A 129,706-nucleotide genomic window follows, 5' to 3' on the forward strand; every position below is an offset into this window, starting at 1 on the left:
TCCGAAAGCAACAGAATACACGTTCTTCTCAAGTGCACATGGAATATTCTCTAAGACTGATCACATCCTGGGCTACAAATCCATCCTCCATAACTTTAAGAAAATTGAAATCATATCAAGCATCTTTTCCAACCACAATGCTATACTACTAGAAATCAACAACAAGAAAAAAATGCAAAAAATACAAACACGTGGAGACTAAACAACATGCTACTAAACAACCAATGGATCACTGAAGAAATCAAAGATGAAATAAAAAGATACCTAGAAACAAATGACAACAAAGATACGACACTCCAAAACCTATGGGATGCAGCAAAAACCGTTCTAAGAGGAAAGTTTATAGCAATACAAGCTCACCTTAGGAAACAAGAAAAAGCTCAAATAAACAACCTAACTTTACATCTAAAGCAGCTTAAGAGAGAAGAACAGACAAGACCTAAAGTTAGTAAAGGAAAGAAATCATAAAGATCAGAGCAGAAATCGATGAAATAGAAACGAAGAAAACCACAGAAAAGATCAATGAAACGAAAAGCTGGTTCTTTGAAAAGATCAACAAAATTGATAAACCCTTAGCCAGACTTATCAAGCAAAAAAGAGAGAGGACTCAAATCAATAAAATTAGAAATGAAAAAGAAGTAACAACGGATATCACAGAAATACAAAGGATCATAAGAGACTGCTATATGCAACTATACTCCAATAAAACAGAAAACCCAGAAGAAATGGACAAATTCTTAGAAAGGTATAATCTTCCAAGACTAAACCAAGACGGAATAGAAAAGATGAATGGACCAATCACAAGAACTAAAATTGAAACTGTGATTAAAAAACTTCCAACAAACAAAAGTCCAGGACCAGATGGCTTCACAGGCGAATTCTATCAAACATTTAGAGAAGAGCTAACACCTCTCCTTCTGAAACTGTTTCAAAAACTGCAGAGGAAGGGATACTCCCAAAGTCATTCCATGAGGCCACCATCACCCTGATACCAAAACCAGACAACAATACCACAAAAAAAGAAAACTACAGGCCAATTTCACTGATGGATCTAGTTGCAAAAATCCTCAACAAAATACGAGCAAATCACATTCAACAATACATTAAAAGGATTGTACATCATGATCAAGTGGGATTTATCCCAGGGATGCAAGAGTTCTTCAATATCTGCAAATCAATCAGTGTGATACACCACATTAACAAACTGAAGAATAAAAAGCACATGATCCTCTCGATAGACGCAGAAAAACCCTTTGACAAAATCTAACACTCATTTCTGATAAAAACCCTTCAGAAAGTGGGCATAACGGGAACCTACCTCAACATAATAAAGGCCATATATGATAAACCCACAGCTAACATCATTTTCAATGGTGAAAAGCTGAAAGAATTCCTGCTGAGATCAGGAACAAGACAAGGATGTCTGCTCTCACCACTACTCTTCAACATAGTTTTGGAAGTCCTAGCCACAGCCATCAGAGAAGTAAAAGAAATAAAAGGAATCCAAATCGGAAAGGAAGAAGTAAAACTATCACTATTTGCAGATGACATGATACTATACCTAGAGAATCCTAAAAACTCTACCAGAAAACTCTTAGAGCTCATCCATGAATTTGGCAAAGTCGCAGGATACAAAATTAATACACAGAAATCGATGGCATTTCTATACACTAACAATGAAAGATCAGAAAGAGAAATTAGGGAAGCAATCCCATTTACCATTGCATCCAAAAGAATCAAATACCTAGGAGTAAACCTACCTAAAGAGGCAAAAGACCTGTACTCTGAAAACTAGAAGACACTGATGAAAGAAATCAAAGAGGACACAAATAGATGGAAAGATATACCATGCTCGTGGATTGGAAGAGTTAATATTATCAAAATGACTATACTACCTAAGGCAATCTACAGATTCAATGCAATCCCTATCAAATTACCAAGAATATTTTTCACAGAACTCGAACAAAATATTTTAAAGTTTGTTTGGAAGCACAAAAGACCCAGGATAGCCAAAGACATCCTGAAAAAGAAAAATGGAGCTGGAGGAATCAGGTGCCCTGACTTCAGACTATACTACAAAGCAACAGTCATAAAAACCATATGGTACTGGCACAAAGACAGAAATATAGATCAGTGGAACAGGATAGAAAGCCCAGAATTAAACCCACGCATCTACAGCCAACTAATCTATGACAAAAGAGGCAAGAATATACAATGGAGAAAAGACAGCATGTTCAATAAGTGGTGCTGGGAAAACTGGACAGCCACATGGAAAAGAATGAAATTAGAACACTCTCCAAAACCATACACAAAAATAAACTCAAAATGGATTAAAGACCTAGATATAAGACCAGACACTATAAAACTCTTAGAGGAAGACATAGGTCAAACACTCTCTGACATAAACAACAGCAACATCTCAGATCCACCTCCTAGAGCAATGACAGTAAAAACAAAAATAAACAAATGGGACCTAATCAAACTTAAAAGTTTCTGCACAGCAAAGGAAACCCTAAACAACACAAAAAGACAACCCACAGAATGGGAGAAAATCTTTGCAAGTGATTCAGCTGACAAGAGATTAATCTCCAAAATTTATAAACACCTTCTGTAGCTCCATACCAAACAAACAAACAAACAAACAAACAAAAACAACCCATCAAAAAATGGGCAGAAGATCTAAACAGACAGTTCTCCAAAGAAGACATACAGATGGTCAAAAAACACATGAAAAGCTGTTCAACATCACTCATTATTAGAGAAATGCAAATCCAAACCACTATGAGGTACCACCTTACACCAGCCAGAATGGCGTCATCAAAAAATCTACAAACAGTAGAGGATGGAGAGGGTGTGGAGAAAAAGGAACCCTATTACACTGTTGGTGGGATTGTAAATTGGTGCAACCACTGTGGAAAACAGTATGGCTATTCCTCAGAAAACTAAAAATAGAACTACCATTTGATCCAGCAATCTTACTCCTGGGCATCTATCAAGAGAAAACCATGACTCGCAAAGACACATGTACTCCGATGTTCATTGCAGCACTATTTACAATAGCCAAGACATAGAAACAACCTAAATGTCCATCAACAGAGGAGTGGATCAAGAAGATGTGGTACATATACACAATGGAATATTATTCAGCCATTAAAATGAAAGAAATACCAGCATTTTTAGCAACATGGATGGACCTAGAAACTATCATGCTAAGTGAAGTCATTCAGACAATGAGACACCAACATCCAATGCTTTCACTGACATGTGGAATCTGAAAAAAGGACAGACTGAACTTCTTTCCCGAAGAGATGCTAACTCACAGGCGTTTAAAAACTTTTGGTCTCCAGAGGAGACAGTTTGGGGGGTGGGGGGATGTGTTTGGGTTGCAGGATGGAAATCCTGTGAAACTGGATTGTTATGATCATTATACAGCTACAGATGTGATAAATTCATTGAATTAAAAAAAAAAGAGTTTTTTTTTCCTACCCTGAGCCACCCTGGAACAGTGATTCAGCTGATTCAGCTGAGAATGTTCAGTCACCAACATTCTCAAGAGCGGGGTGGATGAGTTCTGAAAGGGAGGAAGGGGAAGGTCTGAATGTTATCTGTCACCGAGATATTTAATAAAAGCTATATCAGATTTTGTCACCACCCCACTTAAATTCCTCCCATGACTTAAAATTCATGTGCAATACTCTCTCTCTGAATGGTACCCTAATTTCGCTCTGTTTCTGACATGAACCATGCTCCTAGGTCACCCTGCTGTCATATTAGCCTTCTTTCTTCATTCACCCAACAGAAAGCTATTGATTATTTACTGTGGAATAAAAAGTGTTTTCAATCAGAGGTGCATAAACTGTGGCCCATAGGCCAAATTCTGCAGCTGCTTGTTTTGATAAATAAATTTTTTTTAATTTTAATTTTTTAAATTTTTTTGATAAATAAACTTTTATTGGAACACAGTTACATCTATTTTTTTTCTGTCTTTTTGTCTTTTTAGGGCTGTACCTGAGGCATATGGAGGTTCCCAGGTTAGGGGTCCAATCAGAGCTGTAGCCACTGGCCTACACCACAGCCACAGCAATGCCAGATCTGAGCCACACCTGCTACCTGCACCACAGCTCACAGCAATGCCGGATCCTTAACTCACTGAGTGAGGCCAGGAATCAAACCCATGTCCTCATGGATGCTAGTTGGGTTTTTTAACCACTGAGCCATGATGGGAACTCCCCTATTTTTTTAAACTATTGCCTATGACTGCCTTTGTGCTATGATGGCAGAGCTGAACAGAGACCATGTGGTGCATAAAGCCTAAAGTATTTACTCTTTGATCCTTTACAGAAAACGTTTGCTGACATCTCTTCTAAATCAGTGCTGAAATATATATTAATATTTATGTTATATACAAATATATGTATATATAGTAAGACTCAGATGTGAGCCACATATGTAATTTTAAATTTCCTAGTAGCCACAGTAAATAAGTTTACAAGATTGAAACAGGTGAAATAAATTATGATATATTTTATGTAACCCCTTATGTCCCAAATATATGTCAACTTATAACCAAAATAGTAAAGTATTAGTGAAGTACTTTATATCCTTTTTTTTTTTTACCTGGCAACTTTAAATTGAGTGTGGAGCATACACTTAATTTGGGCTAGCCACTCTTCAGGTGCTCACTCGCCATGTATGGCCAGCGGTTCCAGTTCTGGATACAGTTCCAGAAGCAGGGGACACAGCAGTGAATAAAGTGGGTGAAATTTCCACCACCATGGAGCTTACATTCCTAATGGAGAGAGGAGATGATAAACAGGTGAAATAAAGTTGATGCCTGATGGTGGTGGATGTGGATTCTTGGGGCAGAAGCTCCAGGTTTCCTTTGGGGAAGGTCACACTGATAAGACCTCACCTTGCCTCAAGCAGGTCTGACCTTTACCTCGATTCCCAGTGGGCATCTCTGGGCCCAAGCTAGGAATGCCTTTGTTGGTCTAGGCGTTTGGCACTGGATGTCTATCAGTGTGATTTATGATGGGGGCTTTGTGCCCTGCTGTCAGTGCTGACCCCAGAGGAGCTGGAAACCGAAGCTGTTCACCGAGCTCTGGGAGTAGCTGGGGCACCAGCTGCATGGTCAGCATGGGACCTAACCCAGGAAATACTCTGGACACCAGAGGCTCGGGTGACCTTCCCTGGTTGGCAGTACCCTGCATATTGTCACACTGTGTGGCTGGGAGGAGGTGACAGTCCACAGCTCCACAGAGAGGCAGCGGGGAGCAGGTCCTGGGACCCCTCCTGGACTCAGTCCTGTGCTTTCCTCCCTTGGCTGATTTCATCTGTATCCCTTTCCTGTAATAAACCATAACCATGACTATCTCAGCATCCCAAGGAGTTCTGTGAGTCCTTCTAGCAAATTATCACACCTGAGGGTGGTATGGGGGAGACCCCTGAACTCATGGTTGTTGTCAGAAGTGAGAGTGGTCTCTCGTGGGGACTGTTTTCTCTAATGGCACAGTTGGTCCTAAACCCTTTAAGGATGGTGACATCTGAGTTAAAACCTGTACGCAGTGAAGGGACAGTGGGAGGCAATGGGGGTGGGGTTTGGGGGGGCTGCAGCAGGGCGGACACTGGGGAGACTGGAAGGAGATTCCTTCTCTGCTCACTATTTTGTTTGATAAACCTCTTTACACATGAACCCACATCTCCTGGTTTAATAGCACAGCACTGGGATTAAATCTTAGGTTGAGATTTAGGTTAGGGTAGGGTATTGAGATTACGGTGAGTTTTAGTGCTTTGTTTTGTTTAGTCTAGGATGAGAGTGGGGATACCATTAGGGTTTAGGCTTCAGTGTTCTGTATTCAGCATAAGGACATTTGCAGTTATAGTTGAGATTAGTGCTCAGTTGGAGTACAGCTCATGGAATTTGATAATGCCTGTTACATTTAGTCCCTCGAGTGTGCATTTGTATGAATTCTACTGAACAGCCAGGATATACACCCTCTTTTAATTTAATAATTCAAATCAGCTGAACATTGTTTTAAAGCTCGGATGAAGAAAACATGTAACTTGGAGTTCCCATTGTGGCAAAGCAGAAACAAATCCGACTAGTAACCATGAAGTTGCGGGTTCAATCCCTAGCCTTCAATCCCTGAGTACAGTGGGTTAAGGATCTGGTGTTGCCATGAGCTGTGGAGTAGATCGCAGATGTACCTTGGAGCTGGCATGGCTGTGGCTGTGGTGTAGGCTGACAGCTATAGCTCCGACTGGGCCCCTAGCCTGGCAACTTCCATATGCCACGGGTGTGGCCCTAAAAAGCAAAAAAAAAAAAAAAAAAAAAAAAAAAAAAAAAAAAAGAAAAGAAAAGAAAAAACTAAAATGTGTAACTTTAGAAATTACACCATATAACTCAGCCCAATGAAAAATAAAGTGAAGCAAGCTTCTATAGTAAACAAGCAATAAGCAAACGTCTGCAGTTGTGTATGGAGCAATGATGCACAGTGAAACTAGTTATAAATAGTTAAATTCTTTTGATACTATGAAAAAAAGGAAGAGGTTTGGTGTAAAAAAATTAATAAGGAAGTAAGCATACCTATTTTCCCAACACTTCAAGCCATGTGGGGTAAGAAAGGGGAGAAGGTGGGTGTTTAGAAGTTTGAGGATCTGAGAGATAACGAACAAGCAGTTATTTAAACAAAAAGTGTTGTAAAGGTGATAAACGCACAAAGATCTTCAAACTAAGGAAAAGTGTGCAATGAAGAGTAATTAAAAGTAAACCCAGGGAAATGTATCAAACCACTTGTGATGGAACATGATGGAGGATAATGTGAGAAAAAGAATGTGTGTGTGTATGTGTGGGTGTGTGTGTGAGTGAGTCTGAGACTGGGTCACTTTGCTGTGCAGCAGAAATTGAGAAAACATTGTAAATCAACCATAACAAAGAAAATTTTAAAGAAAGAGTAAACCTCTGATAAATAGCAAGGTCCTACTGTATAGCACAGGGAACCATATCCAATCTCCTGGCATAGACTATGATGGAAAGTAATATTAAAAAATGTGTGGGAGTTCCCGTTGTGGCGCAGTGGTTAACGAATCCGACTAGGAACCTTGAGGTTGCGGGTTCGGTCCCTGCCCTTGCTCAGTGGGTTAACGATCCGGCGTTGCCGTGAGCTGTGGTGTAGGTTGCAGACGCGGCTCGGATCCCATGTTGCTGTGGCTCTGGCGTAGGCCGGTGGCTACAGCTCCGATTGGACCCCTAGCCTGGGAACCTCCATATGCCGTGGGAGCGGCCCAAGAAATAGCAAAAAGACCAAAAAAAAAAAAAAAAAAAAAAAATGTGTGTGTGGGAGTTCCCGTTGTGGCGCAGTAGTTAACGAATCTGACTAGGAACCAGGAGGTTGTGAGTTCGATTCCTGGCCTTGCTCAGTGGATTAAGGACCTGGCGTGGCCATGAGCTGTGGTGTAGGTTGCAGACGCAGCTCAGATCCCGAGTTGCTGTGGCTCTGGCGTAGGCTGGTGGCTACGGCTCTGATTAGACCCCCAGCCTGGGAACCTCCATATGCCACGGGAGTGGCCCTAGAAAAGGCAGAAAGACACACACACTTTTTGGTGTATGCATATATCTATATACACATATCTGAGTCGCTCTGCTGTACAGCAGAAATTGGCACAACAGTGTAAATCAACTATTATTTGATAAAAAAGTAAATCTCTGTCCTAGAATTTCCCTTCATTGCTCTTTAATATGGATTCACTATTCCTTGTCATTTTCTTTCTCCATGTCGTCCCTTATTTTGTTGGAATACATTCTAAGTACAATGAAGCGTGTGTTTATTCTACCCTTGCACTACGTTGGTAATTGGGCTGGGGCTGGGATTCTACAACTTGGTTTTTTTCTAGAAGGCTTAGTTTTTTTCTCCTTAGCCCCGGAGTTTCTGATGATACTTTTTTCCTTTGCAAGTGACAACTATGAATGTGGTTACCACTTGTTTTTTCATACCAAAGCCTCTTCAGTCCTGGTTCTGAAACTTGACCACGCAAAGTGTCTGGTTGTGGACCTATCCTCATTTAGTCTACTCAGCCCTGGAGGATGTTTTTTGTCTGAAAACGGTGTCTTCAGTTACCTGCATTAATTAACCCAGCCCTTCATTTCACATATGCATGGGCAACTGCTGGCCGCCAGATATTTCTGCAAAATCAACAGCAAAATTAAGAAGAACCGAGATGTAAAACACAAAAAGGACCAGATATAATTCGGGGAACTGAAAGTGCTGACTGGTATCCTCTAAATCCATGACTACTGAAACCCCAAGTGAGTGCCGTTCAGTAATCATCCTTCTTTTCTCTATTCTACTCACTCTCTTCCTCCCCCGGATGATGATTTTATATTTTTACCTTTTTGGACCTCTCAGGTGACTTTCCACAACCTCACCGTCAGCTGATTGTCTTGACTTCCCTGGCCATTAGAGAAGGCAGAAGAGAGTTCTCACAAGTTCCCACCACCTGATCTATCCAATTACCTGATCCCATGTACTCTGTCTTCCTTCCTGTTCTATAGTGCAGTAATTGTCCCTGCTCTTAGCTCAGCCCAGCTCCTTCGCCTATGCTTTGAATCCCATCCCTTCTCTCCTGCATCAGCATCAGTCCCATCAGCACATTACTCCCATCAGCATGCAAACACGCTGTTATTTTTCATGTCTTTTTTGCTTTTTAGGGCCACACCTGTGGCATATGGAAGTTCCCAGGCTAGGGGTCAAATTGCAGCTGTAGCTGCCAGCCTACGCCACAGCCACAGTAAATCGGGACCTACACCACAACTTATGGCAACACCATAGCCTTAACCCACTGAGTGAGTCCAGGGATCAAACCCACATCCTCATGGATACTAGTTGGTTTTGTTACTGCTGAGTCACAATGGAAACTCCTATTTTTCACATCGTAGTTTTTAACCTGACCTGGTGTCCATGAGGATGCAGATTGTATCCCTGGCTTCTTTGCTCAGTGGGTTAAGGATCCTGCGTTGCCATGAGCTGTGGCATGGGTCAAAGATGTGACTCGGATCTGGCGTTGCTGCAGCTGTGGTGTAGGCCAGCAGCTGCCGCTCTGATTTGACCCCTGCCACAAGTGTGGCCATACAAACAACAACAACAACAATAACAAATAATCCTCTGTTTCCCCCTCTGGCTACTCCCTTTCTTTCTTCCTCCTTTTGCAGGTAAACTTCTTAAGTCTTTTCTATACTTGTTCCTTTGATTCTTGATCTCCCACCCTCTATTAATCAAGATTTTGCCCGCCTGCATCATTTTACCCAAACAAATCTTATCTCCCGGACTCAGTCCCTGAGCCTCTTCTCTTTTTAGTCTATATCCTTTATGAACTCCTTTTATTTTTTTTTTTTAGAGGCTATCTGTATGGAATATCTACATCCCTAATTTCCCTCCTCTGATCTCAAGAATCTCCCTGTATTTCAATGCCTATCTAACATCTCCCTTTGGATGTCAAAAAGACACCTCATATTTAACAAGTCCAAAATTGAGCTCCTGGTTCCCATCCCCCCTCCAAATGACTCTTCCCACAGTCCCCTCCTCCTCGAGCAAATGATAATTCAGGTCCCCTAGTTCTCCAAGAAAAGGAGAATCCTCTTCCTCACATGACACATCTTGTACATTAGATATTATGTACCATTACTATCCAGCATGTGATATCTGATAATCACCTCTACCTGGCCCAGGCTACAATTATTTCATACCTGGACCTTCTGGAATCACCTAACTGGGTTATCCAGTTTGCTTGATACTTTCCCAGTTTTCAGTTTTGTTTTTGCACTGAAAGTCCTGTCTTAGGAAATCCCCCAGCCCTGGGGTAAACCAGCATAGTTTTTCACCCTGCTTCTACCTGGGCCATTTCTTCCATGGCCTCCCCGAAGTCTGTTCTCTGTGGATCTAGGGCGATCCTTTTGAAAGACAAATTTTATCCTGTCACTTCCCTGCTCAGGACTTTTCAGCGGCTCCCCATACCACTCAGAGAGAAAAGCTATTGCTTTTGGCAGCCTGCAAGACTGCAGGGCCCACAGGCTTGGATGCAAAGAAGGAGAGTTGGTTTTGAGGTACCTGTGGAGTGCTCAATTGGCAATGTCCAGAACTGAAAGAAGAATTGAGAGCATATTTGATTGGTAAAACAAGAATTCTATGAAATTATAAATATTAGTTAAACTGAAAAAAAAATGATAATAAGACCAAGAGATAAAATTGCAGAATCTCTCTTGGGATACTAATAATAATCAATAATAAGTAAAATACATAAAATTTGCTTATGTAGTATTTAAAATATGCAATATAAAAATGTATAAATATTATATTTGCTACCCCGTGTATATGTATGTGTGTGTGTGTGTATTTTTTTTTTTTTTTGTCTTTTTGCCTTTTCTTGGGCCGCTCCCTCGGCATATGGAGGTTCCCAGGCTAGGGGTCAAATCGGAGCTGTAGCCACTGGCCTACGCCAGAGCCACAGCAACACAGGATCCAAGCCACGTCTGCAACCTATACCACAGCTCACGGCAACGCCGGATCCTTAACCCACTGAGCAAGGCCAGGATCGAACCCGCAACCTCATGGTTCCTAGTCGGATTTGTTAACCACTGAGCCATGATGGGAACTCCTATATGTATATTTTTGGAGTATATATATATATATATATATCCCCAAACTCTCCTTCATTGTTTATCTTCCCAAACCAAGGATACTCTTCTACATAACCAGCCTACACCCCTCCAAATCAGGAAATCAAAAATGAGCACTGGTTTAACACTAATGCCCTATCCAAAGACTTTATTCAGATTTTACAATTTATCCCAACAATGTCTTTTTCCTGTTTGGTCCATGATCACACTTTGCACTTAATAGTCTCTCCTTCCATCTGGGACAGACAATCTTAGTCTCGCTCTATCTCTACAACCTTAATCATTTTTTCTTTTGTTTTGACCATGCCTTTGGCATGTGGAAATTCCCAGGCCAGGGCTGGGAACTGCACCGCTGTTGCAGCCTGCACCACAGTCAGGTCCTTAACCCGCTGTCCCACAAGGGAACTTCCACCTTGATAGTTTGAAGGAGTAACAGGCCTTTCATTCTGTAGGATAAAGCTCAGCCTGGTTTTATCAGTGTTACCTCAGGATGGGACTCGGACATGCATTCTAGGGAGGAACGTATAGAAGTGATGCTGTCCTCTCACTCACTGCATCTGGAGGCTCATGATGGGTCCCTGTCCTAGTGCTGGTCATGTTCATTGCCATCACTCAGTTTTGTGTTGGCTAGGTTTCTCCACACTCTCATTATTTTCCTCTTTGTAATTGATGAGTATTTTGTGGGAAGGTACTCTCAAAGTATGCCAACATCCTACATTTCATTAAACTCCATTCTTTGACTTAGCAGACATTGATGATTCTTGCCTGAATTAACCACCGTTGTGGTGGTGATCAAATGGCCATTCTCTGTCACCATCATTCCTGTTACATTTATTAGTTGACATTCTTCTGTAAGGAAGAGCTATCCCTTTTCCTTCATGTACTTATGTCACTGTAGGCTCATGGATTTCTATTTTATTCAGTAAATTTAATCCATTATCATCATTATTATTATTATTATATCAAATCGTGCCAGATTTGACTAATAGGAGAGCCTCATCAAAAGTGGATTCTGTGACCTTTTCCTGTGTCCTCATAATTTTTTGAGCAATTCTTTACTTTCTATCATAAGAAAATGTTCCAGGATCATCTTGTAATTTCCCTGCCTCAGCCTTGGTATTGCATTAGATATTTCTCCTAGGAGTTTGAGAGTGGAACTCATTTGGAAACTAAAACCTGGTATTTTGTTGTTTATTGCTTCTGGAGTGTCATCCTTTTGCAGGCCTCCTCAGCATACAGAGGTGGAACGTTTGTGTACAAATACCTGTGTATAGTGTGTATGTGTGTGTGTGTGTGTATTCGACATAAACTGTAACTCTACATTTTGCCATGTACATTTTAAAGGCCATGGATTTGTACTGGTACCTCAAAATCTATAGATACCTTAGGGTTATTTCCAGCCTTTCCTCTTTCCTTCTGTATAACTTCCTTCTGTCAGCTGTCAACAAGAAAACCTTCTTGCATTATCTCCAGTATGGTTATTTCTGTACTTAATCTCTCCGTAAGTAATGGCTCTACCATGCTGATCACCTCCTTGGCTCACAAGAAGAGAGCCTTTGCTGCTACCTTTGTGGCCACTTTCACTCTGAAGAGAAGTGGAAGGAAGGAAAGAGAAGGGAAAGGAAGAGAAAACTAATTTAGGAAGGAGGGAAGGAAGGAATATGCACTTTTTAAAGTTGTCTTTTTATTTATTTTTACTTATTTATTTGGTCTTTTTTTGTCTTTTTAGAACCACACCCACAGCATATGGAGGTTCCCAGGCCATGGGTCAAATTGGAGCTGTAGCCTCTGGCCTATGCCAGAGACACAGCAACGTGGGATCCAAGCCGAATCTGCGACCTACACCACAGCTCACAGCAACACCAGATACTCAACCCACTGAGTAAGGCCAGGGATTGAACCTGAGTCCTCATGGATGCTAGCTGGGTTTGCTAACCACTGAGCCATAATGGGAACTCCTATTTTTATTATTATTTTATTTTATTTTATTTTATTTTATTTGTCTTTTTGCTATTTCTTGGGCCGCTCCCACGGCATATGGAGGTTCCCAGACTAGGGGTCCAATCGGAGCTGTAGCCACCGGCCTACGCCAGAGCCACAGCAACGCAGGATCCGAGCCGCGTCTGCAACCTACACCACAGCTCACGGCAACGCCGGATCGTTAACCCACTGAGCAAGGGCAGGGACCGAACCCGCAACTTCATGGTTCCTAGTCGGATTCGTTAACCACTGCGCCACGATGGGAACTCCCCTATTTTTATTTTTATCTATTTATTTTTAAAAAATATTTTGTCTGCCTTATCTATCTATCTATCTATCTATCTATCTATCTATCTATCTATCTATTTATAGTCCCTTTTGGCTGCCCTGTGGCATATGGAGTTCCTGGCCAGGGATCAGATCTGAGCCACAGTCATGACCTAAGCTGAAGCTGCAGCAAGGCTGGATCCTTAACCCACTGTGCCTGGCCAGGGATCGAACCTGAGCTCCCAAGATGCTGCAGATCCCTTTGCACCACAGTGGGAACTCCAAATTTGTCTTTTTAAACATTATTTTTTAAAAAATCCTTCTGGAAATTTTTCTTTACAGTATGAGGCTGGAATCTCTTTCAGCCTCCTCCCAAGCATAGCATTCAGTTATATTTGTTAAGTAATCTGTCCTTTCTTCTGCTTTAGTTACAGTTCCTCTATCTGTGGTTTGTGTCAGGACACGACTCAAGAATGCAAGGATAGTTCATGCTCCATGTTGGCACTTGCATAGGAAAGTCAAATATGAGGGTGTTCTCCATCTCTCAAGAGCTGAGCAGTTTCTCATCTCTCATGAGCCACAGGACTTACTCATCCTGCTGCTTCTCTTTGCTTCTCCTTCCTTCCGACAGCTTCCTCTCTTTGCACAAGGGCTGCATTGCAAGCCTGTTGGTCTGACTTTACCACTGGACTGCACTTCTTATTAGCTATAGAGTCTCTACAATGCCTATGTTTTGAGAGGATGATCTGATTGTCTCAATCCAGACTATAGATTGGTTCATCTTGGGTCTGGGGTCTGCCTCTGGTCCAGTCATCTTTGGTCAGGGTGGGGAGCAAAATTATAGTAGTTCCTGCGGAGGCCGCTGCAGGGCTGGAGATAAGATGAAGCAGTTTCTCCAAGAAAATTGAGTCGTATGGAGAACACATCTTCTACATTTTGTCATACATTAAGATCTCATAGGACAGCTTTTTCATTGATTTATAGATTTTATGAAATGAGGGCTTTGGAAAAGATTGTATGGATCTGAAAATTAAGGATTGGTTTGGGTTCACATGTCATTATGGGGAAAAACATATCTAAGTCCAGCACTTCAGTTTCTCAGATGAATAAACTGAGACTCAGATGAATAAACTGAGACCCATCATTGTCCTCATCTACATGGCCTGTCAGTGGCATAGCTGGGATTAAGTGAGGGGCCTAGGATGCACAATTTGAGGAGGCCCTCACTCTCAGAGTTGTGCCAGTGCCCTGGGTACTTCCCTTGTCTCACCCAAGGCCCAGCCCAGAGTAGAACAGGGTGCTGTCCACCAGGAGGGAGAGATGGTGTCTGGCTTGGAGGGTTTGGGTGAGGGGGGCTGATGGAGATTTCCCCTTCATTGCTACCTTCAGGGAGAAGTAATTTCCTGAGGAAGTCTGGTTAAGCTAGTTTCCTTAAAGTGAAGGATCTTGTAGCTTGGGACAGCCAATTCCCTGGAGAAGCCTGAATTATCCTGTGTACCCAGGATGCTGAGGGCCCCCTAAGTATGAGCACAGAGCTTCTTGCCCTGGTTATCTTTAGCTGACTGCTGAGGGTTGCAGAATTTCTCAGACCTGGTGATGAATACTTCTCTTTTCTCATAAAAATAGGCTTTCAGTCCAACCAGTCTTGTATGGCCTGTTCTTGCAGAAATTGGACTTGCAGGATTTGGGTTTCTTCGTTTCCTGTCTGTTGCCTGCTTCCTTCATGCACAACTTTTTTTTTTTTTTTTTTTTTTAACCACACAAGAATTTTTTAAAAGTTGTTACTGTCTTTGTAGCTGGTTGAGCCCCCCCCCCCAAAATTGCTAAGACAGCCAGTAAGACAAAGAAGAAATGAAGGATAGAAGAACAAAAAAGTAACATCCTGAAGCACTTTGTGACCTTTCTTTTGCTGCCACCTGGTCCAAGGCAGAATCTTTTTTACCTGGACTCTTGTTCCACTTTGACCCTGATTTGGTATATTCTCAATAAGGCAGCCAGAGGAAGTTGTTAAAATATAAGTTAGGCAAGAAAGTGAAGTAAAAGGCATTGAGGAGTTCCTGTTGTGGCTCAGTGGTTAACAAACCTGACTAGGATCCATGAGGATGCGGGTTCAATTCCTGGCCTCGCTCAGTGGTTTAAGGATTGGTCATTGCCGTGACTGTGGTGTAGGTCAAAGACATGGTTCGGATCCTGCGTGGCTGTGGCTATGGCTGTGGCTGTGGCCAGAGGCTACAGCTCCGATTGGACCCCTAGCCTGGGAACCAGCATATGCTGCAGGAGCGACCCTAAAAAGACAGACAGAAAAAAAAAAAAGGCATTGAGATTGGAAAGGAAGAAGTAAAATTATCTCTATTTCTAGATACCATGATCTTGTATACAGAAAATCCTAAGAAATCCTAAAAAACTATTAGAGCTAATTAATGAATTCAGCAAGGTTGTAAGATACGAGTTCAGCAAGATTGCAAGATATAAATCTATACATTTGGGAGTTCCCATTGTGGCTCAATGGAAACAAATCTGACTAGTATTCATGAGGACTCAGGTTTGATCTCTGGCCTTCCTCAGTGGGTTAAGGATCCGTTGTTGCCATGAGCTCTAGTGTAGCTCGCAGATGCAACTTGGACCCTGTGTGACTGTAGTGTAGGCCAGGGGCTATAACTCTGATTTGATCCTTAGCCTGGGAACTTCCATATGCCTCAAGTGTGGCCCTAAAAAGAAAAAAAAAAATATATATATATACATTTGTAATAATCCCAAAATTAAATTAGGAAATTAGCCCAACATGATAAACACTTAGGAATAGATTTAACAAAGGAAGTGCAAAACTTATATTCTGAAACTACAAAATATTGTTGAAAGAAATTAAAGATCTACAAAAATGGAAAAACATCCCATGTGCATAGATCAGAAGACTGAATATTGTTAAGATAGCAATACTTCCCAAATTGATCTATACATTTAATGTAGTCCCTATCAGAATCCCATCTGGCTTCTTTGTAGAAATTGACAAGCTGATCCTAAAATTCATGTGGAAACTCAGGAAACACACAATAGCCAAAACAATCTTGAAAAAGAATAAAAAGTTGGAAAACTCACACTTTGATATTTCAAAACTTCAAAACTTACAGAGGAATCATATTCAAGATAATATGGTACTGGCCTAAGGACAGACATAGAGTCAATGGATTAGAATTGAGTGTTCGTAAATAAATCCATGTTTCTATAATTGATTTTTTTTCCATTTTTTTATTACTCAAATGAATTTATCACATCTGTAGTTGTATAATGATCATAACAATCTTATTTCACAGGATTTCCATCCCACAGCCCATGCACATTCCCCCACCCCCCAAACTGTCTCCTCCAGAGACCATAAGGTTTTCAATGACTGTGAGTCAGCATCTCTTCAGCAAAGAAGTTCAGTCTGTCCTTTTTTCAGATTCCACATGTCAGTGAAAGCATTTGATGTTGGTGTCTCATTGTATGGCTGACTTCACTGAGCACGATAGTTTCTAGGTCCATCCATATTGAAAAAATGCTGGTATTTCTTTCATTTTAATGGCTGGGTAATATTCCATTGTGTATATGTGCCACATTTTCTGGATCTATAATTGATTTTTGACAAGGGTGCTGAGATCATTCAATGGATAAAGAGTCTTTTCAACAAAATGATGTTGAGATACATTTAGACACATTTAGCCACATGTGAAAGGATAAAGCCATATCCCCTACTTCCCACCATGTATAAAAATTAAATAAAAAATGGATTTAAGGAGATCCTGTTGTAGCTCAGTGGGTGAAGAACCTGACATAGTGTCCATGAATATGTGATTTTGATCCCTGGCCTTGCTCAGTGAATTAAGGATCCCACGTGGCCTTAAGCTGTGGCATAGGTTGCAGATGTGGCCTGGATCTGGCAAAGGCCTCAGCTGTAGCTCTGATTTGACCCCTAATCCAGGAACTTCCATATGCCATGGGTGTAGCTGTTAAAAAAAAAAAAAAAAAGGTTAAAGATTTAAATATAAAATTCAAAATCATACACTCTTAAAAGAAAACATAGGTGTATCTTTTCATAACCTTGGATTTGGCAATAGATTCTTTGCTATTGTACCAAAAGCACAAGCAATAAAAAGAAAAAAAAGGATAGAACAATTAGACTTCTTCAAAATGTAAAAACTTTTGTGTTTCAAAAGACACTATCAAATTAGCAAAAAGACAACCTAAAGAATGGAAGAAAATATTTACAAATCAAGGACATATAGAGAATTCTTATAACTCAGTAATAAAAAAGACAAATAACTGAATTTTAAAACAAAGGATTTGGGTAGTTCCCATTGTGGCGCAGTGGAAATGAATCCGTCTAGTTTCCATGAGGATGAGGGTTTAATCCCTGGCCCCAGTGGGCCAGGCATCCTGCGTTTCTGTGGCCTCAGTGGGCCAGGGATCCAGCAACTGCAGCTCCAATTTGACCCCTAGCCTGGGAACTTGCACATGCCACGAGGTCAGCCCTAAAAAGCAAAATATAAATAAATCAATCAATAAAAACAAAGGATCTGAATAGATATTTCCCCAATAGCACATGAAAAAGTCATCAACATCATTAGTCATGAAGGAAATGCAAATCAAAACCACAGTGCCATAACCTTCACACCCACTCTGATGACTAGAATTAAGATGAGACAGTAAGTGTCAGCAAGAATATGAAGAAAGAACTTGCATAGGTTGCTGATGAGTGTGTAAAACTGGAAAACAGTCTGGCAGTTCTATGAAACGTGAACCATAAAGTAAGTATTTTACCATTTGACCCAGCAATTCCATTCCTAGGTATATACCTAAAAGAAATGAAAATATGTGTCCAAGTAAAACTTTATGTATGAATGTTCATGGCAGCATTATTCATGATGGTCAAAAAGGAGAAACAACCCCAAAGTCCATTAACTGATGAATATATAAACAAAATGTAGTGTATTCATACAATGGAAAAGCATTTGGCCATAAAAATGAAGTACTGATACATATGCTACAACATGGATCAACCTTGAAAACATCACACTCAGTGGAAGAAGACAGTCATAAAAGAACACAGATTATATGATCCCATTTATGCAAAATTTTCAGAATAGGCAAACAGAGAGACGCAAAGTGAACTAGTGGTTACTTAGGCCTGGGGTAGGGGTTGATGAGAAGATTGGGGAGTGATAACAAAAGGGGAAGGGATTTCTTTTTGAAATGATGAACATGTTCTGAGACTGCCTATGGCGACGGTAGCACAGCTTTGTGACTATGCTCTGGACCAATGAGGTGTATACTTTAAATGAGTGAATTGATTATGTAAATTACATCTACTTAAAGTTATCTATATTTATATCTATAGTATCACGTCCTCCCTCTGCCGAACACTTCCAAAGACTCCCATTTCACTCAGAAGAGAGAGGAGTTTAGGATGATCTGAATTTGGGGGCTGGGCGACTAGAGTATCAAGATGCTATAAGCCTAAATCAACTATACTAAAAAAGTTATTAAAAACGTTAAAAGTTAGGAGTTCCCATCGTGGCTCAGTGGTAACGAATCCATCTAGTAACCATGAGGACGAGAGTTCGATCCCTGGCCTCCTTCAGTGGGTTAAGTCTCCAGCGTTGCCTTGAGCTGTGATGTCAGTGGCAGAAGTGGCTGAGATCCCATGTTGCTGTGGCCATGGTGTAGGCTGGCAACTACAGCTCTGATTCCACCCCTAGCCTAGGAACTTTAATATGCTATGGGTGTAGCCCTAAAAAAATAAATAAATAAAAATTAGGATTTGAATAAAAACAAAGCTATTGTACCTGTTTTGTTTTTGTTTTTAAAGATACTGCAAGCCAAGATGGGGAATGCTGAGAAGGAGCAGGTTTTTTGTTGTTGTTGTTAACTTTTTTTTTTTTTTGGCCATTCGGAAGTTCCTAGACCAGGGATTGAACCTGTGCCACAGCAGTGACCCAAGCCACAGCAGTGACTTTGCCTTAACCTGCTGAGCCACCAGAGAACAGGTTTTGAGTGGAAGTGAGGAAGTCAGTTTTATTCACAATACTTAGAGATACTTATTAACATACAAGCAGAGGGAGATGTTATGGAAACAATTGGACATATAAGCCTGTAGTTAGGGAGAGATACAGGCTGGGAATATAAATTTCAGTGTCATCAGCAGATGGATGGTATACATATCCATGAGGCTGGTTGAACACCTAGGAGTGAATATGGACAGACCCTGGAAAGATCAGGGACAGAACCCTGGGATGCTAAAACATTAGGAAACTGTGGAGACAAAGAGCCAGAAAAGGAAACGGACAAAGAGCATCCAGTGCGATAAGAGAAAAACCAAGAGAACAAAGAATTTTGGAAGCAAGGTGAAAGAGTGTGTCCAGGAGCACAAAGCTGACCAGTTGTGTCAAATGCTATTTCTGCATTAAGATGAGAAGTGAAGCTGGGCCATAGGGATTAGCAGTTTGTAGATGATTTGGGCAGAGCTGTTTTGGTGAAACCTTGGAGACAGAAGCTTGATTGGAGTGCATTTCAGAGAAAATGGAAAGAGAGGAATTGAAGTCAGTAAGTAGAGAAGAAAGCTTTTTTTTGTCTTTTTAGGGCCGCACCCTGGGCATATGGAAGTTCCCAGGCTAGGGCTAGAATCGGAGCCACACCTGCTGGCTTATACCGCAGCCACACGGGGTCTGAGCCATGTCTGTGACCTACAACACAGCTCACAGCAACGTGGGATCCTTAACCCACTGAGCAAGGCCAGGGATCAAACTGCATCCTCATGGATACCATTAGGATTCATTTCCACTGCACCCCTATGGGAACTCCCAAAGCTTTTTTTAAAAGAATTTTTTTTCTGTGAAGGAGAACAGAGAAATGGAATTGTGATACAGAAGGAGAAGTGGTCTCAAGAGGTGTTTTTTTTTTTTTCTTTTTTTTTTTAATTAATGCTTCACAATTTTTTTCCCTCAGTTTTCTTTTTTCCTTTTTAACTGAAGTTTTTTTTTTTTTTTTTTTGGAAATAATAGTAGATTCACATACAGTTTAAAAAAAAAATAGTAGAGATCCAGTGTATCCTTTACCTGGTGTCCCCAAATGGCAACATCTGTAGTCCAGTATCACAACCTGGAAAGTGACATTGACAGATAGGATTCAAAGCAGTTTCATTGCCACAGGATCCCTGATGTTGCCTTTTAAAGGCCACATCCTCTCCTTAACCCCAGCAACCACTAATCTGTTACCCATTTCTAGAATTTTTGTCATCTCCCAAATTTTATGATGGATTCATAGATGATGCGACCTCTTGATACTAGCCTTTTTTATTCAGCATAATTCTCTGAAGATTCATCTAGGTTGCTGCATGTATCAGTAGTTCATTTCTTTCTGTTGCTAAATAGTATTCCATGGCATTGAGGTACCATGTTTGGTTTAATCATTCATCATTGAAAAACTCCTGGGTTGTTTCCAGTTTTTGGCTATCACAAATGCAGCTGCTACAAACATTTGTATACATATATTTTGTAACGTAAGTTTTCATTTCTCTGGGATAATTTCCTAGGAGTATAATTTCTGGGCCATATGGTAGTCGCATATTTAGTTTTTAAAGAAATTGCAGACTCTTTTCCAGAATGTCTCTACCACCAGAAAAGTATGGGTGATCCAGTTTCTCCACATCCTTGCCAACATTTGGGGGTGTCACTGTTTTTTATTTTAGTGATTCTGACAGATGTATAGTGGTATTTCACTGTGGCTCTAATTTGCATTTTCCTAATGGAACAATGTAGAACATCTTTTCATGTGCTTATTTGTCTTCTGTATGTCTTTTTTATGTATTCTGCCAGTTTTCTAATTGGATTGTTTGCTGTTTTATTGTTAAGTTTTTAGAGTGTGTGTGTGTGTGTATATATATATATATATATATAGATAGATATATATATATATATAAATTGACATTAGTCTTTTGTTGGATATGCTGTTTGCAAATATTTTCTCCCACTGTGTAGCTTATCTTTTTATTCTTATGGAGTCTTTTACAGAGCAAAATTCTAAATTTTGATAACGTTCAATGTGTAGGGTTGATTTTTCATTTTATGGATTGTACTTTTGGTGTCAGATCTGAGAACTCTTTGTTTAGCCCTAGATACTGAAGATAATATCTTAGGCTTTTGTTTCTAAAGTTTTACAGTTTCATGTTTTACATTTAAGCTTGTGATCCATTTTGAGTTAGTTTCTATATAAGATATGAGACTTAGGTTATATTTCAAGTGAATTTCTTGTAGATAGCATATAGTTTAGTCATGTTTTAAAATCCCCTGTGCCAGTCTTTATATTTTAATTCCTGTTTTTGGACCATTTTATTTTAATGTAATTATTGATATGTCAGGACTTGGGTCTGCTATTGTATATTTAAAAATTTTTTTAATTTTTTATTTTTTGGCCACACCCATAGCATGTGGAAGTTCCCAGGCCAGGGATCAAACCCGAGTCACAGCAACAACCAAAGCTGCTGCAGCGACAACACAGGATCCTTAACCTGCTGCACCTCGGGGGAACTCTTGCTATTGTATCTTTTCTTTTGTCCTTTTTGTTTGTTTGTTTCTGTTTATTATTTTCCTGTGGAAATTTGTTACTTAAATGCTTTTTAGAAATCAATTTTGATTTATTTATAGTGTCTTTGAGTTTATCTTCTGGTAAATGTGTTTTAGTGGTTGTTTAGTTTTTACCTTATATATCTAACTTATCACAGTCTACTGATGTTGACGTTTCCCAGTTTAAAGTAGAAACTTTGCCTCCCTTTACATCTCTTTATCTTCCCCCATTTATAATGTAAATTGTCTAAAATATTTTTATATACATTTAGAACCATATGAGATAATTTATAATTTTTGTTTCATCGTTTAGAAAACTCAAGAGAATAAGGAAAATGCATTTACCCATATTTTTGCTTACTATGTTTTTTCTTCTATCTCGATGTTCTAAAGTTTTTCCTTTTATTGTTTCTTTACTGTTTACAGAACTTCCTTTAGCCATTTTTTAGGGTATGTCTGCAGGCCACATGGTCTCTTAGGTTATCTTCATTTGACAATGTCTTGATTTCCTCTTCATTTCTGAAGAATATTTTTAGTGCATGTAGGATTCTGCATTGAGTTCTTTTCTTTCAGCTCTTTCCTCTGGTCTTTGGTTTCTAATGAGAAGTCCACTGTCATTCTCACCTCTTAGTTGTCATTTCTCTTTTTGTTGCTGTCAAGATGTTTTTCTTTGCTTTTAGTTTTCAGAAGTTTGACTTATGTGTTGATGTGAATTTTGTTGGTGTCTCCCATTTGGGGTTTACACAGTTTCTTGAATCTGTAGGTTTATACCTTTTGCCAGATTTGGGAAGTTTTCAGCCACTATTTCTTCAAGTACTTTTTCAAACTTGCCCTCTTCTTTGCTTCTGGGGAAGAAGACATCAATGTTAGATCTCTTGTAACTTGGAGTTCTCACCATGGCTCAGCAGATTAGGAACCTGACTAGCATCCATGAGGACTCAGGTTTGCTCCTTGGCCTCGCTCAGTGGGTTAAGGATCTGGTGTTGTTGTGAGCTGTGGTGCAGGTCACAGACATGTTTCAGACCTAGTGCTGCTGTGGCTATGGTATAGCCCAGCAGCTACAGCTCTAATTCAGCCCTTAGCCTGGGAACCTCCATATGACACAGGGATGGCCCTAAAAAAAAAAAAAAAAAAAAAAAAAAAGATCTCGTAACTTGAATGTCCCTGGAACTCTCTTTTTTTTTTCAGCTTATTTTCTGTTATTTAATCTTCGAGGCTATTGAGTTTTTCCTTTGTCCCTTCCATTCTTCTGATTAGCTCATCCACTGAGTTTTGGTTTTGATTTTGGTTATTGTATTTTTCTTTTTTTTTGTCTTTTTAGGGCTGCACCTGTGGCATATGGAGGTTCCCAGGCTAGGGGTCTAATCGGAGCCGTAGCTGCTGGCCTATGCCACAGCCACAGCAATGTGGGATCCGAGCCTCATCTGTGACCTACACCACAGCTCATGGCAATGCCAGATCCTTAACCCACTGAGCAAAGCCAGGGATTGAACCTGAGTTCTCATGGATGTTAGTCAGAGTCATTTCCACTGAGCCACGATGGGAACTCTTAGTTACTCTTTATAATTTTTATTTTTTGGCCAAGACTTTATATTTTCTTACTGAGGCCTTTTTTTTTTTTTTTTCCCATTTGTTTCCAGCACATTTGTAATTGCTTGCCTTAAACCACCATCAGATAATTCTGTCATCTATCACGTCTTGGTGTTGGCATCCAGTGATAGTCTTTTTATTCAATTTGAGATTTTTCCTGCTTCTTGATATAATGAATGATTTTTTAAATTGAATCTCAGACATTTTGAGTGCTATTATAGAAGACTCTGAATCTTCTTTAAACCTATTTTGGCTGACTTCCTTTGACATCACTCAAACAAGAGGAGGCATGGTGTTGCCTCATGACCACTAGTGAAGGTGTGAGCCCAGGTTCCCCACTGGCTGATACCTGAGGAGGGAAACTCCTTGTCACTGATGAGTACACATGAGGTTTTGGGCTCCCAGCTAACCTCCACCAGTACCTCTTTGTTCAGAAGGAAAGAAGGGAGTAGGAGTGCCTCATTACTACTCCCCAGGTGACCTCACTGATACAGCAGGTTGTGAGTGGCCTTATTATCACTAGGCAATGGAAGAAGTCCTGCCCCATGGACCCCACCCCAGTCAGGGGTAGGGGTGCCTTGTAGCTGTCTAGCTTTCTGGTGGGAGCAAAAGCACAGGCTCCACGTGGTGTCCACTAACCCCATGGGGTATGAGGGTTGAATGGTAGGATTTGTTTCAACCTTGGAAACGTCAAAGTCTACGATCCCCAAAGTACCCAGATCCCTTCTTCTTTTCCTAGAAATTGCAAGCCTTCAGACTGCTTTTCCATCTTTGGAAATTGCACGTACTTTGAATAGTCTCATCACAGCTTTCTCCCCCCCCCCCCCCTCCCTATGCCTTTGGGAAGTGGAGGAAGGGAGAGGCTTTACATATTGAGTGAGGAGAGGAGGAAGACTTTCCTTTTCTGCATTTTACCTTTTTTCTTGAAAATTTGGACATCTCTCACTACTTGGGATGATCTTATGTTACTACCCCTCGAAAAGATTCTTCTCAGCTTGATAATCACCTTGGCTAGCATAGTATTTTGACCTTATGCTGAAAGACCTCATGCTGTGTCTCTTGAACCTAGTTTGATTTATTTTACAAATCCCCTCACTTAATTTCCCTTAATGTTGCATAGCAGGAACTCCTCCTCAACTCCAGGTTTTCCTACCAGTGGGAAAGGCTAAGGACCATCCAGATAAAAGGTCTTTTTTTTTTTTTTTTTTTTTGGTAGCTGCATGCAGCAGCTTAATTGTGGGATCTCAGTTCCCAGACCAGGGATTGAACCTGGGCCACAGCAGTGATAGCACCAAGGGCTAACCACTGGACCACCGAGGAACTCCCCATAAGGTTATTTTTCATATCAGTTTCCCCCAGTAGATGGTGAGCTCACTGAAGCCAGGGTCTTTCCCTAGCTCTGCCTCCAGGCTTCAGTCAAGTGGCGTGGGATCCACATGAATGATTACGTAAAAGACATACCTGTTCCTCCCTGTCCAGGGGGATCTCAGGTTGAGGCCTGGAACTCTGGTCTAGGTTTCAGAGAAGGGGCAGAGCACACTCTGAGAAGAGGGGGCGGGAGGGGTGGCAGGTGGATATCTGTGTTCTCAGAGTCTCCTTCTCTCTCCAGGCAGGAATTGTAACTCATGGCAGGCAAGTCAGTCAGGGGTGTCTGAGGTTCACAGAACTTGTGCTAGAAAAAATCGGGGGGATAAAAAAAGAATTGTGAAAACTTGACCTTAGGAGGCATTGAGAGTGAACTCAGTGATACCACAGGGCAGTGACCTCAGCCCTGAAGAGTCTGGGTTTACATTTCTCTGAAGAGGGACTGAGGGAGGGAGTGGTTTGACTTCCTGCCCAGGGCTATGTATCTCCTGAGACCCCAGCAGCAAGTGGTGTCTTTAGCTGAGAAGTGAGAAGGACACACCCCGAGGTGGGGGAGACTCCAGGGCTGGTGCTTGCCCCTCCTCTCTGGGTGAAGCATCCTTGCTTCTAGCTGCAAAGGCTCTGAGCTGAAAGAACTTGAGCTGCTGCTCGAGGGATAGTTACAGATGTACCTTCCTGGGTGAGGTTGCACAACCTAGGAGAAAAGGCATCCATAGTGACTGAGAAGTTAGAGAAACTTGACATCTAAGGTAGCTCTTGATAGACAGCTGCAGGGGAGTAGATAACACTTAGGCAGTGATGGAGATGCTGGTGGAAATATTGGGGAGCCAGATCCCCATTCCCTCTGCTTCTGAATCTCCCAGGCATGATTCTCCTCTTATCTTGCTCTCAACAAATAGGCCATTGTAGTGATTCTTGCCTCCCTCATTTATGAGTGGACAGATAGTATATGTGCCAAGCTGGCTACGGGTAGGCATGCTTTGTTTTCTTTTTTGACCATAGGGCAGGGTTGATCATTTGAAGATGTGTTTTCTGTGGCCCTCACAGTGTTTTTAAAAAAACATTTTGAATTGGCTGCCAATTCCAATCAGGATATTTAATTTTAAAAAAATCCCAATTTACAGATATTAAAATGTTAGGAAACAGACCTGAGCTCCCCAAAGTCACTGTGTCCTGGAGATGAGTCGCAGCTTCCACTTATGATGAGACATGCCTACTTCCCTTTGCTGAAGACACCCCCACCCCCACTCCAGCTTCTTAACTCCCATAAGTTACATACCTGGCCCTTATCAGCATTTGGGTCTGTGACTCCTGCTTTACTGGGTGGCAGGTCAGATAAGGGACCTCTGGGCAGGAAGGAGTCCAAAATTCTGGGCTTTGGGGACCACTTGAGCCATGTCAAGGCCACCAGAGTAAAGGACAAAGGCTATGCCCTATACAGAAGGAAAACTAAAATTAGTCAATCTTTTTTTTTTTTTTTTTTTTTAATTTTTACTTTGTAGGGCTGCACCAGAGTCGTATGAAGTTCCAGGCTAGGGGACAAATCAGAGCTACAGCTGCTGGCCTATACCACAGCTATAGCAACTCGGGATCTAACCTGTGTCTGAGACCTACACCATAGCTCATGGCAATGCCAGATCCTTAACCCACTGAGTGAGGCCAGGGATTGAAGCTGCGTCCTCATGGTTCCTAATTGGGTTTGTTAACCACTGAGCCACAACAGGAACTCCCTTAATCTTCTGATGAGGTAATTATTAAAATAGTCCAGGAGTTCCTGGCACAGTGGGTTAAGAATGCCACTGCAGGAGTTCCTGTTGTGGCTCATCAGGTTAAGAACCCAGCGTAGTATCCATGAGGATGCGGTTTCGACCCCTGGCCTCACTCAGTGTGTCAAGGATCAGGCATTGCCACAAGCTGTGGCATAGGTTGCAGATGTGGCTTGGATTCAATCCCTGGCCCAGGAACTTCCATATGTCGCAAGTGTAGCCATAAAAATTAAAAAAATGAGTCCAAGAGACAGGTAATAAAGGGAGTTGGATGGATACCAAACACCCAAGCTTCTTTACTGGAAGCAAAGCAAACAAAGCAAGAACAAGGGAGGAGGGTTTGTCCTCCCCTGTGCCCACTTCTGTCACAGCACTTGCCACAGGAGACCACAGTGAGTTGTTTATGGGTTTGCCTCTCACTGAACCTCATAATTTTCGCCTATAAAATGAGGCCAATAATCCTTCCTGCCACACCCCATACAACCAGTCTCCTGCGAAGGAGCCCCTTATAAGAAATGGCTCTACCAATTGCAGAGTGCTATATTGTTAATTATCAAATGATGATTAAACTAAACTTCATTTTTTTCCCCTTTTTTTCCCTTTTTGTCTTTTTAGGGCCGCACCCGTGGCATATAGAGGTTCCCAGGCTAGGGTTCCAATGGGAGCTGCAACTGCCAGTCTACACCACAGCCATAGCAACTCGGGATCCGAGCCTTGTCTGCAGACTATACCACAGCTCACGATAATGCCAGATCCTTAACCCACTGAGCGAGGCCAGGGATCGAACCTGAAACCTCATCGTTCCTTGTTAGATTCATTTCCACTGCACCACAAAGAGGACTCCTAAGCTAAACTTCAAAGCAAACCCTAAGAAACTGCTGAGTTTGTTGGGATAAACTAAATTCACTTAAAACCAACAAACCTGTATTGGAATGTCTACATTGCGTTAGGTGCCATGTGGTTAATTTTTTTCGTTTGTTTTTGTTTTTGTTTTTTTTGAGGGCTGCACCCATGGCATATGGATATTCCCAGGCTAGGGGTCTAATCGGAGCTACAGCTACTGGCCTATACCACAGCCACAGCAACGCCAGATCCAAGCCACATCTGTGACCTACACCACAGCTCACGGCAACGCTGGATCCTTAACCCACTGAGTGAGGCCAGGGGGATCGAACCCACAACCTCATGGTGCCTAGTTGGATTTGTTTCTGCTGAGCAATGATGGGAACTCCCATATGGTTAATTTTATATGTCAACTTGGCTAGGCTGTGGTATTCAGTTCGTTGGTCAAATACCAGTCTTGATGTTGCTGTGAAGGTGTTTTTTTTTTGTTGTTGTTGTTGTTTTAAGATATTACTAACATTTAACATTGCCGTGAGCTGGGGTGTAGGCTGCAGACGCAGCTTGGATCTGGTGTTGCTGTGGCTCTGGCATAGGCTGGCGGCTACAGCTCCAATTAGACCCCTAGCCTGGGAACTTCCACATGCCATGAAGAGCAGCCCTAGAAAATGCAAAAAGACAAAAAAAAATTTTAAATTAAAAAAAGATATTACTAACATTTAAATCAGTAGGTTTTTTGGTTTTTGGTTTTGGTTTTTGTATTTTTCGGTCCATACTCATGGCATATGGAAGTTTCCAGGCTAGGTGTCCAATTGGAGCTGTAGTCACTGGCTTATGCCACAGCCACAGCAACCTAAGATCTGAGCCGCATCTGCGACCTACACCACAGCTCACGGCAATGCTGGATCCTTAACCCACTGAGTGAGGCCAGGGATTGAAACTGCGTCTTCATGGATACTAGTTCGGTTCATTAACCGTTGAGCCACAGTGGGAACTCAAGATCAGTAGGTTTTGAGTAAAGGATGTTATCCTTCATAATGTGGGTGGGCCTTATCCAGTCAGTTGCAGGCCCTAAGCAAGAACACTGAGGTTCCCTGAGGAAGAGGGAATTTTGTCTCCAGACAACACTGTGTATTTCAGACTTGTTAGATCCTATAGTTACATGAACTAATTCCTTAAAATAACTCACTTTCTCATATATACATAAATCAGTAGGATATATATATATTTATCTCCTATTTGATTCTGTCTTTGGAGAACTTGGACAAAAGACAAGCATGCTTTCACATAACATAATTTATCTCATTTAATGTTTACAACATTTTCTCAGAAGTAGATATTGTTGATCTCATGGTGTATTTGATTTTGAGAATGCTGAAAGGACAGAGAGGGATTAAGAAATTTGCCCCAGGAGTTCCTGCTGTGGCACGTGATGGGTGGCATCTTGAGAGTGCTGGGATGCAGGTCTGATCCCTGGCCTGGCACAGTAGGTTAGGGATCTGGCATTGCTGCAGTTGTGGTGTAGGTCACAACTGTGGCTTGGATATGATCCCTGGCCCAGGAACTCCGTATGCTGTGGGGCAGCCAAAAAAAATTTTGTTTTATAGGAAAAACTCCTGTTTGAAGGCAGACATTTCTTGATGCAGAGTCACCATATTGATTCAGAGGCTGAGACAGGTGTGGGTAGGACAAATGGGCCTCTTTACACTTCTGTCCTGTCATCTTCTGTCATGCTGTCCTTCTTGGTCCCCCTCCAAGTAACAGTTATCCAGAGACCACCAGGGAGCCAAGCTGGGCTGGACAATGGCAGTGTCCCACATGGGCAAAGACCCTCTAAGGAGCGTGTGAGTACAGCTTGGACAAAGGCCTTTAGGCAGAGGTGGTAGGAAAGTCCTGATTTCTCAAAGGGCTATTTCGGGGTGAGATTACATTCCATGTCCTTCATTGCCCAATTCTTAAGGTCACAAGTGATGAAAATCCAATCAAATTGAAGTAAAGAAGAAAGGGAATTTACTGGCTTATGTAATGAAAAGGCCAAAAGTTTGAGTGTAGTGGGATCCAAGCCCTAAGTTATGTTATCAGGAGTGTCACTCTTTCATCATCTTTTGGTTCTGCTTTTCTCTGTGTTGGCTTTGTTGTCCAGTAGATTTCTTCCCTAATGGGTAGTAATGACAGTGATGAGCATGTCCAGATTTCCATCCCACCAGCCAGGCTTCCAACAGAGGGGGGGAAGGGAGAAAGAGAGGGAGCCCTTGATTCCCAACAGTTCCCAGGATGTCCTGAAATTGATTCTCACTGGGTCATCTTGGAACAGGTGCTTACTCAGGACCACTCTCTGGGGCCAGAGGTGTGGAACGTGATGGCTTTCCTAGTGGGTCCATCCAGGCTCTGCACACCTTAGAGTATATCAAAGTCCTGACTTTCTAACATAAAAGAATTCACGGGGGCGGGGGGCAGTTCCTGCTCTGGAGCAGTGGGTTAATGATCCTGCTGGTCTCTGTGGAGGTGTTGGTTCGATCCCTAGCCTGGTGCAGTGGGTTGAGGATCCAGCATTGCTGCAGCTGTGGTGTGAGTCACAGCTCTGGCTTGCATTCTTTCCCTGGCCTGGGAACTTCCATATGCCGCAGGTGTGGCCAAAAAAGAAAAAAAGAAAAAGAATTCACAGAGGAAGTAATTAATAGATTTGCTGAACTGAAAATTGAGAGTTTAGGTGTCAACATTCATGATAAACAAAACAATAGTGAAAACAGAAAATGGAACAAAAATTTTTGCAAAATTCGTGGTTAATAGGCTTTGAATGATCTTAAAAGATAAGAGTACCCACGTTGCTGGGAAAAACAAGGGTGGTTAAAATTGGTGAATCTAGGTAAAGGTTTTATGGTGTTTATTGTAGTACCCATCTAACTTGTCAGCTTTGAAACTTATCAAAATAAAAAGTTGGGAGGTGGGGAGGAAACTTTTTCTTTTCTTTCTTTCTTTCTTTCTTTTTTTTTTTTTTTTTTTTTTTTTTTTTTTGTCTTTCTAGGGCTGCACCTGCGGCATATGGAAGTTCCCAGGCTAGGGGTAGAATTGGAGCTACAGCTGCCAGCCTACACCACAGCCACAGCAATGCAGGATCCAAGCCACGTCTGCTACCTACACCACAGCTCACGGCAACACCTGATCCTTAACCCACTGAATGAGGCCAGGGATCAAACCCGAGTCCTCATGGATACTAGTAGGGTTCATTATTGCTGAGCCATGGTGGGAACTCCCGAAAGAAACTTTCTTAATTCTTAATCTAGCTAAATATGCCAGTAGTCGGCTTTTAGGCTGCTAAAAATGGTTCATTTAATTTTTCCAAAGTCTGAAGATATAAAAATTTGAAGTGAATCCCCCTAGAGTTCCTTTGACATTGTCTTCCTATTTCTGTAGATAGAACAGTAATTCTTGTCTGAGAGGAGGCAGCTAGGTGCTTTCAGCTTGGGTATAGCCCAGGCAATACCAGTCAGTGGGTTGAAAGGGAAGGCTACCTTAACTTAAAAATATCCAGTTCCATGCTCATAACATGAGAGAGGGGATACCCTCTCTTTCCTGAGCCTAACCGAAATTCAGTTTTGAGCTTTAAAGAATGGAAATTCACAAATTAAAAACAGCTTCCTGAGAAGAGAGTGGCTGAGTAGTAACATGGTATCATGTCCACTTCCCAGCCTGGCCACTTTCTATCAGGACATAACCCAGTAATGACCACCACCGGTAATACCCATGGAGCCCTGGCTATGTGCCAAGTCCAGATCCAAGAACTTCATAGATAGTAATTCTTGTAATGCAATTAATCCATTAATTCCATTACTTGTGAGGTGAGCTACTATTGTCACTCTCACTTTAGAGAGGAAGAAACTGAATCTAAAAGTGTGGTGAGCTTGCCCCAAATCTCACCGCTGGTGGGTGAAAGAGCTGGAATTTGCATCTGGCTATGTCCCTCTGCAGCTCCCCTTGTCACTACTATATTGTGTAGTCTTTCAGGCGTGGTCTTAAGGAGAAGAGTTATGACAAAAGGCAACAGGCTGGTGGTTTGGTTTTGAGGAGGGGCTGCTCTGCGTGCATGCTGACCTTTAACTCCCTCAGCAGAGCATGCAGTAGGTTAACCACTGCTCACCCCAGTGAATGGACTTTTCCAGGGGAGGCGTCTGCAAGGACAGCTTTTTTTTTTTTGCTTTTTAGGGCTGAACTGGCGGCATATGGCTGGGATTGAAGTAGAGCTACAGCCGCTGGCCTACACTGCAGCTCATGGCAATACCAGATCCTTAACCCACTGAGGGAGGCTAGGGATCGAACCTACATCCTCATGGATCCTAGTTGGGTTCATTAACTCCTGAGCCATGAACGGAACTCACAAGGACAGCTTTTTTTTTTTTTTTTTTTTTTTCCTGTCTTTTGTCTTTTTAGGGCCACACCCTCGGCATATGGAGGTTCCCAGGCTAGGGGTTTAGTTGGAGCTACAGCTGCCGGCCTACACCACAGCTCATGGCAATGCTGGATCCTTAACCCACTGAGCAAGGCCAGGGATCGAACCCAAGTCCTCATGGTTCCTAGTCGGATTTGTTTCCACTGCAATACCATGGGAACTCCTTTTTTTTTTTTTTCTTTCTTTTTAATTTTAAAAATTTTGGAGTTCCTGTTGTGGTTCAGCGGTAATGAACCCGACTAGTATTCATGAGGACTCGGGTTCGAGCCCTGACCCCAGTCAGTGGATTAAGGATCTGGTGTTGATGTGGCTGTGGTGTAGGTCGCAGACATGGCTTGGATCCCATATTGCTGTAGCTGTGGAGTAGGCTAGCAGCTGAAGCTCCGATTCAGCCACTAGCCTGGAAACTTCCATATGCTGTGAGTTCAGCCCTAAAAAAGCAAAAACAAAAAAGATTTTCTTTAGGGCCACACCTGGGTCATATGGAAATTCCCAGCCTAGGGTTAAATTGGACCTGCATCACAGCCACAGCAATATGGAACCCGAGCTGCATCTGCAACCCATACCACAGCTCGTGGCAATGCTGGATCCTTAACCCACTGAGCAAGGCCAGGGATTGAACCTGCGTCCTCTTGGGTACTAGTTGGGTTCTTAACCCTCTGAGCTACAATGGGAATTCCAAGGACAGCTTTGTTTTTTTTTTTTTTTTTTTTTTTTTTTTTTTTGCTTTTTAGGGCAGGACCCCAGGTATATGGAGGTTCCCAAGCTAGAGGTTGAATCAGAGCTACAGCTGCCAGCCACAGCCACAGCCACAGAAACATGGGATCCAAGTTGTGACTGTGATCCACAGAACAGCTCGTGGCAACACCGGATCCTTAACCCACTGAGTGAGGCCAGGGGTCAAACTCAATGTCCTCATGGATACTATCAGGTTTGTAACTACTGAGCCACAATGGGAACTTCAGTAGCTCCTTTCTTGAGTCAGTTTGTACTAAAATTTCCCTAGATGAGAGGATGCCACTCTTTGGAATATGCATGATACCAGACTACTCCACCCCCGCTGGGTTCCTTGAATCGGAAGCCAGCTTGTCCTGCAGATCGAGGGCCTCCGGGCACCTCTCCTGTTCCAGCAAACTCAATCCCTGCTGGATTAGCCCCTCTCAGTCTTCTCCTCCAAGGGTCTTGGACTCCTTCCAGGTTAAATCATGGCTTCTTTTGTCCAGTTTTCAAAAGATGCTATTTGGATTTTGCCCATAGCTGTGAACATAAAAACAGGATTCATAATATTGGGGATTGAGGAAGGATTTTGCAACTCACAAGAGACCCAAAAGAGAAGTGTTGGCTTCCTCAGCTTCCCCCTGATAGTGGCGTGAATATCACTCTGCCGCACTGGTAACTAACAGGCAGTGAGAACTAAAATAGACCCCCTCCTGCCCAGCTTCCTGCCCTTCTTGGCTGAAGAGCTGGCAGGTGAGGGCTGGAGGCTGACCGGCAAAGTCTCCCTGCCAGAAGTCAGCCAGGCACAAGTCCTGTGTGGGGAGGTGTGGCCCCGATTCCTGGGGTGCCCTCCTGTGTGGACCATACTGAGCACCCACATGGGGAAGAAGGGGAGTGGGGCAGCCTAGCCTGATCTTCACATCAGGACCCTCCAAGCCCTTCCTCACCATTCCTCTCCCCCAACCTTCTTCAACCTTTCTGTCTGGGGATGGTGGCTGGAGGGCAGAACTGGGAAGAGACTTTAAAGAGAAAGGAAAAAGGGAAGTTCTCTTGTGGCACAGGTGATGAAGGATCCAATGTTGTCACCTCAGTGGCTCAGGTCACTGCTGTGGTGTGGGTTCGATCTCTGGCCTGGAAACATCCACATGCCTTGAGTGTGGCCAGTACAAAAGCAAAAACAAAAATCCGAAAAGGGAAAGGGGAAAAGAAGGAGGAAAAAAGAATAAAAACAGGGGAGCCTCTGAAGTAGGTGGAGCATGAGAGAATGGGGAGGAGGAACGTGGAGGCTCAATCCAGCTCTATTCTAAGCACTTCACCAGAATTAAGGAGATGCTTAAATCCCTGTAACAGCTGTGGTGGCATGAGAAGGCGCCCTTAAACCCTCGACTGGGGGTAATTGAGCTGTGTGCTTCGCAGGACAGGTCCTTCCCCGGCAGAGGTGGGACTCTGTCAGTGACTTTGGCTCCATGACCCAGGGGCCTTGCCAATATTTTCCTTCCCTCTCTCCAGCACAGGGATCACACCTGCTTGGTGGTTTGGAGGCTCTCCCAGCACCCACCCCACCTCCCTCACAAGGGTTTTCCCTAACACATGACTCCCATGTCTAATCCCGTCCCGCTTTGGCATCTGCTTCTGTGACCCCGGAAGGAGCAGAAACCCTAATGCTAAGTCCTAGTGTTTTGTTTACACCTGAGAAAACCAAGAAATGGAATTGGTAGATCATGTGATCTACCAATTTTTTTTTTTTTTTTTTTTTTTTTGTTTGGCCACCCTGCAAGATACGGAGTTTCTGGGCTATGGATCAGATCCGAGCCACAGCCACAGTTGTGACCTAAGCCTCAGGTTCAGCAACACCAGATCCTTAATCCACTCTGCCGGGCTGGGGACCACGCCTGCATCCCAGCATTCCCAAGACGCTGCCGATCTCCTTGTACCACAGCAGGGAAACTCCTATGTGGTAGTCCTATTTTTAATATTTGAGGAATTTCTGTTACTTTACCACCAACAGTGCACAAGCGTCCCCTTTTCTCCATATCCTTGCTAGCACTTAATTCTTCTCTCTCTCTGTCTTTTTCTTTTTTTTTTGCTTTTCAGGGCCGCATCTGTGGCATATGGAAGTTCCCAGGCTAGGGGTTGAATGGGTAAGTCTTATCTCTTGATAATAACCATTCTAACATGTGTGCAGTGATATCTCATTGTGGTTTTGAGTTGCATTTCCCTGATGATGAGTGATGTTGAGAACCTTTTCATGTACCCATTGGCCATTTGTATGACTTCTTTGGAACAATGCCTATTTAGGTTCTTTGCCCATTTAATCACTATTTTTCTTGCTACATTCATTTTACCACAGTAAACCTTTACTATTTTATTAGCATTTTGCACATTGTGCATGGCACCTGCTGACATTACCCAGCATGTGTCACTAAACACAGAAGTCATATATTTCCAAGAACTCTCATATTAACTGTAGAACAGAATACTGCCTCTTGCATCCTCATGCTCTCTACCCTTCATATTCTTGTAAACAAACCTGGGTTCATGAAAATGCATATAAAACTTCAGGTCCTACATAGTCCCCATGGTGGGTCCATATCTGCATACGCAGCTCAGACATTTGGGAATCTCTCTAGGTTACTTAGGATACCTGCGCACATGAGGTCTCAAGGAATGTGTCTTCATCCCATTCCGTTCGTGAAGAGGGAAGAGAACCGAAGGACCCAAGGGAAGGTTTCTGGACATTGGAATTAACACCAGTAGGGCCTGGGAGGAGGGGCCTTAAACTTTGAGGCAGCTGGGCCTTAAACACATGGCAGGGGTCCAACCCAGGCTCACATCCCTCATCCTCTGTCTGCTGCCCCAGAGGACGAGGGATGTGAGCCTGGGTTGAGCCCCTGCCTTGTGTTAGACACTGTGGTAGCTGGTTTTACTGCGATCTCTCATTTTCTCCTCTGAATATAGGTATCACCACCCATTTTTCTGATGAATAAGCTAAGGCCCAAAGCAGTTAAGTCATGTCCAAAGACCAACACTCTCAGGGCAGAGATGCCTAGCTTCTGAGTCCAGGCTTGTCGAGGAAGAGGGTAGATTGTCATGGACAAAAGAGTAGCAAGATGGCCTTGGCATCCTTCTGGCCTCACTGAAGGCTCTGTAAGCCCTGTGGCTGGCACAACTATAGTATTTGGAAGCAGGGGGAGTCTGGGGGCAGGTGTTCTCTTAGCCCGGGAGTGGCCAAACGTGACCAGGGTGAGTGGAATAGAAATTCCCAAAAGACCAAGCTTGATGCCCTGGGCTCCTAAGTTTGCTCTGATGTCATATTTAGAGTCTGCACAGAGTGTTTTCTTTTTCTTTTCTTTTCTTTCTTTTTTTTTTTTAAACACATATACATTCTTTTCACAGAGTGTTTTCAATTCTCCTCTTTTGCCAGAGATACAGGAGATTTCCAGCGTGGTCTCAGTTCTTCATTGCTGCCACTGCATCTTCCATAGACCAAGCATTTTCAAAAACCCATCCTTCTCTAAGGATCTGGTACCAGCTTACTGGTTCATGCCTCTTTGGTTAAGGTACCTGGATGCTTTTAGAAAGTAGCCAAATCGGGAGTTCCTGGTGTGGCACAGTGGTTAACGAATCCAACTAGGAACCATGAGGTTGCGGGTTCGATTCCCTGGCCTTGCTCAGTGGGTTCAGGATCCGGTGTTGTCGTGAGCTGTAGTGTAGTTTGCAGACATGGCTAGGATCCTGTGTTGCTGTGGCTCTGGCGTAGGCTGGTGGCTACAGTTCCAATTTGACCCCTAGCACGGGAACCTCCATATGCTGTGGGAGCGGCCCAAAAAATGGCAAAAAAGACCCCAAAAAAAATTTTTAAAAAAAGTAGCCAAATCAAATGTGATAAATGCTCCAAGAAATTGTCATCAGCATCAGCTGCCTATGACTTTCCCCAGCCTGTGAGTATCTATCTGTGCTTTTAGTAATGGTGAATTAATTCAGTGTCATTTCTGCTCCCTCTGAGCAATTTACATTAATGACTTTAATAAATATGTTGTAGCCAAGAATCATAGAGAGGAGATCTGGGTACCTCGCTTGGGGCCTCAATGTCTTGAGCTTAGGGAGGCAGAAAGAAGGGGTGAAGGAGACTGTGAAAGAGCGGGCAATGAGATAGGTGATGAGAGAACCAGAAGAGAGCTGAAGTGATATACTTTGTCAAATTTTCCATGGGTCAAGAAGGTGGGCCCAACTATGGCCCATGAGATTGAGCCTCATGGAGAGCACTGGTGAAGCTGAGGATATTAAGAAAGTTCAGGAGAGAATGGGGTGGAGTTCCTGTTGTGGTTCAGTGGGTTAAGAACCCAACTAGTGTCCATGAGGATTCGGGTTCGATCCCTGGCCTTGATCAGTGGGTTAAGGATCTGGTGTTGCTGTGAGCTGTGATGTAAGTTGCTGATGCAGGTCAGATCTGGTGCGACCATGGCTTTTGGGTAGGTTGGCAGCTACAGCTCTGATTTGACCCCTAGCCTGGGTACTTCTGTATGCCACAAGTGTGGCCCTCAAAAGAAAAAAAAAGATAATAAGAATTTTTTTTTTTGTCTTTTTGCCATTTCTTGGGCCGCTCCTGCAACCTACACCACAGCTCACGGCAACGCCGGATCATTAACCCACTGAGCAAGGGCAGGGATGGAACCAGCAACCTCATGGTTCCTAGTCAGATTCATTAACCACTGCGCCACGACGGGAACTCCAAAAATTTTTTTAACTGAAAAAAGAGAATGGGGCCAAGTAATAGGAGACAGCTCTTTTGAGATCTCTAAATGGAGATGCCCCATCTGGGAGCCATCCAGAAGCCCACTCAACATGTCCTCATTAGAATGAAAGATGCTCCTAGTGTTCCTATCACTTAGAAAATTATACAGGTTTTAGGAGCTCTGCGCCAAGAACCAGAGCCAGATATATATATATATATATTTTTTCTATTATCTCACAGGATGCAACTCCCAGTTTTTTATAACACTGTGCAACACTCTGCTGAACATAAATCTTTGTGCATTTCCAACCTGAGGAGGGGGTCATGGAACCTCCAATTTGTAGTCAGCTCAGCCAGAAGTTATGGGTAACCTGGAGACCTACTACTTGTGATACGAGTCTGAAGTGGGTGGGGCAGTCTTGCGGGACCAGGCCCTTAACCTGTGGGGTCTGACATGACCTCTAGGAAGACAGCATCAGAACTGAATTAAATTGTAGGACACGCAGCTGGTGTCACAAAGAATTAAATTGACTGATGTGGGCAAATCGCCCACATGTGGTAATCAGAAGCATCAGAAGTGAAGTGTTCTGTGTGAGCAGCAGAGGAGACAATGGGGCGAGAAACACAGGAGGGAAAAACTGGATTTTTGCCTAAACAGAAGGAGGAAGAATCTGCATTTTTCCTTTATACATCCCTATCCTTCAGTAAGGGCTGGGCTAGGTAAGGTCTGTATGGACTTCTGTGCAATCATTAAAAATCACCTTTAAGAGCAATACACGGGAAAATGTTTATGTTATAAAAAAGTATCTAAAACTGCATGTACATGATGATCTCAAATATTTTTTTATTTAAAAAAATTATATCTACAGAGAAAGGCATGGTGGAAAAATCACCTCAGTGTTAAAAAATGTTTATCTGTAGGAGGTAGAATATTTTGTAATTTTACACTTTTGTACATTTCTTTATTTTTTATTTTATTTTCTGTAATTGTGCATCTCTTTTATAAGAAAGATATAAAGAGTATAGAACAAGCACACTGAAAACTAAACAATCTTACTTAGTAGTCAAAGAAATGCAAATTAAAATTTTATTTTTGTTTCTACCTAAATAAATGAGGAAATACGGAGTTAAAGAGTAATTTTCCTGGAGTTCCCGTCGTGGCGCAGTGGTTAACGAATCCGACTAGGAACCATGAGGTCGCGGGTTCGGTCCCTGCCCTTGCTCAGTGGGTTAACGATCCGGCGTTGCCGTGAGCTGTGGTGTAGGTTGCAGACGCGGCTCGGATCCAGCGTTGCTGTGGCTCTGGCGTAGGCCGGTGGCTACAGCTCCGATTCAACCCCTAGCCTGGGAACCTCCATATGCCGCGGAAGCGGCCCAAGAGATAGCAACAACAACAACAACAACAACAACAAAAAAAAAAAAAAAAAAAGACAAAAGAGTAATTTTCCTGCTGAGCGTGTCTTGTGGTTTCTAGAGCTGTCTAGGGTGTGTCTGCGAAGGAAGCTTTTTTTAATTTGCTTTTTAGGGCTTCACCCTCGGCATGTGGAAGTTCCCAGGCTAGGGGTCTAATCGTCTATAGCTGCTGGCCAACGCCACAACCACAGCAAAGTGGGATATGAGTCGTGTCTGCAACCTACACCACAGCTCACGACAATGACGAATCCTTAACCCACTGAGCGAGGCCATGGGTCGAACCTGCATCCTCATGGTTCCTAGTCAGGTTCATTAACCACTGAGCCACGAAGGGAACGCCCAGTGGAGAAACTTTGGCTATTGCCTAACAAAACATGTCTCACAGTGCAGAAACATGGTACCAAGTATCCTCAATAAAGTGTCTTGGCCCTCCTATGGCTGGAGGGCATCTTGAAGAGAGACTGGGTATTTCCACATTTGCAAACACCTGTGTTTCTCACTTGCTCTTGGGTAGCGCAGAGTGTAATTGCTAACTCAGCAAGTTAAACAAACAGTATTATAGGTCATGTTGAAACTGAAGTGGCCCCAGTGGGCCAGGAGAGCAGGGTGCTAGTCATAAAGAAAATTTGCTTCTGAGTTGGAACAGATTACCCCAATTTTGTGGGCACTAATGGGACATCGCCTAGGGGCCAAGTGGTACCCAAGGTGCACCTCTCAGGGTTGGGTTGCCAAGTTTCCTGTTTGGGTTGTCAGCCTTTTGAGACCAGAGGAGAATTCTTCCCCTCTGTGCTCAGGCACAGCCTCTGAGAGAGAGCGATGATGGAAAACCACCAGTCTCTATCAGCATGCCAAAGGCAGTGGATTCTAAGGATTGTAACTCTTCCCGTAATCAGAGTGTGTATTCTCCATCTTTCTTGGAGGCAAGGTCCCTGGTAAGCTGACTTCCTCTGTAGACAGTCACTGAATGAGCATAGAATAAGCCTAAATTGGGTAGGGTTTTTTGGAAGGGACTTGGCATTTCCCTAAGCACTGGGGGAGCCCTGGGTTGTGGCTCTCCCTCTGCAGGGGCCCCTTTCCCAAAGGTTTGGTCCACCCACCCACATCCTGTCAGGAGTGGCTGGTAGCATTTGCCGTTGAGAGTCCTGGTATCCTTTGTTGGTGAATCTCTGTCTGTTGACCATCTTTCTTTAGAGATACTGTCACAGAACAGCTGGCGCCCAAAGTCTATACCACCCAGGCTTCACCTGTCACCGAGAGCAGATTGATTCTGTTAAACTCTGCACTCTAGAGGTCAGACCATTCCTCTCTGTCTAAATAATCTGCCTGCAGATCCTCTTTCTGGGGTTTTTCCATTCCCCACCCTTGTCTTCTGCTCTTAGAGGCAGGATTGGTCTACATAATATATTTCCCCAGCTTTATTGAGACATAGTTAACATGACATTTTGTAAGTTTAAGGTGTACAATGTAATGATTTCATTTTTACAGTTTTTACTCAATTTATTTACACTAAAAAAAGGTTTAATAATTTCTCCCACTCTCATCCCTCCCTTTTGCAACCACCAGTCTCTTCTCCATATGCATGAGCTTGTTTTTTTAATTTGTTTATTTAGATTTCACATATAAGAGAGATCAAATAGTATTTGTATTTTACTGTATGACATATTTCACTTAGCGTAATGCCCTCAGTGTCCGTCTATGTTGTAACAAATGCTAGGTTTTCATTAGTATCATATCCCATTGTATATTTTTACCTCAATTCCTTTATCCAGTCATTCATCCATGAACACATAGGTTGTTTCCATATCTAGACTATTGTAAATGCTGCAGTGAACATGGGGATGGATGGATGGATATTCAGATTTAGATAGGTATCTGTATCTGTATAATAGATCCTTTCAAATTATTGCTTTCATTTTCTTCAGATAAATACCCAGAAGTGTAATTGCTGTATTTTATTGTAGTTCCATTTTTAATTTCTTTTTTGCTTTTTAGGGCTGCACCTGTGGCATGTGGTGGTTCCCAGGCTAGGGGTCGAATCAGAGCTGTAGCTGCCCGCCTACACCACAGCCACAGCCACAGTAACACAGAATCCGAGCCTCAGCTCAGCTACACCATGGCAACACTGGGTCCCTGACCCACTGAGCGAGGCCAGGGATTGAACCTCCATCCTCAGGGATACTAGTCGGATTCGTTTCCTCTGGGCCACAAGAGGAACTCCTTATTTTTAAATTTTTGAGGAAACTCCATACTGTATTTCATAGTGGTTACATCCGTTTACATCCCAGCACCAGTGTACAGGTTTCCCTCTTCTCCGGATCCTTGTCAACACCTATTATTTTTGGTCTTTTTGATAATAACCATTCTAAAAGTGAGGTGATATCCCTTTGTGGTTTTGGTTTGCATTCTCCCAGTGATGAATGATGTTGAGCATCTTTTCATGTACCTATATAGGCCATCTTTATGTCTCTTTGGAAAAATGGCTATTCAGATTTTCTGCCTATTTTACAATCAGATTGTTTAAGAGTTTTTTTGTTTGTTTTTTTGGTTTTTGTTTTGTTTTGTTTTGTTTGTTTTGCTTTTTAGGGTTATTCCCATGACATATGGAGGTTCCCAAGCTAAGGGTCTAATTGGAGCTACAGCTGCTGGCCTACACCACAGCCACAGCAATGCAGAATCCAAGCTGTGTCTGCAACCTACACTACAGTTCACAGCATCACTGGATCCTTAACCCACTGAGCAAGGCCAAGGATCAAACCCACAACCTCATGATTCCTAGTTTGATTCATTTCTGCTGCGCCATGACGGGAACTCCAAGAGTTTTTTTGTTTGTTTGGCTTGTTGGCTTTTTGCTATTGCGTTTTTTTTTCTGTGTAGTTTGGATATTAGTCCATTATCAGATATATAATTTGCAATTATTTTCTCCCTTTCAATGGGTTGCGTTTTCATTTTGTTGATGGTTTCCTTTGCTGTGCAGAAGCTTTTTAGTTTTATGTAACACTTGTTTATTTCTTTTGTTGCGTTTGGTGTCAGATTAAAAAAATCACTGCCAACGCCTATGTCAAAGTCTTGACCTAGTCATACTGCCTATGTTTTCTTCTAGGAGTTTTATGGTCTCAGTTCTTACATTCAAAACTTTAATTCATTTTGAGTTAACTTTTGTGTATAGTGTAAGATAGCGGACCAGTTTCACTATTTTACATGCAGCTTTCCAGTTTCCCCAACACCATTTATTGAAAAGACTCTTTTCTCCCCATTATGTATTCTTGGCTCCTTTGTCATAAATTAGCTGACCATGTATGTGTGGATTTATTTCTGGGCTCTCTACTCTGGTCTGTTGATCTATGTATTTGCTTTATGCCAATACCATAATGTTTGTAGCTTTTTGTAATATAGCTTTAGATCAGGGACCATTATTCCTCCATTTCTATTCTTATTCCTCAGGATTGCTTTGGCTATTTGGGATCTTTTGCGGTTCCATACAAATTTTAAGATTGTTTATATTTGGTGAAAAGGAATTTTGATAGGAATTGTTTTGAAGATGTATATTGCTCTTGGTTATGTGGACATTTTAACAATATTAATTCTTCTAATCTATAAGCATGGAATATCTTTCCATTTATTTTTGTCTTTTTCAATTTCTTTCATTAATGTCTTATTGTTTTCGATATATATGTCTTTTACCTCCTTGGTAAATTTATTCCTAGGTTTTGCATTCTTTTCGATGCAATTACTAAAGGAATTGTTTTCTTAATTTCTCCTCCAGATAGTTTATTATTAGTGTAAAGCATTGCAATAGACTTTTGTGTATTGATTTTGTATCCTGCAACTTTACTGAATTTGTTTATTAGTTCTAAGTTTTTTGATGGAGTCTTTAGGGTTTTCTATATACAATTTTATGTATATACATGTATTGTATAATGGTTTTCACAATAAGGTTAGTTAACACATGCATCACTTCACATAGTTGATTTTTTTGCTGCACCCTCAGCAACTTTCAAACATGCAATATTGTATTGTTAACTATAGTCACCATAGGACTGGTCTGTATTTTTATCAAGAGGAGGAAGGAGTTAGTAAACTGAGAGTCAAGGAGTCTGTCTCTTTCCTTAACTCACTGTGTGATCTTGGGCCATCCTCTGGCCCTCTCTGGGCCTCCTTTCCCTGACCTGCAAAGTGTGGGTTTGGACCCACCTATATCTGATCACCCACAATTCTTTGATTATGGGACTGAAAAAACAAGAAGACAAGGGCAACATAGTATGAGTTTCCTCACTAGAAAATGTTCAAAATAATAATAATAATAACAATAATAATAATAATAATAATAATAATAATAAAGAATCAAAATAGTTGCCAGCATTTATTTGAGCTTGCTTTGCCAGGCCTGTGCTATTTGCTTTGTGGAGGTAATCTTTGTAAATCCTCATAATAATCCTAGGAGGTGGGCACTATTTTTACTCTTATTTTCCAGGTGAGGAAACTGGGTCTCAGAGATGTCAAATACCTTGTCCAAGGTCACAGTGCCAATATTTTGAGCCTAATCATAGATCTCTCTCTGCCTTCGGAGTCTCCTGCTTTGGGGAAGCTCAGAGCCCAGAAGCCAAGGTGGTCTGATCCAGCTGTGCTTTTAGGGCCAACTATCCTTTCCCAATGTGCCTGCTTTATAGAAATGTCAATATCATTTCTCTTGGGGCTTTTCAATGAACTTCCTTATTTTCTTCCTATTCTGTCTTATTCAGCAAAATGAATGAATGTAAGTTTCTTATGATATGAATCTAATTTTCTTTTAGAAATGAATGTGCTTGTCTCTCGTCCTTATTTCTCAAGCCAAAAGAATTTTTTTTTCTTTTTTTTTTTTTTATTATTTTCTCACTGTACAGCAAGGGGGTCAGGTCATCCTTAGATGTATACATTGCAGTTACAGTTTTTTCCCCCACCCTTTCTTCTGTTGCAACATGAGTATCTAGACATAGTTCTCAATGCTATTCAGCAGGATCTCCTTATAAATCTATTCTAGGTTGTGTCTGATAAGCCCAAGCTCCCGATCCCTCCCACTCCCTCCCCCTCCCATCAGGCAACCACAAGTCTCTTCTCCAAGCAAAAGAATTTTTTCTTCTTTTTTCTTGGGAGTCCAGAAATAAGTTTAAAATGTAATGAAAAGTTTTATGATTTAACAGTTAGAACAAAGATCAGGTAATAATGGAGAAAACTGTGAACACACCGTGAACACCCTCTTCCATAGGTTGTCTGAGCCAAAGCTCCAGAAAGTTCCCACCACATACTCTGCTCCTAATGCCTTTCAGTATTCTCAAACTTTTCTCTTAAGATCTTAAGACTTAGGTCAAATGTCTTAAGATTAGGGTCTTAAGACACTTAAAAACTCAGGTCAGATGTCACTACCCTTATGTTACTAATTAATGCAAAGTATGCTTATTTGTAAACTTCTAAGTTCTTCATTTAAATGTTAAGCACCTCTGGAGTTCCCGTTGTGGCGCAGTGGTTAACGAATCCGACTAGGAACCATGAGGTTGCAGGTTCGGTCCCTGCCCTTGCTCAGTGGGTTAATGATCCGGCATTGCCGTGAGCTGTGGTGTAGGTTGCAGACGCGGCTCGGATCCTGCGTTGCTGTGGCTCTGGCGTAGGCCGGTGGCTACAGCTCCGATTGGATCCCTAGCCTGGGAACCTCCATATGCCGTGGGAGCGGCCCAAAGAAGTAGCAAAAAGACAAAAAAAAAAAATAAAAAAAAAATTAAATGTTAAGCACCTCTTAAGCCTTGGGGACAGAGGTGTGACTGTACCCAGCTTTGGAACAGCTCTGAATCTGAGCTCATGTGTTACATGTAATATATGCTCAATAAAGGCTTCATAACATATTAGTTTCGCATATGTGTGTCAAAAGCTAAAAAGTTCTAGTGCCCTTTGGCCCAGCTATCCCCATGGCAGGGAATTTAGCCAAAGGAAGTAACTGAAGAGGTGAAAGGAAGTCGCACAGATAAAAATGCTGCAAAATATGTATTTGCTAAATATTAGAAACAGTGAATGTTTATTAACAGAGAAATGGTGAGTGAGTTACAGTACATGATCTTGATGGAACATTATTCATTCTCTCATTGGTTAAACAAACATACTGACTGCCAAGGAGTGAGAAACACAGCAGTGAGTCAGATGCTTTCAATGAGCGCACAACCTAGCAGAGTCTTCTAAAATGTTCATTACAAAAAACTATATCGAAACAGAGAATTGTTCGTGGCCTAATGTTAAGAAAAAAAAAACAGATTATAAAACTGTCACAACTCGAAATGCATGAGGGTTTGAACGAGGTCTGATGGGCACATGAAAATATTGAATGGTTAGATTATAGATGACATTTTCTTCAGCATCACTTCTATTGTTTTTCAAGCGTTAGAGATTCAGACCATCCCAAAGGAAGTCTGAGTTTTGGAAGTCTGAGAAAAGGAAGCTGGTTTTGGGCTCTGGCTCTCCAGGTTGGCAGTGGCATGAACGATGCGGGCTCTCTAGGTAGGGTTGCCAGCAGGTGACTGGGAAGAAGTGTTCCAGGCAGGCTGGGAGGGCTGGGTCAGGGAAGGCTATGAATCTGTATATCTATGAGTGTCCACTGAGGGCCACCCTAGGAACCAGCCTCCTCTGTGTCTGAGCCTCATCCAAGCTCTCTCAACAGCACCAATTAAGCATGGTGCCAGCTGTGGGGAAGTTGAAGCCTGGGAAGCATATAAGAGGGCTGAGACCTGTGAGAGTTGGTGGCTGGTTCCTCATGCTGGAAAAGATGCTGACAGGTACTGCTATCGCCATTCTACAGCTGAGGAAGCTGAAGCTCTGTTGGCCTCAAATTACCTAGCAGGCAAGTGATGGAGTTGGGATTGGAAATAATGTCTTTTCAGTGTGGGCTAGTGTTTTTTCTTTTTATGCTTCTGGGCCCAATGTGAATGATACTGCCTCCTTTCAGGTTAAATTAGTCTGAGTTGAAATTTTGTCATTTGTAAACAAAAACGTCCTGCTATTTGCAGTAAGAGGCATGCCTACCCTTTATCATTCAAATTTTGAGCACAATTCTCAAAAAACTTTAGGGTTGCTTTGGAGTATTGGTTCCATTGTTTCTTGCATGTAGTAAATTTAAAAATCTGTCCTTATTATTCAGGATCAAAGTCCAGAACTGCAGGCTAGCTGCAGGGACAAGGCTTTGGGGATCCCTTCAGAGAAGGATGGATGCATCTCCATCATTGGTGTAATGAGTAAAATTGCTGCTCAGAATACTTTCCCGCCTGCTCCTTTGTGATTCAGATAGGGAGGAGGAAAGAGTGACAGGGTGGCCGCACAGGATAGCCAGGCATTTCCTATACAGGTGGTAAAGGTATCTTCTGAACTTCTCTCCAGCAAATGCGTAGATAAGGGGATTGAGGCAGCAGTGAGTAAATGCAATTGTCTCTGTCACACTGAGGGCCAACCTCAGATTCTTCTGCATGTCACAGGTGGGAAAGAGGTCAAAGCGATTGAGTGTCTCTAAGAAAATCATAATGTTGTAGGGTGTCCAGAAGAGGAAAAACACAATGACCACCAGAAAGATCAGCTTAATGGCTTTAGCTTTCTTGTGGTTCTTGCAGGAAAGCAGTGTCCACATGATTCTGAGGTAACAGTAACTCATAATGAACAGGGGGAGCAGGAAGCCAAGCAAATTTATTTCCACATTGCGGAGTACAGGCCAGATTTTCTGCAGGACCTCAGGGTAGTCACCATGACATTCGTTTTCCTTCTGCTTGGTGAACATGAACTGGGGTGCGGACATCAAGATGGCGGCTGCCCAGACACTGAGGCTGATGATGACACCTTGCGTCACGGTCCGGTTGTTCATGGAGTTAGTGGCCAGGACGATGGCCATGTATCTATCAATGCTGATGATGGTGATGAAGAATATGCCTCCAAAAAACCCAATGAAGAAGAAGGCTGTGGTGAGTTTGCACAAGGCATTGTGAAGGCCTTGCTCATTTATCAGATAATGAGTCCAGAAGGGCAAGGTGACTACAAAAAGCAGATCAGACAAGGCCAGGTTCAGCAGGTAAATGTCAGTGATGTTCTTGGGCTTCTGGCTATTGGTGAGAGCAAACACCACCAGCAGATTGCCCACGAGGCCAAAGGCAAAAATAAGGCAGTAGAGAATGGATAGGAAGACAGTTCCCAGGGCCACGATGTCTCCCATGTCACAGGCTTCTAGAAGCCCATCGTAGTCAAAGTCTTCTAAACTTGATTCAGGGGAGATGGTGGACATGGTGAGTGCCTGGATCAGAAAAGAAGACAAGTAACAGCATTAGTTCTCAGAAAAACAAAGTTGGAATTCTGCCGCTTCCTTAGGCAGCCTGGAAGAAACAAACTTCTGGTTGGGTGTCTGACCAAAACATTTCCCAATGTTTAATCCTCAGAACAGTCTCTGTGACAGAGGCTGTAACAGACAACTCTGAAAGAGAGGAAACCTGTCTCTGAGAGGTTTAAGGGACCTGCCAGAAACTATGCAGTAAATGGCTCACTTAGTGTTTGAATCTAAGCCTTTTGAAACTTGAGATGGATCTTTTTTCTTTGATTTTCAAAAGTCAACCTAAAAGCTTGCTACCCTGACCAGGGTGTGGATGGGGGAAGAGGACCACAGGCAGGGAGTAGAAGGGTGGGGTGTGTGTGTGTGTTTGTGTGTGTGTGTGTTGTGGGGGGAGGGGTGCTGTAATTCACACTTAGAGTCCAAAGTGTGTGTGTGTGTGTGTGTGTTGTGGGGGGAGGGGTGCTGTAATTCACACTTAGAGTCCAAACTTGCCCAAAGCAACTGTTCATGAGCCCCTTCCTTTGCTCTCCCCTCTCCATCCTCTGGATGCTAATTCCTCCTGAATGAAGCCAAATCTGAAGAGAGAGGTCTGAGACACTGCCGAGCCCTGGGAACACCTGCACCCAGAGCTGCTTCTTTGTTTTTAAGAGCCATTTCTTTTCCTCTTTTTCTTAGAACCAACTAAGTCCTTCTCTTCCTTAAGGGATAAGACACAGAGTCAGAGAGGGTGACTACCTTGCCTTGGTTTGCCCAGGACTTGCCTGGTTTTAGCACTGAAAGCCTCACATGTCAGACTTTCAGTTCTAGGCCAACCAGGATGGGTGGTCATCTGACAACTGCAAGTGCAGAGGGGGTATCACCATCACTGAGGGCTTTGCAGTCATGAAAGGGCTGATGGAGGACTGTGCACAGTTAGCCTGCTGCCCTTGTCCTGGGGCTAATTAACCTGATAGTTACCAGCCCTGCACTTCTCTGTGGCCTGGCCTCTCCCACTATTCTTTTCCTGTTTCCTTCTGGACAAAAATGGAAACACAAGACGTTTCTGCTCAGGTTGGGAAGTGACACTTGTCTGTCCCTCTCCTCACAGCCAGGCCTTAGTCCAGAGGCTGCAGGGAAGCCCTTTGGCCCTGGTCCTCTGCAGCCCCTCCTCTTCCTTGTGATACCACAAGACAGGCCCTGAGAAACCTCAGCACACATCTCCTGGTTGTCATTGCCTCCCACCCCAGCGCAACTAAAACCAAAGTTCACGCGTCTTTAACCAAGGGAGTTTCCACACCCCATGACATCCTTTTCATGCTGGTTGTACCAAGATGGTGTCTTTGCCAAGGCAAGGGCCCACCCATCCAGAGCTTTGCTTCTCCATTCCCAGATTCTGCTTGGTGTCCTGATCCACCCCTGCCTCTTACCCAAATCTTCCCCAGGGAAGTGGTCCATGGCTTTCTGACCTGGGCCATCTCAGGCCAGTTTTCAGCCCCAGAGACGTATATGCTTTCTTTGCTTTCAGATGCAATGCCCTTTTCTCAGAGAGAAAACTCTGGCTATGACCTTGACCAGTCATAGTTAAGCTGAACCATATACAATGGCTGATACACAACCATCTTGAGGGACAGAAATGTCAGTTTCACATGGCTCAGCTGAGATGCAGGGAGGCAGGAAATGACTGCTTGGTGCAGGTGGCCATTACCAAAATCTGTCTTCCTAGATGGGCAACTGCGTAGAAGTGCAAACAGTCAAGCCCTTGTGGTCTTAAGTGGCATCCTGGGGCTAGCCCCCTCTCCCAACCTGCACCCCCTGCAGTGAAAGGAGCTGGCAAATGGACCTCAAGAGGAGGCCAAGGACAATAAAAATCCTTCTGCATCTCTCTTGGGCCTGTGTTCAGACCTGCAGTCCAGGAATTTTGCACTTTGGATTGGCTTGGTTTTTCCAAGTCTTATAAGATGGGTTTGATGTCCACTCTTGGCACCATGCCTTACACACAGGGACCCCTACAAAATTTTGGGCAGATGTCGCTGGCTCATAATTGAGGGGGAAGAGCAAAGAGGTGGGGCAGGAAGTGGATGGGCTGCAGACTCAGGCTGTCCTGAAATTGGATCCCACATTTGCCAGTGGATCCCACTTTCTGGCCAGTGACCTTGGGTGAACTTGGAAACTTCGAGCCTGACATTTCTCATCCGTAAGATTGGGATTCATTCTCATGCCTGGCCACATCGCTGATCTGAGGGGAGCACTTGGCACAGTGTGCTGCATACAGCGGTGCTTAATGAATGCATTAGAGGAGGAAGCAGAAGTCCTTTGGACCTTTGGAATCATGCAGGCTGCTTGTGGACTCTTTCTTTCACTCCCACCCTAGGCATTGTGGAAATTTGGTCTGTGAAGGCCTTATTTTTTCCCTGGGAATAAAAATGTTTTGTTAGCAGTTTTTTTGGGAGGTGGGGACAAAAAGTGCAAGCAAGCCAATTTTGAGCTTTTATTAAGCTGTCAGGCTCATTGCCAAACACTCCATGTTATTATCTATTTAATCCTCTCCATGATTCTGAAAGGAAAGTCCTATATTTAGTTCACTGCCCTGCTGAAGGCTCCAGGGATATTCATGGTGAGAGGACAGGGAAAGCTGGGACAAGAGCTTGGAGAAGGCTGGGACATTAGAAATAAACAACTACTGTGGCAGGTGGCAAGGAGGGCCCTGGTCCCATGCCTCGTCTTACTGGGCACCTGGCTCAGGGCTGCCATGTGCACACCTGGAAATGATTTCTGTAATTTATACCAAGATGCCATGGTTGGTGCTGGTGTGAGGGGTTCAACATCGATTCAGTGTACAGGTCTGAAGTCCCCACTGGCACTTGGTTCAGCATGGCCAGACATAGTCTTGGCCACGAAAGGGCTTGTCATCACAAGGGGTAAAAGTTCACATCAACAAAGTCTTCAGTGAGGACAGAATGCAAGGGGTGTGATTTCAGGGAACGCCCCAGGAAGGATAATTTTTGCTGACTTTTGGTCTTATTCCTTACTGAGAGGAAGTGACTGGTCCCAGGGTACCAGTCTAGCTTGGGGCCACCACCTGCCATCCAGAGGGACAAGTGAGGGCTCATCAACGCTCGGCATTTCATGCTGACTCCCTGGTGGCTTGACATTCCCAGCAGAGACCCCAGAAGTGTCCCCGTGTCTCCAGGGCCCCTTTCCTGAGCATTTGCACAGGGTTCTGTACTGGCATATTGTGGTCCCTGCTATGAGCAAGTCCGTGCTGTGCTAGACAGGAGGGGATGGGATGGATGAAGCTTTCAATGAGCTCATTCCCATTAGCACATAGTGTGCACGTGGGGAGCCCAGCAAAGTTTAGCACCTGGGTAGTCACACAGCTGGAGGTTAGGGGAACAGGGCCAATGTCAAGTCCGTGATCATCCCTCCCCCTCCTCCTTCCCCAAAGTGAACAAGACACAAGGCCAGATCTGGCAGGGAGAATAAAAAAGGACACATTAAATATCAAAGCAGAGTCCAGAATGGGGATAACAAGCAATAAAAGCAAGCACTTTCCCTCTTTGAAAAACAACCTCACTGGTACAGTGAGAGTATAAGAATGAAATAAAATTTAGGAGTTCCCGTTGTGGCTCAGTGGTTAATGAACCTGACTAGGATCCATGAGGGTGTTAGTTCAATCCCTGGCCTTGCTCAGTGGGTTAAGGATCTGGCGTTGCTGTGAGCTGTGGTGTAGGTTGCAGACGTGGCTCGGATCCCACGTTGCTGTGGCTATGGTGTAGGCCAGTGGCTGTTGCTCCTATTCAACCCCTAGCCTGGGAACTTCCATGTGCCACAGGTATGGCCCTAAAATGAAAAAAAAAAAAATTCAATTGCTTATTAGGAATTCATCCTAGAGACACAGGGGTGGGTACCAGGGCAAGCGCTAACACAGGTCCCATGACACTGAGGCTGCCCTGCACACCCATCCCCAGCCGTCCTCAGGCCCCCTCACCCTCTGTTAAGTCACTGTTTTACTAAGTGATGCTGAGCTGGAAGAGTCTGGGCTGAAGTTAGAGGCTGAGTTTTCAGCGCACATATGTTCCATACCCAAGTTGAAATGAATTTTGTAGAACCTGCTCTAAAAACAAAAAACCACCCAGTCAGTTCCACTGTTGATCCTGTTCTGCTTCCTCTGGCCACTTCCTTTTCTCAGCCCCATGCACTTCTTTAACTTTTTTTTTTTTTGGTCATCATTACCCACTGTTTCCAATCAGCTTCCCTTTTCTACACTTCCCCTCTCATCAGGTGGCCCCCATCCACTTTCTTCTCCCCAACCTCTTTTCGTGCTGCTCCCCGTCTCTTTTGGCTTCACGACCTGCTTGTTGTTTTCTAGATCCAGTGGATCTTCTCTTATTTGCTTGTTTCCTTACCTTCCTTACTCTCTTTTTATGGCTTTTTCTGTCCCAAGTACAGACAGGTTGGAGGTTCAGTCTAATGCCAAGAAAAGTGTGTGGCTTATTTTTTTTTTTCCTTTGGACTAAATGAAACTTGGGAATTGCTTGAGTCCTGGTTTTCCCCATGGGGGTGCCATTGTGCTCCTGCTGTTCTAGAACCTGAGGTTATCCTCCGAAAGCCCCAGTTTAGGAGAAGAGCTGCCATTCCTGGTACCAGCTAAGTGTCATGCTCCAGACATAAGACCCCATTCAATTCTTACCACATCCTCATATGGAAAGTGACTATGCCCCCTTGAATATAACCAACAGCGGGTCAGAGAGATTTGGGTAACTTATCCAAGGCAGCTACAGAGCCAGGATTTCAATCCAGATGCATCTTCCTCAAAGCCAGGCTCCCTGCCCTGCACCTTGCTTTTCCTCTTGGAGAGGAATTCTGCAGCCTATGGCAGCCCACATCTCTAGAACGAGAACCAAAAAGTAACAGAGGTGACTCCCTCTGCAAAGGATAAGATTCATGATGTGACTCTGAACACTTCTTGAGTTTCTCCTTCTAGGACTCAGTAGGCTGACACTCAGTGAAAGTGTGGGTAGGAAATGGACGGGGAGTGGATTTTTTTTTTTTTTTTTTTTTTTTTTTTGGCCTTTCCAGCCACCACTAGTCTGGTCCTCACTGCTCCACCCCCAGAATCTAGCTCTCATCCATGATGGTGAAGAAAGTGGGCTCTTTTTCTCTGGAGAAAAAAAGGCTGAATGAAGGCTTATTTGCCATCTTCAAATACACAGTGATGCTATTCAGAGCCCTGTAGGGGTGCATACAACCCGAGGATGGCTGGCAGAGCCTGGGCAGCTCACTCTCAGCTCTGCCTCAGTTTCTTTTTCTTTCTTCTTTTTCTTTTTTGTCTTTTGAGGGCTGCACCTTTGGCACATGGAAGTTCCCAGGCCTAGGGGTCAAATCAGAGTTGCAGCTGCTGGCCTACACGCAGCAACACCAGATCTGAGCTATGTCTGCGACCTACACCACAGCTCATGGCAACACCAGATCCTTAACCCACTGAGGAGGCCAGGGATCAAACCTGCATCCTCATGGATATGAATTGGGTTCATAACCTGCTGAGCCACAACGGGAACTCCCTGCCTCAGTTTCTTTTCTTTTCTTTCAATTTATAGGATCAGTTTCTTGATGTTTGCAATGAAAGCCCTGGACTGGACCATCTCTAAAGGCCTGGCTAGCCCTGGTTGCTCAATTTACCAACAAAGACTGAACAGGAGGAATATAAGTCCTGGGACAGGGTACATGTGGCCTGATGTCCACAGACTGGCTGCCTAGAAGCCTGTGAAGCTTCTGGGCCCACAGGTGGCCAGCACTCAGATGAGGTTCTCTTTGGAGACAGAGCCCTGGATCAGTCCTGACAAGTCTGGAATTCACTTTGGCTAGGTAGGAGGGTTCTCAGTCTGGCTCCAAGCCCACACCCTGGCTACTTGGGCCATGAATTTTAAAGGACCTGATGGTTTTCCCATTTGCAATGACAGCTGTTTTTCCACAAGACCCCTCTTAGGATGCAGAGAGAGAGAAGGTTGAGAAAGGAGCAGAGGAACAGATGGAGGAGGCTTGCATTCCACTCTGAGGAGCTCCTGGGGCACATTTTGCAGTTTGCATCCCTCCCCCACACAAATAAATGAAGCACAGGGAGAGAGAGTTCCCCTAAAACAACACAGCATGATCTACCTACTGGTATTTTATACAGGCCAAATGCACACCCCAAGCCAAGACCAGCAACAGGAGAAAAACCATACGTGGGGTGAGGTCCTTCTGCTTATGCACGAGCTGCCCCATCACAGAACCTGCACTTGTTCCTGGTTTGACGTGCCTCCCTCTGCTTCCCTCCTCATGGCACTTTATCGCATTTCTTTATTTCTTTTTTTCTTTTTTTTTTTTTTGTCTTTTTGCCTTTTCTAGGGCCACTCCCACAGCATATGGAGGTTCCCAGGCCAAGGATCCAATCGGAGCTGTAGCCGCCAGCCTATGCCAGAGCCACAGCAACTCAGGATCCGAGCTGCTCTGCGACCTACACCACAGCTCACAGCAACGCCAGATCCCCAACCCACTGAGCAAGGCCAGGGATCGAACCCGCAGCCTCATGGTTCCTAGTCGGATTCGTTAACCACTGAGCCACGACGGGAACTCCGCATTTATTTATTTCTGTCAAAGTACTGTGAATTTAGAAAGGAACTGCTCTGTAACTTTTCTTTTTTAATAATTGAATTGAGGAGATGGTTTATTAATTATTGATTAAACTAATAACTATTTATTATCTTTATCATACACTGGTGTAAGGACAAGTAAAAGTGAAAAATAAGAGATTTAATTCTCCCTTTCGAAAATAAAGGACAGGAGTCCCCTGGCCTCCTCCTCCCCTCTTTGAAATGCGGATATATATCCATTTGAAAATGTGATCCATTCCTCTGTCAGCTTTCTGGCCTAGCAGCCATCTCTCCAAAATGCAAACATCGAGGTGCCCAGGCTCCTGGTCCCAGTGGGAGAGCAGGAGGCTGACTTGGGTGGGAACCTGGCTCCAAGTTGCACCATTCCCTCTGATCATAAAGAGATGAGAAGTTTCTCTTCTGGATGAAGCCAACCGGCTGATACAGATGGTGACCCCAGTGACCAGGTAAACTTAACGTTTGAAGTTCTCTCACTTGAGGGCTAGTTATTGTTTATCTTGAGAACGTGTGTTAAGGGGTGTTTCTGGCCATTCTGAAATTTTTTTGGCTCTTTACTCCCTCTTGGAAGATTGCCTGTGGTGCCTATTTAAAGCATATTCAGCAAGAAAAGTGTTTTCTTTCTCTGCTATCTTTGTAGGGAGGTCTTCCAGGGTCAGAACCCCCCTGAACTGTACTGCCAGGAATCAGAGCCTGTGCTCGGAAAAACTGGAAAAGACCTGGCCTGTCCACCCTTGGCCCAGGGCCTCACAGCTATGACCCATCCTGGAATAGCAAAGCAGCCCTCCCTGTCCAGCCTGACCTGCAGGTGCTGGCTCTGATCCTCTTCAAGGGGGAAGGTCTGAGCCTCATTAAATACGGGTAGCTGAGGACTCAGTTCCAGGTCAGTGGTTGGGCTTGGGGGGGGTGGGTAAGTCGTGTCCCTGATCCCTGGAAAGAGGTTCTTTGAGGCCAAGGTCTCTGGTTTGGGACCACACCTGATATTGCTGGGTTTTTTGCAGCCCAGGCAGGCTGGGGATAGGGTGCCTCCTGGGAGTGGGGGTGGGGGAGGTATGGCAGGGAATGGAAGTTTGTCCTGAGACTGACTTAGCTCTGGCATGTCCCGTCCTCTTCTGCCTCTCACAGCCTCACGCAAAAGTAGTCAGTGATCTGAAGGTACACAAACTTTCTGAACCTCAGTTTCCTATAATGACAACATACATTGTTTCTCGAGCACCAAATATGGGCCAGGCAGTGAGCCTGGAACTTTATATGCCGCACCCTTCATCCTCACAGAAACCCAGCCTGTATCCATCACTCGGCTTCGACTGTTATCAACTCATGGCTGGTTTCATTTTAAAAGCAGAACCTAAGGCTTAGCAAGGTCAAGTGCAGAGCTTGGCCTTCATTCCAGAGCCAAGCTCTTTCCCCCGCCTACCTGTGAGGTGGTGAGAGTGACAGGTGTGGAGCAGGGCTAGACGGTGGCTAGTACACACTCACACACAGTGGTGCTTCCTTTGAAGCCAAGGGCCTGGGTGAGAGCCAGGTCAGTCTGAGGGCTAAGAGGGGTCGAATTGATTTTAGGCTGGGACTGTTTCCTATCCCGCATCCCTTTGTGAAAACAAAGCCCAAGCAAAGAGGAAGGTGAAGGATGTGAATCCATCACCTCCACCTCCCCGCCAAGCCTAAGTGTCCCTGGAGTTTCCCAAGAAAATGGGGAAGTTTTCATGCCTGCTTTTCACACAGTCCAGTCTTCTTTTCTTTGGGTTCAAGTTTTTTCTTCCTCAAGTTTTCTATTTCAACTATTTGAAAAAGAAAAAGCCTTTTTTGCAGAGGGAGGGCAGGAGGAGAGAAATCCTCAAACTCCCTGGCCTTCCTCTGGACTGGGCTGTGAACTCACAGAGCAGAGACTGCGGTGCCCCGGGGCAGTGACCTGATGTGGGTCACGCAGTGAGAAGTGACAGGCCCCAGCCAGCTGTGGCGCCAGATGTCTTTCCTCCCGTTTTGCATCCACATGTGTGTCTGCTCATACTTTCTTTCTGATGATTGTGTTTTCCAATGACACAGACCTTCTGAGCCCGAGTGTCCCAACAGCATACATCAATATGGAACATCAGAGTTGTGTCAGCAGTTTGTTTTGAAAATAGTTTTCATTATAAATGCAATAGATGCTCACAAAAATATAGATGGGGCAGTTCACACTGTGGTACTACAGTGGGTTAAGAATCTGGCGTTGTCTCTGCAATGGTTTGAGTTGCTGCTAAGGTGTGGGTTCTATCCCCTCAGTGGGTCAAGGATCTGGCATTGCTGCAGCTACAGCGTAAGTTGTAGCTGCAGCTCGTATTTGATCCATCCCTGGCTCAGGAACTCCATGTGCTGGGTGCAGACAAAAAAATGAAATATAAAATGCAGATGGCACAAAAAAGCATGACGTGGAAAGGAAAGATAAAACACAAAACTATCTACAATCCGGCTTCCCAGAGCTAACCACAGCTAGCTTTTAGCTTTCTCATCCTATCTTTATGCATATTTTTAATATTAATATAGAGTATATTTATATCTAAAATGAAAATACTATTTTAAAAGCATTTTATTATACAATTCCTGAACATAAAAAAGCAGAGAGGACCCCGACGCACTCACCACCCAGCTTCCATAATTCGCAACTCATGATCAGTATTTTATCTATTCCTCACTTTATGCCCTACTGGATTATTTAAAATAAATCCAGATGTCATGACATTTTACCCATAAACTTAACTAAGTGTGAATCTCTAAAACAATAAGAAAGACAAAAATAAAATTATTTAAAAATAACTTCAATGTTATTTCTCACCTTAAAAAGTTAATAATTCCTCAGTATCATCCAGATGTGATTTTACCTTTCTAAAAAAATTTATTTTATTTTATACCAGATTTACAATGTGTTGATTTCTGCTGAATAGCAAAGTGATTTAGCTTTTTTTTTTTTTTTTTTTTTTTTTTTTTTTTTTTGTCTTTTTGCTATTTCTTGGGCGCTCCCGCGGCATATGGAGGTTCCCAGGCTAGGGGTCGAATCGGAGCTGTAGCCATCAGCCTACGCCAGAGCCACAGCAACGCGGGATCCAAGCCGCGTCTGCAACCTACACCACAGCTCACGGCAATGCCGGATCCTTAACCCACTGAGCAAGGGCAAGGACTGAACCCGCAACCTCATGGTTCCTAGTCGGGTTCGTTAACCACTGTGACATGACGGGAACTCCATGATTTAGTTTTTTAATGTATATTCTTTTTCATATTACTTTCCCTGATGGTTTATTATACAATATTGAATATAGTTCCCTGTGCTATACAGTAGGACCTTGTTTATTCATCCTACATGTAATCATGGGCAGATGCAATTTTATTTTTTTATTATTATTGTTATTATTATTATTTTGTCTATACCTGTGGCATGTGGAAGTTCCCAGGCCAGGGACTGAACCCATGCCATAGTGCAACCTGAGCCACTACAGTGACAACGCTGGATCCTTAAACCTCTGAGCCACCAGGGAAATCTGATACAATTTTATTTTATTTTGTCTTTTTTAGGGCTGCATCCATGGCGTATGGAAGTTCCCAGGTTAGGGCTGAATCAGAATGTATCCACCTGCCTGTGCCACAGCCACAGCAATGCCAGATCCAAGTGGAGTCTGTAACCTACACCACAGTTCATGGCAATACCATATTCTTAACCCACTGAGCGAGGCCAGGGCTTGAACCTGCGTCCTCTTGGATACTAGGCAGATTCATTTCTGCTGAGCCAGGATGGGAACTCCCTGATACAATTTTAAGTGATGCTTTTTTAAAATGAGCATTTCTCCATGTCCCTGAAATGTAATTACTAATGCTTTTAATCATATTGCATCACATTGAGCAGATCATAAATGATCTAATTACCCACTGTCCTCTCCCCACTTCTCCCAAGCCCCTTGGACATTTAGGTTGCAGTATCCTCAGGAAAATGGTATCGCTTGTTAGGATGTGAAGCAAACCAGCCTCTTTAACCCACTTTGACCTCTGACCAAAGTGCCTCCCCCACCTGGCACCCACAGGGCACCCTCAGGTGCTAACCACATCCTCTTCTCTTACCTGGGCTGGACCTGGGGAGGGAACTTCTGGATGTGCCAATCCGCCACCCTGTCCTGCGAAGACTCTACCAGAGAGTATTTCCCTTTCCCTCCCTCCTTATTTGCAAAGTTAGCCAATAGTGTCTGGTTTCCTGTGAGGTAGACTATGTTTAGATGCTGCCCACGCAAGTTCAGAAGCTCCAGGCTAGAGGCCAGCTGAGACAGGAGGGTCTGAATTCACAAACCTGGGAGCCTAGGGGCACACACAAGCCTGGGGACAGACCAGGAGGGGTTTGGAGGGAGTGATAGCTTGGGGGCTGTGTTATCTACCCCTACCCCAATGTGAGTGGAGGGCAGGGAACAGTGCAGCTCTCCTTAATGATATGCTTCAAGAAAGCCCAGGAACTGAGCCTCAGTTTTCCTGCCAGTAAAAGGGAGCCCATAATACTCACTGGGGTGCAGGTTTGCTGAGCTACAGATTTTCTCTTCAGAGTGTGGTCCCAGCTGGGAACTTATCAGAAATGTAGCACGTCAGACCCTGCCCTAGGCCTCTTGAAGTAAGACTCTGCTTTTTTTTTTTTCCTTTTCGATGCCTTATAGATTTTATTCATGATAAAGAAAATTCACCTCTATGTATCTTTATTTTTTTTTCCCATGTGACTCGCTTTATTATGACATCTGCTTTATTGCGGTGGTCTGGGACCAAACCCACGATATTTCTAAGGTATGCCTATATTGTTTTATAAAAACAAAAAATTTTATTTATTGAAGTATAGTTGATTTATAGTGTTTCAGGTATACAGCAAAGTGATTCAGTTATGCATATATGTATTCTTTTTCAGATTATTTTCCTCTATAGGTTATTACAAGATAGGGAATATAGAGACTGCATTTTAATGACGTTCTTAGGAGATGGTCAACATATTGAGTTTGAGAGGCATTGGCACAGAAAGCACCTACAGAGTGCCTGGCACCTGGTGGGCACTCAATAGCATGTTTCCCCTCAACTCCCTCCTTTAAGGCTCTTTGTGGTTCCCTGTACCCTGCAGTTAAGCCCATGTTGTGTATCTGATGGGCAGTGGTCCAGGCTGCTCCAGTGGGATGTGCCACCCAGTTGGGTCCTGATTTCCAGGCTGTGATCCTTCCCCCAACCCTGGCCAAATGGTTCTCTGACTGGAACTAGAATCTCAACCACCATGGCCACACTGCTTTCCTACCACTTCCTTACCTGCCCGAGTCACATTCAAGGCCAAGACTCCTCCTGGTCACCCCTTCCCAGGGCCTAGCCAGTGTCTGGAATAGGTAGGCCCTCAGTACATGTGTTTATTGAGTGGTTGATGACACCCCCCCCAGGCCTTCCCTGGCTCCTCACTGCCCTTCTCACCACCTGTGCCCAGCACAACCCTGGCTCTAGTCACTGTGGTCCTAAGGGGAGGACTGAACTGCAAGCTCCCCGTCCCCCCGCCCCCACATACCGCTCCTCATCCCCAACACAGACTCTCCAGCCAGGACCAGCTGTGAGTGGGACAGCAGTGCCCCAAGCTGGGTGACCTGCTGGCATTTGAGGAAGTCCACTGCCCAGTTTCCTTTCTCAGTCTTCCCCTGGCCTCAGTGTCAGGCTATCTTCTTGGCCAGGCTAGAATTTGTGCTAAAAATAATCCAAGACTACTGCTGGATTCCCCCACCCCCAGGGAAATTCAATATAGAGGAGCCTGCCCCACTGGGACTGGCAGATAGACTTTACTCAAATGCCTTGAGCTGCAGGAAACTTCAGATGCTTGTTAGTGTTTGTGGACGTTTCTTCTGGATGGGTGGATGTGTATTCCACCTGGACAGAAAAATCCTCTAAAGTAGTTAAAGCCCTCCTTAAGAAATTATTCCCTGAGTTGGATTGCCTACCCCCTTCAAAGCCCTTCAAAGTGATGGTGAGCCTGCTCCTGTCCCCAGGATAACCCAGCAGGGATCTAAAGCATTGCATGTGGGTTGGAAACTACATTCATCCTGGAGTCACACTCAACAAGAAAAATTGAGAAAATGAATCACATATTGAAAAAGAGCATTGCTACCGTATGCCAGGAGACTAATTTATCTAGGAATAAGGCCTCTGCTGTTGCACTGCTATAGAATTGAGTGGCTCCCAGAAGCAAGCTTAAATTAAGCCCTTCTGAAATGTTGGGTGGTGGATTGTTCCAAGTGTCTGCGATCAGGCTAGTAATCCATGTGGCAAGGTTGCTGTGAGGGTTAGCAATGACACATGTAAAGCATGTCAGATGGCGCTTCGTGGCAGGGGTGGTTAGCCATTTCGTTGTTGCAGAGTTGCCCTCTCTGAGCATCTCTGATGTCAGATGGGAACTTCATGGTCAGGCAGCCAACAGGGGAGTCTGTCCTTGTTTCCTATGTTAGGGAATCCCATATGGTTGAGCCCACTGATTGGGAACAATGAGGAGGATGGCTATGACGGCATGTGCAGCTCAGGCCATGGTTTACAAAGCTTTCCCGCAGGCACCAGCCCCTTTTCAGGGCAGGGAACTAGGCCCAAGGCGGTTAAAGGAATAACACAAGGCCACTCAGCAGGTACAGTTTAGAAATTTACATACATGTGGTGTCTGGCTGTTTCTCCGCATATTACCAACCAGAGCAATGCCTCTGAGAAGCCTCAGGGTGGACAACCATCACTCTCCTAAGGGCTTTCTTTTAGCCCTGGGAGAGCAGCTTGTGAGGGAACCAACCAATGGCCAGGGTTGTTAGGCAGGTGGAGGAGGCCAGGGTGGGGGAGTTGGGGAGGGGGAAACCATTTCCTAAATGGAAGCCTTGGGCTCCCCCTTGTGGTTTCTACATGAACTGCTGTCCTAGGCCTGGCTGATGCTGGTGTGGGCAGCAAGGTCCCTTCCATAGCCCTGAGTCAGGCAGACTCTGTGCCAGGCATGCTATAGTCAGAGTCTCATTTGACCCTCAATTCTTGGCTTGCGAACTGGGTGTTCTCAGCTGGTCGCAGAGATGATAAAATAGAGCTGAAGTCAGAGTTTACCCAGGAAAAGAATGCTGAAGCTGGTTCTCGCCTCGTTCAGTGATGGAGTTAGAGACACCCCCTTCCCAATTCTGAATTTGTAAAGGCTGTTTAAAATCAGACTCCCATAGGAGTCCCCAGTGGCACGGCGGGTTAAAGTTCCATCCTTGTCACTGCAATGGCTTGTGGTACTCCTGTAGCACAGGTTTGATCCTTGGCCTGGGAAATTACACATGCTGCCAGTGTGACCGGAAAAAGAAAAAAAAAAATTCAGACACCCCCCCCAGCTAGGCTGTGGAACTGAGGAGTCATTTTTGGACTTAATAAGGGGCTTCCCAGGTTTACAACCTGCTTTCACATTCATCATGTCTTGTAGACCTCATAGAACCCTATAAAGCAAGTTCATTAGGCATGATTATCTCCACTTTACAACCAAGAAAACAGAGATGCAGAGATAATAACAGGTGAAACTTAATCATCATCATCCTAGTTATTAATGTTCACTGTGTGCCAAGCTCTATGCTAAGCGCTTTACAGTTGTTACCTTGTTTAATACTCAAACAGCACTGGTATGGTTTCCATTTTATAGCAAGGATGCAAAGGCACAGAAAGGCGCACAGTTCAGCAACTGGCGCTGCAGTTGACTTTGGAATCTGAGTCTTCCTCACCACACTGTACTGACACAGGTAGCTCACTTCGAGCCACCATCTGTAAAAGATGGACAGGAACTGGATTCTGTCTTCCCTGGTGTCCTGGGCAGTTTCAGCATCTACAGGTAATAAAACAGGTGGAAACTTAGAAAAAAAAATTTGAGTTACCCTCAATTCTTCAGGAAGAAAAAAAGTGTTGGCAAGATGAGTGAGGGCAGTCTCAGGGCCCTGTCAAGGGGCATTTGATGGAGGCACTGCCAGAAGGAACTGAGGTCTAGACTAAGCTCCAGGCCAAGCTCACGACTTAACCTGGCTGCATCTCCCTGGGGTAGGGGGTGCCTTGTAATTCCACACAAGTTGCTGTAAGTGCTGGTTGCCCCTCTGAGTATTTTTCTAAAGCTTTTCTGGCAGGCCTATGCTGGTGTCTCCTGGGAGCTGCGGTTTCAATACAGCAGTGTCTACAGCTACACGGTTCAATACAGTGGTCACAGACCATGTGTGGCTCTAGAGTGCTGCACATGTGGCTAGTCTCATTGCATTGCAATGTAAGTATAAAATATTACCAGATTTTGGAAGGCTCAGCATGAAAAAAAAAATGTACCTTATTTCACTCATAACTTTTATATTAATGCCAGGTGTTGAAACGATATTTTAACAATATTGGGTTTCACAAAATATTTCATGAACATTAATTTTACCTGTATCTCTTTACTTTTAAAATCGCTACTTGAGGCATTCCACTTGTGGCTCAGTGGAACCAAATCTGACGAACATCCATGAGGACGCAGGTTTGATCCCTGGGCTCACTCTGTGGGTTGAGGATCCCGCATTGCCGTAAGCTGGGGTGTAGGTCGCAGATGTGGCTCGGATCCTGCATTGCTGTGGCTGTGGTATTGGCTGGTGGCTATAGCTCTGATTTGACCCCTAGCCTGGAAACCTCTATATGCCATGGGTGCAGCCCTAAAAAGACAAAAAAAAAAAAAAAAAAAAAAAAAAAAGAAAGAAAAAGAAAAAAAATCACTACTCAAAAATTACACATGTGGCTATCGCTTTTGGAGACTATTGGAAGGCACTGATCTAAAGCTTTTGGTCCTGGTGAATTTGCTTATGACGTGTACTGGAAGCCTGACACCCTCAGAACTGTCCCACAATGCAAGCCTGCTTGTCCTACCTCTGTGGGTTGTTGGAAGCCGGCAGTGGTGGTGTGGTGGTGGGGAAGAGGTGGCCTTAAGGTTTTGTCTCTCTGCCAAATGGGTACCTGGAAAATTCCTGCAGCCTGCTGACAGGGGAACAGAGGAGGAGTTCCCCTTGTGGCTCAGTGGGTTAAGAGCCTGACTAGTGTCCATGAGGATGTGGGTTTGATCCCTGGCCTCGCACAGTGGGTTAAGGATCCAGTGTTGCTGTGAGCTGTGGTGTAGGTCACAGATGCAGCTTAGATCCTGCGTTGCTGTGGCTGTGGTATAGGCCAGCAGCTTCTGCTCTGATTTGACCTCTAACGGGAACTTATGCTGTGGGTGTGGCCATAAAAAGAAAAAAAGGAGCATCATGTTTTATATATGAACCTCCCTTCTTACTTCGGCAATATTCTTTGGGTTAAACTCCTGTTACAGGACACCCCTGCCACTAGGAACTCGACTCACTTCAGTTCCTAAGACTCTAAGCTTTTTCTAATCTTGGCACCCCCCCTCCATGCCCCTCCCTCCCCACCCCTCCCTACCTGGCTGTCCCTTTAGATGGCAAGTGTGTTCTCACAGAGGCCTCCCCAACCCTTTTGGCTGCCTTAGGTCCCCACCCGTCCATCTTCTCAGTCCATTCTTTCCTCTTCATAGGACCCATCAAGCTGGACCCCACCCTCCTGGGTGTGGAGTGTGTGTGATACCTGTCGGCCCATTAAACAAGAGCATCAGGAGGGCAGGAATGGTGTCTGTGCTGTGTCCTGATGCCAGTGTGGTCCCTCTTCAAGGATTTGTTGCCAACTGCCTGCACAGTTAGAGGAGGAGTGGCCACTTGGCTGGTGCCCACTCTGTGCTGGGCTGTTCCCTTGATTCCTGTGCCCCCCCCCCCAAGGGAGCCACCATCACCTCACCCTGTGGAGCACAACCTCAGCTTGCGAGGGGCACTGCCCTGGGTCCTCTGCACTGCCCCGCCCCCGTGGTGAGTGCCCAAGGGGCTGGAGGCTGGGGCTGGTGGGTTCCCATACCTGGGCCTTCTTCCTCATTCAGAACTGGCCCCCACTTCCAGGGCCCATCTCAGAGGGGCTTTGGTCATCCAGCCAAGCCCAGCTCGGCCCTGTTCTTTGGGAGAGCCATGCTTCTTGAGAAGTAGTATCCAAGCTCTAAAAATCTCAAATTGTGCTCATTTTGGGACCCCACCCTGACCACAGGGCCAAGGGGAGAGGACCAAGGGGGCCAGATGGCTAGTGGGTGCAGACATGAGTTCAGGGGTGGGAGGCACTGGGCCTCGCTTTGGGGCACCTACCTTCCAGCCAGATGGAAGAGCAGGAGCAGAAACCTATTCTGTGCAGAAAAGGCCCAGAGCCAGACAAGGCCGGTGGCCTTGGAAAGCCGTGGCCCAGCAGGTGTCACTCTTGCTCCTCTCCAGGCTGGGAACCAGGGCCACACCCAGTTCTAAGGGGCCATTCACCTCACCTTCTCTCAGAGGTTAGGAACTCCTGAAGAGAGTAGTCACGTACAGACAGACAGGCTGGCAGAGAATCAGTTTGACAGGCAGGCGCACATGGGAGGGAAAGCCCGGCTTCAGGAGAGAAAATGCCTGCCTTGAGAGGACTTCTGTAAGAGAAGGCTGCGTGGGGAACATCCAGGAGGACAAGGAATGGATTCACCTAGTGCCCTTCCTGCCCCGTCACAGTCGGGGCCTCTGCAGGCAGACCTGAGTGCGTGTGCCTCTTTTAACCCACTGGAAATGAAAACGAGCAGGGCTCTCTGGGGCTCCTGGGTACAAGCCTTTCTCTTTCCCCCATTTCTTGTTTTCAGGGAATGAGCGTGTCAGCCTACAGGACCTTCCCTGAGTTCTAAAGGTCAAGTTCAAACAGTTGCTAATCAGGGAAGGGAGGAGATACAGAGACAAGGGAGAAATAGTCAAGAAATAAATAGTAGTGCATGGAGATCCCCCTTTGGCTCAGTGGAAACCAGTCCGACTAGTGTCCATGAGGATGCAGGTTTGATCCCTGGCCTTGCTCAGTGGGTTAAGGATCTGGCGTTGCCGTGAGCTGTGGTGTAGGTTGCAGACACAGCTTAGATCCCACATTGCTGCGGCTGTGGCATAGGCCAGCAGCTGCAGCTCCAATCCGATCCCTAGCCCAGGAACTTCCATATGCTGCAGGTGTGACCCTTTAAAAAAAGCAAAAAAAAAAAAAAAAAAAAAAAAGGCAAAGAAAAGAAACAATACTGCAGCCATGGGGCGGGGTCCTGGTTCCTCTTCAAGGAATATGCATAACAATAATTTCGAGTTCTTCTATAGAAATAAAACCCCCAACAAATGAAAGCCAGAGAGGAGGACCACCAGCACCAGTCCTGGGGCCACTAAACACCAACTTCAAAGAAGAATGAAAGTTTGCATCTACCCTGATCCTTATCGGTGGCCCTATTTTCTACTCCCAACTATTCTAAATACTTCCTGTTCTCTCCCAAAGCAGAGCATATATTTTAAGGCATTAGCCTGCTGTGGCCTCCTTTGCCTGGCAAAGCAATAAAGCTATTTTTTTTCCTCCTTCACCCAAACTCTGTCTCTCTGTTTCTATTTGGCACCCATGGACAGAAGCTGAGTTTCAGCAATAGGTGCACACCTAGAGCCCTGCTTTGCTAGGCTTCTGCCTCACCCTGAAATGCACAGCAACATTGACTCTACTAGTTTCTCTAAGACAAGGAAAATGGTAAAGCACAAGAATAGACAAGGGGTCTGCTGAGGGCGGAGGATCCAGTGGGCAGAAATGTGAGGTCATGAGGTCCACCAGCCCAAGGAACATCCCGCTCCCAATCAGAGTGAGAAATAAGTATTGCCTGCCATATAAAAGGTCTTCACAATCATCAGCCCTTGCAGCCCCCTCCAAGGATGAGCCAGTGAGCCCTGAGGAAACCCAGAAAGGAAACAAAGAATACCTGCCATCCTGCAGCCACCAGACTGCAGCCACTCGCAAGGTAAGCCCTGAGGAAACTCAGGATGTGAAAACAGGATACTAGCATATCAAAGGAGGGATTTCACAGAGCCCAAAGCTTGCCTCTTCCCACACATAGAAAAACACCAAATTCCTTAACTTGAGGTATCTAGTTTTCTGTTATTAGCAATAATCTTTCATTCCTACTACCTGCAACAAAAAGGAGTTTTGTTGCAAAACTCCTTTCCATCCTAGCTCCTCCCTCGTTTCCTGGGAGCAGATTTCTCAGGATTACTTAAGATGCTGCCTCCCTGACCTAAGTCCTCAGTTTTTTTCACTGAATAAAACATAACTTTCAACTTTTAGGTTGTGCATATTTTTTTAGTCGGCAGTTACGGTGACCAGTGACAAAGGAACCAGAGCAATCTTCTCTTCTTCGCCCGAACTCTGCAAGAATCCAGAGTCTTGGTACCAGCAGAGGCACTTTGGGTCATTCCACCTCCTTGGGGAGTCCAGACGAATTTGGGTGAGTCTCTCTTGATGCTGGGATCTCCATCTATTGGTTGATGAACCTACGTTTTATTCAGTAGTGTTAACACCTCTCTGGAGGAGTAGGTTATCCTTGAAACTTACTTTCAAGAAGAGGTGCCTGGGTTATCCTCACTGTAAGAGACACTGACACTGGGAGGGGGTTTGCTCATTTTGGACACTGAGCGGGTTATCCTCAAAGGACTGAGAAGATCTTACCTGGGTTAAGGAAGATTGGATTGGGCAGTTAGAGGGGAGACCTCATGTTGTTTTTCCTTGAACTGGCTATCTTAATAGAGTTCGTTGAAATAAAACCAAAATCATAGGAGAGCTTTTGCACTCTGAAGAAGGGCCTCTCTCTTCCAGGTCAGCAGCAGCTTTCTCAGGCAACTGAGAAACTTGCAGGAGTGGTTGGAGGCAAGGCCTCATGCCCTGCAGCTGTCCCTATGGGGAAACCCACTGACTTCATTAACAACCTGCTCAACCAGCCATTCTTTGATCTGAGCATTCATGGTGTCTGCTGTGCCAATGGGAGAACCTGAGACACATAAGAGGGAGCTAAGGCAATGCTGGCAAAAACCTAGAGGAGTAAGCTCTCAAGCAGCACCCTGGCACCACACGATCCTCACTAGCAACTTGATTTGGACAAACCAACTTCAGAATGGGAAATAAAACTTTTAAAACAAAAGAAAAAGGAATGACAGATTGCCAGCCTCCAACCCTACTCCAGCCAAGTTATGTATGCACAGAACTTACACTTAATTGGGAATTGAAGGAAGTCTTGCCCTAAAAATGAGGGGGCTATATGCAGTTAAGTTTAAAAAGCTGGCTTGATAAAAATGTTTTCGGGAGAGTTCCCACTGTGGTGCAGTGGGTTTATAATCTGGCTTGTCTCTGTGGCATTGCCAGTTTGATCCCTGGCCTGGCACAGTGGGTTAAGGATCCAGCATTGCCACAGCTTTGGCATAGGTAGCAGATGTGGTTCAGATTTGATCCCTGGCCCAGGAACTTCCATATGCCACAGGTCCAGCCAAAAGAAAAAAAAAAAATCAGAATTCTGACTTTAAACAGAGGCCTTCTATGGGGAACTTGCATTCCTGTGTCTTTGGGATGTAAATGTTCTACCTAATCTTCATAATACTGCACTGTGTGTGCGTGTGTGTATGTGTATGTGACTGTGTATCCTTGCGTTTTGAAAACTTGACCTCTGCCATCCTATTTGAGAGTAAATTCTCTGGATCTTACTTAGGTGACCTCCTCCCCACACACTTACAGGGAAGCCTGTTGTGTCTTATTGATTTGAATCATTATTAATATATTTCAGTAATGGCCAAGTTGATGTATCCTTTATATTGGAGAAACTTCTAAATTCATAAATTTCTAGAGTACTCTCATTATAAACAACTGTTTTCTGGGTACCTATAAAAACAAAAGTCAAATTAAAGGTGGAAAAAAGAAATATACCCAAGAACTTCCTTAGTTTAAATCAAACAAAGAAATTCTCAACAAAATTTTAGCCAACCAAATCCAACACTGAAGAAAGATGATACACCATGACCATGTGAACTGGGATTCATCCCAAGTTCACAAGGGTGGTTCAACATATGCAAATTAATCAATGTCATATACCACATTAACAAAAGAAAAACTGGACAGCCATATGTAAATCAGTGAAACTAGAACACACCCTCACACCATACACAAAAATAAACTCAAAATGGCTTAAAGACTTAAATGTAAGACAAGGCACCATAAACCTCCTAGAAGAGAACATAGGCAAAACATTCTCTGATATCAACCATACAAATGTTTTCTTAGGTCATTCTCCCAAAGCAATAGAAATAAAAACAAAAGTAAACCAATGGGGAGTTCCCACCATGGCTCAGCAAAAACTTATCTGACTAGTAACCATGAGGACGTATGTTCCATCCCTGGCCTTGCTTAGTGGGTTAAGGATCCAGTGTTGCTGTGAGCTGCGGTATAGGTTGCAGATACAGCTCAGATCCTGAGTTGCTGTGGTGTAGGCCAGCGGCTACAGCTCCAATTCGACCCCTAGCCTGCGAACCTCCATATGCTGCTGGTATGGCCCTAAAATAAGTAAATAAATAAATAAACAAACAAATAAACCAATGGGACCTAATCAAACCTAAAAGCTTTTGCACAGCAAAGGAAGCCATAAAAAAACCCAAAAGACACCCTCAGAATGGGAGAAAATAGTTGCAAATGATGCAACCAACAAGGGTTTAATCTCTAAAATATACAAACAACTCATACAACTCAACAGCAAAAGAAAAAAAAAAATTGAAAAATGGGCAGAAGACCTAAATAGACATTTCTCCAAAGAAAACATACGGATATACAGCAGGCACATGAAAAAAGGCTCAACATCACTAATTATTAGAGAAATGCATTCAAAACTACATTGAGGTACCACCTCATACCTGTCAGAATGGCTATCATTAATAAGTCTGCGAAAATCAAATGCTGGAGAGGGTGTGGAGAAAAGGGAACCCTCCTACACTGTTGGTGAAAATGTAAATTGGTACAACCACTATGGCAAACAATATAGAGATACCTCAAAAAACTAAATGTAGAATTACCATATGACCCAGAAATCCCACTCCTGGGCATATATCCGGGCAAAACTACAATTCAAAAGGATAAATGCACCCATATTTTCATAGGAGCACTATTCACAATAGCCAGGACATGGAAACAACCTAAGTGTCCACTGACAGATGAATGGATTAAGAAGAAGTTGTACATATACACAATGGAATACTACTCAGCCATAAAAATGAATGAAATTATGCCATTTGCAGCAACATGGATGCAACTAGAGATTCTCATACTAAGTAGAGTAAGCCAGAAAGAGAAAGGCAAATACCACATGTTATCACTTATATGTGGAATCTAAAGTATGGCATAAACAAACCTATCTACAGAACAGAAACAGGTTCACAGACATGGAGAGCAGATTCGCAGTTCCCAACGGGGAGGGGGAGGGAGTGGGATGGACTGAGAGTTGGGGGTTAGTAGATGCCAACTATTACATTTAGAATGGATAAGCAATGAGGTCCTGCTGTACAGCACAGGGACTATATCCAATCTCTTGGCATAGAATTCGATAGAAGATAGTATGAGAAAAAGAATGTATATATATGTATGACTGAGTCACTTTGCTATACAGAGGAAATTGTCACAACATTGTAAATAACTGTAATTTTTAAAAATTAAAAATCAATTAATCAAACAGAAAAACCAGTTTGGGAAGCTTATTTGTGGTCTTTGCTTCCCCTCAGTGGATCTTATAAATGCTAATGAAAACATTAGAATAATTAGTGTTAACATAAAAAAAAAAAAACCTTTAAGGAAAGTCTAGGTACTTGTTTGCAACAAGGTAGAATTTTTTGAAATAGTGTAAATGAATAAAGAAATCTTTAGATGGTTATTTAAAATGAGATAAATAAAAATGACATGTATGGAATTGAAACATAAGATTTTACTATTATACTACCTAAGGTTAGCTGGGTCAAAAGGGGCCCCTTACTTGTCCCCAACATTAACAGCCAAACAATTTTGCTCTGTTTACCCCAGTTTTAGAATATATATTTAAGGGGATGGGGAAAAATTCTATACTGAGATACCTGACCAGTGATTACTTGGTGACAGGGGCAATAGTTAGGCCAAGGATCTGAGCTCCTTGGCTCACATCCCCTCTAGGGAACCCCAGAGCTTTATATAAAAATAGATTAAATGGACAGGAATAAACGGAAAAAAAGTCTTCTAAAAACTCCTCATGTAAGATCAAAATCTTGTCGATTAGATCCTAATGAAAGCTAAAGTTTAAGGTATAAGTTGACAGAACTGCAATGAAAGTATATGAAATCAGTATATTTAAATATGCTTTATATAAGATGGCTACATCACTTTAGTTATATTATGGGATAGATATTCATTTCACTGGGGAATACTTGCTCTTTAGGAAATACTTGCTCTTTAGGAAATACTTGCCCTTTAGGAAATACTTGCCCTTTAGGAAATACTAATTTAACATACTAAAGGAAGAGTTCCCTTTGTGGCTCAGCAGGTTAAGAACCCAACTAGTATCCATGAGGATATGGGCTTGATCCCCAGCCTCACTCAGTAGGTTAAGGATCTGGAACTGCCACAAGCTATGGCAACAGGTCACAGATGTGTCTTGGATCCAGTGTTGCTGTGGCATTGACCTGCAATTGCAGCTATTCAACCCCTAGCCCAGAAACTTCCATATGCTGCAAATGTGGCCATAAAAACAAAATACAAACCAAAAACATACAGACAAAAAAAAAAAAAAAAGAAACCAATTGGGTTACCTGAGTCATAAGTAAAAACCAAGAACTAATATTCAGGGCTTAAAAAATAATAATAATTAAAAAAATAAAAATAATGGGAGTTCCCACTGTGGCATGGTGGGATCTGTAGCATCTTTGGAGCACTGGGTTGCAGGTTTGATCCCTGGCCACCTGCACAGCCGATTAGGGATCAGGTGTTGCTGCAGCTGTAACATAGGTCAAAACTGCTGCTCAGATCTGATCCCTCACTCGGGAACTCCATATGCTGCAAGGTGGCCAAAAAAGAAAAAAATAATTGTGATTTTGCTCTAGGTTTATCTTGTAAATTCAGAAGCCCTTTGCTGAATGCTCTATACAAGCTTTTGAAGACACGATAAATTAAACCTAAAATAAAACACAGAACTCTTAATTTCAGTTTCATTAGATATCTCCATGATAGAAAAAATATAGTTTGGCAAATCAATCTTTTAGTATAGTTTAGGTAACAGATTCCTGTTTTTGTTTTTTTTTAAACTAAAGCGACAGTCTTTCTCTTACAAATCTCTACAAACCAGAATATAAATATATACCACAATGGCCTGAGACTGAGCCTAATTAGTTCAATCAGGCAGCATCTGAAACCAAGGGAAAAAAAATTGAAAAAGTGGCAGTTTTAAAATTCAAAGTGCTGGAAATGCTCCCTCAGCCAAACCTTACTGATAGTAAAGCCTTAGTCTTCAGAGCAAGCAAATTTAATATATTACAACTGTTTTTTGTAAACTAGTGAGTTTATATTGTGATTCCTAATTCATAAGTAAGTTTTCCTTTTTTCAGGTACAGCCATAGGAGTTCCTGTCGTGGCTCAGTGGTTAATGAATCTGACTAGCAATCATGAGGTTGTGGGTTTGATCCCTGGCCTCGCTCAGTGGGTTAAGGATCTGGCGTTGCCCTGAGCTGTGGTGTGGGTCACAGACGTGGCTTGAATCTGGCGTTGTTGTGGCTGTGGCGTAGGCCAGCGGCTACAGCTCTGATTAGACCCCTAGTCTGGGAACCTCCATTTGCCTCAGGTGCGACAGAAAGACACAAAAAAAGTACAGCCATAAGATCTGTAGGTTGTTTTTTTTTTTTTTTTTGTCTTTTTTCATTTCTTTGGCCACTCCCAAGGCACATGGAGGTTCCCAGGCTAGGGGTCAAATCGAAGCTATAGCCACCAGCCTACGCCAGAGCCACAGCAACGTGGGATCCGAGCCACGTCTGCAACCTACACCACAGCTCACGGCGACGCTGGATCCTTAACCCACTGAGCAAGGCCAGGGACCGAACCCACAACCTCATGGTTCCTAGTTGGATTCATTAACCACTGAGCCACCACGGGAACTCCCAAGATCTGTAGTTTTTCTTGTTAATATGTTTGTGTGCACAATATACATGAGATATTTCTATCTCTGGGAGGTGTTTTCAAAATTGAATTTATAAAGAGCTCTATTTAATTGATTGAAAAGTAAACACATCCTGCTGAACAGCATTGAGAACTATGTCTAGATACTCATGTTGCAACAGAAGAAAGGGTGGGGGAAAAACTGTAATTGTAATGTATACATGTAAGGATAACCTGACCCCCTTGCTGTACAGTGGGAAAATAGAAAAAAAAAAAAAAAAAAGTAAACACAGGTTATAATCAATAAGTTAATAGCTGTTATTAAAGTTAGTATAAGTTTGTTGGTCTAATCAACACATGTCTGTAGAGTCATTAACACTAAGCATAATATTTTTATTGTACCCAGGTTTAATAGAAGTCAAATAAGACCTTTATCGGCTGCAAATTTTTCAGTAAGGAAAATCACTTGATATGATGAAACTTTAAAGTAAAGGTAAACAAGATAAGAGCTTTGGGGTAATCTCTTTAAAATAATTATATTTTTAAAATGTCTGCTTAAGTTGATCTCTCCAGATATTTGGTAACTTAAAGTTCGAAAGTTGTGCCAGTTTAAGAGATGAAAATTTATTGAATAGCTAGGTCATTCCCAAATAAAATAAGATACTGAGACATTAATTACTAAACAGAGACTAAAGGTATTTAGGACTATTACTTACTATATTTGGAGCCACCCTGAGATGTTCTCTATAAGAAAACAAATGTTTTAGAAATTATCATTGGCATTTGATACAGAGATAATATTCACCAATCTGCAGAATACTAATGTAAAAGACAGTCCATAATTACTTCTTAGTTTTCACTAAAAGTTAAGGTTTCTTAAAAAGGGTTGAGGATTCTGGGGTTCCCATTGTGGCTCAGTGGTAACAAACCCAACTAGTATCCATGAGGATGAGGGTTCAATCCCTGGTCCCACTCAGTGGGTTAAGGATCCCAAGTTGCCGTGAGCTGTGGTGTAGGTTGTAGATGTGGCTCGGATCCTGCCTTGCTGTGGCTGTGGTGTAGGCCAGCAGTTGCAGCTCTGATCTGACCCTAGCCTGGGAACCTCCACATGCCACAGGTGCAGCTATAAAAAGCAAATAAATAAATAAATAGCTAATAGAAATAATAAAGAAACATTTCAGTACACAGTAGGATAGTAGGAAGTGGTGACTTAAAAAATGTATACGACCTAAAAGGCTTGTTTTAATTATTATTATTTGTCTTTTTATGGCCACACCTGCAACATATGGAAGTTCCTAGGCTAGGAGTCGAATGGGAGCTGTAGCCGCCAGCCCACAACACAGCCACAGCATCGCTGGATCCAAGACGCATCTTCAACCTATACCACGGCTCATGGCAACGCTGGATCCTTAACCCACTGAGGGAAGCCAGAATCAAACCCATGTCCTCATGGATACTAGTGGGGCTCATTACTGCTGAGCCACTATAGGAACTTCTGAACCTGTTGTGTTTTAAAAATCTTTGACTCGCCCCTGAACTGTCTGCATTTTTTGCTGGAGGCCCCCATGGAAAAGCTTCTTGAATTGCTTTGAGAGTTCCTTGAATGCAGTTGTGCTCCCATCCCAAGGGTGATCTTTGGAGACCCTGCACCTGGTCCCAGGATACCCACTTAAGTGACTGTGTACAAGCCCCTGAGTCCTCGTGTTGTGAAGCAAAAGGCTTTTCCTTTAGTCTCCCAGGCCTTCCCTCAGTCTTAAAAGGCTGACTCAAGAGTTAATGATTAAGGGAGTTCCTGCTGTGGCACAGCAGAAACAAATCTGACTAGTATCCATGAGGATGTGGGTTCAGTCCCTGGCCTCGCTCAGTGGGGTCGAGGATCTGGCGTTGCTGTGAGCTGTGGTGTAGGTCGCAGACACGGCTTGGATCCCATGTGGCTGTGGCTGTGGCTGTGGCCGGCAGCTACAGCTCAGATTTGACCCCTAGCCTGGGAACTTCCATATGCTGTGGGTGCAAAAAAAAAAAAAAGTTGATGACTACGAAATACTGTAACAGCTAAAAACTAGTTAAAACAGTCTGTGTTATGTTATGCCCTGCCTTGGCCCACTAACTTCCTCTAACTGGCTTTTTACAAATGATTTCTTCCTTGCTTAAATACTTTCTTTTACTAATGATTACTTTCTAGTTGGAGTTTTATTGTGGGCCTAGTGTTTTCCTTTGAAACACCCCCTAAAGTCCCCTTCCTTTTGTGAGCAAATTTCACTGCAGGGAGAAAGTCAAGGTGTGATAACCCTAAGAACCACCAGAAACAGTCACTAGACCACCAGACTCCAGCCTTGATGACTTTGAAATAATCTATGGAGGGAGAAGAAAGCAAGCACCCTAATCCTTTTCACCAGCCCTGTTTTGTTTTTGTTTTTTGTTTTCTGTTTTCTTGGGTTTTTTTTTAGCTAAACCTATAAAACCCCTTGCTAAAGGGAGGACACAGTTTTGAAGGTGTAAGCCTGCTGTTGTTTCTGCTTTACCCAAAATTCTGTCTCTGAGACTCAATTGGTACTGGTGTACAGGAGGCTGGGTTTTGACTACAACCTGGGCTGGAAGAACAGTCGGGAGGACCTGCAGAAAGGCAGGCAGCTGGCACACAGAGGATTCCTGAAAACTGCTCATTCTTCTCTGTCTTTATTGGCAGCTGCTTTTTTCCTGACCCTCTATGTGCCAGATAATTGATTCTGAACAGTATGTTCGAGGCACATAGGCTGATGCCACATCTCACAGATGATGTCATTTGGAACCTCACTGTGATGGAAGGGCACACGCTTCCTTGTACAGTGAGTCAGAGCCATGCAACAGTTGACCAACCGTAGTTGTGGGCAGATATTTTCAAAACCGCTTTTGAGTCATTCTTTCTACCCTCCCTCTAACTGTGTGAGTAGCAGAGCTGGCTGGCTGGAGGCTGAGCCCACGCGTGCGTGCCTGCCCATTTCCTGCTCTGCATGACTTGAAGGAGGGACCAGGTCCTCTCTAGGACCTCTCCAGGCTGCACACCTAGTGCGCCTGCTCTCTGACTGACTACCCAGTTCTAGCAGATTTATGACATTCTCTTGTAGATATACTCCACAGAGCCCTGAGCTGGGACTGGGGACAAGGCATGCAGAACTTTGAATTCCACTGGAGGCTTCCCAGAGACACACCTATGCCAAACCCTGGGAGGGATGAAAGGAAAAGACAGAGGGAGAGAAATAAATAGAGAAAGAAGGAGAATTTCCAGGTAATTTAGGCAATGAGAAGGTCTAGAAGCGCCCTCCTGGTACAGAACACCTAAGACACTGGATAATTATTTTAAAACACCTTTTAAAATCAATGACCAATGTGGCAGAAAGGTAAGGGGAGTCCCCAGAGCCTAGGATGCCGATCCAGAGAGGTGAGGGGAGGTGGCACCTGAATGGCCTGGGGCACCCTGTGGTCCCTCAGGTCTGGAGCCTGGTCTTTATGGCTTAACCCCTGCCCAAGGAGGATGGAGACTAGGTCTGGGCTGGGAAGGATATGACCTCTGTCTGAGGCCCACACTGAGCCTGATTCCCCAAAGCACAGCCCTTTCAATGCCTGTTTTAACTCCTTCCCTAGAAAACAAAGGCCTAGGCAAAGCCTGTGTAGAAATGCCATATTGGGGCGTGTGATTCAAGGGAAGTGATGTTAGGAGAGAAAAAGCAATACAAAGTGGTTTATTCCTGAGCTGGCTACAGCCTCATGAGAAAGTAAGGCTGGTCCCCTGGTCATGTGGGACTTTTGCTAGGGCCCCAGGGAACTGCTGCCTCCTAGAGCATTGCCTGCAAGGACAAAAGACAAGCAGTTTAATCATCAGTTTTTCTGTCTCTTTGGTCCACATTCCCCTGGCATTCACATCCCTGCATCTGTGGGTTGTGTAACCTGAGCTCTCTGCGCAGCTGATGGGAAAGCCAGAGGCTCCATGGGTGTAGGCAGGTCAGACCTAGAAGCAGAGCTGTCATGTCCCTGGTGCTGTGGGCATGACTGGGGCTGCCCAACAGCCTTCACCTCATCCCCGGGGAAACTGAGATGCTGGCAGTACCAGGAATTGAGGCTCAGGAGGTGGAGACCTACACTTAGAATGCTGGGGACCGTATGGGCCCCCACTGGGGTGCTCTGGCTGGGAGGCAGCCAGTGTTCAGAAGGCCAGCGAGGCTGAGCAGTCCTGGGGAGGCACCTGAGCTGGGTCCAGGTTAAAATCTATAGAGACAGATGGTTGATTAATAAATTGCTATTTACAAAGGTATGGGCACGTAGATGCACCACAGGGACAAGTGCAGTAACCTGGACCCCACATTATAAGGGCAAGGTGAGCTACTACCTTTAGGCTTAAAAGGACAAAGGGAAGGAGAGATTTCCAGAACTAGAAGCAGGAGTGAGTGCAGTAGATAACTTTGAGAGGCACAGGGATCTTGTGGTGAGGAGCCCAGTCAAGCTGAGGCAACTTCACAGGAAGGGATCCAGAAGGTTAAATACCTAATGTGGTCAAGTAGATCCAAATGGGCAGAGCAGAATGGAAAAGGGTTTACTCTAGAGGAGTAAACTGAAGCTATCTGGCATAACCATAGGTAACACTCCAAGTCATATGAGTTCACAATCAAAATCAAAGCACAGGAGTTCCCGTGTGGCACAGCAGAAACGAATGCAACTAGTATCCTTGAGGATGCAAGTTTGACCCCTGGCCTAACTCAGGGGGTCAAGGATCTGGTGTTGCCATGAGCTTCGGTGTAGGTCACAGACACGGCTTGGATCTGGCATTGCTGTGGCTGTGGCTGTGGCCGGCAACTATAAACGCCAGTTTGACCCCTAGCCTGGAACTTCCATACTGCCATGGGTGTGGTCCTAAAAAGCAAAAAAAAAAAAAAAAAAAAAAATCGAAGCGCACACAGAACCAAGCCAGCATGAATCAGAATTAATCAAAAAAATCAAGCCTCAAAACCAAACCCATGAGGACTTTGGATACAGAAATTGTAAATAAAGACTCTAAAATGAATATGTCAATGTATTTAAAGAAATAAAGAAAGGTAGTGGAATATGATGAAGAGATATAAAGCCATCTATCAAAAACAATTTGTGTCATATGAAAAGCAATAGACATTCTGAAAATGAAAATTACAAACTGAAGATATAAAATGCAACAGAGGAGTTGAGATTAAATACAGGAGAATAATTTATGAACTTTAAGAAAGATGTGGAAGTTCCCTTCGTGGCTCCATGGTTAACAAACCTAACTAGGATCCATGAGGATGCGGGTTCAATCCCTGGCCTCGCTCAGTGGGTTAAGGATCCACTGTTGCCATGAGCTGTGGTATAGGCTTGAATCCCATGTTGCTGTGGCTGTGGCATATGCTGGCAGCTGTAGCTCCGATTAGACCCCTAGCCTGGGAACTTCATATACCTTAGGTCGGCTCTAAAAAGCAAAAAAAAAAAAAAAAAAAAAAAAAAAAAGGAGAAAGAGAAAGATATGAAGGAGAGGTTAGGGCACATGGAACACAATTGAGGCAGTGTGAGCCTCTCTCTAACCAAGATTTTGGAAGACTCTGGTGGGCAGACTCTTAAGATGGTCCAGTGCTCCCCCTTCCTGCTATTCACTCTCTTGTGTGATCCCCTTCTCTTGAGCTGGACAGGACCTGCAATTTGCTTTTAACTAATGGACTATGGATGTTGCAAAGGTGATGCGATATCATTTCTGTGAATTATGTCACACTGTATTACAATGATTGTCCTGCTAGCACCCTCTCTCAGTAGACTCTTTCCCCACAGGGTTTGATGGAGCAAGTAGCTGATGCATCTTGGAAAGAAGTGTTTGAGGACAGAAGGTGAGAATCACCTCAATTTCAAGATATGATGAGCAGCTGGGGAGAGGACAACGCAAGACATGGGTAAGATTCCAGTGGTATCTCTAATGTTTAGGAGCCATTAAACTAGCAAAAGACTGAAGAAGATGCCATGATCATACTTTGAAAGAGAGTCTGAAGAGGAGCGGGGTGAAGTAGGTACTAAGCCTGAGATTTTAAGGCTGGGCATACACACAAACTTTTAGTCTCCAACATAAAAAACCATGAGTTGGCACCTTATTAGCAGGTGGATTCCACTCCATCCAGAGGCAGTCATTAATGTCATCATGGCAGAGTGCCATTGTTGAGGTGTTACCAAACCAAACTTGGATCTGCTTGACCATGTGCAGTAAAGTCAATCTACTAACACAGGGTTGTGATGAAGGGAAGTGCAGCATTTTTCATAAGGCACCAGGTAAGGAGTCCAGGGTCAAAAAACCCCAACTCCCCGATAGATTTCAGGGAGGCATTTTTAAAGGCAAGGTGAGGAGGGATACCCCAGGGTATGTGATCATCTTGTGCACCCTAGTAAACGAGTCACACTAAGATTTGACGTGGTGAAATTTCAAAAGTCTATGGATAAAGGAAAGATCCTAGAAGAGGGGACAGCATGGTGGGGAAAAAGGAGGGGGGAGGTGGGGAGAGGTCACTTCAGAAAGAGGAAGAATACAAAACCATTAGACTTCTCAACAGCAGATGGAATTGCTTGAAAATAGCAGAGCAGTGCCTTTAAAATTCTAGAAGAAAATGATATTCAGCCTAGAATTTTTTCCCAGCAAATTATCACTCAAGTGTAAGAGCAGAAAAAAAGACTTCAGTCATGCAAGAACTAAATGAAAGCACTGCTTAGGTTCCTTTCATAGGAAGTTACTGCAGGGTGTGCTTCAGCCAAACAGAGAGGAAACCAAGACATAGAGGTCAAGAAAATGGCATTCTAGCCAGGAGGGTAGAAAAGGGAGATGCAAGGATAATAACTTGGGACAGGAGGGATAGGAGAAAAGGAGAGAAGTAACCAGTGGAATATTGGGCATTTGGAAAAATTATTGCAAGTCATTGGGATAATTGGTAGGAACATGTAAAAAAAAATAATTTTAGGCACATAGAAAATTAAGCAAATAAATAAAAGACCAACAAAGGAAAAACAAAAAATAGTTTAATAAAATAAATGGAATAATATTTTTTATGTTGTAACTATAATCATGTTATGTGAGGTTAAAGGAGGCATGATGAGTAAGAGAAATAAATCTTCAACCTTCTCAACAGCAAACCAATAGAAAATAAAAGTTATGAATTGAGAAATAGCAGGATAAGCCTACTATTTATAAATTTCAATGGTAAATATCAGAGGAGAAAAACAACTCAAAATACTTTTGGTGATCTTCCGTCAAGTATGGGGCTAGTGTGGTGGTTGGGGACAAGGGGCAGCTATATTGTTATAAACCTTGCTATTTAATTTTTTTGCATATATTACTGGGCTAAAAATAAGAATTAATTACAACTTAAAAATCCCCTGCGTACCACTTTCCCTCCCGACCCCAGAAAAATCACATGAACTGACCTTTCCGTATTTCGTAGGTCATATAGCTATTTTTATTTCTCTTCTGATGTTTATCTGGAAATAAAACCATTCTGATGTTTTCAATGAACCCTGTGACTCATACCTGGAGAGGTATTAGTGTTTATGACCTCAGAGATTTCTACACCTCTCCTGTTCTTGTGAAGGACTTTGTGGCCCTCCTTTCTCTTTTTGAATCTCCCACCTCCTGGCAGGTTTCAGGGGCTGGGAGAATGGTTATTCCACACCAAACAGTGGGCAGTGTTTTTGTAAGAGCATTGAGGTATGACTTCTTATAAAGGGGTTGGTTAGGGTAGGGTTGTGATCTGTAGCAGGTTCCCTAGTGCTCCTGGAAATCTAGCATTTTCATAGAGCTTTGGTACCTGGGCTTGACATTTTGCCATTTATTAGCTCTGCGACCTTGGACAAATTACTTAGCTGATTTAAGCCTCTACTTCTTTAACGAAATGCGAATAGGAGTTCCCTGGCGGCTCAGTGGGTTAAGGATCTGGCCTGTCACTGCTGTGGCTTGGATCACTGAGTTCCATTACTGGCCCAGGAACTTGTGTGCTATGGGCACAGCCAAAACAGAAACACAATGGGAATAGTAATATGAACTCCTCCTTCTTAGAGTTTTGGTGAGGATTAAATGGAATATTGTATGTGACCATATTTGTAGTGTACTGATTTGGAATTGTCAGTATGTTGGCTATGATCAGTATTATCTATAAGAACAATGTTGGGACTCTATGCAGATCATGCATTTAGCATGAATGTACCAAAAATAATTCAGTATGTGTGTTCATGCACACGTGTGTGTGTGTGTGTGTGTGTGTGTGTGTGTGTGTGTGTGTGTGTTTGATTTCCCTTGAGACTTTCTCTTTGACCCATGGGTTATTTAGGAGTATATTGTTAAAAAAAAAAAAAAAAAGGAGTTCCCATTGTGGCTCAGTGGTAACGAATCGTACTAGTATCCATGAGGACACAGGTTCGATCCCAGGCCTCGCTTAGTGGGTTAAGGATCTGGTGTTGCTGTGAGCTGTGGTGTAGGTCGCAGATGCAGCTTGGATCCAGCATCGCTATAGCTATGGCGTAGGCAGCTCTGATTCAACCCCTGGCCAGGGAACTTCCATGTGCCACAGGTTCAGCCCTAAGAGAAAGAAAAAAAAAAAAAGTATATTATTTACTTTCTAAGTGTTTGTAAATTTTTCTGTTGATTTCTAGTTAGGTTCCATTATGGTCAGAGAATACATTCTGTATGATTTAAATTCATTTAAACTTGTTGAGATTTATTTTATGACCCAGAATTTGGTCTTTAATAGTATTTGATCTTTGGATACATTTTGAAAAGAATGCGTATTCTGCTGTTGTTGAGTGTTGTATAAATGTTAATTAGATCCTGTTAGTCAAGGGTGAAGTTGAGTTCTTCTATATCCTGATTTTCTGTCTAGCTGCTTTATCTGTTGTTGAGGGAGGGTTGTTAAAATCCACAATTATAATTGTTGATGTGTCTTTTTCTCCTTTAGTTCTATCAGGTTTTGCTTCATATATTTTATAGCTCTGTTGACTGGTGCATACACGTTTGCAGATACTATCTATGTCTTCTTGGTGGATTGACCCTGAAACAGAGCAGGACCCTATGGTCCTTCCCCCAACGCCCAATGTCCTCCACCTGCCCTTTGCAGTAAATTTTATTTTATTTATTTTATTTTTAAATTTTTTGTCTTTTTGCCTTTTCTAGGGCCGCTTCCACGGCATATGGAGGTTCCCAGGCTAGGGGTCGAATCAGAGCTGTAGCCGCCGGCCTATGCCAGAGCGACAGCAACGCAGGATCCAAGCCGTGTCTGCAACCTACACCACAGCTCATGGCATCGCCGGATCCTTAACCCATGAGCAAGGCCAGGGATCAAACCCGCAACCTCATCGTTCCTAGTCGGATTCATTAACCACTGAGCCACAACGGGAACTCCTGTAGAAAATTTTAGCCAAAGAATAAATTCAATCAGAGAAGTGAGAACATACAGAAGCAAAGGAAAACAGTCAAACAAGACCAAGTAATGATAGTTTAGTCATCAAATGAACTCAAGGACATTTAGTTCCTCCCCAAAGTCTATAAATCAAATTCTGAGCCATAACCTTTGAGCTGTTTTTTTTTTTTTAGATACTGAAACCCCCACCTGATGGAAGAAGTTAAATACATCATGACCAGACTGTAACCATGACATAAGCTACCACAATTCTGAGAACTGGCCTCAAAGAAATGGGAATGAACCGACCCTGGAACATTACTTAAAGCAATAGAGATTGGAGTTGCCACTGTGGTGCAGTGGGTTAAGAATTCAGCTGCACCAGCTTGGGTTGTGGCAGAGGCACAGTTTGATCCCTGGCCTGGGATCAAAGATCCAGCATTGCTGCAGCTGCTATGTAGTTCACAGCTTTAGCTCAGCTTCAGTCCCTGGCCTGAGGAACTGCCTTATATTGTGGGTGTGACCATAAAACAAGAAAGCAAACAGTAACCCTGAAGTTTTGATGTAGGAGTCTCTATATATACACAAGATTGTTTAAAGTTATTGGTCTCTTAATTGCAAGTGCATCTCCAGTGTCCTGCATTTGTACCCTCCTCTTCTCACGATTTCTGGTTTTGGTGGCATATTTGTGCCCAGATGATTTCCTACCTTTATTGTATGTATGCCTTTACTGGTGAACCTGGTCATTTGTAATATTTTTGTTTCTAGTTGTGGCCTTTTCTTTTCCACCTAGACAAGTTCCTTTAGTATTTGTTGTAAAGCTGGTTTAGTGGTGCTGAATTCTCTTAGCTTTTGCTTGTCTCTAAAGCTTTTGATTTCTGCTTCAAATGTGAATGAGAGCCTTGCTGGGTAGAATAATCTTGGATGGAGGTTTTTTTCCTGTCATCAGTTTAAGTATATTGTGGCACTCCCTTCTGGCCGGCAGAGTTTCTGCTGAAAAATCTGCTGATAACCTTATTGGGGTTCCCTTGTATATTATTTCTTTCTTTTCCCTATCTGCTTTCAGTATTTTCTCTTTGTCTTTAATTTTGGTCAGTTTGATTTATATGTGTCTTCCTTGGGTTTATCTTATATGGTACTCATTGTGCTTCCTGGATTTGAGTGAGTGATTCCTTTCCCATGTTAGGGAAGTTTTTGGCTATTATCTCTTCAAATATTTTTTCTGGACTTTTTCTCTCTCTTCTCCTCTGGCACCCCTATAAAACGTATGTTGTCCCAGAATTCTCTTAGACTGTCTCCATTTCTTTTCAATCTTTTTTCTCTTTTCTGTTCCATATCAGTGATGTGCACTAGTCTGTCCTCCACCTCACTTATTCTTTCTTCTGCCTCCTGTACTCTGCTGTTGGTTACTTGTAATGAATTTTTTATTTCAGTTATTGTATTTTGCATCTCTGCTTGCTTAATACTTAAATCCTGTATTTCTTTGCTCAGTGTTGCTTGTAATTTATCAATCTTTGCCTTCAGTTTATTTCCAGTGTCTTGAATCATCTTCACTATAATCAGTCTAAAGTCTTTTTCATGGAGATTGATAATCTCCAGATCACTTAACTGTTTTTCTGGGTTTTTTTCTTGCTCCCTTATCTGAGTCATAATTCTCTGCCTTTTCATTTTGTACAGATTTTTGGTATGGTCTCCTTTTTGCAGACAATAGAGTTGTAGCCTTTCCTGCTTCTGATGTCCACCCCCTTGTGGCTGAAGTCGGTTCAAGGGCTTACTGTAGGCTTCCTGATGGGAGGAACTTGTGCCTGCCCACTTGTAGGTGGAGCTGATTCTTATCCCTCTGGTGGGTGGGGCTTTGTCTCTGGATAATATTAGAGGCACTATGTGCCTGGGGAAGTCTTTAGGCAGCCTGTTTACTGATGGGTGAGGCCAGATTTTTCCAAAATGGCCACCTCTAGAGGAACACACACTGATGACTATTCCAGAGACCTTTGCCTCCAATGTCCTTCCCCCATAACCTGCCACAGTCACCTCCTGTTTTCCCAGAAGATCCTTTAAGAACTGCAGTTAGGTCTAACCCAGATTCCTGCGGAGTCTCTGCTTTTCCCTGGGACCCTGTGCACATGAAATCCTGTGCACGCCTTTCAAGAATGGGGTCTCCATTTCCCCCAGTCCTGTGGAACTCCTGCACACAAGCCCCACTGGCATTCAATGCCAAATGCTCTGAGGGCTCCTTCTCCCACGGCCAGATCCCAGGCGTGAGGGCCTGACATGGGGCTCAGAACTCTCACTCTTATAGGTGAGTCTCTGTGATACAGGTACTTTCCAGTCTGTGGGCTGCCCACCTGGTGGGTATGGGGTTGCTTATATTGCATAATCACCCCTCCTACCATCTTGATGTGGCCTCCTCTTTGTCTTCTGGAGTGGGATATCTTTTTTTGATAGTTTGCAGTCTGTTTGGTTGAAGGTTGTTGAGCAGTTAGTTGTAATTTTGTTGCTTTTATGAGAGAAGGTGAGCTCCAGTCCTTCTACTCTGCCATCTTCCAAACAAGTTAACAAATAAAAACAATAATGATGACTCTGGTCAGACCTCCACATGACTGACTACACAATGCCTGTCTGTGACAGCTGACTGGTATTCCTGCATGTAGCCCCCTCCCTCCACCTATACACCCCTGAAACTCCCCTTTAAAAGATCCTGTCCCTGGTTGTCAGTTGGGGGAGTCGGCCTTTGGACATGAGTCTTGCATGCCCCACCTCCAGTTGCCAGCCTCCCAAACAAAGCAAACTTTCCTTTCCACCAACTTTGCGTCTTTATTGGCTTTAGAGTGTTAAGCAGCTGGACCCCACTTTCAGTAACAATAGCATCTGTAAACGTGGATGCACTGGTCAACAGAGCTATAAAATATATGAAGCAAAACCTGATAGAACTAAAGGAGAAAAAGACACATCAACAATTATAATTGTGGACTTTAACAGCTCTCCCTCCACGATAGCTAAGACACCTAGACAGAAAATCAGGATATAGAAGAACTCAACTCCTTTATAATAGGAAGATGATCGTAAAGATGAAGAAGGACGGTTAATAAGCAGTAGGTGCCTTTTCTGTACCTGATAGCCTTGAACTCACTTTGTAGGTGAGGAGCTTGTGTACTGGGTTCCACAGTGACCGAGCTGGGATTCAAGCCCTGGTTGAATGCACCCAAAGCTGAAACACTTCATTCCCTTCTCGCTTCTTATCCATTCCTCTCCTTTCAGTTGCTCATTTCAGGTGACACCTGTGTCCTTTCTCATCTGTCCCCTAGCAGCTATTTCACAGCAAGATGACGAAGGTGGAGGTCAGAGGCACACAGGCAGGAGCCACACTGCCTGATTCAAAGTCCTGTCCAGATGAGTCAGGGGAACTCAGCAAGTTACTCAACCTCCTCTCCCTCACCTTCTTTCCTGATAAAATGGGACTAATATCAGACTTGCTTCATAGAGCTCTTAGAACACTAAGTAAGTTGATATTTGTAAAACTCCTAGAACAATGGCTGGCACAGAAACTATCAGTGAAGCCCTTGCTGTCCTTTCCACGCCGTGACACAAATGGTCCCTTTTACCTGGAAACATGTTTCCCTATCGTCAACCCTGTTGAAGACACACACACACACACACACACACATATATATATACATATAGTTTTTTAGGAGTTCCCTGATGGCTCAGTGGATTAAAGATCTGTTGTCACTGCAGTAGCTCTGGTCACTGCTGTGGCCAGGTTTGACCATGACCACATGCCAGGGTGTGGTAAAAGAGGTAGGCTTTTGGGGGGCTTTATTACATTTATCTAGTGGCTTGAAGTGCACCTGGCCCACTGCCACTTGTCACCGGGTGTGTGTTTATCCAGTCTGAGAAACTGGAATATCCACTGGGCTGAGCAGGATGCCTAGACTCTCACAGGTGCTTAGTAATGATTGCAGTTTTGAGCCAATCAGGAAAAGCAGCCGTTTTAATTCCCCGTAAGAGCCTCATGAGGCAAATGCATATTTGTTATTCCCATTTTTATTGTAAGTGAGGGGTGTGAGGGAGGAGGACATTGAGCAATTTTGCCCAAGGGTACATGGCTAATAATACACAAGGTTTTGAATCAGGTTGTCTGGCTTCAGTGCCTCCCTCACCCCTGCCTCACACCACCTCCGGGTGACACAGCCTGTGTAGGACAGACCTGAGAGCAGACAGTGTCGCCAGGGTGGGGTTGTCATGGAGCGAGTGACTGGGGAGTGTGAGGAAGCTCACTATAGTTTGAGAGACAGACACAGTGGATTCAGGTATATTTGGAAGGTAGAAGCAACAAGATGTGCTAGTGGATTGGATGTGTGGTGTGAGGCAAGGAGGGGAGTTAATGGATTATGGTTTTGGCCTGAGCAACTGGGGATGTAGATGTCATTTACCAGGTTTGTGGAATGAGAAGCAAGAGTTTTATTTGGGACATTCCCATCATGGCTCAGCAGAAACAAATCTGACTAGCATCCATGAGGATACAGGTTCAATCCCTGGCCTTGCTCAATGGGCTAAGGATCTGGCATTGCCGTGAGCTGTGGTGTAGGTCACAGACATGGCTCGGATCTGGCGTTGCTGTGGCTATGGCATAGGTTGGCAGCTCCAGCTCCAGTTAGACCTCTAGCCTGAGAACCTCCATATGCTGCAGGTGTAGCCCTAAAACTGGAAAAAAAAAGAAAAGAAAAGAGTTTTATTTGGGATACATTACACATGGATGCCTCAAATGAAACTGAGTAGGCTTCTGCCTGTACAAATCAGGTTCAAGAAAGAAAAAGCATGGGAATGGACAACCGTGCCTAGTGGGGTTGACAGGAGAGGAGGAGAGGTCCATGGGTTGAATCCAGGCCCCCTGAGACAGACTGAAAGGAGTAAGGGGATATAGTGTGTGAGTTAGCTCCTTTGATTGGTTCTAGTTTTTCTATGAAATCAGAAGCAAGGCCACTGGCTGAAATGAAGACAGAGCATCAGGGTGAAATGGTTGTTTTGGAGGCTGGGAGACTGAGTTAATCAGCAATAGTGAGCAGTATCGCCTGACAGTGATTTTTTTTTTTTTTGGTCTTTTTGCCTTTTCTAGGGCTGCTCCTGCGGCATATGGAGGTTCCCAGGCTAGGCATTGAATTGGAGCTGTAGCCACCAGCCTACACCAGAGCCACAGCAACGTGGGATCCAAGCTGCGTCTGCAACCTACACCACAGCTCATGGCAACGCCGGCTCCTTAACCCACTGAGCAAGGCCACGGATCGAACCCACAACCTCATGGTTCCTAGTCGGATTCGTTAACCACTGTGCCATGATGGGAACTCTGCCTGACAGTGATGAAAGCCTGCTCAAGGCTTGTTGTCAGGAACCAAGTGCGACCAGGCAGGAGGTAACATGTGTGTCACCCAGGAGCTGCCGTGTGGAGCAGACAGAAAGTAGTTTTAGGAGAGTTGAGGTCCAGATGGGCGAGGGTGAGAGAGAAAGATGATGAGAAGGTCTCCGAATGGGCTTCCCTTTCACTCCCCCAGACCTGAGTCCAGTTTTCAGTGCTGGTGTAGCCTTCCCTGTCTCTTTGCTCCTTGTCCATCTCCCTGCCTGCTCGTCCCATCCATCCCCCTAGGCCTCCCCCTCTTCCTCTCCTGCCCCCTCCCTCTCCTGAGATGGTGAGCCCAAGCCAGCTCAGCCAGAAGAACTGAAACCAGCCCTTCAAAGGTCAGAGTAATAGTGACTTTCTCTACTTGACAAAGACTCCTGCAGGCCAGCGCCAGAGCTGGTTTTATTAGAATGCAGGCTCCCTGAAGTTAGAGGAAATTCTGTTCAGCAATACATCTGGCCAGCAGCAAGTGCAGCCTGAAGCTTACTTGCTGTCAAGTCTGTTGTACAATGTGAAGGTGGTCTCAGAGCCGGCCCCCTCGGCTATCTTCTGTACGGAGCTTGTCACCCAATGGATGTTGGGATGTGCCCACTTCCTCCCTTCGGACTGAAGAATCCTTCCCCCAGCTCTTGAGAGTGCTGTAGGCAGATGGTCCCTGCTGTCCGCCCTCTCAGGAACGATTTTAGCTGAAGATAGCCTCCTAGCCAAAGGTCTGGCTCCTTCCTGGGGCAGCCTGCATCCAATGACTGGTCACCTCCAGATTATTAAGGTAATTTCTCAACCCAGATTGAGACATCTCAGAAGGGGCTGTTGCAGTTTCAGAGCTCGCTGGGCAGTGAGCTGAAGACTTCATAGCTCTACCTTTCGGTTCCCCAGTTCCTGCCCCCCTCCCCTCCCTTCTACAGATGTTAACCCCAAGGGCACCCCTTAATCAACTCCCTGCACCCTCATCTGCCTCTCAGAATCTTCTTCCAGGGAACCCAACTTGCAACATTTGGTGCCACGAGAGAACCTAGAAAGCAGATGCCAAGGAGTTCCCATCGTGGCACAGTGGAAACGAATCTGACTAGGAATGATGAGGTTGTGGGTTCGATCCCTGGCCTCGCTCAGTGGATTTAGGATCTGGCGTTGCCGTGAGCTGTGGTGGAGGCCACAGACATGGCTCGGATCATGCATTGCTGCGGCTGTGGTGTAGGTCGGCAGCTAAAGCTCTGTTTCAACCCCTAGCCTGGGAACCTCCATATGCTGTGGGTGTGGCCCTAAAAAGCAAAAAAAAAAAAAAAAAAAAAAAAAGAAGAAGAAGAAGAAGAAGAAAAACAAAGAAAGCGCATGCTAAGATGAGATTGTATTACCTTTAGAAACTGGTTTTCTTGACTGAGCACCAACACCACACCAGTCCCCTGAAATCATCCCTTCCCTGGATTCTTCATCTTCTACAAAATCATGATGGCATGTGTCACCTTCTGGGCCTCAAGCCCACATTCTTCCTCAAGTGTAAGCTGTACCCACGCTTTATCCTCTGTTCTCCAATCTCTGGACCAAGGCCTTGTTTCTTGGGTAGGCATGAGGACATGGGGGTTTGTGCCTACTTCTGTCACACTGGTACCTTGTATTCTGGGCTGAGAGACAGGTCAGAACTCATGGCTGCCACAGCAACTGGAGATTGTGGGGACAAGAAAGCCATGAAGGAGGGCGCTAAAGTCCCCTCCCATTCTCAGCCCACCTCTCTGCTGTGGGTTCCTTCCTTCCTCCCTTCCTTCTTCCCTCTCTTGCTCCCTTCCGTCTTTGTATCAGGGATTGAACCTTCATTCTTGAGGACAATATGTCGGGTTCTTAACTTGCTGAGCCACAACAGGAACTCCTCCATTTGTTGTTAAGGTTAATTTTTAAGTGCATGTGTGGGGGTTTATTTCTTAAAACTGAAGGAAGACCACATTTGCTGTGATTCCATTCCCAGCTGGAAGCAGGGCTCCAGTGTTGCCAGGACTCTCCCACCTGTTGGGTTTTCAGGCAGAATGACAGGCTCAGGGATCTGCCACCAAGGAAGAGCCAGCTTATGGTCAGGGAGCCTGAGACCTAAATGCAAAATTGGTTAAAACACCCAGCCCTGTGAACTCTCACTCCCACCACCTCAATGGTAGATGAGATGATGCTGACAGTCGATAAATAGACAGGAAAGGGTCCTGAGTTCCCAAGAAGCAGACCTGAGACAGGGATGCGGGTGTAGGCGCTTTACTGGGAGGTGGTCCCAGGCAGCAGGGATGAGGAACTGAGGACGTGAGACAAGGAAGGGAAGGAAACTGACCCAGATGTTACTGCATGGCTTCTGCATCTGGGGCTTAATCCAGCTGGGGACCCTCTGAGATGGGGCCAGGACTTGGGTGAGGCACTCAGGGTGCCATATTAAGGAGGAACTGGCTCTCCCACAACCCTGGTTATAGGTACCTCCTTAATTCTATCCCCTGATCTCTCTAGCCTTGTCCTAGTCCCTGCCCTGTTCTGTGAGGCTATGCAGAACTCACTTTACATTTGTCCCGTCAACAACGGGGAGCTGGGGCATCTTGTCACTGCCCCATCCTGCACTGTTCTAGTGTGGTTCCTCCCGGGTCGTTAAATCCTGCCACTTCCAGCCCTGAGGCAGGGAGGCAACTACTGGTCCTCCAGGAACTGCCCACCATGGATGAGACGAACCCAGGGGTCAGCCGAGGGCACACAGGCCTGGACATCAGCACCACCTGCTATAGACGGGAGGATGGTTTAGAACCTGAGTTCAGAGAGGCTGGAGTATTTCCCCCTCCTCTCCCCAGAGCCCCAGCCCCTTCTGTTTTGTTTGTTTGTTCGTTCGTTTTTTGTTTTTTTGATGTTTGAAGCCAAAGAAGGAAAATTTCCAAAGAATCCCTTGGATAGCTAGACTATGTCTCTTGGATATTTTATTTATTGTTTCATTTCATTTTATTTTATTTTTGCTTTTTAGGGCCATACCTGCAGCATATGGACATGCCCAGGCTAGAGGTTGAATCAGAGCTGCAGCTGCCAGCCTACACCACGGCCATGGCAGCGCCAGATCAGAGCCACATCTGTGACCTACACCACAGCTCCCCAGATCCTTAACCCAACTGAGCAAGGCCAGGGATTGACCCTGCATCCTCATGCATACTAGTCGGGTCAGTTACCGCTCAGCCACAATGGAAACTCCAAGGCTGTGTCTCCTGGAAGCTGGAGATGCCAGGGTTGGGGGCTTCTTCATGCTTGTGCTGTCCTCAGGAGGAGGTGCCTTTGCAGCAGAGTAAGAGATGGGCTACCTGGGAAAGGCTCACACTTGCCTGAAGGATGCAGGAGCTTCTCAGGCCAGAGATGAACCCCAACCAGGGCAGCCAGAGTTCAGATATCCTGAACATCTCATTCAAGAGGCCCACCAGCAGGGGCGTCCGTGGGAGATGCACTGTCAGAAGCCTGGGACGGGGAGAGGTAGCAGCCAGGTTTAAAGGGTATCACCCGCAGTGATGGGAGGTCCTAAAAGACCCACAAATATGCTCAATGGCAAAGAGACAGTCCCGGGCACTGCTATACAGAGAGCATCAGTGCCAGGCTGTTACCAGAGCAGCCCTGATAGACCTTCTTTGCTCCCCAGCCTGCCTCTCTGTCCCAGCCCAGCCCAGCCCTGGAGGAGGGAGGTCACAGAGTGGAGAGAAGAAACAGGACAAGGATGAGAAGCCACCCTCTGCCCTCCATCCAGGGCAGTTTCCTCAGCCCAGAGAGGCCCAGGCTGGAGGACCAGAAAGTGTTAAGTGGATAAGAGATCTACACTTTGATATTTATTTGGAGTGGACTTTTAAAAATACCCTAAAAAAAAAAAAAAAAACCCACCCAAGTGTGACTCACGACTGTGTGGGGTCTGAGCAGTCATCCGTGTAGGGAAGAATGAGTCAATAGATCAGCAGGGCAATGATGGGAGAGAAAAAAGTCTGCTATTGTCCCCCTGGGTTCCTTCATTTGATAAACCTATGCCCTCCATTCTAGCTTTGCCCAAATGTGCCAAAATGGCACTATTTTAAAATTCTATCTGTATTTCTAGAATTTGTTCAGAACCTGGAAGTGAGACGTGGTTAATTGGCCCCCCTTCCCCCCCTTACTCCGTCAGCCAGCAGGGACCTGGCTCCTTTGTCTTGATGCTATTTCCAAAACAAGGGGACTGTTGGGAGCTGAGAAGCCACCTCAGTACTGTCTGCTGCAGCCTCACCCCCTAGAGAGGCCCCAGGGGTTGAGATAAAATCACAGTAGCCAAGACAGGAAGCTCAAAGAACTAAAATATTAATAGTAAGACCAGAATTGACATCGTGCTCAACATTACTGCTGTCCAGCTGTCTATAGCCAGCATCATTATTAAATAGCTTGAACATTGTCTCGGAGAAAAGCTGGACCCCAATGCTTGTCGATGCCTCAGTGTTGGGTACCAATGAGATTCTCCTTCTGACTTAAGGGGATAGAAGGATAGGACAGTCTAGCTCACGGCTTGCAAATTTACTGTGCAAACAGATCACCTGGGCTCTTGTCAAAATGAGAGTTAGATCTGGAATGGGGCCAGGATTATGCATTTCTAACTTGTTCCTCAGGTGATTGATGTCAGTGCTTTGGTGCATGGACCACATTTCCAGCAGCAAAGATCCAGAACAGTGTTGGCTATTAGAATCACATGGGGGGATTTGCAAAAAACTCTTAAGATTCATATTTCACTGATCTGGAGTGGGATCCTGACGCTGATTTTTTTTTTTTTTTGTCTTTTTTCTTTTGTCTTTTTTAGGGCTGCATCCACGGCATATGGAGGTTCCCAGGCTAGGGGTCTAATTGGAGCTGTAACTGCCGGCCTATGCCAGAGCCACAGCAACGCCAGATCCTAGCAATGTCTGCAACCTACACCACAGCTCACGGCAACACCAGATCCTCAACCCACTAAGTGAGACCAGGGATCAAACCCACAACTTCATGGTTCCTAGTCGGATTCGTTTCCACTGAGCCACAATGGGAACTCCTGATATTTTTTTTAATTACCCTATAATTCTATAAACTGCGAAGACCGATAAATACTGATTTAGAATAAGAATTGTGGAGTTCCCGTCGTGGCGCAGTGGTTAACGAATCTGACTAGGAACCATGAGGTTGCGGGTTCGGTCCCTGCCCTTGCTCAGTGGGTTAACGATCCAGCGTTGCTGTGAGCTGTGGTGTAGGTTGCAGACGCGGCTCAGATCCCGCGTTGCTGTGGCTCTGGCGTAGGCCGGTGGCTACAGCTCCGATTCAACCCCTAGCCTGGGAATCTCCATATGCCGCGGGAGCGGCCCAAGAAATAGCAAAAAGACAAAAAAAAAAAAAAAAAAAAAAAAAAGAATAAGAATTGTAACTATTATCAGTTTATTTTGTAACTGTTTTTTATTAAGGGAAGCTAAACGTGGTTGAGGAATTAATGCCTGCATGGACAAAGGATGGTCATTCTTTTAATTCTCTCCAGGTGAGGTTGAAAACACCTAGGAAGTGTCACCCCCACTTGCCCCCTGGTACCTCATGCCAATGCAGGAAACGGCTGCTGATAAAATCTCCCTTCTACACCCACCTCTTGCAGAAAGTCGAGGACACCCCCATCCAGTGGATTGTGGTTGCTCTAAATTGTCTGTGCAAGAAGGAGGGGAGATGGTACGTGTGAGTGCCAGTGTTCTAGAGACATCTGTGCCTCTGCGCTGCAAAGTCTGTGTGGACACATCGACTAGAATGTCCCTTGATATATGAAGCCTTCCTTTCAAGTCCTACAGTTAAAAAGTAGTTTTTCTCATTTGACCCAAGGTGATGATGGCAGTATCATGACTTTGAGGATAGTTGCTCTGTAAAATTCTTACGTAGTTTTTGTATTAGTTTCCCAGGATTGCTATGACAAATTACCAAAAGTTGAGTGGCTTATAACCACAGAAATGGGAAGTTCCCTTGTGGCGCAGTGAGTGAAGGATCGGGCATTGCTGCAGCTGTGGTACTTCCACATGCTGTGAGCCAGGCCAAAAAAAAAAACAAAAACAAAAAATGGGAGTTCCTGTTGTGATTCAGTGGGTTAAGGACCCAACATTGTCTCCGTGAGGATGTGGGTTCGATTCCTGGCCTTGCTCAGTGGGTAAAGAATCCAGCGTTGCTGTGAGCTGTGGTGTAGATCGAAGATGCAGCTCGGATTCAACCCCTAGCCTGGGAACTTGCATATGCCACAGGTGTGGCCGTGTTTTAAAACAAACGGATGAACAAAAATGTATTCTCTCACATTTCTAGGGGCTCAAGTCCAAAGTCAAGGTGTAGGTGGGCCATGCTCTCTCCAAAGCTTCTGGGGGAGGATCTGTTCCAGGTATTTCTCTTGGTTTCTGGTGGTTGCTGGCAGCCCTTGGCTTGTAGACCTATCACTCCAGTCTCTGCCTCTGTCATCCCATGGAAATCTCCCTGTGTCTGTTCTCTTCTTCATCTAAGGACACCATTCTTATTGGATAAAGGCTCACCCTACTCAAGTATGACCTCATCTTAACTGATAATATCTGAAATTTCCTTTTTCTTTTATTCCTTCTTTTCTTTTTCTTTTTCTTTCTCTCTCTCTCTTTCTTTCTTTTTAGGGCCACAACCTCGGCATATGGAGGTTCTCAGGCTAGGGGTAGAATCAGAGCCATAGCTGCTGGCCTACACCACAGCCACAGCAATGCCAGATAAGAGCCACATCTACAACCTACACCACAACTCATGGCAATGCTGGATCCTTAACCCACTGAATGAGGCCAGGGATCAAACCCGTGTCCTCATGGATACTAGTCAGATTCTTAGCCTGCTGAGCCACAATGGGAACTTTTCCTTCTTTATTTTTTTCTTTCTTTTAAGTCTTGTTACAAAATGGTATTTATTTGGGGGGAAATAGTAAAGAGATCAGGGGACTGAGGTCACAGTCTTGAAAACTGACATCTAAGGAACAACTGAAAAACCTCTAGAAGAAGAGGAGACCAGGCAGGCATGGAAAAGTAAGTCATTAGGAAAAGCTGGGAAGTTCGGCAACTCTGAGAGAACAGTCACGCTGCAAAAATAGATACTTATCCAGTAGCAGACCTTCCCTCATTCCCACCACAGTGCTCAGAACCTCCTCGCTCTTGCTTCCAGGCAATGGACTGGAAGGAAGCCTAGGCTGGAAAACTGTTCGCTTCGCCACCTCCACTGCCGGAAATGGGTCTGCAGTGATCCTATTTCTAAATAAGGTCACATTTGGGAATTCTGGGAAGAACTTGAGTTTGGGTGAGGATACTGTCTAACCTAGTACACTCGTCTGACCTAAAGGGGGAAAGATCCCTGAGGCCATCACAGGCACATATTAGAAATACCTTGCCCACATACCTTGTGAAATGACCCATCATCGGGAATCTTGTTTTTTACACCCAGAGCACACCCTTTTCCCTTTCTAGCAACTTCTTGGGCAGCACAGCATAATGGAAAGGATGCAGAACATGGAACCTGGTCAATCTCCACTAAACCGTGTGACTGTGGTTAAGTTGCTTATACTCTCTTGGATTGCGTGATCTGTAAAATGTGGCAAGAGGGGAGCTAACTAGACATCTCTGGGCATTTTCTTCTTTATTATACACCAGATAAGAACTTTAGAGATGTTATTTGGTTAAAAGAAATATCCTCATGAAGCTGTGAAGATAATTTAGTTAGCATGTAGCCTAATTCATTGTAGGTATATGGAAGTTTCCACCCGAGGCACATGGAAGTTTCTAGGCTAGGGGTTGAATCAGAGCTGTAACTGCTGGCCTGTGCCACAGCCACAGCAACATCAGATCTGAGCTGTGTCTTCAACCTACACCATAGCTCATGGCAATGCCAGATCCTTGACCCACTGAGGGAGGCCAGAGATGGAATCCACATCCTCATGGATCCTAGTTGGGTTCGCTTCCACTGAGCCACCGTGGGAACTCCCACCCATGCATTTTTGATGGGCAACCTGGAGTGGGAGACTTGGGAGTCAGCTCTGTCAGGAAATCCACTGTGGGTTGGGCAAGCCACTTAAACTCTCCATCCAGCAATTGACACTGCTGCCTTCTCAAGCAGCATCCAAGAGCCAGTGTGGGCAGTGGAGGCCCAGGGCATGGCAGGTGAGAAAGTTCGTGGGCTGAGGAGTGTCCTGTCCTGAGGCCAACACCAAAGTTGTCCTGAGCTAACCTGTGCCCCGTCCTCTGAGGGCACCTGCCCTCATCTTTACTGGACTGTGTTCAAAGCTCTCTGCGATTTGCCAAGAGTTAACTGGCTTCTGGCCTTTAAAGAAGATGTGAAACAGAATGGTCCTTCTCTGGGTTTGGATAATGTATGTGTTTGTGTTTGTGTTCATGTGTTCCTTGCTCTCTTGCAGGACTTCCTGTTTCTGCAGACTCTTTCCGCTCCCCATTAGCTTTGGAAGTCTCTGGTCACTTGTGCAAATATGTCAGCTACCACACCACATTCTTGATTTGCTGTCTTCTCCAGGGACTCTCTGATGAGGGATGGTGTGTCCTCCTGGCATAGCTGATGCTTCTAATGGGCTCATCTGCCAGATCAGCTGAGTATGACTGTCTTTTCAGAGGTCAAGTGGTGGAGATATAGGGGATAACCCCCTCTCAGTTATGGAACAAGCCTTGGAACATCCCATCTCCACAATAGAAACAAGCCATCACATTTTTAAGGGGCACCCAAATTTCCCAAGCCCATTCACACATATTATCTCATTAAGTTGCAATAGCCTCATGGAGGCTTTTGGCCCATTTTACAGATGAGGATACTAACCCCTTGTCAAAATGTGTTCTGTGGACCAGCAGCATTGGCACTGCCTGGGTGTTGGTAGACAGCCAAAATCTCAGGCTCAGATCTGCTGAATCATGACCTGCAGTTTGAGGTGATTCCCAGGTGATTTGTGTGCACATTAAAGCATGGAAGCACTGGACTATAAAACTTGGAAAGATTCTATGACCTTCCAGAGTCCCAGGGCAATGTGGTGGCACAGATGAGAACCCAGGCTCTGAGCTTCTCAGAGAAATGCTCTCTGCTCAAAGGCACACCCATCCTTTTTTTTTTTTTTTTCTTTTTTTTCTTTTTATGGCCACACTGCAGTATATGGAAGATCCTGGGCTAGGGCTCGAATCAGAGCTGTAGCTGCAGGCCTACACCATAGCCACAGCAATGTGGAATCCGAACTTACCTGACCTATGCTGCAGCACACCAGCTCCTTTGTCCACTGATCAAGGCCAGGGGTTGAACCCACATCCTCATGCACTCTGACTGCATCAGGTTCTTAACCTATTGAGCCACAACAAGAACTCCAGCATACCCCTTCTTTAAATCAGTCCCCAGGCCCCGTCCACTGAGAAGACCCAAGCAAGTCAGATGCCACTGCTTTTGCTCCTCAAATCCTTGAAGGGCTCCTCTATCACGGTGGTAAATGCACTGAGCCTTGTAACAAGGAGGAGAAAACCAACTCATCAAACATCTTCTTGGAGCAGGCACTGGATTTGTCCAGATGAGCTACCTACATCACCTGGGTGGCATGCTTGAGTGGTGGGGGTAGGGGGTGGGAGAGGTATTGGGCAAAAGGAACACACTGCAATGCCAAAGGGGGAATTTGTGTTGATCCTGAGAATAGGAAGACCAAGGTGTGGAGAGAAATTAGGAGGACAGAGGAAAGGAGAGTACCAGAGCCTTGTAGGAGGTGGTACAGTAAATGTTTGTAAATTCTTAGTGGGAAGTGATTGCTTTTTGTTTGTGTGTGTTTTTTTTTTGTTTTTTGGTTTTTTTTGGTGGAGAATGGTGAATGGACTGTGTTTTGCACAAAGTGGAAGCTTAGAGTGGCACAATGAAGCTTGGAACTGAATGGTGCAAGAGCCACGTGAGGCCTCAGTGAGCCCTGGGACTGCATAGTAACAGGTATGGGCTAGCCTTTCTCTTGCTCTTCTTGAAGTCCCCAGACCAGCATTCCCAGAGTTTCTAGAGACTCTGAATGAATGAGAGCTGAAGAAATCCATAAATATTATCCAGTCCAGTTCTCTCTTTTTAAAATTTCTGCATATTGTTGATTTTTAATTTTTAATGATATATTAAACATTCCAACATGAAAATACAAATACATAGTTTCAAAAATAATAACGATATGGACACCAGTATGCTCACCATCCAAACTAAGAAACAGAACATCAAAGGTTTTATAGTTTTCCCTCTTGGGTTTACATTTTTAATCCACCTGGAAATATTTTCTTTTGTAAAGTATGAGGTAGGAGGCTAATTTTTTTTATATATAGATAATAAGTTGATTCAGGATTTGTTGAAAAAAATTTTCCTCTTCTTACTGAGCTGCAATGCCGACTTGGTCATAAAAGAAATTCTAACGGAGCTCCCCTTGTGGCGCAGTGGAAACGAATCCAACTAGGAACCATGAGCTTGTGGGTTCGACCTCAGTGAGTTAAGGATCCGGCGTTGCTGTGAGCTGTGGTGTAGGTCACAGACGTGGCTCGGATCCTGTGTTGCTGTGACTGTGGTGTAGGCCAGCAGCTGCAGCTCCGATTGGACCCCCAGCCTGGGAACCTCCATATGCTGTAGGTGCAGCCCTAAAAAGCAAAAAAAAAAAAAGGAAAGAAAGAAAAAAAGGAATTCTAACTATGAGTGTGTTTGTTTCTGGGTTCTACCTTCGGTTCCTTTGATCAACCTGCTATTTTCAGTATAAAACTATGTGATCTTAATTACCAAAACTTTGAATTAATTACTAATATCTGATATCGTGAGGCCCTATATTGTTCTTCTTTAGCAGTATCTTGACTCTTTATAGGGATTTGCATTTCTAAGTAAATTTTAGGACTAGTTTGTCAATCACAAAAAAATATCATGAGGATGTTTTATAATTATATGGAATCCTTGAATCGGTGTGGGGGAGAACGCACATCTTTTTTTTTAAGATTTTTTTTCCATTATAGTTGATTTACAGTGTTCTCTCAATTTCTGCTGTACAGCAAAGTGACCCAGGCGTATACACATATATATTCTTCTTCTCACATTATCCTCCATCATATTTCTTCACGAGTGACTAGATATAGTTCCCAGTGCTGCACAGCAGGATCTCATTGCTTATCCACTCCAAATGCAATAGTCTGCATTTACAAACCCCAACTCCCAGACCCTCCCACTCCCTCTCCCCATCTTTTGATATTTGTTTGTTTTGTTTTTTGTCTTTTTGCCTTTTTCTAGGGCCGCACCCCCAGCATATGGAGGTTCCCAGGCTAGGGATCTAATCGGAGTTGTAACCGCCAGCCTATGCCAGAGCCACAGCAACACGGGATCCTTAACCCACTGAGCAAGGGCAGGGATCAAACCCCAAACCTCATGGTTCCTAGTCGGATTCTTTAACCACTGAGCCACAATGGGAGCTCCCCCATCTTTTGATATTGAGTGCTCTACAATGTGAACAGGAAATTTCTCTACAACAATTTAGAAATTATTTTGTCTTTTTTTTTGTCTTTTTGCCATTTCTTGGGCCGCTCCTGCGCCATTTTATGTCATCTAAAGTTTTATAATTTTCTTTGTAAAAGTTCTTGTTCATTTCAGTGAGATTTATAAGTCAAAACTTCATATTTATTGATGCTATAATAAAAGAAATTTTTAAAAACTACATTTATGTGTTGGTTGCTGAGACCTACAAACACAGTGGAATTGTGTGTTATTAACTTTTCATTCAGCAATCTTATTAAATTCTTTTGCTAACTTTGATATCTTGCCTGTAGATTCTTTTGGTTTTCCCACATTTGTAGATTCATTTGGGTTTTCCCCCTCACATCCTCTGTAAGTGACAATATCTTTTTTTTCTTCTTGCCTAGTCTTTATGCGGTTTATTTCTTCTCCTTGACTTATTATTTTTTTGATCATGCCCGCAGCACACGGAAGTTCCAGGGATTGAACCTGCGCAACAGCAGTGACAACACTGGATCCTTAACCCATGGAGCCACCAGGGACCTCCTCTTTTCATATTATACAGATTTGTATCTTCTCCAGGTAAAAGTGGTGATAGGAAAGGCATATATTTCTTATTCCTAATTTCAAAGGGATTTGCGGGGGGGTGGTTTTGCCTTTTTTTTTTTTTTTTTTTTTAACAGCTGCACCTGAGGCATATGGAGGTTCCCAGGCTAGGGTCGAATCGGAGTTGTAGCCGCCAGCCTACGCCACAGCCACAGCCACGCCAGATCCACGCTGCATCTGCGACCTACACCACAGCTCATGGCAACCCCAGATCCTTAACCCACTGAGCGAGGCCAGGGATTGACCCTGCAACCTCATGGTTCCTAGTCGGATTCATTTCTGCTGCGCCACAAAGGGAACTCCTCAAAAGGATTTGTTTCAATATTTCCTTTTTGATGGTGGTATTTGTGATATGGTTTTATAGCTATATTTTCAGGTTAAAGAAGTCCTATCATTAAGAATTTTTTCATGCAGAGTGTTTTTTTTTTTTTTCCTCTTAAAAATGAACTGAAATATACATGTGGAAAATTCCTCTGTTGGAGTTCCCACTGTGGCACAATAGGATCAGTGGCATCTCTACGGTGCCAGGATGCGGGTTCAATCCCCAGCCCAGAGCAATAGGTTTAAGATCCAGCATTGCTGCAGCCGTGGCATAGGTCACAACTACAGCTTGGATCTGATCCCTGGCCTGGGAACGCCATATACTGCAGAGTGACCAAAAAAAGGAAAAAAAAAATGCCTATATCGTAAATGAATACATTTCCATGAACTGAACCCATCTGTGTGACCAGCACCCAGATCAAGAGGCAGCATGTCACCAGCTCCTGAGATGCCTCTTTTCATCTTATCACTCAACCCACAGAGGTAACCTATCTTCTCATACCATAGACAAGTTTTACCTGTTTTTCAGTCCTTTCTCTAAGTGGAACCATATTATGCTGCCTTTGTGTCTGGCTTCTTTTGTGCAACATTATGTTAGTAAGACTCCTTCGTACTATCGTTTACAATTGTAGATCATCTATTCTCATTGCTGTGGTGTATTCTATTGTGTGAATATACTGGAATCTATTTATCCTTTGACTTCTGGGCATTTAGGTAGTTTCCAATGGTCTGTTAATGAATAGTGCTGCCATCAATATTCTAATACATGTCTTTTGTGAAATATATACATTGTGTTCGATATATACCTCAGAGTAGAAAGGATAAAACATGTTTCACTGTAGCAGAAAAATACTGCACCATTTTCCAAAATGGTTGCAATAGTTTTGTACTCCCACCAGCAGAGCTGGAGAGTTTCACTTGCTTTGTGAAACATGCTAAATGTTATCACCAGATTCTCCCATACTGTTCAGAAAACTGCACATTTAATTTCCTCCCTGTTTACCTGGCAAGGGCTTAGCCCAGGCAGAGGAATGAAGCACGGCTCCTACAGTAATCCTCCTGGGAATCCTCGGCGATATGTATGTGTCTGCTAAAGCCCCTGGATTAAATGAGCTCTTACACACTCACAGGAATGAATGGAGGGCCTGATTGAAGGGGGCAAGGAAGAGAGCCGCTGTATTCATGAACCCGAGACCCACTCTGCCATGATGGCCCCGGATGTTTCTAGCATGCCTCCACTTTGCTGCTGGGGGCTCCTCTCCTGGCGCCCAGTCCCCACCCTCTTGCTGGTGCTGGGGCAGGATGGAGAGCTCCTGGACCACAAGGCTCAAGCTCACTCACCCCTCCCCGAGTCACTAACCACAGTGCTCCCACACAGGAAACTGGTGAAAATGAGAATTCATGCCTCTTGAACCAAGGCAGTACAGACATTTCTCAGTGTTTCATCTTTGAGAGAACTTTTTCCACAAAAGCTTCCAGAATAGCACCCCTGAAGGTTTGATGGGAAATAGGATATTTACATAGTCTCAAAGAACCTCTCACAAGTGGCTTATTAACAGCAAAGGAAATCAATGACAGCTTTACTACTGGTGGACCTTTGAATGACATGAACAAGGTTAATATTGCCAACACTGGGACCAACTTACATCATGGGTCCGCTGAGAAGGACTCATCATTTCTCTGGTGTTTCTGCCAAAAATGTTTACCCTGGACCTAATCACAAGGAAACATCAGGGAGTACCTGTTGTGGCACAGTGGGAACAAAACCGACTAGGAACCATGAGGTTGTGGGTTTGACCCCTGGCCTCGATCAGTGGGTTAAGGATCCGGCATTGCCATGAGCTGTGGTGTAGGTCGCAGATGCTGCTCAGATTTTATGTTGTTGTGGCTGTGGCCAGCAGCTATAGCTTAGATTCAACCCCTAGCCTGGGAACCTCTATATGCCTTGGGTGCAGCCCTAAAAAGACAAAAGACAAAAAATAAAAATAAATAAAATAAAAAGAGAAACGAGAAAAAGAAAAAAGAGGCAGAGGCATGGTTCCTAATCAAAGGTGAGTAAAGGGACTTGATGGTACATGATCCTAGATTGGATCCTGAGCCAGGGGATAAAAAGGGATACAGAACATCACTGAGGCAATTGGTAAGATTGTAAAATAGACTTCTGAGAGAGTCACATTGTGTTAATGTTCAATTTACACATAATTTACAAATTATGATGACATAAGAGAATGGCCTTGTTTTGAAGAAATTCACACTGAAGGGTTTAGTGATGAAGGAACACGACGCCAAAATTTTCCTCACCTGATTCAGGGGGAAAGAATATACGTGTGTGTGTATATCACATATATAGAGAAAAAGAAATAAGTGTGTCAAAATGTTAATAGTGAATCTGAGAGATGACTATAACAGAGACCTTTGTATATTCTTGCAACTTTTCTGGATATTATTTCAAAAATAATAAGTTTAAAAAAATGCTTCCATGTCTAGTAAATGGAAAACCACAAAGATAAAATGATAAGGATCACCTTGATGGTTAGAATATAAAGTGTAGTTGTTAACACATATGTGGTGCCAGATATCTTGAGAGGAAATTGCTTATCTTCTTAACCCATTAAGAAAGGGATCATCACCCTACATGTACAGATGAGAATGATGAGGTCTCTAGAGATGAACTAAAACATTCAAGGTCACCCAGCAAATAAGCAGCCGTGTTGGGATTTCACCCTCGTCCGGGTGACTCCAAAGTCTTCAGATGCCACAAATCCCCTGGGATGTAACCCTGACAAAAACTGACCAGAAGAGAAGGGGGCATTTATGTCCTCTTCATTGTGAACTGTTGGGTCTTAATCATCCTGCCTTTTCTGAGACCTACCTCATGCCAGGCAGTACCTTGGACACAGTGCCCCCAAAAGAAGGGACAAGATGTGAGGAGAGTCTGGTGGGGAAGCCAGTCCAAGGAAGAGGAGGGTGGATGTGGACAAGATCTACAGTGAGAAAGAAGGGTTTCTGCAGCCCAGATGAGAAGGAAGTTGGTTCTGACCACTCTGATGGCTTTGGGTAGATTTAAGTAGCTCACTCCATTTCTGTGGAGGGTTATGGAATTCCAGCAAGGGGCATCGGTGTCCAAGTGGATGGTATAACCTGGACTGGTACCAGTTCTGCCTCTTAGGAGTGGTGCCGATCTTGGAAAAGCTGCTATTAAAATACCTCCAGGGGGAGTTCCCAGCATGGCTCAGTGGCAATGAATTTGACCAGTATCCATGAGGACATGGGTTTGATCCCTGGCCTTTCTCAGTGGGTTAAGAATCTGGTGTTGCCGTGAGCTGTGGTATAGGTTGCAGACATGGTTTGGATCTGGCATGGCTGTGGTTGTGGCATAGGCTGGTGGCTACAGCTCTGATTGAACTCGTGGCCTGGGAACCTCTATGTGATGCTAGTGAGGCCCTAAAAAACAAACAAAACCTGCAGGGTTGCTCTGAGGATTGGATTTATTTGGGGTGAATGAAATGCCGGTGTGACTGGTTCAGGTTCTCTTTTAGGAGCTATGACCTTTGGGGACCTGGGAGTAGCTACAAAGAAGACAGGGGCTGGTGGAGATCATGTTGATGTTACTGTGTCTTCTGCTCATCAAGGAAACCAGGATAGACATGTGCCCAGCCTGGTTCCAAAGTGGAGATTCTGAACCAAACTTAAATAATACAGGGAAAAAAAGAGAAGTAATATATTATTTCACAAATTCTTGTACACAGGGAGTGAGGATGAATAGTATCAAGGAGAGAAAAAGAGAAGCATCATTACACTATACCTTCAATCTTAATATGGGGGTGTTTTTCCTAACTCCCCTTAAGAGTTCTTCAGATGCCCCTGAGTTGTCTTTGCTACACATTCTGGATTCCTCTCTCAGAAGTTGCCCTCAATACAATAGACAGTACCCATAGGTACAAAGATGTAAAGGTGCCCACCCTGAGACAACACAGCTTGAGCAAAGTTTCACTAGAGGTGGAAATGCCCACTGCCTGAAGGCTCATACTCAACCCTGGGGCAGACTCAACCTCAGGCCACCGAAGCTTAAGAAAAATGCCCAGGGGAGTTCCCGTTGTGGCGCAACAGAAACGAATCCAACTATAACCATGAGGTTTCAGGTTCAATCCCTGGGCCTTGCTCATTGGGTTAAGGATTGGTGGTGCTGTGGCTGTGGTGTAGGCCAGCAGGTGTAGCTCCAATTCGACCCCTAGCCTGGGAACCTCCATATGCCACGGGTGCGGCCCTAAAAAGCAAAAAATAAAAAATTTTTAAAAAGAAGAAGAGCTCGGGGCACTCCCACAACCCCACCGAGGGCCAAGTACACAAGCAATGGCTGGTCCAGAAGAGGTGCTAACGACAATGGAGATAATCATTATTATGTGAAGTCAGAATATGCCACTCTGGCACAAGGATTATTTTGAGTTAAAGGCACCTGACAGTCAATTAACAAAGGAAGTGTTCTCTGCCCTTCCCTCGTGAGCCCTCCCTTTGAGAAAAAGATGCCCACACTGGGCCAGAAAAAGAAAAGTGCCTCTTATTACCAAAGATGAGAAATTGGCACCAAGTTTAGTCTGCATAAACAGACTGTACTAAAATTGCCCTTATCTTTCATTAGTTCCCTCATGTATTTCCTTGTTACTTCCCCATAATTTATCACCCCTTGAAGCCCAGACTTCCTTTCTTTTGTTAAAAAAGTATACAAGGGAGTTCCCGTCGTGGCGCAGTGGTTAACGAATCCGACTAGGAACCATGAGGTCGCGGGTTCAATCCCTGCCCTTGCTCAGTGGGTTAACGTTCCGGCATTGCTGTGAGCTGTGGTGTAGGTTGCAGACGCGGCTCGGATCCTGCGTTGCTGTGGCTCTGGTGTAGGCCGGTGGCTACAGCTCCGATTGGACCCCTAGCCTGGGAACCTCCATATGCCACGGGAGCAGCCCAAGAAATAGCAAAAAGACAAAAATAAATAAATAAATAAATAAATGATTCCGCTTAAAAAAAAAAAAAAAGTATACAAGCCCCTAAGGCTAACTGCTTCTTTGTGTTTCACTCTTTTCTGGGAACTCCTATGCATCTAAACATTCTAAAAAAAATGTCTTTTCTCCTGTTAATCTGCCTTTTGTTAGTTTTATTCACAGACTGCCCCAATTATGAAACACGAGATGGTAGAGGAAACATGCTTAATAATGATAAACTCAAACTTTCCTGGTGCACTGCTTTTTGTCATGTAGATGCTTTCTGTCCTTGGGAGAGAATTCCTAGTGTGGATTAGTAAATGTACAACTTACAAAATGTAAATTGTAATCAGTAAATCATTTAACAAAATGAAAACTTTTCTGCTTTGAATTTGTCACTGACAGCCATTTTCTACTCAAAAACATCACAGAAAAGACAACATATCATTCTTTTTTTTTTTTTTTTTTTTTTCTTGGCTTTTCAGGGCAGCATCCGCAGCACATGGAGGTTCCCAGGCTGGGGGTCCAATCGGAGCTACAGCTGCCAGCCTACACCACAGCCACAGCCACAGCTACGCCAGATCCAAGCTGCGTCTGCAACCTACACCACAGCTCATGGCAACGCTGGATCCTTAACCCACTGAGCAAGGCCAGGGATCAAACCCGCAATCTCATGGTTCCTAGTGGGATTTGTTTCATATGCACCACGACAGGAACTCCAACAACGTATCATTCTTAAACGAAACTTTCAAAATAAAGAGAAGTAGTCTAATACCTATTTTAATTTCTGCCTACTTCCTTCTGGAATGTAATCACGTACATCCGTGTCTTGGCACAGACAACTGTAGCATATACACCTTCTTAATCTGTTTTTTTTTTTTTTTTTTAATCTTAGTGATTCTTCTGGGTTTCTGCATAGTTTTCATAATGACTTCTTCCTTTCATTATTCATCATTCTTCAGAGAGACCTTATCTCTTAGGACTCCTGTGATGAAAATGCCATTGCTTGCTAAGCTCCTTAAGGGGGGAATCATAAAATTTCACCTTTTTATCTCTTCTAATGACTAGATCAGTGCTGGGAACATGCTAGGTAGGTCCTCAGTAAGTGTTTGTAGCCTTAGAAAAAAAATGTTACTAGAAGACAAGTTCTGGGAATAAAAGACCACGTAAAATGCTAAGAGATCTAATCAATTCTTCTTGTGTATAATATAGCATACATTTCCTGAAAAATGCAACTAAAAATATGAATATTATGCTATTGACCACACATTTTTCTTCATATTTAACCCTTGAAAGCAATATTGTGGTTGTACCTTTGATTATATGCAGGCAATGTTCTTGACTACTCTTATATAGGAAATAAATATTTAGCAGTAAGAAAAAAATCTGTTTATGGCAGCTTTAGGGGAGGGTAATTTATATGGGAAATTAATTCTATAGGTGGCAAAAATGTTTCTGATAAACTGGCTTTATTATCAACATATGCTTTTATTAAATTCAGGCTTCTGTCTACCAGTTTTTGTTCAGCAAATGCTTTTGTACCCTGAAAATCATTAGTAGACTTACAGTTGGAAAATGTAAAAAACCTAAACAGATTCCCACTAGTCTTATCTACAAGTCTGTAATATTATCATATGAGAATTTTTTAAATAAGGTGTAATATGAAAAGACCCGTAGGCTGTGCTTCACAAGACCCAAGTTTTGGCTCCAGCTCTAGCACTACCTTACTGTGCATTTGGTAAGGAGTTACCTCACCTCTTGGGGTTTAAATATTCCCATTTGTAAAGAAAGAATTCAGATAGATGACCTGAGATCATTTCCTCCCTGATGTTCTATGGCAAGTATCTGTGATAGTAGTAATTTGTACGTTTACACAGAGAGTTGATTTAAACATTGTTGTTTCTTTCTTTTCATTTTGGAGGAAAGGAGACAGAAGATGCTGTAATCTATTATTTGCCAAGTGGAGAACTGATATTCTCTTGCACTATTACCCTCCAAAAAGGTAACTATAAGACTTTAGGAGTTCCCTGGTGGCCTAGTGGTTAAGAATCTGGCGTTATCACTGCTGCTGTGCAGGCTACATCCCTAGCCCAGGAACTTCCGAAGGCTGTGGGCGTGGCCAAAAAAATTTTTTTGAAAGCAAGAGAGGGCTAGCCTATTTAGTCAGAGGAGATGGAGCTGCTTCTGACAGCAAAGGAGGCTCAAGGGGAACCAGCTATTCAAGGTTCCTACATGCTTAGGAAGATAATGCACATTTAGGAATATGTGTCCTCCTATCTTTCCTGTCTTTTTTTGGCGGGGAGGCACATCTGCAGCCTATGAAGTTCCCAGGCTAAGGGTCGAATCAGGCTACAGCTGCCAGCCTACACCACAGCCACAGCATCATGGGATCTAAGCCACATCTGCAACCTGTGCCACAGCTCATGGCAACACCCAATCCTTCACCCACTGAGTGAGGCCAGGAATTGAACCTGAATCCTCAGAGGCACTATGTCAGGTTCTTAACCCACTGAGCCACAATGGGAACACCCTTTCCTGTCTTTAAAGGAATGCTGACTCTGGGCTGACACACCTCTGGGAACCAACCACATGATTGCATCTTTCACATAAAGCTCAAGCCAGATCTCTTTGCCTGATAGAATTCCTTGGATGCACAAATCAAGTAAGATGTCCATAACTGTCCAACAGTTTGTTTCTGTAAACCCCATGATTAAACCACTTACGCAGACATCAGCCCAACATGTTATCTCCCAATTTGCAATCAAGATGCCCACCCCACAGTCTGTCCTAACAATGACAGACACCCCAGACTCTTCCTGCTCCCTGTGACTTTGGTGTAGGGAGCCCATTTCAATGTCAGTCAGTCCCCAGCATGGCACCTTATAAAGATTTTGGGGCTTCCTTCATCCATCTTTTTCATTTAAAGGTGAAGGAAATCCTTCTGGATTCTAGGAGGTACATGATGGAGTTGGATTTACATGGGATGTTCCTGGTAGATCCAGTCCAGCATCTGTGTCCTGGAGAATTTAAATTCTTGGAGTTCTCTTGTGCAGTGGGTTAAGGATCTGGAGTCACTGCAGCAGCTTAGGTTGCTGCTGTGGCGTGTATTTGATCCCTGGCCTTGGAACTTCTGCATGCCATGGGTGTGACAAGAAAAAAAAAAATTCTTACCTTTGTCAAAAGGTGGTTTTTAAACATGTCTGTCCCTCGCGATATTCCTTCCAAAACCCAGTGAATGTTTCTGTGCAGCAGAAAGTGGACTTGGAGAGACCATTGATTCTGGGGGTCTTGCATGATTTTGGCTGTGTAGTTCAGTTCTGGCTACCTTCTTTAGGATGCTGGGATCCTTACTGTGGGCCCAAAGGTGAGGAACAAAGGCTTCTGTTTAACTCCATCATTGACTGTATCTTTAGAACCAGGATATAGTGTTTAGATAAGGCCACCCAATGCTATCAAGTTCTAATCCCTGGAATATGTAAATGTAACCTTACTTGGAAAAAGAGTTTTTGCAGACATGATTAGGTCAAGGATCTTATGAGAGGGAGATTATCCTGAATTATCCAAGTGGATCCTAACTGCAATCTCAAGAGTCTTTATGAGCTAGATGCAGAGGGAGGGTTCACATAGCATGCAGAGGCAGAGATTGGTGTGATGTAACCACAAGCCTAGGATTGCTTGGGCAGCCACCAGGAGCCACATCAGGAGAAGAAGTATTCTCCCTGGGAACCCAGAGAGAGGTCAGTCGGCTGAACTCCAAAACTTTGAGAGAATAAATTTTTGTTGTTTTATTTATTTATTTTGTCTTTTTGCCATTTCTTGGGCCACTCTCGTGGCATATGGAGGTTCCCAGGCTAGGGGTCTACTCAGAGCTGTAGCTGCTGGCCTACGTCACAGCCACAGCAATTCGGGATCCGAGCCGCGTCTGCGATCTACACCACAGCTTACAGCAACGCCGGATCCTGAACCCACTGAGCAAGGCCAGGGACTGAACCCACAACCTCATGGTTCCCAGTCAGATTCGTTAACCACTGCACCATGACAGGAACTCCAAATTTTGTTGTTTTAAACCATAAGTATGTGATGATTTTGTATGTGATAAGCACATACAAAACTGGGACACAGGGCAAGGGCGGACAGAGGTCTACATGGGCCCCCGCCAGCCCTGTGCGATGGCTGGGGAACCACAGCAAGGGGAGGTCCTTCAGTCCCAGCTGTCTGATCCTCTCCCCAACTCTGCACCTGACTCCCACATCTTCTTCTGGGCCTACTATGTCATTCAATTTCTTGAGAAGTTTCAGTTCGCCAGGCAGCGTGCCGAGTGTGGAGGAGCAGTAGATAAAAGGATCTTGGAGTTCCCATTTTGGCTTGGCAGGTAAAGAACCCGACATAGTCTTGGTGAGGATACATGTTCAATCCCTGGCCTCCATCAGTGGGTTAAGGATCCAGCATTGCCATGAGCTGTGATGTAGGTTGCAGATGGAGCTGGGATCTGGCATTGCTGTGGCTGTGGCATAGGTCAGCAACTGCTGGTCTGATTCGACCCCTGGCCCAGGAAATGAAAGGAAAGGAAAGGGAGAGAAAGAGAAAGAGAGAAAGAAAGGGAAAGAAAGGGAAAGAAAGAACAATAATAAGAGGATCTCAAGGGATTCTGGTGTATAAATCAGCCCCAGAAGCACTTCTGCTTACAGGGCTTGCTTCTGCCCAGGTCAGGTTGTGCAAACTCGGCCTCTAGCAAGTGGACCAATTTTGTGGAATTCAGGAGACATGCAGGGTGGAGGTCAGCCCACTCCCCCTCAACCTCCCTTGGCCCGGGCTCAGTTACCTTGCACAAAGCAAGGACGTCTGTGCCAAGTCCTGTGCTGTCATTCTAGCCCAACCCGGGAGCTGAGCTCTGGGGAATTCCACGTCAGACCCTTAGGCCCACTTTGCCCAGCCAGAGAGGGGTACGGCTCCTCCAGAACTTAAGGTGAAACAGGTATCATAATTTCCACCCTCATGATGTGAATCAGCAGTATCTGTGGGCCCTGAGTTCCACTCTCTGTGAACCATTGCTCTTTGCTTATCACATACAAAACTCTTATAAAACACCTGAGGTTTTCCTCAAACTGCGTCAGCGCATGAATGATGTGGGTGAGGGGAGTTACCTAGGTATTAACTCAGGCACCAGCAGATATTTCTAAGAGATGAAACTTTAGATTTAGAGGTCGTGAAGGAAGATGTGGAAGAATGCATAACCATTCAAAATTGCATCTGAAGAAAGAAGTTGAAATGTTAACAGTGCTGGCAGGAACTCTTTCTTCACTCTTTCTGTGAGGCTCTTCCACATTTTTCCAGGAGGGGGCGCAGTAGTGGAAGGACCAGCTCTGGTTCCACCTCTCCTCACTGGAGGAGGATGAGCTTCCATGGTTGTCAATTTATCCATTACACCACATAAACCAGAGGGATGGGCCCCATCTTCTCAATGCTATTCATCAGGATCTCCTTGTAAATCTATTCTAAGTTGTGTCTGATAAGCCCAAGCTCCCTCCCCCTCCCATCAGGCAGCCACAAGTCTCTTCTGCAAGTCCATGATTTTACTTTTAAGCATTTTTAATTGAACTGTAGATGTACAATATTATATGTCACAGGGGTACAATATAGTGATTCACAATTTTTAAAGGATATACTCTATTTATAGTTATTATAAAAGATTGGGAGTTCCCGTCGTGGCGCAGTGGTTAACGAATCCAACTAGGAACCATGAGGTTGCGGGTTCGGTCCCTGCCCTTGCTCAGTGGGTTAATGATCCAGCGTTGCCGTGAGCTGTGGTGTAGGTTGCAGACGCGGCTCGGATCCCGCGTTGCTGTGACTCTGGCGTAGGCTGGTGGCTACAGCTCCGATTCAACCCTTAGCCTGGGAACCTCCATATGCCGCGGGAGCGGCCCAAGAAATAGCAACAATAACAACAACAACAACAACAACAAGACAAAAGACAAAAATAAATAAATAAAAGATTGGCTCTATTCCCCATGTTTTACCATAGTATGTCTTTGTAGCTTTCTTAATAGTTCATACCTCTTAATTCCCTGCCTCTGTATTACCCCTCCCCACTTCCCTCTCCCCACTGGTAACCACTGGTTTGTCCTCTGTGAGATCATTTTTTTTTAAACTTTTTAAATCACTGTGGGGTGCAATAGTAGACCTACCCCTACTCTGTCACTCACCACAGAGAGATAAGATACCTGCCGATGAGCTGTTCTCCACTGAGCTGCACACACATGACAGTGCGGACTCTGAGATCAAAGAATTAGCAACACTGAACCCCTCCAGAAGGAAGGCTCTAACTAAGGTATGTATTAATAAGCATCCTTGGGGAAGAAGGATGGGATGAAGCAGGAACAATTTTATGTCCTCAGTGGGGAGATAAAGGGAAGAAACCTGTCAGAAGTAGTGACTTTTTTTTCTCTTTGGGTACCCAGGGTCCACCAACCCTACCTATGTCTTAGTGGCTGCCCAGGGCCAAGAAAAGCAAGCCATGCCATTTTTCTCTGCAGGATGCTGGGAGGATTCCCTGTAGGATCCTCCAAGAAGGGGAAGGTAGATAAAATCTCTTCTCTCACCGGGTATCTGGGGGAAGTCTGTGCTGCATATGATGCATCTGTGGGATAAAGGGAGTGCATGTGGGTATTGTTCTCAAGGAACAAAGCTGGCAAGCAAACGAACTGAAAGGCATCCCTAACTAGATGCTCACTTTAGGGGTCTCAGGCACATCGTTATTCACCCCCTTTCACAGAAGGGGAAACTGAAACCCAGTTTGAAAAATAAGCCCAAGTTCACTCTGCTACAAAGTAATCTAGAATTTGAAAGTCAAGTGGTCTGGATTCCAAAAGATTGGAGCTTTTTACTGTGTTCGTTTGTTTTTTAAGCCACAAAACAGAGAAATGTGGAAAAGAACAAGGTTGGAGATAGATGTGGTTTCAAGTCCTGGCTCTATTGCTTCAGTCTCTGTGTCACTTTCGGCTCTGGATAGAGGCTGAGGTTGAGGTATAATAGTAACTCCAGAAGTAGAAAGGAGAGCTATTAGAGCCTGCTTCAGAGGGAATGAAGAAGAATAAATGAGGTGATGCCTCTGCAAGTATAATAAATGGTAGAGACTGTTAATACTTTTTATAGATTTTAATGATAAAAGAGGATGGGGGAAGTGTGAAGTGGGTGTCAGTAGGAAGGATCTGGGGAAAGAATGCGTTGAAGATCTCCTCTATTCCAGGATATTAGGAGAGCAGAACAGAAGGAAAGTGAATTGAAAATTATTTTAAAAAAAAAGAAACAAAAAACCTGTAAGAGACAAGTAGGAAGGAAGATGTAGGAGGGGAAACTGTTGTTTTTAAAGATGCTGCCCACACACACACAAAAAGGAGGCCCACCTCCATACTTCAGAAACTGTTTTTAAAATCTATTTTGCATACATACTTAAATGAAATTAATATAATCAAAAATGGCTCACTTGCTTGGCGTTTCAAATTATAGAAAAGTAGCATGGTGGGAAGGAATATCTGAATGTCCAGTGATCAAATGCCTCGGAAAAATAATAAGTCTAGATTGAAATTGCTTTTGAATGTAAATATCAGTTTGAACAGAATGATCATGTTTTAAATGTTGTCTTCCTTTCCATAAATATAGTACATATTTTCCTTTTAATCATGTCTTCTTTACATCCTCCGACAAAGTTTTATGATATTTTATATAATTGAATTGCTGTTTTTATCAGGCTTGTTCCGCGGAATCCTAGTCATTTTTGTTGCTAGTATGACTGGAATTATTTTTTCTATTGCATTTTTAAATTAGCTATTTATGGTATTTATGAAAGCAGTTAAGGAACTGAACTCTTTAGTATGGTGTGGCTGTATTTCTGTAACTGTTTAACATGTGGGAAGAACAAAAGCAAGATACAAAATGAGAGTTGTAATAGTACATCATTTATGTTAAAAGCAAACACAAAACAATATTTTATATTGTTTATGGATACATATAAACATGCACAAGGGAAGGAAGGAATATGCACTTTTTAAAGTTGTCTTTTTATTTATTTTTACTTATTTATTTGGTCTTTTTTTGTCTTTTTAGAACCACACCCACAGCATATGGAGGTTCCCAGGCCATGGGTCAAATTGGAGCTGTAGCCTCTGGCCTATGCCAGAGACACAGCAACGTGGGATCCAAGCCGAATCTGCGACCTACACCACAGCTCACAGCAACACCAGATACTCAACCCACTGAGTAAGGCCAGGGATTGAACCTGAGTCCTCATGGATGCTAGCTGGGTTTGCTAACCACTGAGCCATAATGGGAACTCCTATTTTTATTATTATTTTATTTCATTTTTTTTTTTTTTGTCTTTTTGCTATTTCTTGGGCCGCTCCCACGGCATATGGAGGTTCCCAGGCTAGGGGTCGAATTGGAGCTGTAGCCACCGGCCTACGCCAGAGCCACAGCAACTCGGAATCCGAGCCGTGTCTGCAACCTACACCACAGCTCACGGCAACACCGGATCGTTAACCCACTGAGCAAGGGCAGGGACCAAACCCGCAACCTCATGGTTCCTAGTCGGATTCGTTAACCACTGCGCCACGATGGGAACTCCTCTTGTGATTCTTATAATGGCACTCATCCCATCCATAAGGGCTCCACTCTCATGACCTCTAATTCATTTTCTTTTCAAAGACTCCAGCTCCTAATCACAATGGGAGTAGGGTTTCAACACACAAATTTTGGAAGGACACATTGATTCCAGAACACGGCTTTAGGGCTTCAACCTATGAACTTGAGTGCGGGGGCACAATTCAGCCCTTGTTATTTTATTTTTTTATGTTTTTGGCTTTTTAGGGCCACACCTACAGCATATGGAAGTTCCCAGACTAGGGGTCGAATCAGAGCTGTGGCAGCAATGCAGGATCCGAGCTGTGTCTGTGACCTACACCACAGCTCACGGCAAAGCCAGATCCTTAACCCACTGAAAGAGGCCAGGGATCGAACCTGTGTCCTCCTGGATGCTAGTCAGATTCGTTTCACTGAGCACAACGGGAAGTCTCAGCTCTTATTGTTAAGCAAAAATATTTTTAAGAAATGTGTCTCTCTTAGGTGCCTCTGCGGCAAGGTCCTCCTGCATTGATGGATTTTACACTCCAGTCCAATGTGGCAGCAATAACTGACGACTACTACTATCCTGACATCACCTCAAGCCCCTGCGATGGGGAACTTATCCAGAAAGAAAACAGTTTGCTTCTTCCTGTCTTTTACTGCCTCCTGTTTGTATGTGGTCTTCTGGGAAACGGCCTGGTCATCCTGGTCCTTGTCGCCTGCAAGAAGCTGAGGAGCATCACAGACATATACCTCTTGAACCTGGCTCTGTCTGACCTGCTCTTTGTCTTCTCCTTCCCCTTTCAGACCCACTATCAGCTGGACCAATGGGTGTTTGGGTCTGTGATGTGCAAGGTGGTCTCTGGCTTTTACTACATTGGCTTTTTCAGCAACATGTACTTTATCACCCTCATGAGTGTGGACAGGTACCTGGCCATTGTCCGTGCTGTGTATGCCATGAAGGTGAGGACCATCAGAGTGGGCACTGTCCTGAGTCTGGCTGTGTGGCTCATTGCCCTTGTGGCCACCAGCCCGCTGCTCGTGTTTTACCAAGTGGCCTCTGAAGATGGCGTTCTCCAATGTTATTCATCTTACAATCAACAGACTCTGAAGTGGAAGATCTTCATCCACTTTGAAATGAATATCTTAGGCCTGCTGATCCCATTCGCCATCCTTATGTTCTGCTACGTTAGCATCCTGCACCAGCTGAAAAGTTGCCAGAACCACAACAAGACCAAGGCCATCAGGCTTGTGCTCATCGTGGTGGTGGCCTCTTTACTCTTCTGGGTCCCGTTCAATGTGGTCCTCTTCCTTACTTCCCTCCACAGCATGCACATCTTGGATGGATGTGTCATGAGCCAGCGGTTGATCTATGCCACCCATGTCACAGAAACCATTTCCTTCACCCACTGCTGTGTGAACCCTATAATCTATGCCTTCATGGGCGAGAAGTTCAAGAAACACCTCTCAGAAATATTCCAGAAAAGTCGCAGCCACGTCTTCCTCTACCTAGGGAGGAGCATCTCTAGGGAGGCCTTCGAAAGGTCATCCTCCTGTCAGCACTCCTCCCGTTCCTCCAGCGTAGACTACATTTTGTGAGGAGGTTGCCCTCAAGCGGGCCTCTGGCTTCATCACCTGTGTTCTTGCAGGAGCTAAAAATGATTCATCTTGCAGTCTGAGGCTACACGAAGGGAGACTCCAGGAAACTCGGCTGCAGACACAAGATTTATTTCATGACATTAAATGAATCCCCACTGTTGCAAATGGACCTTCTCAACTCTCAAAGGCTTTGTTACTATTTTGTGAAAACAGTCTATGTCTTTAACCCCAAATTGTAATGTTGGGTGTAGAGACTTTTCCCCCTTACTTGTTGGAATGTCTTTATCATATACCAACTTAAATGTGATCCATTACTTTTCCCTTATCTATGGAGGTGATCATGTAGTAGTTTTCCTCCCTTATTCTGTTAATTTTTTGGGGAACCGCATTGATAGATTTTCTTGTTTTAAATCAACCTGTATTTTCCCTGGAAAAAAATGACCTCATGGCTATGGTCATTTAAAAAAAAAAAATTGGATTCTCTTGGAATCTTTATATCTGTGTTCATGAGAGATATTGCCCTGTAATTTTTCTTTCTTATAATGTCCTGGCCTGGTTTGGCCTCCAAAAATATGCTGGGAAGTACTCCCTTTTCTATTCATCTCTGAAATCTGTCTTTGTACAACCTTCATTATGATCTCTTCTGTCTTTTCAGTACTTGTTAACGCCTCTGTTTTCTTGGATTAATTTCTTATATTTATACCAGTACATATATTTAGAAATGAATCTTACGATGCTCAGTGTCCAAGCTGATTTCTCAGGCATTTTGAAGATTCCCATCCTTCCAAATTTGACTGGTGTATTACTTGAAACACTTTTTGGATCCTGGAGCCATGTGCCCCTGCACAAGGAGCCTGCACAACTCCTAGCCATTGCAGATCTCCTGAGCTTGGTGAGTGGGCAGAAGAGCGACGGACTTAGCACCCCAGCACATAGAACCCCACATTCACAATAGCCCCATCTATGAGCATTCCAACTAGAAACTCGAGGGTGGCACAGTCTGTATTTCTTATCATTGTCTTTTAAAATGGAGTGTTTAGTTCATTTACATTTAATAAAAATATATGAAGCAATAGCACAAAATGGGAGTGTAAATGGAATCATACATTTATACGGTTTTTGTGTAGTTCAACAAGTGTGAAGCCAAATAATAATAATAATAATAATAATAATAATAATGTGTTTAAGTCCTACCTTAAGGCAAGCTGAAATGAAACAGAGAGGACTATTAAAGTTTCTAAGATAATCAATAAAAAATACAGGAATATATAACTTATAGGCCAATGAAGGGAAATGAATTAAAATGGTACTTGATTAATCCAAAGGAAGGCAGGACAGGAACAAGAAACAGCTGTAATAAATACAAAAGAGGACTTCCTGTCATGGCTCAGCAGTTAATGAATCCGACTAGGAGCCATGAGGTTATGGGTTCAATCCTGGGCCTTGCTCAGTGGGTTAAGGATCTAGTGTTGCTGTGAGCTGTGGTGTAGGTCGCAGACGTGGCTCGGATCCCGCGTTGCTGTGGCCCTGGCATAGGCTGGTGGCTACAGCTCCAGTTGGACCCCTAGCCTAGGAACCTCCATATGCCGCAGATGCGGCCCTAGAAAAAACAAAAAACAAACAAACTAAATACAAAAGAAATAGCAAAATGGTAGACTGGAATCCAATCCTGTCAATAATAGATACCAACCCAAAGATCTCATATCATTGAGTTGCTAAGCCACCCTGACCTCCTACCTCCTTTTTTTTTTTTTTTTTTTTTCGTCTTTCGTCCTTTTAGGGCCACACCCGTGGCATATGGAGGTTCCCAGGCTAGGGGTCCAATCAGAGCTGTAGCCGCTGGCCTACACCACAGCCATAGCAACACCAGATCTGAGCCGTGTCTGCGACCTACACCACAGCTCACGGCAATGCCTGATCCTTAACCCACTGAGCAAGGCCAGGGATTGAACCCACGACCTCATGATTCCTAGTTGGATTCATTTCCGCTGTGCCACAACGGGAACTCCTTTTTTTTTTTATTGTTAAGGTAAAATTCACACAATATGAAATTCACCATTTTAATAATTCTGAAATGTACAATTAGTATCTTTTAGTATATTCACAATGTTGTGCAACCATCATTACTACCTGGTTCTAGAACTTTTTGGCGGGGTGGGGGGCGGTGGCACACCTCCTAGTGTTTCAGTCAGAGCTTCCACAGCCACAGCCACAGCAATGCCAGATCCAAGCTCCATCCCTGACCTATGCCACAGCTTGTGGCAATGCTGGACCCTTAATCCACTGAGCAAGGCCAGGGATCGAATCCACATCCTCATGGAACTAGGGTTCTTGACCTGCTGAACCACAAAGGGAACTCCCCAGTTCCAGAACTTTTCAACAGCCCAAATGGAAACCCCAAACCCATTAAGTGATCACTCTTCATCCTCGCCCCCTTCCCCAAGCCCTCATCTTCTCTGTCTCCATGGAACTGCCTATTCTGGGTATAAACTTTCTCCTCACAGGTGCCCCGTGCTCCTCAGCTGGGCTGCCCCACTGCCTGATCTGGAGCATACTGAGTTCTGCAGGCCACGACTCTTGAGTTCAGCCAGTCCCCTGGGAGGGGCCACCACACAGGGCACTGCCAGATTGGATCAGCTCTGTGGTTGGTATGTGGTTGGTGTGTGAATTGGGGTCTCCTCTAGGTGCTGCTGGGCTGCTGCCTGCCAGGACTTTTCTCTCTCCAAGGCAGCAGAAACCATTAGGCCCAGACAACACTTGTGAAGTAGAATATACCCTCTGTTTTTTTTTGTTTGTTTGTTTGTTTTTTGTCTTTTTGTCTTTTGTTGTTGTTGTTGTTGTTGTTGTTGTTGCTATTTCTTGGGCCGCTCCCACGGCATATGGAGGTTCCCAGGCTAGGGGTCCAATCGGAGCTGTAGCCACCGGCCTACGCCAGAGCCACAGCAACGCGGGATCCGAGCCGCGTCTGCAACCCACACCACAGCTCACGGCAACGCCGGATCGTTAACCCACTGAGCAAGGGCGGGGACCGAACCCGCAACCTCATGGTTCCTAGTCGGATTCGTTAACCACTGCGCCAGGACGGGAACTCCTTTTTTGTTGTTGTATTTCTTTGGGCCGCTCCCGCAGCATATGGAGGCTCCCAGGCTAGGAGTGAATATACCTCTGTTTTTTGAACCATATCATCCTTTCCTGATGGAGCATTGCAAAGTACACCTCGGAATTCCTTTCCTGGACCCTTTTTCTCACTTACACACCTGCCTAAAGTGTCAAAGGCAGCCATGTGTAAGAGGATATTGAAGATAATGATTGTGGTGCCTCCCGTTTTGCCTGCTCTATAGAACTGCCTGATGTCCCATCTGTAACCTGTAAACATCTTTGTGCACATAAAAGGTTAATTATTATTACTATAATAAAAATACACAGCGTATAGCCTCTTACTGGCTGTGTAACTTGGGGCAACTTACTTCACCTGTTCTGTGCCTCAGTCTCCTTACCTGTATAATACAGGTAGTGATAATGCATATCTCTGATTCCTGTGAGATGGCTGGTTATACAAGGTTATGAAGCTGTGTTCAGATGCCACCAACTCTTCACTCACTGGCAGTAACAAGAATTGCCTAAGTTAGGACAGAAAGAATGGGACCTCATTCCTGTGTGTATCTGGGTGTATGTGTGGTGTGTTAAGAATGTGATTGTCGGAGTTCCCACTGTGGTGCAACAGGATCATTGGCGTCTCCACAGCACCAGGATACAGGTTCCATACCCAGCTCGACACTGTGGATTAAAGGATCCAGCATTGCTGAGGCATAGTTTGCAGTCGTGGCTCAGATCTGATTCCTGATTCCATATGCTGCAGGGTGGCCAAAAAAGAAAAAAAAAAAAAAAAAGGAAAAAGAATGTGTCTGTTGGAGTCCCCTCGTGGCCTAGAGGTTAAGGATCCTGCATTGTCACTCCTGTGGCTCAAGTCACTGCTGTGGTGTTGGCTTGATCCCTGGCCCGGGAAATTCTGCTGGCTGTGGGTGCAGTCAAAAAAAAAAAAAAAAGAAAAGAAAAAAAGGAAAAAGAAAAAAAAAGGGTGTGTCTGTCAAGGAAAGGCTGAATAATTGTTCCAGATTAATGAAGTCTCAAAAGACATGACAATTAACTGAAATATATGGTCCTAAATTGGATTCTGGATTTGGGGGTGGAAATGCTATGAGGAACTGTTTGTGGACAGTTGGTGAAGTCTGAATTTGGACTGTATATGAGATAGCCTAAGTAGTTAAATAAGTATTAAAAGTGGAGTTCCCGTCGTGGCGCAGTGGTTAACGAATCCGACTAGGAACCATGAGGTTGCGGGTTCAGTCCCTGCCCTTGCTCAGTGGGTTAACGATCCGGCGTTGCCGTGAGCTGTGGTGTAGGTTGCAGACGCGGCTCGGATCCCGCGTTGCTGTGGCTCTGGCGTAGGCTGGTGGCTACAGCTCTGATTGGACCCCTAGCCTGGGAACCTCCATATGCCACGGGAGCGGCCCAAAGAAATAGAAAAAAGACAAATAAATAAATAAATAAATAAATAAGTATTAAAAGTGATAAAACAGAGAAACACTTGGGGCAGTGCCTGGGTATAGAAAGTAGAACATTAATGTCATCACCTATGAGGATGTAAGCCCCAGGAGGTCAGCAGCTTCATTGGTTTCATTCACTGCTGTATCCCCAGAGCCTGGAACAGTCCCAGCACATAATAGATGCTAAATTAACATTTGTTGGGTGAATGAATGAACTGGCCCCTGAAAGAAGACAGAGTTAAGAACCTGGGTGATGTATCAGGGCCCCTGTCCTCATGCAGAGACCGAGGTTATTCACTCCAGTTCCTGTCATTGTTGGTTGTATTGGTGACCCTGGCCTGCAGAATATTCTGAGATTGATGCAGTTGTTCCAGGCACCTGGTTTAGGCAACTAAGAATGCATCTGGCAGCTCCCCACATCAAATGCTTATGTAACTTAATAACTCATGATTGCCTAATATCCCCTGTAGTTCTGCTCCCTGCTGCTTTGCCTGGCATGGCAGAGGGAGGGGATTTTGCTGCCCTCCTCTCTCTGCCTCTCAGGATACCAACACAGCCTGTGGCTGAGTCTGAGCCTCAGGCCAATGCTCACCTAGGTAGAAGTCTTACCAAGGTAAGGAGGTTCAGTTGGCCATCTCAGCTGGATGTCATGCTGCAGAGAGGTCTCAGGTGGCTAGAGAGGCACCGACAGGGAGCACCCCTTCTCCCAGCCCTCAGGTCAGTCTGTATGCTAGCCCTACCCATCACAGTAAGTGCCCACATCACTTACAGATGCCAGGCAGCTGTGAGTATGGTCTGTGTTCCAGATTGAGGGAGATGAAAGGGAGCTTAGACGTCATCCTTTCTGCTGCTCTCCTTTGACAGGTGGGAAATCTGAGGCCTGGAGATACAAGATGGTCTGCCCAAGGCCACACCAGAGCGTTAGAGCCAGGACTCCAGATTCTTAGAAAACGCTCATTCCTCTTGGCCACTGTGTCCTATATTAAGGGAGGGGCCATCAAACGGGGGCTTAGAGACAACATCTGGGGGCCCCTCCAGGCTTCCAGACTCTGCAGAACATTTCCCATCTGGAAAGCTGGGTTGCTGACTCCCAGTAAGAGCAGAATCAAGAAAAGAGAATCTGATTAGTAGCAACTCAAGGGGAAACTGATTACATTTTAATGAGACATTTTCTGAACAGAAAAAAAAGAAGCATAATTAAAAGTGAATTGTGGGAGTTCCTGTTGTATCTCAGAGGGTTAAGAATCCAACTATTATCCATGAGGATGTGGGTTCAATCCCTGGCCTTGCTCAGTGGGTTAAAGGATTCAGCATTGCCATAAACAGTGGTGTAGGTCACAGATGCACTCGGGCCTGGCATTGCTGTGGCTGTGGTGTAGGTAAATGGCTGTGGCTCCAATTTGACCCCGAGCCTGGGAACCTCCATATGCTTTAAGTGCTGCCCTGAAAAGAGCCCCCCCAAAAAAGTGAATTATGTACAAATTAAGTGCTAAAAAGTAGCTTCACTTGGATGTCACCCCTTTCATTGTTATAAGATGAGTAAACTCATTCCAAAAATATTTGAGCCCAGGCTTGGTTTTACATGGTCAGCACTAGAGAAGAACTCTTTGAGATCAAACTAGAGAAGAGGAGACTTATCCTGTTGGATTCAATTGGAACAAACATTTTGGAATGCTTGCTCTGGGCCATGTACTCTCCTATGTCATGACCTCATGCAGTTCTCACAGCAAACTATAGGGCAGGTGGCATTATTCTCATTTCACAGATTTAAAAACTGATGCTCAAGAGTTCCTACTATGGTGGAGCAGTTTGAGAATCTGGTGTTATCTCTGTGGCAGTGCGGGTTTGATCCCTGGCCCAGTGCAGTGCGTTAAGGATCTGGCATTGCCATAGCTGTGGTGCAGGTCACAACTTCGGCTAGGATTCAGTGTCTGGCCTGGGAACTTCCATATGCCATGAGTGCAGCAAAAAAAAAAAAAAAAGAAAAGAAAAAAACAAAAAACAAAAAACAAAAACTGATGTTCAGAGCAGTTAAGGGGCAAATAGCATTAGGGGCAGTGTATTAGTGGAAAGAGATTATGAATATGGAATTCAAATGCCACTCTACTCTCTACTAGTTGGCAAAAGAGCTCCCTGCAGGAGGACAATAAGGATGGGGAACTGTTCCTAGTTGTAAGATACCCCCTTCCACTTAAGAGTCTTTCTGTTGGTAAACAATATAAGAATCTATATTTCCTCCATCCGTGTGGTTAAGGAAAGGCATACACAGGGAACTGTGAGTAAGCCAATAATTGAGGCAGAAAAAAGTAGAAACTCCAAGAGCAGGAAGGACCGTTTGGCACAGGTAAATATGAACGACAACCAAATGGAAGGTACGAGAAGATGTTGCCATGTGATAGATTACCCAAAATCCTGGGAGGAGGGCTGAGCACCTAGAACTAGTCTCCTTGTCATCTGCCAGAAATGGGGATCTCTGGTTGAGCCCCGTTATAATAGACAGCAAAGCGGCATAATAAACCAGAGAGTCAGCCGAGGTGTAACCATCTTGAGAGAAGAGCCTGGAGGACATGGGGGAGCAGGAGAGGGAAACGGCCAGGAAAAGACTGTGTCTTCAAATTGTTTATCAGCCAGACTTCCAATGTCATTGAGGCCTGACCAGAGTACAAGTTCCGGTGTGCAAGCAGGGAACCGCCTAATGTGCAAATCTGACTGTTTCATTCTCCTACTTATAACTTTTCCGGATAAAACTCAAATCCTTTAACATGGCAGCTCAGGTCCCCAGTCTTTCCCTCTGTCCTCCTCTCTCGCCCTCCTTCCCTACAACCAGACATTTCCACTTGTTCGGTTCTGGGAACCTGACATGCTCTCTCTCATCTCTGGCCATTTATACTTGCTCTGCCTGGTAAAAATGGGCCCTTCTATTAAATACATACTTGAATAAATACATCAAATTGGAATCAGACCAGGCATAGTCTGATACCTCTTTTGGACTTTTCAGGTCTCAAGTAGCCACCTCCATTCTGATACAAAATGTGTCCCCTCCCCGGTACCAGCTGGAGCTCCATCATGATGGGGCTATATAATGAATTCATGGAGAAGACCATGGAAGGGACATGGACATGACTTCTGGGTTGTTAGCTCTCTGTGCAGTTCCTCGAAGAGGCAGTCTTTGCTAGGATCACTAACGCTTTCCCAGGTAAGTTCACACCCCTATACCAGGAGTGCTTAACCTGGGCTGGAAGGATCATGTGGAACTGTTGGCAAAACTTTGCTCACATGTGTGCATTTTCTACGAGGAGCTCTGTGCCCCAGCCCAGTTCCCACACCTCCTGCGTAGGTTGCATTGGTCTGAGAGTCTAGACATGGTGATCCCAGACTCACATGCATTAGGCCAGAGAAGGAACGTGGAGGCCACCTAGCTCAACTTGCTGTTTTTACAAATGAGAAAACTGAGGCCTAGAGAGGTGATGAAGTGAGTTTTCGGCAGAGCCTGGACTAGAATCAGGAATTCCTGACTCCTGGGTCAGGGCTCTCTCCACCCCTGCTTGCAGTCACTCATGGTGTCTCCTTATGCCTGCTGGCCCCACCATCTCCTGTGGACCAGAAAGGTGCAGTATGAGGGAGGAATTGGGAAGTGGCACTGCCTGGGATGGAGGGAAGTGGCACTGCCTGGTACCTCGAGGCTGTAGCTAGTGGGCTGCTGTCCAGTGACTCCTGAGGCCAGGAGCCAGAACCTGTTGAGAACAAGACTCGCACTCCCTCTAGTGGTGAGTTTGAGCAGAGCGCCTGAACAAGTGAAGGATAATGGCTGGAAAACAATGGTAGGTGATGGGATCCTGTCTTAAAGAGACAGTCGGAACTAGCTGCAATTCTTCTAATTTTATATACCTAAGCTGTCATTCAAAATTCTGCTTTGAGAATCTTGGGAAAAATACAAGTGTTTGATGAGTATTGGATTCAGTGTATTAGAGGCTTTACCCTTGACCTTCAGTTAGGGCCTCTAAACTCCCCATTTCCCTTGGAGGTCACACTGTACAAACAAATCCCACTGAAATCTCAGACCTATGGCAGGAGGAGCAGACATTATATGCTTGTTTTACAGAAAATATTCTTGCCTGCTTATTCCTTGATCTACCACCGTCAGCCCACTTTGTAATCTAAGGAAAGTGGGGAACAGGAAAAGACCGCCTTCTTCCTCGTTTTTCAAGTAGATGTCAGGCTTACATCGCTAGCTCCTCCTTCATATTGGGTAAGAGAGTATTTGACCTTATGAGGTCAGACTAGGACTGTCATAGAGCTTATTCAAATCAGCAGAAGGGTGATAACATACATTAAAATATGTTGAATCATCTCAGATTTCTGTATAATGAAGGTCTCCTACTTTGGAATGTCATCCTTCCCTTAAATTTCTGTCCTTGGTCCTAAGGATCCTTATCTTGCTAAACTTCAATGCAGACCTCATTTTAACTTTCACTGAATGACCTGAGGCATATCTTGTATTTTCACTTGTGGTTTTATAGTTAAGCAAGCTCGCTTCATTCCAAGATGTTCTGATGGCTTTCTTGAGCAATTGTGAACTTACAGTTCCTTTGGTCTCCCTCTCTATCTATAGTCACCTACAGGGACTTCTCCAACCACCTATGTAACTATTCTCTTCTGTCCCTATACGTAGTACCCGGAATCCCTGGGCTGATTATTCCTCCTTACTGTCCCTCACACTGCAAGTATTACTCCTTCTTCCGAAGCTGCTCCTTGCCTCCAGAGGCTTATGGGGCCAACCCAGGGGGTGCAGATAGAAGGCTAAGGGCAGTGGGTTTTCCCAAGGACCTCCTCAGGTCCGATGCTTTTTGCCCTAGAGAACGCCAGCTCCAGCCCAAGAAGAGGGCTTCCCCATTGACTCAACCCTTCTCTTCAGTTCAAATGGTAGAAGTTGCCTGCTCACCTCTTTCTCTGGATCACGAAATGGAGACACTCAGCTTTGTGTCGTCTTGCACAGTGACTCGGAGAAGTGTGTCTGCTTGCTCCAGCCCAGACTCCTTCTGGCAGGCCTGCCTGGGTGAGGCACAGAGGACCATCCCAGCTAGCAGCTCAGAGGGACTTTTTTTTTTTTTGGTCAAAGAGCAGGGGGAGGAGTTGAGACGCCCATTGGCGAGTCCATGGCTGCCTTCAGCGGGGTCTCTGTTACTGCAGCCCAGAGGAGCCTAACCCGCATTCCTACTGGCTCCCTGGACTGAGGCGCTCCACCAGGCCCTCAGGCACCCACTAGAGGTGTGGCCTCTCCCTGTTAGGGACTTCTTCCTCACTGATATGAACCTCCTAAATGGCAATAGAGTAAACAGTGGACACTAGAAAGGAGAAGGGGGGGAAAGCATTCTTGTTCGGTAGCTAGCATATACCAGTCCTTGTATATAGGGCTTTGGCTATCTTAATTTAATGCTCACAAAATTTCTTAGGAGATATTCCTTGTTTCTATCTTATAGATGAAAAAACAGATGGCCCAAGGGGTTGTATGACTGAAGTCATGTGGCTAGAAATGTGGGATTTAGGGTTGGGTCTCTCTGCCGGCAAAGCCCATGCTTCTTCACTGTGTCATTCTAGTTTCCCTTGGAGACCAACCCAGAGGGAACACAAGATTGGACAGAATTTGTGGTTGGGGCTGGCAGTGGGGTGGGGGCCTTCTGCTTTTAGTTCATTCTCATCTAAGCAGGTGCAACTTGCTTCAGACACGTTGCTTTCTTCCCCTGCGTTTGTTTTGCTCTCACTTCTCTGCTTGAGCCTGAGCTATTCACGAATCTGTTCTTGGAATTCCAGTTGTGGCATAGCAGAAACGAATCCAACCAGGAACCATGAGGTTGCATGTTCGATCCCTGGCCTCGCTCAGTGGGTTAAGGATCTGGCTTTGCCATAAGCTGTGGTGTAGTTTGCAGAGGAAGCTTGGATCTGGCATGGCTGTGGCTGTGGCATAGGCCGGCAGCTGTAGCATCAAAATGACCCCTAGCCTGGGAACCTCCATATGCCGCGGGTGTGGTCCTAAAAAGCAAAAAAAAGCAAAAAAAAAAAAAAAAAAATTTGTTCCTGGATGATGGGAAACCACTCAGCATATCAACTCACTGGAACCTGGCATGCAGCGTGGAGTCCTGGGTGACTCTTTCTTTCCTTTTCTCCCCTTGTCTGTCCCTGCAGGAGTATCCATGGTAGTGCACTTGGGACCATGACAGTGAGAAATGATACTGCCTGTCATATGAGTAAACAAAGGTCCTCACCAGTCATGAGCCATTACAGCCCCCTCCAAGGACGAGCCAGTGAGCCCTGAGGGAACCCAGAAAGGAAACAAAGAACACCTGCCATCCAGCAGCCACCAGACTGCAGCCACTCGCAAGGTAAGCCGTAAGGAAACTCAGGATGTGAAAACATAGGATAGCTGAGGTGCATATCAAAGGAATGACTTCACTGAGCCCAGGCCTTGCATCTTCCCACAGATAGAAAAGTGAGATACCTGGTTTTCTATTATTAGCAGTAATCTTTTGTTCCTACTACCTGCCCTTTGCTGCAAAACTCTGTCTTAGCTCCCCCTTGCCTCCTGGGAGCAGTTTTCTCAGGGTTACTGAGAAGAGCTTGATATTTTCAGTGGATGAAGAGGAAGTTTTTCCCATGTTGGTGGTGTGGTTTATAGCTTCTATATGATAATGAACATAAATGCCACATCACCCAGATTGCTTTATGGCCCCTTTCTTCTACTGCCCCTGATATCTCAGCCCTTGAAGTAGAATCCCAGGACCCCCACTCTGGCAGCCCCTCCCCTCAAAGGGCCCTCCACACCTTTCTTGGAGACTAGCCTACCAGCCTCCCCCCCAGCCTGCTCATTCTCAGGCCAAGGTCACTGGCAAGGAAGGAAGAAAGGTATTTCTCTCTTGCAAAGCCCAAAGCAGTGACAGGACTGTCCTCTTTGCTGAAGCTTCTGGTAAAGCCATTAGAACTCTTTTTTTCCCTTTCTGTGTGCCCACTGCTGACCAAGGGCACAGAGGGTGACTTCCACTGTTGAGAGCAGTGCCTGCCCTGGGAGACTTTTTTTTTCTTTTTCTGTTTTTTTAGGGCTACACCCAAGGCATATGGAGGTTCCCAGGCTAGGGTTTGAATTGGAGCTACAGCTTCGAGCCTGTGCCACAGCCACAGCAACACTAGATCAAGCCACATCTGCAACCTACGACACAGCTCACAGCAATGCCGGATCCTTAACCCACTGAGTGAGGCCAGGGATTGAACATGCATCTTCATGGATACTTGTCAGATTCATTTCTACTGCACCACGATGGGAACTACCAGCACTGGGAGATTCTTAAGGCTTAGTGTTTGGGGCTGGAAGGAGTGCTTATATGGAGAGGTGCCTCTACTGGCTATAGGATAGAGGCCATTATAACACAGCCATGTACCTCTCTGGGAGGCCCAGATCACAAAGGGGCTTATGAAGATGGAGGGGAGGGGCTGTGGCAGCAGATGGTGCTTGCTCTCCCCCTCCTGACTCCCTCCTGGCTTCCAAAGGGCAAAAGCAGGCTCATTGCTTTGACAAGAATAGAGGAGACTTAAATATTTCCAGAGGCAGCTCTGGCTCCAAGCAGACAGGAAAGGTCTCTCTGAACTAGTTTTCCTGGAAGCACCGGTGGGGGCAGGAGGGAGCATCTCCCTTGTGTGCTCCTCGCCATCCCAGTCATCTTCTTCCAAAAGAAGTGACACAGGTGCCAGGCACCGTAAAGCTTATCTCAGAGGACGGGAAACCAAAGCTTCCTTTGTAGCAGACTCTGTCTCTCCCATTCATCTCCAGCTTCCAATGTTTACTCCGGCCCTTTCCTTCTTGGGTGGTAGAAATGCCTCCAGATGTCAATGCTTGTTGTGCACAGTTCTAAGAGGGCGTCCTGTGGGAGCTCTCCTGAGGTGCAGCAGGTTAAGAATCCTGCGTTGTTTCTGAGTCCGGTGGGGTGGGTTAAGGATCCGTTGTCCTCACAACTGTGGCATAGGTCTCAGCTGCAATTCGTATTCCATCCCTCCCCGGGGGAGCTCCATATACAGCAGATGTGGCCAAAAAAGAAGAAAAAAAATGGGAGTCATATATGCCAACTGACATGTGTGTATTTCTCCCTGGATAGAGTGTCTGTGGTCACTGAGATGGGAAAGCATCATGCAGCATTTACACCCAACTCAGAAAAAAGAAAAAGGACCAGACTGGATTGAGAGACTCAGTGTGTAACTGCAGTGGGAGGAAGTAAGGTCACAGAAGCAAAATCACCTTCCACCAGCTGCAAACATGTCAGGGAAGTCTTGCCTGATGTTAACGACCCAGTTTTGAACTGAAGTCACACAGCATGTTTCTACCAGATATTTTTCCTCTTATTTTTAATTCACTCCTCTAAGTTCAATCATTAAGGCAGCATTGCTCCAAAACCTGCACTCATGTGCTGATGAGCAATGGCAACTGGAAAAAAAAAAAAAAAAAAAAAGCACAACCTGAAAGTTGAGAATTATGTTTATTCAGCAGAAAAACTGAGGACTTTAGCCTGGAAGACAGCCTTTCAGACAACTCCAAGGGACTGCGGGGAAGAGTTTAGGGAGGAGCTAGGATACATAGGAGTTTTGCAATAAAAACCAGGTCATTGGAAAGTCCAAAGATTACTATTAAAGAAAAGCAGACATCTCAAGTTAATGAATGGAATGTGTTTCTATGTATGGGAAAAATGTAAGAGTTGAGGTTCATTGAAATTATTCCTTTGATATGCACCTTTACTATTTAGGGCCAGTATCCTGCTTTTCTTCATCTGGAACCTCCTGAAGGTACACAATTGAGGGCCGCTGCACTGGCTGCAGGCTTGAGGACCGAAATATCCTTTGTTAACTTGACATGGCTGGCAGCACTTTTTACCCACAGTAATGCTCCTTTCACAAAATCTTGTATATTTCTGCATCCTCAGGGACTTGGGGGGAGGATTGAGGGGATGGGGGAAACTCTGGGCTCTGGGGTTGTGAGTGTGGCAGGAACAAATACAGAAGAGGAAAACCTGGCAGGCACTGACTGTCCTTGAAAGCCAGCCCATTTCTGCTGAACCCAGAGCCAAGCCAACAGACCTGCCGAGAGCGGGGCAGTGGGCAGTAAGCTTTCAATCTGTGCCCCACCTCTGCCACCACCTCCAAAGTGGCAAAGAACAGCCTCTAAAATACACTGATCCGGGAGTTCCCATTGAGGCTCAGCAGAAACAAACCCAACTAGAATCCATGAAGATGCGGGTTTGACCCTTGGCCTCGCTCAGTGGGTTAAGGATACGGCCTTGCCATGAGCTGTGGTGTCGGTCACATACTCGGCTCGAATCTGGGGTTGCTGTGGCTGTGGTGTAGGGCAGCAGCTGTAGCTCTGATTTGACCCATACCCTAAGAACTCCCATATGCCACAGGTGTGGCCCTAAAAAAACAAACCCAAAGCCCAAAGAAACAAACCCAAAGCCCAAAGAAACAAACCCAAAGCCCAAACAAACCCAAAGCCCAAAACCCCCACAAATCCAGGAGTTTGCTGGTGGCCTACTGGGTTAAGGATCTGGTCTTGTCACTGCTGTGGCTCTGGTTACTGCTGTAGCAAGAGTTTGATCCCTGGCCCGGGAAAATCTGCATGCTGTGGGTGTGGCCAAAAAGTAAAATAAAATACACCATAAGTAGGAAAGTAGGTCTTTCTTCCCCTATGGGGTCTTTCTTATAAATAGTTCTTTCTTATAAAAAGATGTTTAAGCCTCAATACTGCACAAAGAAAATGAGGCTTGCTGCTTAGAACTAGGGGTAGCAAAGTATACAATGATCACTAAGCAGTTTTTTTTTTTTTTCTTTTTCTGCCACACCCAAGGCATATGGAAATTCCTGGGCCAGGTATGGATTTTGGGCTTCATCTGAGATAACTGTGGCAATGCCAGATCATTAACCCACTGCACTGCAGCAGGAACTCCTGTATATGTATATTTAATGTTTAGGACTTGGTTAATCCCCTCTGGAGAGAAAGATCCACTTTCTTGCCTATCACTTGTGCCTCAGTAGCATGGGAATTTAAACCTTAAAAAAATAGCGTCTTGGGAGGTCCCATTGTGGCTCAGCAGATTCAGAACCTGACTAGTATCCCTGAGGATGAAGGTTTGATTCTTGGCCTTGCTCAGTGGGCTAAGGATCAGGTGTTGCCACAAGTTACAGTGTAGGTCGAGGATCTGGCTTGGATCTGGCGTGGTTCTGGCTGTGGTATAGGCTCCAGCTATAGCTCAGATTCAACCCTTAGTCTGGGAACTTCCATATGCCACGGGGTGTGGCCCTAAAAGGAAAGAAAACAAAAACAAAACAAAACAAAAAACCCCAGCATCTTAGAGTTCCTCTGTGACTCACTCAGCTGGTTAAGGACCCAGCATTGTCACTGCCGCGGTTTGAGTGGCAGATGTGGTGTAGGTTTAATTCCTGGCCCATTCCTGGTCCTTTCCTTGCCCAGGAATTTCCACATGCTGTGGGAATGGCCAAAAACAAACAAACAAACAAACAAAGCCAGAAAACAGCATCTTGCTTCATCAATTTCTTTCCTAATGCCCTAGATTTCCAGGTAAAGAATGGATGGTGGAAAGCGGTGAAGGCTGTCACTATGACTGGACTTTATCCTGCAGACAACCAGGGCCACAGGAGGTGTGTGCCTGTCTTTTCCAACAAGAGGATCAGAATCCCCAGCAGTAAGAGTTTTCCATGGATCAGCCAGTCGGGAATAATGGGAAGTTGGGGGTCCAGGTAAGAGATAAAACCATAATCTTAATAATCTAGACCAGTTGCTATCCAATAGAAAAGTAGTTCAAGCCACTAGTATAATCTTTTTTTTAGGGCTGCATGCAAAACCTCATGGTCACTAGTCGGGTTTATTAACCACTGACGGGAACTCTGCCACTAGTATAATCCTAAGTGTTCTAGTAGCCACACTAAAAAAGCAAGAGGTAAAACTAATTTTGAAAATTATTTCACCTCATTCAATACACCCAAAATGTCGTTTTGAGGTGGAATAATAACTCAGGTAGTCAGTATAGGAGTATGGGCTTCGATGCATTCTTTGATATGGCTATCGATTAACATTTACGGTTTAAGGGCTCCAGGGAGTAACATCCCCACAGACCTTGTTTACTACAGGGAGTGTACCTATGCCCAGATGGACATTAATCTCTAACCCCAAGTGACTCAGTCTATGGGAAGAGAAGGGCAAAGAAACCTTGAGCGTTATGGGACATTTCCACCCCTAAAACCCCTATTGGACAAGGACTGATATAAGTAATTGGGCAAGGCCAATGAGAGAAAACTGCATCTTTCTGGAACCCATGTTG

At 44.3% G+C, this 129,706-nt stretch overlaps 2 protein-coding genes and 2 long non-coding RNA genes across 7 annotated transcripts; 3 read left to right on the forward strand and 1 right to left on the reverse strand.

Moving 5' to 3' along the window:
• On the reverse strand, nt 44,401-57,582 carry CX3CR1 (C-X3-C motif chemokine receptor 1). The gene is made up of 2 exons (XM_003358374.4): nt 57,431-57,582; nt 44,401-46,679 (listed from the first exon to the last, which is right to left on the reverse strand). The coding sequence occupies exon 2, from the start codon at nt 46,668-46,670 to the stop codon at nt 45,600-45,602; it is 1,071 nt and encodes a 356-aa protein (XP_003358422.1). The 5' UTR covers nt 46,671-46,679; nt 57,431-57,582; the 3' UTR covers nt 44,401-45,599.
• LOC110256576 lies at nt 52,374-55,512 on the forward strand. The gene is made up of 3 exons (XR_002338216.1): nt 52,374-52,556; nt 53,592-53,790; nt 53,982-55,512. It is a non-coding gene; the product is annotated as an uncharacterized LOC110256576 (long non-coding RNA).
• Nucleotides 64,412-81,364, forward strand: LOC110256577. 2 transcript variants are annotated; one of them, XR_002338218.1, is made up of 4 exons: nt 64,412-65,222; nt 65,546-65,705; nt 77,204-77,322; nt 80,994-81,364. It is a non-coding gene; the product is annotated as an uncharacterized LOC110256577 (long non-coding RNA). The 2 variants fall into 2 exon arrangements; XR_002338217.1 differs by having other exon boundaries at nt 64,412-65,705.
• CCR8 (C-C motif chemokine receptor 8) lies at nt 94,112-114,864 on the forward strand. 3 transcript variants are annotated; one of them, XM_021071682.1, is made up of 7 exons: nt 94,112-94,791; nt 96,025-96,145; nt 98,140-98,257; nt 105,502-105,577; nt 109,784-109,903; nt 110,034-110,151; nt 112,693-114,864. In XM_021071682.1, the coding sequence occupies exons 6-7, from the start codon at nt 110,110-110,112 to the stop codon at nt 113,788-113,790; spliced, it is 1,140 nt and encodes a 379-aa protein (XP_020927341.1). In that variant the 5' UTR covers nt 94,112-94,791; nt 96,025-96,145; nt 98,140-98,257; nt 105,502-105,577; nt 109,784-109,903; nt 110,034-110,109; the 3' UTR covers nt 113,791-114,864. The 3 variants fall into 3 exon arrangements, with proteins under 3 accessions (XP_020927341.1, XP_020927340.1, XP_020927342.1); XM_021071681.1 differs by lacking the exon at nt 94,112-94,791 and having other exon boundaries at nt 95,453-96,145; XM_021071683.1 differs by lacking the exons at nt 94,112-94,791; nt 110,034-110,151 and having other exon boundaries at nt 95,453-96,145.

The sequence above is a fragment of the Sus scrofa genome, chromosome 13, assembly GCF_000003025.6.
Source record: "Sus scrofa isolate TJ Tabasco breed Duroc chromosome 13, Sscrofa11.1, whole genome shotgun sequence".
NCBI classification, from domain to species: domain Eukaryota; kingdom Metazoa; phylum Chordata; class Mammalia; order Artiodactyla; family Suidae; genus Sus; species Sus scrofa.

What these genes read in the sequence shown, in the direction of transcription:
- CX3CR1 (XM_003358374.4), bottom strand. Translation starts at nt 46,670, where the DNA reads ATGTCCACCATCTCCCCTGAATCAAGTTTAGAAGACTTTGACTACGAT.
- CCR8 (XM_021071682.1), top strand. Translation starts at nt 110,110, where the DNA reads ATGCTGGGAGGATTCCCTGTAGGATCCTCCAAGAAGGGGAAG. An exon ending in GATCCTCCAAGAAGGGGAAG is followed by an intron (nt 110,152 to 112,692) that starts GTAGATAAAATC and finishes TGTCTCTCTTAG; the next exon opens with GTGCCTCTGCGGCAAGGTCC.